The sequence below is a fragment of the Humulus lupulus genome, chromosome 2, assembly GCF_963169125.1.
Source record: "Humulus lupulus chromosome 2, drHumLupu1.1, whole genome shotgun sequence".
Taxonomy (NCBI): Eukaryota; Viridiplantae; Streptophyta; class Magnoliopsida; order Rosales; family Cannabaceae; genus Humulus; species Humulus lupulus.
The window spans coordinates 293,789,237-293,933,415 of record NC_084794.1 but is presented as its reverse complement, the minus strand read 5'-3'; the positions used below and the strand labels follow the sequence as shown (position 1 = coordinate 293,933,415).

Below are 144,179 nucleotides of genomic sequence, written 5' to 3'. Positions count from 1 at the left end.
ATTTTTAAAAGATGAATAATGCTTCTATACATGTACATAAGCACTCTAACAATCTTTATTTGGATCTTTAAAATACTTGTGGTTGATGTACTACTATTTTCTTACTTTTTTTTAGTCTTTTTCTACTCTAAAATAGAGAAAAGAGTCATTTACATCAATAGATGTGAGTGCTCTATGAGCAAGTCCAGTGCATGTAGTTATAGTAGTCGCTTAATGACATGGACTGACAGGCTACAGATATAGAAAATTACTTAACATTGGAGAGAGAGATTATTTTTCAAATTTGAAGCAGACGTTGCCTCTGTCAGTCAACGGTTGCTATCTTTTAAAAAAAAATATATATGCATATATATATTATATATGTATGTAAAAAATGGTTAGCACGCAATGGTAAGAAAATGATCTAAATTATTACTGTTGGCACACAATTTATTAATTTTTCTTATTCTATAAATACTCATCTATTTCATTCAATTTTCACACAATTTCATACATTCTTCCTCCAAATTATCAAGGGAATATACTCATTTGGTACCATGTGTTTCATTAAAATGTAATTTTGGTACCCTCTAATACAAAAAATTCCTAACAAGTACCCTGTATTTGTAAAATCAGTAAAAAAAGGTACCTTCCACCCAATTTTAGTCAATAATTTTTCATTAATACCCAAATTAACCTTTTTCATCAATATTTTTTTTTTTTTCAAAAGTTTAAATATTATTTTCTAAAATAAAAAACAGAAACACATATTAAAAATAATACTTGATAAAATATACATTTAAACTAAGCCTTTTCTAGAGTCAAGCCTTTTCGTCTCCTACAAGGCAAGTGTTAGTGAGAGAAACTCAGTGGTGACCTCTAACAGAGAAGACAAACGGAGAAACCCACCTGGGCTTGCGAAGAAGGCCACCGGACACCAGACCCATCGCCACCACTCTGTCATAGCAGTGGTCGTCTTCAAGAGGTTAGTTGGTGTTTTCATTTTTTCCTCTTCTTTGTATCATATTGGTTGTTTTCTAATACTTTCTTATGGTTTTTGGGTATTTATTTTGTCAATGGAATCATGACTTTGAATGGTGGATCCTAATAGTAATTATTTCAGATATGGGTAAAAAAAATGTCGTATATGTGTATGTGTATATGGGATATATGTATGCATATATATTGTTTCAGGGGTTTAGGGAATATATATATATATATGTTGTATATATTATATATGTATATTATTTGAAGGGTTTAGGGAATAAGCAAATTGAAAGAGAAATGTACTGATATGATTTCATCATTGTTCAACTGTCAAGGCATAATAATGCTTACATAATTTTCATTTATTAATAGGCCAAGAGTTTTTGTTTAATATAGTTTAATGATTTGGTTAGTTTAATCCAACCAATGATACATTTATAGTTTACTGTATTATATAATAATACTATAGAGATGGAGAAGACTAATAAACTCTTCCATCTTAGTGGTGCTAATCTAAACATATATAGTAGATATATAGCATCTAAAGTATTACAAAAATTATTGTCATACACGTAATACTGCATGCTAATAAGTTCAATATGTTATGTATTTTAAAATAGAATATGTATCATAATTTAACACTTTATATCTTCACTGTACTCCATATCTTTTGTTTAATATAATTTAACAATTTGGTTTGTTTGGGTTTCTGATATATAGCTTTCATTGTCTCAGTATATGAAAAAAGTTCTTTTTTGTTTTTTTAAATTTGATCTTTTCTCTGCATTTGGGTTTCTGAAGTGTAGCTTCAAATGTCTTTATTTATAAATAAAATTCATGTTTTTTATTTGATTTTTTCTTTGTGATTGTGTTTATTTGTGCTTTGAACTAGGGACATGATAGTGCATTCAGTTGCTTCTGCTTCTACAACAGCAGATCCAACACCACCACCAGAAGCACTTGAAAATGAAGCAACACCACCTGAAATTCAACATCAGACCCCTGTTGTACCAGAAGTTAATGAAAATGAACCAATGCCCCTTGTTGCCCTAGAATTTGATACATATGAATATCAATTGGCAGAAATTGACACAATAGATGATGATTTCATTCAATATGACCTTGGGGGCATTGACACATCAGGGGTTCCACCATATGGAAATTTCACCTTAGGTGCATCATCAAGTGTTGCCCCTAGGAGGCTCAAATATGCAACTTGAAGGGCATCTAGCATGCCAAATGAAATGAGCATAGGTGAAGCGAATGAGGAATCTCTGTCAAGTCCAACAGATGACAGTGACTTGGAGTGGAGAAAAGAAAGGAATAAGACTTCATCTGATGATGAGGACAGTTTTGACTTAGAGAAATATTGTGACAAATCTGACACTGAGACATGGTTTGGAGAGTACTATGACAGTGATGAGGCTAAGCACATGAATTACAAGGGATTGTCAAGGAATGAAATTTGGTGGATCCTAATAGTAAATTGCCAAGACCAGAGAATGAGGACATATACGAGAATGGAAAAATACTACTTCGACAGTGGCAAAGATTCAAAGATCACAAGGCCTTTGGGGCAGTATTGAAAGACTTTGCCATTCAAGAAGGATTCGAGCTTCGTAAAGTGAAACATGCTTCACATAGAATCACTTCAGTTTGTAGAGCTAAAGGTTGCACATGGCGAATCCATGCTTCCTTATCACCAGATGGACGACAATTTATAATCAAGACCTACAATCCAGAGCACAAATGTCAATGTGTTGTGAAGAATAGGATAGCCACATCAGGGTGGATTGCCAAAAAGCTTTCTAGTACCTTAACTAAAACTCCTGACATGAGTTTGCAAAGGATGAGGCTAGAGTTGAAAGACCATTTTGGAATTGAAGCTACAAACAGGCAACTTTGGAAAGCTAGACAGAAAGCTAGAGAAGATGGGGGCTATGATTATGCTCACTCATATGGCAATTTGAGGCATTATGCTGCTATGATTCACAAAACTAACCCTGGGAGTACTGCTATTATACAGAGTAATCTAGTTCCAGTTGAGCAAAATCTAGATGATGAGAATTTGGAGGGTGATAATTTGGCAGCCCCAATAATGAAGTCTCAGTTCAACAGAATTTTCATTTGCTACTCAAGTGTAAAAACTGGTTTCTTAGCAGCCTGTAGACCATTTTTTGGCTTAGATGGTTGTCATCTAAAAGGGCCATACAAGGGCATCTTATTGTCTGCAGTGGGGCTTGATGCCAATCTTCACTTCTATCCAATTGCTTATGCAATTGTAGAAGCCGAGAACAACTCTAGTTGGAAATGGTTTTTGGACTTGTTGAGAAACGAAATTGGAGATACTAATAAAGGCCAACCATGGTGTATCATGAGTGACAGACAAAAGGTTAGTGTTCTCTTTCAAATTCTTTTGTGTACATATTTTTTTCTATTGTAAATGCTTTTAGTAGATGCTTAATCTTACAACTGATTGGAAATATTTGTAGGGTTTAATTGAGGCTATCACAGACATCCCAGATGCAGGGCATCGTTTTTGTTGTTTTCATTTGGAAAACAACATGGTAAAAAAGTTTGGCACATCACACCTTCAAGGTCTCTTTTGGGCAGCAGCTGAGACAGCCAATTTTGAGAATTTCAAGCGAATAATGGAGCGGATTAAGGAATTCAACCATGAGGCACATGTCTGGCTGAGCAATATATACTTCAAGCATTGGACAATGAGCAAGTTTGATCCAAATGTGAAGGTAGAACATCTCACCAATAACTTTGTTGAGTCATTCAATGATTGGATAGAAGACCATCGATACAAGGCCCCAATTGAGTTGCTAGAGGGTATAAGAATGCAACAAACGGCCATGATGGATGCAAGGAAAGCAACAGCAGACAGATGGGAGCACAAGCTCACTCCAAAAGTCCATGTGAAGGTGCAAGAACTCCAGAAAAGAGCACGTTTTGCATTAGTAACAAGGGTTGGAAAAGAAGAATTTCAGGTGGATTATGACAAAAAAAGGTGTACTGTTCGACTGAATGAATTATTTTGCATTTGTGGCCAATGGCAAGTAAGAGGAATACCATGTATTCATGCAGCTGCCTGTATAACCACCACCAGGGCTGACATAGTCAATTATTGCTCTCCATACTTCACTACTGAAATGTGGAGGAAGACATTTAAGCATGTTATTCATCCTATCCCTGACGAATCGATGTGGCCTCAATTTGATGATGAGGAGTTATTACCACCTTTTGTAAGAAAACCACCAGGGAGACCTAAAAAGCATCGTAGAAGAAGGGTTGCAGGAGAGGAGAGGCCTTTGCCACCTATGTCAGAGAGGCAGCCAACTAGAATGGGTGTTTCTAGCACTAAAAAGTGTAAGAATTGCCATGAATTTGGCCACAATAGTAGGTCATGCAAGAAACCATCACCATGCCCATCTCAACCACAAGCACAACCAACAAGAGGCAGGGGCAAAGGCAAAGGAAAAAGCAAAGGCAAGAGCACTGGTCAAGGCAGAGGAAATGCAGAACAAACACAATCATCTAATGGCCCATCTCAACCACAAGCATCGCCAATAAGAGGCAGGGGTCGAGGCAGAGGTAGGGGGAGAGGCCAAGGCAGAGGAAGGTCAACATCATTTGAGGTAAAATATTCAGATCCTGATGTTAATTTTTTATTTTTCATATGGGGTATTCAACTACATTACATTATTGTCAGGTTCCAATGACCAACTTTGACCAACATACTGCTGAAGAAATGCACACCACTGCAGCACCAATAGGCCTATTCTCAACACATGATACTCAATAGATCTACAACCAACCACAACACCTTTTGAACACAAGTTGACTACAGTTTACACTATTTTTTGTTGTTCTAGTTGACTAAATTCATTTTGTAAATAAAAAAATATTGGATGCAGTATTTATTTTGTATTTTGACTAGCTACACTACTGGATTTTTGACAGACTAATATGACAATCGGTTGTGGTCCATGAAAATTACAATGAAGCAATGAATGTGATTTTGCAATTTTACAATTTTTTTTGTTCATTTTCCATATCTCTTCTTTTGTAATTATTTATTCATTGATCATGGGGGAGTTTTGGAAACAATCAATTACATATGCTGAAACACAAACAGATCCAACCCAAAATTGCAACTTCTTCTCAATTTGAAATTACATATGTTAAAATTACTTCTAAGCTTTTCTGTAAAATACAAAACCATAATGGAGTTTATTTTGTTTACTTTGATTTGCTTTGTTGTCCTGCTTTCAATTCTTTTGTTTGGTTTATGGATGTTGTAATGCCCCAACTCCAGGGACCGTTACGGTGTGCCTTGTAAACAGTGCTAAACTCGCTAATCGAGTCATTTGGCCAAAATCGTGAACTAAGTATGATTAGCGATTTAGGGATTAAACATTTTGGATAAGTTGTAACGTTTCACTAGAACGTTTAATATATACACATTGGGATCCCGAAAATAAAGTTTCAGAGTTTATTACAGAAAATATATACAACAGGCCGTTCTAAGCGGCAAAACAGGGTTCAACCCTAGTTCCACTTTAAACCTCGGCCGTGGCGGACGAGCAGCTGCATATGTACACGTCATCACCTAAGCTCTCCAACTCAAGGATGGTCCAACTTCCTCTTGCCTTTACCTGCACCACGTAGCACCCGTGAGCCGAAGCCCAGCAAGAAAACGTAATATATCATGATATAACATCAACAATAACCATAGTAACCATTCAGGACTATCAGTCCAAGCAAATAGGTGACAATAGCCAAAAGTCACAATAATGAGCATCGCTCCTTCTAGCCATGTGACGATAGGGTCACCAGGGCTTAACTGACAAGTGATCTTTTCATAAGTTTGATTAGGACAGGTGCATGGTGATTAGTCACCAACATAACCTTCCTCACGACTCTAGAGTCGAACCTATGGACAACGTCCCTTAGCCATGTGACAAACGGTCACCGAGGTCATATACCTTGGCTATAGTCATCTGGTCGTAGACCAGGCAAGCGCTTATAGTTCTCTTTGACCTTCCGGTCGGTCCAGCATTAATACCCCATATGAGTCATTCAATGCCGACCTTGATTGGATCCAATCTTTATTTGGCCCGGCGTTCACAACGCACTGCCACCTCTGACCCTTGAGTCGGTGAAACACGACCAGTGCCCAGCCCGTGGTGAACTTAACTAATAAGTCACAGCTTCACAGACGGATCTGACACCATTGTCGATTCTGACTAAATAGTCAGCGCCATACACAGGTAAGTCATGCCACCAAACATATATCACATGTCTATTATCCATAAACAAGGTATTCAACATGCGTACTTAACAGGTATTAGTACAATTAGGACTATGCATAAACACAGAGGCTCAAGCTCTGAACGATATCACACCCAGTATACAAAGCATGTCCTAATCACATGTTTCTCATGCATCATATGCAATATATCCAGCAATCCAACATACACCAATAACAGCCATGCATGTCACATTTAACAGTCAATCAACATGCATCAAGAATAGCCATGCATGTCATACATAATAATCAACCAACATGCATCATAATAACCATGCATGTCATACATATTAATCAACCGGCATGCACCAATAATAACCATGCATGTCCCATATACACAGGGTGCAGTTTTCTTACCTCAAAGCCGAGCTAGAACGATTAAAAGAACGACCCTTGAGAACAATCAACTTTTAGTCCTTTGGCGGTCACCTAGTCATAACCAAATATAAGGTATCATTAATAAAAATGATAACTGAGGGTTCCCAAACCAAATCCCAGCCCCCGAGACCTCAAATACTACCCAACCGGGTACTAGGTCCAACCTCGAGGCCTATGGTTTGAATCCCTAAGCTAAAAACCAATTTTCAGCAAAATTGGCCTTAAGGGTCGCGGCCCCAAAAAGCTGTGCCGCGACACGCCCCCAAATAGAGAGGCCCCCATCTGCCAGACGCGCATGGGCCGCGGCACGCTAAAGCTGTGCCGCGGCACCCAGCCCAGACCAGGCAAAAACCAGCACGCGAACTCAGAATTTGCCCCTGCGTTTTCCCTTAGAACCATCCCCTCAAATTAGCCCAAAACCCCTTCCAAACACTCATTCAAACCTCTAGACACCACCCATAACCTCCCCTCATCAAAACCCAATCTAACCACCCATCAAAACCCCTTTGAATCCAAACTTCCAACAAGAAATCAAAGCTGCAAAACCAAAGAAGAAAACAGAGTATCACCTGAGTTCAAAGGCTAAAACTCACCTCAAACACAGCTTTGAATCCCCTTTGATGATTGTTACAGGTTCCTTAGCTGCCACCTTTAATCCCCTAGCTCAACACCTCCATTTGAGCTCTCAAAATTCAAAGAAAGGTGAGGGAGAAAGCTTGTACGGGATGGAAGAGAGAAAGAGAGGATAGGCTCTGTTTTTTTTTTAAATATCAATCTACAGCCTACTAAACCTCATGTATATCCAAGCCAAATGACCTAAATGCCCCTAGGTCATTTAAAGGCTTCTAAGCACTCCCAAGGGTAAAATCGTCCTTTACAACCCATACCGTTAATCATAATTAACGCTCTCCAATTCCCGCTATTCTCAATATTCCCAAATACCAATAAATCATATCCCATTACCCCTTTAATTCCCGGTAATGCCCTAATCATTAAATCCACCCCGAGACTCACCCCGAGCCCCGAACTTAAACCCGTTATGACTAGACCGAACACTTACATCTCATGATCGTCTCATGTCGAAAAGCTCGAACCAATCCACCTTATAATGTGGCTATATTAGTCAATCACAATCATGCACCCAAAATATACAATTACGCCCACAGTGGCCGAATTACCAAATTACCCTCATAATTAACATATGAGCCCATATGCATGCATTCACCATCTTATAATAATATAATTCACGTAAACATGCATATAATCATTAAATATTGTAATAAATCAATTATGGCCCTCCCGGCCTCCTAATCAAGGTCCCAGACCTTATTAGGAAATTCGGGGCATTACAGATGTAGAACTCTTTATTTTCCTTTGCTAATGAATTCGGGTCCTGTGTTTGATGGGATTCTTCCAGTAAAAAAAAAAGAAAAAAACATAACAAACCAAACCAAATTAATAATTTCAACGTTACAAACATAATTCTGAACTGAACTTTACATCTTCAAGGCTATAAACTTGTAATGACCCACTACTCTAGACTATTTGGACCATTAACGAAACTATACATAAAATCCTTAAAAGAACTTACATTTGCGAAAATACCATAATTTTATTAAGTAACTTATAAAAATAAGAGTTACTTACAAAGTAAATACCAAAACGGGTATGGGATCCCATTGTCTTTAAAACAAAAACATAATTTAAAATAATAAGACATTACATAATTAGTGCGGAAAATACATGTAAAAAGACATAAAACCGAAACTACATCCTCGAATCGAATAACGCTCGGCCCCTTGACTCCATTCACCATCGATACACATCCTCCAAGCGTCACGAATCTTACCGCCTCTAAAGCTTATTTTCCTGCACATAAACAGAAAGGAGTGAGCCTAATGCCCAGCAAGGAAAATCTAACACATAGTCATATACATAATTTCATAAGAAAACATAAAGACTTAACATAATACATATAACATACACTTATTATAATGGCCATTATTCTTGGGGTCCCATAGACTAAACAAGCATATGCCCATGGAGTTAGTGGGGTCCTACTAGCTAAGTAGGTCATATGCCCATAACCCATTTGGGGTCTTGTTAGCCATATGGGTCATATGCCCAAGCCTACAAACATACATACATATCATAACACATTTAATAACATAAAATATATAGATAACATAAGCACATAACATATTGATTCTAGCCTATTTTCCTTACCAAAGTTACCGGGATATAATGGACTGAGTTGGGACTTTTGGAACACTCCTAAAACCATAATGAACAAGAGTGAGTTGAAAGAAGAAGAAGAAATGAAAAGGATGGAAAGGCTAAACCATAAAAAAAACATACTTACCGACTTATATGCTTAAGAACTTGGATTCCCTAACCAAAATAAGAATGAGGTTAGGGGATTGAGTAGAAGGTTTTGAGAAAGGAAATAACATGAAATAAATGAAACAAAGTTTCGGGTTTACCTCAAAGATTTGCAAGATCAATCTAACCTCCACCGAAATACTATAGAACTCACTTCCCAAAGTGTTTGATAAGCTTATGATGTTTAAGTTTATAGTTTTTCCCAAACCAAGTGTTTACACTCTCACACTCACTTAACACTAGCAGCTTCTGAACTTAGAGCAAATGGTGAATAATGGCTGGATACTAGGTCCTATTTATAGAGTTTGGGAATGAAAATATCTTGATTTTACTTGAATAAAAATAATGGCTTTTTAGGTGAAAATCATTTGAATAATCGTTCAGCAGAGGCTGAAGACTCGTTCAAAAGATGCTGGACTGTTGAAGGAGTTTGAATGGCTGAAAGGAAATGAATTCAAAAGAGTTTGAATTCATGCTGAAGGAGGCGATATATCGCCCCCTGTAGGCGATATATCGCCTGGGCCAGTATGCCCGAGGCGACCGTGCATCGTCTCGTGTTTTCCGTATCTACGTGCTGCGATATATCGCCCCCTATAGCTGCGATATATCGGCACACGCTGAATATTTAAACACGAAATTACACATTTTTAGCTAAGTTTGAATGGAGTAAACAACCTTGACTAAGCCTTCAACGTATTCAAAGCTGCTGACTGACCCTATATCATTCAAACTTTACCTTTATTTAATTTAATCCTCCAAAATACTTAATCCTTAATTACCATTCATAACATGTGCTTAAAATCCTATTGGTTGATGTCTAAACCTTATAATATAATAAATATAATCCTTAATATCAGTCACATTAATCAAACCTTAGGTTATACTTAATATTCTTAAACTATAGGTTAAACTTAGAAAATCTGTAAGTACTACTATGAGTGTCCAAATAATTCCCGGTCTGAACCAAAAATCCATGGTAACAAAGATAACACTAAACATACTATCATACTATTATCTATCTTAGCTAAGTAAAGATCTTGGACTCTACAAAACTATAGCAAAAAACATCAAAAACAGACAAAATACATATACACTCTTAAGCATAAAAATTCCTGGAATTTTTCCTCCAAGTTTTCTACTCTGTTCTACCATCTTTGAATCCCCTAGATTCTTGTTGCTCCCAATCTTCTTCTCATTTCCTTCATTCCAATAATCTTTGTTCCACCAAGCAAAATAGCTGCATTCTTTCACCCTATTTGATGCGATCAATGGTCATATACTGTATTAACACAACCTAGGGCATAGACTTGAAGGGCATAGACATAAATAATGGAGAGAGATTCAGCCCTAGAGCATGGAGAAGATTACGAGAGAGAGATTCATCCCTAAGGCATGGAGAAGAAGAAGAAAGAAGATGAAGAAATTCACTTGTCTTCAAGCTTAGCACCATGGAGAAGTGTGAGCGTTTCAGAGTTTTTTTTTTATAGAAAAAAAGAATGAGACAACTTCTCATGGATAACACAAATTAAAGTATTATTTTTAATTAGTGTTTCTGTTTTTTTTATTTTAGAAAATAATATTAAAACATTTGAAAATATGAAAAATAAATAAAAATTATTTGATTAATTAAAATAGAGGGTAATATGGGTATTATTGAAAAATTATTTACCAAAATTGTGTGGAAGGTACTTTTTTTACTGATTTTACAAATACAAGGTACCTGTTAGGAATTTTTTGGATTAGAGGGTACTAAAGTTATATTTTAATAAAACTCAGGGTACCAAATAAGTATATTCCCAATTATCAATATCACAAAAAAAAAATTCTTAACAATGGATTCCCAAAATTCTCCAAATTTCGTTTAATTTAAATTTCATGTAATATTTATTTATATTAATATATGGATTTAAAAAATTTAGTGGGACAATATTTATAATTATAAAATAATAATGTGTGGACATAGTTGACAACTTTTGGGGTAGCTTAGTATTTAAGCATTTTTATAAAAACAGTTGTCAAAAGTGATGTGGATGAGAGAGAAAATAAAAAATTATATTTTGGAATGATTTTGACATTTTAAGCAACTAATAGGTAGCTACCATTAGAGTTCTTCTAATAGTTTTATGCTTTGTCATTAATAACATCATTTTAGATGAAATATGATCTAGCTTTAAAATAACATCCAAATTCCTCACTCCCAAAAAAAAAAGTACCATGCTCACTAAAAAGCAATTGTTGAATAAAAATAGGAGGGATCTCATTAATTTTAGTAGAATAGAATTTTATGAATTTATAACAGATTTACTATCATTTTGTTATTTATTCCTTCTCTTTTATGATCTCTCCGTGCTATGATTGTCATTTAAAACTCGACATAAATTGTCAACCATTGTGCATTCATGTTGAATGCTAGTTTCCTGACAGGGCTGACCCTGAACTTTTGGGGATCCAATACAAAATATGATATTTTTATAAAATATTATATATAAATAGTAATTCTCAAAAAGTGGAGCCTTTTGTATAGAGAAAAATGACATTAAAAAAAAAAACAATTTTAACTTAAGGGTCCTATGCACAAACCTGGCCTGTCTATGCTTAGCGTACCGTTTGCCAGAGTATAACAATGTCATCACGAGCTTTTGACGATCTTATCTTGATCGCCTGACTTTCTTTGGGGCAAAATTCGTATGATGGTGCTTATAGAGGAACGAGGAACAAAATTTGCCCAACCTTTACTCTATTCCCCATTGTACAAGAGAAAATATTGCATATACAGTTAGTAAACTAAATAGGTTTACTGGCAATACAAGTATCGAACACTAGAAGGCAAATTATGAGAATTCAATGGTGCCTATAGAGGACCAAAAAGCTAGATCTCCAATGTTTTCTAAAATACTTAAAGGATATTCCAATGCAAGTTGAATATTGAGTGTGTGAGATAATTTCTTCACAAGTGGTTGAGTGTTTATGCTCAAAAGATGAGCGGTTTCTTAGAGCCCAAAGAAACAAACATATATTGCATGCAGCCATGGAGAATGAGTTTATAGCTAAAACAACAAATGGCAAAGATGACAAGTGGCTTAGGGATTTCATGAGGAATATCCCACTGGTGTTAAACAAGCCACATTAGTTATAGCTTATAATGGCATGAGAATTCTAGACATATAAGTCTAAGACATGAGTATGTGAGACAATTGATTTGAGGAGAAATCATATCGATCTCATATATAAAGACAAGTGAGAACTTAGCGGATCCATTTACAAAAAAAAAAAAAAACCTTTAGCAAAGAGGTTAGTGTTGGGGGAGAGTGAGACAACACCACCTCAAAATTTAGAATATACACAAAAATTGGATTGACGGAGACTAAACAATAATTAAGAAATAACTTGCAAACCCAAGTAGATGATGTTGGGAATATATCACTTTACTCTTTGCAAATCAACAATGAATAATTATAATAATGCAATATTCCAAACCCTAGATGTTGATCAAGATTCAACTTCAAAGTATGAATGCAATTCTTGATAATCAAATAAACATGTTCATGATATGAATGTTAATATTGAATATAAAGAACTAAATGATTAAATGATGATAAGATGAATTTAGATACATTTAATCACCAATACTAACAATGAAAAACATAATAGCATTACAAAATACAATATTAGGGTTAGAGAGACATAACATTTGTATTTAGCAACTTGAATCTTCAAACTCTGAGAACTTCTAAGGCTTATACACAATAATAATATTGTTGTCTAAAATCTCTATTCCAATTCTTCCCAATTGCTTGAAGCTTCAACTAAGTAGAATGAGAGTTGGGATTGAAGAAGCCTTAAAACTCATGCAATAGTCAAGCAAAGCTTGATGAGTTTCTTGGAGAAAATCTTGGTCTTAGGAAGCTAGAGAGAGAATGAGGTTAGAAATAGAGTTGGAAAGTGTGATCAAGGTTTTTCAACTATAATAACACATATATATAGTGTAGGCATCATCATTAGTCTAACCAATGGGATTAGAGCATTTAAAACACATCATTTAGAGCATTTTATGTAAACTATATGACCCTAAATGATCGCCCAGGCGATGTATCGCTTGCATGCAGACGATACATCGCCTACTAGTAGGCGACATCGCCTGCTAGGGCTTTTGAAACCTTTCGCATTTTGGTAATGTTACGTGTAACATCCCAAATTACCTAATAAGGCTTGGGGGGCCATGATGGAAAATATTAGAAAATTATGTGTTTATGTGATATTTATGTGTATCATTGTATGATTGTGTGAGTTATATTATAATATGAGTTAATATGCATGTTTAGGTGTATTAAATATGATGTGAGCCTGTTTCTTATCATAAGGACAATTTTTGTAATTTGGCCCGTTATGGGTATATTTGGCATGTATGTGATATATGTGTGAGACCACATTATTATGTGGATATATTTTGGTTACTCGGCACGAGGCGATCCTAGGGAGCAAGTTAGCGGAAAAGTCACAACGAGACCAATACTTGACTCGGGGTGAGTCAAGGGGTATTTTGGGCATTTAGTACATTACCGGGATATTGGGTAATGGGAATAAATATTTGATGATATATTTGGAGTTAGTGAGATCAGTGGGAATTATGGGGATTTTGACTATTTTACCCTCGGGGGTGTTTTTGGGACCCCAAGCCTTGGGTTGTATTTAAGGTTACTTAAGCCTGAAGTAACCTGTCAGAAAGAAAAGTACGTTCAGTATTCTCTCTCTCTCATGTTCGTTCATTTGACACATGTTACCATTTTCGAAGGAAACTCGAGTTTTAGGACTCAGATTCAAGCAATGTTAGTCATAACGATTCTAGGGAAGATTAGAAGCTTGATAGATGGAGGATTTAGATGGGAAACGACTTAATTAGAGGTAATCCAAACTTTAAGTTATGAGTTTTAGAGTTTTTAAGCTTTGATTGGATTTTATGTTTTGATGAGTTTTTGAATTGTTTGGAACTTGTGTTTTGATGGTTTTGGGCCACAGAGTTGATTGGGAACTTTATTTTTTGGATTTTGATATGTTTGGATAGGTTTATGGAGGGTTTTGGAATGAGGAAAATGGAGGAAATGGCTAGGTTCGAGGTTGGGCCGCGACCCTGTTCTTAGGCAACGCGGCTCAAGCTTGACAAAAATGATGGAGTTAGCAGTTGGGCAATTAGGGCCGTGGCGCCTGGTAGGCGTGGCGCGACGCGAGGTGTAGGCAGAAAGGGGCAGGGGCCCTAACTTGAGTGGGTCGCGGCTCGGGTGTTTGGGGTCGCAACTCAAAATGGGAAAAATGGCCAAAATGGGTTTTTTAGTGATGTGCACTTAAACCTAAGGGCTCGGGATCAATCCTACTACCCGGTTTAGTAGGATTTGACGCCCCGAATGCTAGGACTCGGTCTGGAAGCCTTTATTTGCTCGTTATTGACGGGATTTTATATTATGGTTGTAATATCAGTCTTTTCGTTTCATGGGTATATTGGTAATTTTGTCATATTAGGGCAATTTGGTAATTTAATACTTTTGAATGGTATTTTTGTAATTTTGTGAAATTACGTATTATTTGATTATATGAATATGTATATGTGATATTATATCGATGTAATATATTTTACGTTGGAAAATACCAAAAGTGCTCAAGATATGTGTTAAAGTGACTAATCATGATTTCCTTTAAGTGCTAGGGGCCTTATTGTTAAGAATTGTTAAAAGAGAGGTCATAATTGAGTAAATATAACTTATGGGGAGTAAATTAATTATGGATTATGAAAACTAATTGTTTAAGGGGAGAATTACTAAAAAAGGTTTAGTGAAATTGTTAGAATGGATTAGATCAAGGGTAGGATGGTAATTTGGCGATAAAGAGTCATTATAAATAGAAAGTGAGAGATTAGGGTTAGGTTTAGACTCACAATTTGAATTTTGTGAATGCTCAACACATGATCAAAGGAGATAACTCTCTCTCTAGACTAGGGTTCAATATCTAAGGAAGAATAAGGATGAAGGTCTCTTCATATGTGTATGGATCATTAGGCACTCGTGTGGGGGCTCAATTAGGATGCTTTTGGAGGAGATTTTCGTGGCTCTTAGGTTGCTCCACATGATCCTGGTAAGAACTTTTCACACTTTTTAAGATTCTTTGATTGTTCTTGAAGGTTTGGGTTATGTTAATGGTGGTTTTGATTATAAAGCATGATAGGTTGGGTTGATTGGTTTATATGCATGTTGGAGACTAAGGTATCAATCTATACTGATTATAAACATGTTAGGGATGAATTAACGATGATATAAGGTATGGTTTTGTGAAATATGTTCATAGCTTGGGGAAGAAGAAGCTCTATTCATGATATTTTTTAGGGTTATGGAGTTAGGGGCTTCTCATCAATTTTTGGTATTTTATTTATCTCTAAAACTTGTATGATGATATAGAGGAATTCAAGACGAGAAAAACCCAAAAAGAATCATCAAAATCGAATTTATATTGAAGGAGTTATGACATTTCGAAGTTTGGTCGGTGTTTGATTTTCGAATTAGCGTCGCAGCGCAAAAAGAGAGCGCCTAGGCACCCAGAGTGCCCAGAATCTAGGAAAATGAAAGGGCCACGATGCTTGACTGCGACAGGGTCATTTTTTGTTGTTTTTAGGCTGTTTTGAAGCTATTTCATATGGGGTTCGTTGGGGACTTCCTCCCTAACTTCTTGGAGACATTTTTAGGACTTTCCTAAGGACAATATAAGGTTGATTGCGTCTTAGGAAGGGTAAGGTTTGGTTCATGACCTTTTATTTGAGTTATAAGTATCTAAATGATATATGATGTATGTTTTGGATTTAGGACTCGGCACAGCAGTTAAAGGGAGGTGATTGCGTTGCTGTTGGACCTAAGGTAAGAAAAGTGGATGTAATGCCCTGGTTACCCCAGAACAGTTACGGTGAACCAGAAATTTGACCCGCTACTCGATTCCTTTGGTTAAAAACATGCATCTAAGTGTTATTAACAAGCTAAGGTGAAAAACCAATAAAAAGGAAATGATATATTTTATCAAATACATAAAATTGTTCACGGGCCCACAAAATCTTTTACAAGTTATTTACAACTCAAAAAGGTCATTACTGTTTCAAAATTACAAACCCGCCGGCCTAAGCAGCAAAAATAGGGTAAACCCCCTAGTTCCTCTGAGAACTCCTTGGCCGTGGTGGTCAAGCGGCCGCATATGTACACATCACCACCTAAGCTCTCCACTCAAGGCTGGGTGAGCTTTTCTTTCCCTTTACCTGCACCACATAGCACCTATGAGCCAAGGCCCAACAAGAAAACACAGTATTGCATATAAACATTGTCAACTGATTATCATTATAATCACACAGAGCTTATAGCTCTTAAACAGATGAGTGAATATCACTTGAGGTTCTGGTAAACCATAATGAGTGACTGGCAAGCAAGTCACTAATTTAAACAAATGAGTGACAGCTGGATAAGTCACTAGCTTAAACAGTTGAGTGACTGCTGGGTAAGTCACTAGCTTAAACAGATGAGTGACTGATGGGTAAGTCTCTAACTTAATAGATGAGTGACTGATGGGTAAGTCACACAAGCGCTTTTAGTTTTCATCGAACTTGAGGTCGGTCCGGAATTAACGTTCTTCTGAGTCATTTAATGAAGACGTCGATTAGATCTAATCTTTATTGGCATGCGTTGAATACGCTAAGGCCGCCTTGACTTATAAGTCAGCACTATGTGACCAGTGCACAATACCACTGCCGAACTTGACTAATAAGTCCTAGCTTCACAGTTGATACTGACACCTTTGCCAAATCTGACTAATTAGCCAGTACCATGCACAAGTGAGCAAGATTTTTTAATCATTCAATAATCAATTCATGTCCACATTTACACAATCAACATGCCTCAAGATTAACCATGCATGTCACATATGGGGTGCAGTTCTCTTACCTCTGATTCGAGCGAGAATGATTAAAATAACGACCCTTGAGAACGATCTGACTTTTAGCCCTTTAGCGGTCACCTAGTCATAACCAAATATGGGACACCATTAATAAAAATGATCAACATAGGTTTCCAAACCAATATCTAGCCTCCGGGACATCAATCCAAACTAATCCAAGTAGTAGGAACAATCCCGAGGCCTAAAACTATGTTCCCGGGGCCAAAACACTCAAACGGGCTCAAACCTGCCCAAGGGCTATGGCCCTGGCACCTTGTGCCGCGACCCCCAATCATTCCTGAAGCAAGGGTCGCGGTGCCCAGCAGGCACAAACTCAGCCACCTGCTTCTTCGAGCTAGGGCCGCGGCCCCCAACCCAGAGCCATCCCCAAACACGTTTTTCATCATCCCAATCCTCCCAAAAACATGCCTAAACACTTCCAAATCAACAAATCAAAGTTTCCAAGCTTCCCAGTGACCCAAAACCATCAAATCCCAAGGCTCAAACGAACCAAAAACTCAATGATTCACAAAATCTAATTCGAAGCTTAGAAACTCTAAAAACTCAAAACTTAAAACTTAGATTACCTTTGATTGGGTTGTTTTCCGTCAAATCCTTCGGTTAAGAAGCTTCTAATATTTCTTAGAATCGCTATGCCTCGATCCTCGCTTGATTTCGACTCCTAGAACTCGAGATTTCTTCGAATACGCTTCGAACGGTAAAAATGAACTAACGAGAAAGAACGAGAGGTTTTCTAACGTACGTTCTATCTGACAAGCTACTTCAAGCTTAAGTAACCTCAAATAAAACCTAGTGCTCGGGGTCCCAAAAACACCCCCGGGGACATTATAGTCAAAACTTCCAGAATTTCCTCCTAATCTCAATAACTCCCAATTTATCATCAAATAACATTCTCATAACTCAATATCCCAATAAAAGACCCCCGTTATGACAAAACCGCTAACTCATAATATAAGACCGTCTCATGCCGAATAGCTCGAATATATCTCCATAATAATGGGATCTCATTCACAAATCACAATATGCACCCAAAAATACAAATATGCCCTCAACGAGCCAAATTACCAGAATATCATAATATTCAAATGTGGACCCACATGCATGCATATAACATCATATTATAATATATTTCACATAAACATGCATATATTCATTTAATGGCATAATTAAACAGTTATGACCCTCCTGGCCTACTAATCCAGCCATTAAACCGCATTAGGGATTTTGGGGCATTACAGTGGACACCTGCACACAAGGTGTACGCTCGACGTACTTAAGTGTGGTAAACTTTGTATGCTATGAATTATATTATGAATTATGTCAGGAATTATGTTGTGAACTTTGCTAAGAATTATGATATGAACTATGATATGAATTATGTTATGAGTTATATTATGAATTATGTTATGGGTTGTGCTATGAGTTATGTGTAGGTTATGCATGTTATGTGTGAATATGCTATATGTTTGCGTGACATGCTTACTTTATGAAAATGCATGTTTACGTTACGATAAATTGCATGCTTAAGTTATTAAAAAATGCATGCTTAATGTTTCTTGTGCTTGGTTTCACACTTAACCAGATTAGCACTGGTTTACGGCCGGAACGACACCAGTAATACTGTTATGATTGTTTTGTGATATGTTATGTTATGCTATGGTATGTAAGGTTATGCTACGAGAATGATATGATACAATATGAATTATTGTTGAACGTTATAATGTATGTAAGGGTATTGTTGACGCGGTTCTTCGCCCACAGATAATTATACGAATAAACGGGATGGATTAGTACTAAACAATGAACCGTAATATGTAAATATTTATATTCTAAACTGGCGAATTAATATCGTGGGAAGGTTATCACTTCTCTCCTTTTAGGTGGTTCGAAGGTTAAAATCTCTCTAGTCCACCAGTCAATATTGAGGGTATAATTGTATAATTGTATGCATGTCGATGATATGTTGAGACCACATTAATGGGGGTTTGTTCGAGCTATTCGACATGAGACGATCTTGGATTATTGATTAGCAGTTTAGTCACAACAGGTTTAAGTTTGGGGCTCAGGTTGAGTCTCGGGGTGCTTTAAATGGTTAGAGTGTTACCGGGAGTTAAAGGGTAACGGGATGTAAATTATTGGTGTTCGGGATTATTGAGAATAGCGGGAATTGGAGAGCGTTAATTACGATTAACGAGATAGGTGGAAAATACCAATTTTGCCCTTGGGAGCCTTTAGAAACTTTAAATTGACCTAGGGGTAAAATGGTCATTTCACCCTTAGGATAGATATTACCATTGTTGGCTGAAAGAAGAGAGCAAAACAAAGCAAGTTTCTAAGTTTCTCCCATACCTTATTTTCTTCATCTTTCTTTGTGATTTTGTAACCATTCTTGAGGATTCAAGCTTGGGAAGCAAGCCTTGGGAGTTTGGGAGTGTGTTTCTCCATTGAAGAGCATCATAAGCTGAGCTTTGGGTAAGTTTCTAACCATAGAATTCTCTGGTTTGCCCCGTTTTGGTTTTGTTTTGTAGTTGAGATTTCTAGTTTGAGATCTTGGTTTTGTTGGGAGTTTTGGCTAGGGTTCCTATGCTTGTGATGTTTGGGGTGTGTTAGGATGATTTTTGGGTTCATTTGGCATCAAGAATGGGACTTGGAAGCTTGGGAATCAAGTTGGAATCGAAGGAGAAGAAGAAGGTCGGTTCAGGGGAGTTTTGGTCTAGAGGTAGCGCTATAGCGCCCACCCTAGGCCCAAACCAGTCGTGGGGTGCCTGAACACGCACGTTTATGTTGCGTGTCCGAGAATTCAGGAATGGACTAGACACGTGAGGTCTGATAAGCGCACGTTTACATTGCGTGGTTGACTTCACAAAGGGTCGGGGATCTCAAATCTATGTTGCCCCTCGAGCTTGATGTAGCGCCAGCTTGTGATATCCATACTGCTGACCCGTTGCTTTCGAGTATACTTGCTAACTCTTTGATCAGCTCGGGCTAAAGAAATGGAGACTCGTAACAGCAGCTCCGGGTAGACAGTTTCCACGTGGCGGACTGAATTATGCAATTTTCCAGCTCGCTAATAACTCGTGGATATTTAGGGCGTACAGGTATAAGTTAGGATTAGGGTATAAGATTTAGGTTGTGATTATTTGAATTAGTTTATGTCTATGTTTGTGTTTTATAACTCATATTGTTGGGCTTGGGGATTGTGTCTTATATAATTCTTATTGTTGGGCGTTAGCTCATGGGTACTTTGTGTTGCAGGTAAAGGCATAAGCGTAGTTGATGAGGCGATGAGTTGGAGCAGGCTTGGTCAGATGTGTACATGTCATGATTGATTGACCTCGGGGTCAAGGGGTTGTTACTAATGTATTATTGTTTTAAAGGTCTTTAACCTTTGGTTTTATGTTGTGTCTAAAATGTGTATTTTTACTTACTCGACTTGCATGTGTTTGTAAAAAGGTGTTAATTTATGTTTGTTTCAATAAAAGTTTTGTTTTCTTTAAGAAATACATGTAATATTAATTTACTTAAATATGAAGTATTTAGTAAATTAATGGGTTTTAAGTTGGATCGTTACAATAATTGTGACTAGGTTATAGTTAGGAGCTCGGAAATGGGATTGTACTCGAGGGTTGTTCATTGGTAACCTGTGCTTGGACTAAAGGTAAAAAAAAATGCACCCAGTATATGATACATGTGATTATGGCTTGGCCCAACTTATTAAACAGGAATGTGAATAGGGCATGAACGCCTGAGAATGTGCATGATTATGATTATGCTTGTGATTATTGATTAAGCATGTTGAATGCTTTGTACTTCGATATTTGATATATGATATATGTCGGTCTGCATTATCTAATTGAGAAAGGCTTGACTTATTAACCAAGGACGACAATAGTGATGAGCGCTGGTTGTAAGGCATTGACTTATTAGTCAAGGGCGGCAATAGCGTGCTGAGCGTTGATCAATATGTTTATGTTTAACTAGGAGCGTGTCATATGCTTGACCGACCTATTGGTCGTGGAAAATTATAGCGCCAGGTACGCTGGATCAGCTCCATTGCTCCAAGGCTAGTGTAACGACCTCCTTTCATAACATACATATATATAGTTGTTGACCCTCGTTTTGGTCAACGACACGAAGTCAGATAAACGACAGGAAAATAGTACAAGCTTGAGAAAACAATCTAATGGAAAGTAAAGAACACAAGGAATTATTGTAATGCCCCAAACCCCAGGGACCGTTACGGTGTGCCTTGTAAACAGTGCTAAACTCACTAACCGAGTCATTTGGCCAAAATTGTGAACTAAGTAGGATTAGCGGTTTAGGGATTAAAAACTTTGGATAAGATGTAACGTTTCACTAGAACGTTTAGTTTATACATTGGGATCCCGAAAATAAAGTTTCAGAGTTTATTACAGAAAATATTTACAACAGGCCGTTCTAAGCGGCAAAACAGGGTTCAACCCTAGTTCCAATTTAAACCTCGGCCGTGGCGGACGAGCAGCTGCATATGTACACGTCATCACCCAAGCTCTCCAACTCAAGGATGGTCCAGCTTCCTCTTGCATTTACCTGCACCACGTAACACCCGTGAGCCGAAGCCCAGCAAGAAAACACAATAAAGTGTGACATAGTCTCAACAACGATCATAATAACCATTCAGGACTGTTAGTCCAAGCAAGTAGGTGACAATAGCTAAAAGTCACAATAATGAGCATCGCTCCTTCTAGCCATGTGACGATAGGGTCACCAGGGCTTAACTGACAAGTGATCCTTTCGTAAGTTTGATTAGGACAGGTGCATGGTGAATGGTCACCAACATAACCTTCCTCCCGACCCTAGAGTCGTGCTATGGACAGCGTCCCTTGGCCATGTGACAAACAGTCACCGGGGTCATACACCTTGGCCATAAACATCTGGTCATAGACCAGGCAAGCGATTATAGTTCTCATTGACCTTCCGGTCGGTCCAGCATTAATACCCCATATGAGTCATTCAATGCCGACCTCGATTAGATCTAATCTTTACTTGGCCCGGCGTTCACAACGCACTGCCACCTCTGACCCTTGGGTCGGTAAAACACGACCAGTGCTCAGCCCGTGGTGAACTTAACTAATAAGTCACAGCTTCACAGACGGATCTGACACCATTGTCGATTCTGACTAATAAGTCAGTGCCATACACAGGTAAGCCATGCCATCAAACATATATCACATGTCCACTATCCATAAACAAGGTATTCTGCATGCTTACTTAAATAATATTAGTACAATTAGGACCATGCGCAACCACAGAGGCTCAAGCCCTGAACAATATCATACTCAGTATATAAAGCATGTCCTAATCACATGTTTCTCGTGCATCATATGCAGTATATCCAGCAATCCAACATGCACCAATAACAGCCATGCATGTCACGTTTAATAGTCAACCAACATGCATCAAGAATAGCCATGCATGTCATACATAATAATCAACCGACATGCATCAATAATAACCACGCATGTCATACTCAGTAATCAACCAACATGCATCATAATAGCCATGCACGTCACATATACACAGGGTGCAGTTTTCTTACCTCAAAGTCGAGCTAGAACGATTAAAAGAACGACCCTTGAGAACGATCAACTTTTAGTCCTTTAGCGGTCACCTAGTCATAACCAAATATAAGGTATCATTAATAAAAATGATAACTGAGGGTTCCCACACCAAATCCCAGCCCTCGAGACTACAAATACTACCCAACCGGGTACTAGGTCCAACCCCGAGGCCTATGGTTTGAATCCCTAAGCTAAAAACCACTTTTTAGCAAAATTGGCCTTAAGGGTCGCGGCCCCCAAAAGCTGTGCTGCGGCACGCCCCCAAACAGAGAGGCCCCCATCTGCCAGACGCCAAGGGCCGCGGCACGCAAAAGCTGTGCCGCGGCACCCAGCCCAGTTCAGCCTAAGCCCCACGCACGAACCAGATTTTCAACCCTGCATTTCCCCTCTCAAACCAGACCTTCAAACCCTCTCTAAACCTCTTCCAAACATATAGTTGAACCCCCAAACAACATCCTTATCTCACTCACACCAAACCCCAATCAAACTAACACCAAAACCCCCTTGGATTCACACTTTCCACAACAAAACCCATGACTGAAAAGTTAAAACGAAAACAGAGCATAGCTTAAGTTCAATGATCAAAACTTACCTTAAAACTTGTTTGAACCTCCCTTACAAGCTGAACCAGGTCCCCAACCTAGCCTTTAAGTTCCTCTAGCTTGAATTACCACCAAGAACACAAAACCATCAAAGGAGGAGTGAGGAAGATGAAGCAAGGAGAAGGTACGGGAATGAAGGAGGCAAACCCCTATTTTACTCTGTTTGTTCTACAGCTTTCTAAGCCCCTTAAGTTACATATATCCTTCCAAAAAGACCAAAATACCCTTGTATCATCCTAAGCCTTTTAAACTAACTCAAGGGCAAAATTGGTACATTCCGCTAAACCCGTTAATTATAATTAACGCTTCCCAATTCCCGCTAATCTCAAAATCCTCAAACACCAATAATTCACATCCCGTTACCCTAAAATCCCCGGTAATGCTATAATCACCAATAACACTCCGAGACTCACCCCGAGCCCCGAACTAAACCCGTTATGACTAGACCGAACACTTGCATCTCATGATCGTCTCATGTCGACAAGCTCGAACCAATCCACCTTATAATGTGGCTATATTAATTAATCACCATCACGCACCCAAAATATACATTTACGCCCACAGTGGCCAAATTACTAAATTACCCCCATAATTAACATATGAGCCCATATGCATGCATTCACCATCATACAATAATATAGTTCATGTAAACATGCATATAATCATTAAATACCATAATAAATCAATTATGGCCCTCCCGGCCTCCTAATCAAGGTCTTAGACCTTATTAGGAAATTCGGGGCATTACAATTATAGTGGTTCGACCCCAGTGATTGGTAATGACCTACGTCCACTTGATACTATTATTAATATTGAGCTTCAAAGGTGTGATCAAAGATATAGGGTTCCTGAGTTTCACAGACCTTAGAAGGAGAAAACAATGCAAACGATGGATAATCGTAATGTACTTTGGAAAAAGATCTAAAGATCCCCCTTTGAGCTATTTCTTGTATATTTATAGGCTCAAGGAGGGTTACATGAGTCAATGAATCATATCTTTCCTTAATAAACAGATATTCAGGTTATAGTGAGGAGATATTCTCGGATATCATTACAACTGTACAAATTTATTCATAAATAAATGGAGTATACGACCAGGCTGGTCGTATATAAAACTTAAACTTCGCATATGGAAATATCTCTGGTAGATAGGCGAGCAGCATCTCTGCCACGCTTCGGCCACGTGTCGAAAATTCTTGCCACGTCATCAACAATTATTTTTTGGATAAACAATAGTGTAAAACAAAGTTTAACTTGAATACAACAATGCTGGAATTCTGACTTTACAAAAAACTTTATTGGACAATACATAAACTAATGTTCATAGCTTCAAACCATACAATACTCACGACTAAATAAAATTTTTATCTTACATACCAATCTTAACACTTTTATAAATAATTTTCATGGCGTTACTACATCTTCACGTAAAACTATAGATGTATCCAACCGATAAATTTAAAAGATTTATGTAAATTACAAAGTTCACGAAATACTTTTAAAGCCTTATGTAAATTATATAGTTCCCAAAATACTTTTTATGAAAAATATACATATAAAATCAAGTTTCTCGTTTATTTATAATATAGCATAGCAGAACTCCACTCCCTTCAGCCCCATATGTACAATCATGTTGGCTCCACGTATACTCATCAATGATTTATATTTGGGACATCTTACCTCAATACAAAACATTATCCGATGAGCTAAGGCTCAGTAAGCAGAATAATTACCTCATATACATTAAAATAAACGTGCACCATGTTATGTATTTTCTTTCTTTCACTTTCCTTTATTTTGGGCCCTAGAGGATGTTGCTGCCGACATTACATAGGGAATCATATTCCCACCTGAACATAAACATGACAATAGGGAATTTCTCCCTCATAAACATTCATTATATAGGGAAGTACATCTCCCTCCTTATATTTTTGGGACATAGGTGTAACGCCCTGGTTACCCCAGAACAGTTACGGTGAACAGTGAACCGGAAATTTGACTCGCTACCCGAGTCCTTTGGTTAAAAACTTGATCTAAGTGCTATTATCAGGTTAAGGTGAAAAACCAGTAAAAAGGAAAGGATATATTCCATTAAGTAAATAAACTGCTCATGAGCTTTTCAAAATGTTTACAAGTAGTTTGTAATACAAAAGAGTCGCTATTGTTTCAAATTTACAGTCCTCGCCGGCCTAAGCGACAAAAATAGGGTAAACCCCTAGTCCCTCTGAGAAGTCCTTGGCCGTGGCGGTCAAGCGGCCCTGTATGTACACAACATCGCCCAAGCTCTCCACTTAGGGTTGGGTGAGCTTCTCTTTCCCTTTACCTGCACCACAAAGCACCCATGAGCCAAAGCCCAGCAAGAAAACACAATAAAGCATGATATAATATCAACAACGATCATAATAACCATTCAGGACTATCAGTCCAAACAAATAGGTGACAATAGCCAAAAGTCATAATAATGAGCATCGCTCCCTCTAGCCATGTGACGATAGGGTCACCAGGGCTTAACTGATAAGTGATTCTTTCATAAGTTTGATTAGGACAGGTGCATGGTGAATGGTCACCAACATAACCTACCTCCCGACTCTAGAGTCGTTCTATGGACAACGTCCCCTAGCCATGTGACAAACAGTCACCGGGGTCATATACCTTGGCTATAAACATCTGGTCATAGACCAGGCGAGCGCTTATAAGTTCTTCGACTTTAGGGTCGGTCCCGCATTAATGCCATAGAGCCACTCAATGCGTGATCATCGACTTTAGAGTCGGTCCCTGACTAGTCAGTATCTCAAATGGGTAATCAGCGTTCACTAGCATTTAATATGCAATCCATGTCCACATATATCAACCAACATGCCCCAATAACAAACCATGCATGTCATATACCTATACAGGTTGCAACTGTATTCATACACTGTTTTCTTACCTCTGGTTCGAGTGAGAATAATTATATGAACGACCCCTGAGAACGATCAACCTTTAAATTCCTCGACGGTCACCTGGTCATAACCAAAATATAAGATTCATCAATAAAAATGACAACTGAGGGTTCCCAAACCAAATCCCAGCCTCCGAGACATCAAATACTACCCAACCAGGTACTAGGTCCAACCCCGAGGCCTAAGGTTTGAATCCCCAAGCTAAAAACATGTTTTTGGCAAAATTGACCTTAAGGGCCGCGGCCCTCCCCTGCTACGCCGCGGTGCGCCCTCAAACAGAGAGGGCTCTCCCTCTGCCAAACGCCAAGGGCCGCGGCGCATCCCTGTGCTTTTTCCTCTCAAACCAGTCCTTCAAACCATCTTTAATCCTCCTCCAAACATACAATTAAACCCCCAAATAACACCCATAGCTCACCCTCATCAAATCCCAATCAAACCAACACAAAAACTCCCTTTGATTCCCACTTCCCACATCAAAAACCATGAACTGAAAACTAAAAGGGAAAACAGAGTAACACCTAAAACCAAAGACTAAAACTCACCTTGAAACCGGTTTTGGACCTCCCTTACAAGCTGAATCAAACCACCAACCCAGCCTTTAAGTTTCCTTAGTCGATGTAATGCCTTGGCTACCCCTGAACAGTTACAGTGAACGGTGGACGGAAATTTGACTCGTTACCTGAGTCCTTTGGTCAAAAACGTGCTCTAAGTGTAATTAACAGGTTAAGGTATAAAACCATTAAAAAGGAAATGGAGATTTTATTACAAACTACTCTGCAGAGCTAAACAAAACATTTACAAGTGGTTCTCAGTACAAAAAGGTCACTATAGTTGTAAAGTTACAATTCCGCCGACCTAGGCGGCAAAATAGGGTAAACCCCCTAGTTCCTCTGAGAACTCCTTGACCGTGGTGGTCAAGCGGCCGCATATGTACACAACACCACATCAGCTCTCCACTCAAGGCTAGGTGAGCTTTTCTTTCCCTTTACCTGCACCACATAACACCCATGAGCCAAAGCCCATCAAGAAAACATAACACTTTTCATACACATTATCAAATGATTATCATTATAATCACACTGAGCAATAAGCTTTAAACAAATGAGTGAACATCACATGAGGTCCTGTTAAACCACACTGAGTGACTGACAGGCAAGTCACTAATTCAAATGGAAGAGTGGCTGTTACTTCAACAGGTTCTGGTAAACCATACTGAGTGACTGACTAGCAAGTCACTAATTCAAATGGAAGAGTGGCTGTTACTTCAACAGGTTCTGGTAAACCATACTGAGTGACTGACAAGCACGTCACTAATTCAAATGGAAGAGTGGCTGCTAAGTAATCCACTAGCCTCCAAGCGCTTATTTCATTCATCGACCCTCGGGGTCGGTCTGGCATTGATGCTCTTTGAGTCACTCAATGCTGATAATCGATTAGATCAAATCTTATCGGCTTGCGTAATATACGCTAAGGCCGTCCTGACTAATGAGTAGCTCAACATGATCAGTGCCCAGTACCACTGCCAAACCTAACTAATAAGTCACAGCTTTACAGTTGATACTAGCACCTTTGCCAAACCTGACTAATGAGTCAGTACCATGCACAAGTGAGCAACATATGCTAAGCATTCTATATTCAATCCATGTCCACATTCTCACAATCAACATGCCTCATGAACATCCATGCATGTCACACTTGGGGTGCAGTTCTCTTACCTTTGATTCGAGCTAGAATGAACAAAAGAACGACCCTTGAGAAGGGTTTAGCTTTTAGTCCTTTGGCGGTTACCTAATCACAACACATATGGGATACCATCAATAATCAAGATAATCAAGGGCTCTCAAACCATTATCTAGCCTCCAAGAGATCAATCCAAACTAATCCAAATAGCAAGGACACTCTCGAGGCCAAAAACTAGGTTCCCGGGGTCAAAACGAGCAAACGGGGCGGAAACAGGGCAAGGGCTGCGGCCCTAGCACCTTGGGCCGCGGCCCCCAGGGTTCCCAGAGGCTAGGGCCGCGGCGCCCTACATCAAGGGCCGCGGCGCCCAGCGAGCACAAGCTCCCCACCTGCTTCTTCAAAGCAGGGCCGCGTCGCCTCAAGAACAGGGCCGCGGCGCTCCACCCTAGGCCATTCCCAATCGCGTTTCTAACACTTCAAAGCCATAAAAATCACCCCTAAACATTCCCCAATCATCAAAACAAAGTTCCCAAGCTTCCCCATACATCAAAACCCTCAAAACCCAAGGCTCGAACGAACCGAAAACTCAACAATTCACAAAATCAATTCAAAGCTTAGAAACTCGGAAAAACTCAAAACTTAAACTTCGATTACCTTCAATTGGATTGTTTTCCATCGAATCCTTTGGTTAAGAAGCTTCTAATCTTCCCTAGGATCGCTATGCCTCAATCCTCACTCGATTTCGACTCCTAGAACTCAAGATTTCGTCAAAAAGGCTTAAATGGCAAAACAGACTTTGAAAAGGAAGAACGGAAGGTTTTCTTATCGTATGTTCTATCTGATAAGCTACTTCAAACTTAAGTAACCTCAAATAAAACCTAATGCTCGGGGTCCCGAAAACACCCCCGGGGACATTATAGTCAAAACCTCCAGAATTTCACCCTGATCTCAAATATTCCCAATCTATCACCAAATGAACATTTCCATTACCCCAAAATTGACCCCGTTATGGTAAAACCGCTAATCCACTAAAAATAACCGTCTCATGTTGCTTAGCTCGAATATATCTCCATAATAATGGAATCTCATTCACAAATCAAGTTATGCACCCAATTACACAAATTACCCTCAACGGGCCAAATTATCATCACACCCCTGTAATGAGAAATATGGACTCGCATGCATGCATTTCAAATCATATCATAATATAATTAACATATACATGCATTTAATCAATTAACAACATAATTAAGCAAGTATGGCCCTCCCGGCCAACTATTCATGTCGTTAAACACATCGGTGTATTCGGGGCATTACAGTCGAATCCCCACTTAGAACTCAAAACCCCAATGAAGGAAAAAGATAAAGGTGATGCACGGGAAGGAAGAGGAAGCAAGTCTCTGTTTTTGTTCTGTTTAAGTCTACCACTTTCTACAGCCAACAGCCTCTTAAATCATATATATCCACCCTTAAATGACCAAAATACCTTTGAGCCACCTAAAGCCTCTAAAACCACTTTAAGGGTAAAATTGATACTTTCCGCTTAACCCATTAATCATAATTAACGCTTTCCAATTCCCGCTAATCTCAATATCCTCAAACACCAATAATTCATATCTTGTTACCCTAAAATCCCCGGTAACGCTATAACCATTAATATCACCCCGAGCCCCGAGCTCAAACCTGTTATGACCAAACCGATAAATCATGTTTAGAGATCGTCTCATGTCGAAATACTCGAACCAATCCACATTATAATGTGGTCACACAATATATCATAAGCACGCAAACTATAATGCCCCAAATTTCCTAATAAGGTTTAGGACCTTGATTAGGAGGCCGGGAGGGCCATAATTGATTTAATATGTTATAAAATGAATATATGCATGTTAATGTGAACTATATTATTATATGATGATAAATGCATGCGTATGGGAGTATTTAAAATGATAAGGGCATTTTGGTAATTTGGCCTATTGGGTGCGTATTGTAATATGTGAATGAGATTTCATTATTTTGGAGATATATTCGAGCTATGTGGCATGAGACGATCTTAGATTATGAGTTAGCGGTTTTGTCATAACGGGGTCAATTTTGGGGTAATAGAAATGTTTATTTGGTGATAGATTGGGAATATTTGAGATCATGGTGAAATTCTGGAAGTTTTGACTATAGTGTCCCCGGGGGTGTTTTCGGGACCCCGAGCACTAGGTTTTATTTGAGGTTACTTAAGCTTGAAGTAGCTTGACAGATAAGAACATACGTTAGAAACTTCTCGTTCTCTCTCAAAACAGTCCGTTTTACCGTTTGAACCTTTTTGAGGAAATCTTGAGTTCTAAGAGTCGGAATCAAGCGAGGGTCGAGGCGTAGCGATCCTAGGAAAGATTAAAAGCTTCTTAACCGAAGGATTTGACGAGAAACAACCCAATCGAAGGTAATCTAAGTTTGAAGTTTTAAGTTTTTAAAGTTTCTAAGCTTAGAATTGGACTTTGTTAATTGTTGAGTTTTTGGTCGGTTTGAGCTTTGGGTTTTGGAGTATTGGGAAGCTTGGGAACTTTGATTTGATGATTGGGGAATGTTTGGGTATGTTTTTGGAAGATTTGGAGTGCTTGAAACGCGTTTGGGAATGGCCCAGGGTTGGGGGCCGCGGCCCTGTTCTTGTGCGCCGCGGCCCTAGTTCGATGAAGCAGGTGTCAGGAATTTGTGCTTGCTGGGCGCCGCGGCCCTTGATGGAGGGCGCCGCGGCCCTTGTCTCAGAGAACCCTGGGGGCCGCGGCCCAAGGTGCTAGGGCCGCAGCCCTTGCCCTGTTTTCGCCCCGTTTGCTCGTTTTGACCCCGGGAACTTAGCTATGGGCCTCGGGAGTGTCCCTACTACTTGGATTAGTTTGGATTGATCTCTTGGGGGCTATATATTGGTGTGGAAACTTTGATTATCATGTTATTAATGGTATTCCATATATGGTTATGATTAGGTGACCGCTAAGGACTTAAAGGTTGATCGTTCTCAAGGATCGTTCTTATATTGGTACTAGCTCGAATCTAAGGTAAGAAAACTGCACCCTGTGTATATGTGACATGCATGGCTATTATGGATGCATGTTGATTGATTATTGAGCATGAAATGCATGGCTATTATGATGCATGTTGATTGGCTATTGAGTATGACATGCATGGCTATGAATGATGCATGTTGGATGTTTAAATGTAAACATTGTTAGCATAATGAATGCTTGGCAAACCTTGCCCTTTTGCATATGTCTGTTGTTGAGGCATGCTGGATAATTAAGTGTGATGCATGTAATGCATGAGAAACATGTGATAGGGCATGCCATGAGCGATGAATATGAGATTGGTCAGAGCTTGAGTCTCTGAGTTTGTGCATGATCATGACTGTGCTAGAAACTGTTTAGTAAGCATGCTGAATGCCCTATTCTTGGATAACTGGCATATGATACATATTGATAGCATTGCTTACTTGTGTATGGACTGAATACAGAATCGACAAAAGTGTTAGTATCAGCTGTGAGGCTATGACTTATTTGTCAGGCTCGGCAGTGTTACTGGACACAGGTCAGGAAGCGCTGACTTACTTGTCAGAACGGCCTTAGCGTGAATCACGCAAGCCAACAGAGATTAGATCTAATCGATTACTAGCATTGAATGACTCAAGGAGCATTAATGCCTGACCGACCCTGAGGGTCGATGAACAAACAGAGCTTGAAGGCTAGTGGCTTACCTATCAGCCACTCTCTTGCTAGAAAGCAGAGCTTGGAGGCTAGTGCCTTACCTAGCAGCCACTCTCCCGCTAGAAAAGAGAGCTTGGAGGCTAGTGGCTTATGTAACAGCCACTCTCCCGCTAGAATCATGTGATGTGCACCCATTGGTTTGAAAGCTTTATGTTCAGTGTGGTTATAATGATAATCATTTGATAATATTTATGAAAAACATTATGTTTTCTTGCTGGGCTTCGGCTCACGGGTGCTATGTGGTGCAGGTAAAGGCAAGAGGAAGCTAGAACATCCTTGACTTGGAGGGCTTAGGTGATGACGTGTACATATGTAGCTGCTCGACCGCCACGGTCGAGGTTTAAAGTGGAACTAGGGTTGAACCCTGTTTTGCCGCTTAGAACGGCATGTTGTAAATATTTTCTGTAATAAACTCTGAATTGTATTTTCGGGATCCCAATGTATATGTTAAACGTTCTAGTGAAACGTTATATCTTAACCAAAATGTTTAATCCCTAAACCGCTAATCATACTTAGATCACGATTTTGGCCAAATGACTCGATTAGCGAGTTTAGCACTATTTACAAGGCACACCGTAACGGTCCCAGGAGTTGGGGCGTTACACAAACAAATATTCAATTATACCCTCAACGGGCCAAATTACCAAAACACCCCTGTAAACAAATGTGGACTCACATGCATGCATTTAACATCATATTATAATATAATTCTCATAGACATGCATAAACACATTTAATGGCATAATTAAACAATTATGGCCCTCCCGGCCTACTAATCCAGCCATTAAACCATAATAGGGAATCCGGAGCATTACAATAGGTCTCCCAAGCATCATCTCTACTTTAACGCTTTCAATAACTTGTTTGTAAACATTAAGCGTGCTTATGCATAATAAATATAACATTATTGAAACTAACTTATACATAATTTTAACATGGCTGAATAACATATAAAGTATATAAATGCACACAAGACACATAAAAGACTTGTAGTGTAGATGAGGATTCTACTTACCTTGCGTCCTGATAAAACAACCGAAATTGTTAGCTTCCTGATAAAAACAAAATCTATTAACTTACATAAAATCTACATGATGTAATTTTAGCTTATAATTGTTATTATTCCATTTTTTTCAGTTTTATTATTTATTTTGTATCCAGGCATATGGTTATACTATAGTTGTCCATGGCAAGGTTCCTGTCTAAAAGTCGTGGTCATGGTCATACGAAAATGTCCAGGTTATAGTACTTGTCCATAATAATAAGGAATAAGGTCATAAAAGTCCATAATAGTCCAAAATGTGATCATAGTCTATATAAGTTTAGTATTATAATGACACATAAAAAAAAAGTTTATATTTCCATTTTTTTGGCATTGTAAATTATAACGACATGGTAAAACAATCTATATAAATTTTGGCATTATAACTGTTGACGCCGTTTTTCGTCAAACAGTGAAAGAAGAGCACATAAACAATAACTGATAATGGCCAATTGAAATAAAACAATACAGACACACGATTTTTACGTGGTTCAGCAGTTAAATCTGCCTAGTCCACGAGTCTTTGTTATTAAACTCAAGATTATCTCTGGGAATTCTTCAAGAATGAATTCTCCAGAGTTTTCTCTCAAAGATCAGAATTTCGGTCCCTTACAATGGTGCATGGCCTCTCTATTTATAGAGAAGGCTGCAGAATACTATCCCACATATTTTGGGTAGTTACTCTTTCCGTATAAATAAAATAAATGGCTTTAAATGCCTATAATCAGATATAAAAGGAAACGTCCCCTTAAGATCAGGAGACGTATAACTGACCAAATAATATCCCACGATTCTAGGGGATTTACAATAATAAATGAGGATTACATCTCGTATTTATAACACTTGTAGATATTCAAGGTGGTTATCGCGTATCTCTAAGGCTTTAGCTTCCCAAGGTTTCCCGTCATCTATCGAGCTAAAAACATCTCCCGAGGCCACATGGCTTTCGAGATCGTATGTGCGTCGAGCTCGGGACCCCTGATCCGAGATTGTCCCTGAAGATGAGAGCGTCCCCGGAGCTATCTTTCGAGATCATTAATACTTCGAGGTCACCATACTCGAGGTCGTCTATGTCCTGCAGGCTCGACATTCAATCCTGGAGCATGTTTCCAACCTTATGAATCCACTTATTTGCGAAGCCAACTTTCGAGGTCATATTTAACATTGTAGAGTCCAAGAACTTTACTTAGCTAATTGTTTAGTAGTATTATAGTATGTTTAGTGTTATCATTGTTACTTTGGATTTTTGGTTCAGACCGGGAGTTATTTGGACACTCATAGTAGTACTTATAGATTTTCTAAGTTTAACCTATAGTTTAAGAATATTAAGTATAACCTAAGGTTTGATTAATGTGTCTGATATTAAGGAATATATTATTATATTATAAGGTTTAGACATCAACCAATAGGATTTTAAGCACATGTTTTGAATGGTAATTAAGGATTTAGTATTTTTGAGGATTAAATTAAATAAGGGTAAAAGTTTGAATGTATAGGGTCAGTCAGCAGCTTTGAGCACGTTGAGGGCTTAGTCAAGGCTGTTTACTCCATTCAAACTCAGCTAAAAATGTGTAAATTCGTGTTTAAATATTCAGCGTATGCCGATATATCGCAGCTATAGGGGGCGATATGTCGCAGCACGTAGATACGGAAAACACGAATCGATGCACGGTCGCCTCGGGAACAAAGGTCCAGGCGATATATCGCCTATAGGGGGCGATATATCGCCTCCACCAGCATGAATTCAAATACTTTTGAATTCTTTTCCCTTCAGCCATTCAAACTCCTTCAACAGTCCAGCATCTTCTGAACGAGTCTTCAGCCTCTGCTGAACGATTATTCAAATGATTTTCACTTAAAAAGCCATTATTTTTATTCAAGTAAAATCAAGATATTTTCATTCCCAAACTCTATAAATAGGACCTAGTACCCAGCCATTATTCACCATTTGCTCTAAGTTCAGAGGCTGCTAGTGTTAAGTGAGTGTGAGAGTGTAAACACTTGGTTTGGGGAAAAACTATAAGCTTAAACATCATAAGCTTATCAAACACTTTGGGTAGTAAGTGAGTGCTATAGTATTTCGGTGGATGTTAGATTGATCTTGCAATCTTTGAGGTAAACCCAAAACTTTAGTTCTTTTCTGTATTTTTATGTTATTTCCTTTCTCAAAACCTTCTACTCAGTCCCCTAACCTTATTCTTATTTTGGTTAGGGAATCCAAGCTTTTAAAGCATATAAGTCGGTAAGTATGTTTTCTATGGTTTAGTCTTTCCATCTCTTTCATTTCATCTCCTTGCTTTAGACTTACTCTTTCTTATGGTTTTAGGAGTGTTCCAACAATCCCAACTCAGTCCATAATCTCGGTAACTTTGGTAAGGAAAATAGGCTAGAATTAATATGTTATGTGCTTATGTTATCTATATGTTTATGTTATTAAAAGTGTTATGATATGTATATGTGTTTGTAGGCTTGGGCATATGACCCATATGACTAACAAGACCCCAAATGGGTTATGGGCATATGACCTACTTAGCTAGTAGGACCCCACTAATCCCATGGGCATATGCTTGTTTAGTCTATGGGACCCCAAGTAATAATGGCCATTATAATAAGTGTATGTTATATGTATTATGTTAAGTCTTTATGTTTTCTTATGAAATTGTGTATATGACTATGTGTTAGGTTTTTCCTTGCTGGGCATTAGGCTCACTCCTTTCTGTTTATGTGCAGGAAAATAAGCTTAGAGGCGGTAAGATTCGTGATGCTTGGGAGGATGTGTATCGATGATGAATGGAGTCAAGGGGCCGAGCGTTATCGATTCGAGGATGTAGTCTCCTTTTATGTTTTTTTTATGGTTTTACATGTATTTTCCGCATTATTATGTAATGTCTTTTATTTTAAATCTTATTTTGTTTTAAAGACAATGGGATCCCAAAATCCTTCTTAGTATTCTGTTTCTTTGTAAATAACTCTTATTTTCAAGTTACTCAATAAATTATGGTATTTTCGTAAAATGTAAGTTTTTATGTATAGTTTCGATAATGGTCCAATTAGTCTAGATTAGTGGGTCATTACAGTTGGTATCAGAGCAACGGTTCCTTCGCATGAAGTTCTCCTCGATACACATGCTCAAAGCTCCGAATCGGACCGCCAAGTAAGTGTTTAAGTTACAAGTTACAAGTTACTTTGTCTATGTGTATAGCTAACAACTTTAGTGTTTATGTTTCAGTTAAAAATGAATGGAGCTTTAACCTACCAAGATATCCGAGCCATTAAGGCCTTAAAAAGAATAAGGGAGCCAAGAAACACCGTAGGAGCCTTAGAAAGGATTACACGAAGGTTGCTTTTGTTTCACCAAGCAATAGGTGGCCTTCAAGAGGCTAAACAAATAATGCTAAGATCAACAGAACAATATGTATTAGTGATTAGGTTGTTTAAAGATTTCCATCCTGTAATAGCAGCCTTAGAAGAAATATGGGAAGAAATGAATGATGAGGATGAATCACCATTAGCAATGAGATACTATTTCCTCTTAGTTAGGTTCACCGCAAAATTTGAATTTCAATTCACCAAGGAGCAAAAGAATAGGATTCTCACAAACCTTCCTAGAGGGCATTTTGATGCTCATGATAATGATGACTATGAGGCTATAGATGATGATATGTTAGATGACGGATCGGATGTAGAAGATCCCGATTTTTAGATTAGTAGTTTTTATTTGTTTTATTTACTTTTATGTTATGATTGTAATAAGTGAAATTGTTTTCCAAATGAATAAACATGCTATTTGAATATCATGTGTGAGTTTGAAATTTTTTTCACAATCATAATAAATACTAAATAAAATGAATAATGACTGAGTTCGGTGAGGGTGGATACGAATCAATGAACCTGGTTTCCTTGTTGAGAGTTAGGGGGCCTTAGTAGTGGGAACGATTTTACTGATCCCAGCCCTCCCTCAATATGGTTAACTTTGGAACAAAGATAAGTTTCGAGCCTGAGAATTAAGTCATATAGGATGATTAGAAACACACTTAGAAAATAAATATGACTTGTTTTTCTAAGTATAGAAACCCACTCTAATAATAAATAAAGACCTATATAATTTTTCATAAAAAGTCATAATAAATAGGTCCGAGATATGTTTGTTTTAGAATAAGTTTTGCCTTAGAGCCTATTAGGAAAAAGTTCTAACATGTTTCTTTTAACTGTTAGAACTCTGCTACGATGTCTCTCCGAAGATCTGCTCGCACCAACGGGAACGCTTCCAACGATGTTCCAGCGACCAATGCGGTCCCTACCGTTCGCCGAAGGAGAGTACGTGTTACTGCTCGCCGCAACGCACCGGCACAGCCAGCTGACAACACTGCAGAGATTGCCAGACTACGACAGCAAGTCGAGGAACTTCTGCAGCAACAACGCCAACAGGCTCAATCTCAGCCTCAGCCTCCGCCACAGCCGCAGCCGCAGCCCCAGCCAATGGCCCCAGCACCCCAACAAGTTGGTCCGTATGGGGGATGGCCTATGACGAACTACGCTCCTTATCCTGTTCAGCACATGGAGCCAGTGTACGAGAGGTTCCGCAAGCAGCACGCTCCGAACTTCGAAGGGACTACGGACCCCTTTGAAGCAGAAGAATGGCTAAGGAATGTGGAGCCGATCCTAGCCCACATGAACCTTAGTAATGCAGACCGCATATCCTGCGTCTCATCTTTGCTCAAGAAAGATGCCAGGATATGGTGGGACTTGGTCCAGTAATCCCACGATGCTGCCACCATGACGTGGACCCGATTTGTGGAGCTCTTCCACAAGAAGTACTACAATTCAGCAGTGCTTGCTACGAGAGTTGAGGAGTTCACCAATCTGAAGCAAGGGAATTTAACAGTGGCGGAATATGCTCGTCAGTTCGATCGCTTAGCGAAGTTCGCAGCAGAGTTGGTTCCAACCGACTATCTAAGGGTGAACAAGTTTGTTAGAGGACTTCGCCCGAAGATCGAGATGGGGGTTAAACTAGCAAACCCGGGAAACACTTCATATGCCGACGTTCTTGAGACGGCAATTGAAGTAGAAAGGTTGCAAGCCAACGTGAGCAAAGAAGAAGCCAGCAAGCCGGAACCTAGGCAGCAGAGCCAACCTCAGGCCAGTCGGAACAACAATCAGTCCAGCAACAGTCAGTCCAACAACAACGGTAACGGACAGAAGAGAAGGCATCCTGACAACAAGCAAGCCGACAACAATAAAAGGGCACGACCAAGTAATGGGGGAAATAGGTCGGGCTACGTGGAATACCCGCCATGTGCCAAATGTCAGAAGAAGCACCCCGGAGAATGCCGTGCCAACACCAAGGAGTGTTTCAACTGTGGTCAAGAAGGGCATCGTAAAAGAGACTGTCCTCAGCAAAAGCCGGAAGGAAAGAAGGACGAAAAGATGGTTCCTGCTCGGGTTTTTGCTTTAACCCAAGGAGAGGCGGATGCTAGCAACAAGGTGGTCACAGGTCAGGTTTCCATCCTCAATAGATTATGTCATGTATTATTTGATTCGGGAGCCACCCATTCGTATATTTCGTTAGGAATGATAGATAAACTAGACAAACCTAGTGAAAGATTTAGAACTAGGTTTGCAACCGAGTTGCCTTCGGGCAAAGTAGTTCTATCATCACGAATTGTACGAGGCGTACCAATCAAGATTGAGGACAAGGAACTAGAAGGAGACCTGATAGAGCTGGTGATCAAAGACTTCGACGTCATACTAGGCATGGATTGGCTAGCACGGCATGGCGCAACGATCGACTGCAGACGCAAGAAGGTGACATTCGATACTCCTGACGGCCAGAAACTGTGCTTCATGGGACAAGCTTCAGGACTACGCACACCGTTAGTATCATCTCTCAAAGCTCAGAGAATGATGGAGAAAGGATGTCAAGCATTCTTAGCCAACATCACGAATGTGGAGAAGGAGACATCACTCAAAGTTGGAGATGTTCGAGTCATACAAGAATTTCCAGAAGTTTTCCCCGATGACTTGCCAGGATTGCCGCCAACTAGAGAAATAGACTTCACGATAGAATTAGTACCGGGCACCGAGCCTATCTCTAAGGCACCATACCGGATGGCACCTACGGAACTCAAGGAGTTAAAGACGCAGCTACAAGAACTCCTAGACTTGGGTTTCATTAGGCCAAGCCATTCACCATGGGGAGCTCCGGTACTATTCGTGAAAAAGAAGGACGGAAGTATGCGCATGTGCATAGACTACCGTGAGCTGAATAAAGTAACGATTAAGAACAAATACCCGCTACCTCGGATTGATGATTTGTTTGATCAACTCCGAGGCGCGACTGTATTCTCTAAGATCGATTTACGGTCCGGGTATCATCAGCTCAAGGTAAAGGGGGAAGATATTCCTAAGACAGCCTTTAGGACTCGTTATGGACATTACGAGTTCTTGGTTATGTCTTTCGGTCTTACTAACGCGCCAGCCGCGTTTATGGACTTAATGAATAGGGTCTTCAAGGACTACTTGGATAAATTCGTCGTTGTGTTCATCGACGACATTTTAATTTACTCCAAGGATGAAGTGGAGCACGAGGAACACTTGAGGATAATTTTGACGCGATTGAAGGAGCACCAACTCTACGCGAAGTTCAAGAAATGCGAGTTTTGGCTCTCACAAGTGGCGTTCCTCGGGCACATCATATCGAAAGACGGAGTTGCAGTAGATCCATCGAAGGTAGAGGCCGTGAAAGATTGGCCTAGACCAAAGAACGCGTCGGAAGTAAGAAGCTTCTTAGGGCTAGCAGGTTACTATAGAAAGTTTGTAGAGGGCTTTTCTAAAATAGCCACTCCACTCACCAACCTGACCCGGAAGCAACAAAAGTTTAACTGGAATGATAAGTGTGAGGAAAGCTTCCAGTTGCTTAAGGATAAGCTTTGCTCAACACCAGTACTTAGTGTCCCAACACCCAACGACAAGTTCGTTGTCTACTGTGATGCATCAAAGTTAGGATTGGGATGCGTACTGATGCAAAATGACAAGGTGATAGCCTACGCGTCACGTCAGTTAAAGGAGTATGAACAACGCTATCCAACTCACGATATGGAGTTGGCAGCGGTGGTCTTTGCGTTAAAAATCTGGCGCCATTATCTTTACGGAGAACGGTGCGAGATTTATACGGACCACAAAAGTTTAAAATACTTCTTTACTCAGAAGGAGCTTAACATGAGGCAGCGTCGGTGGTTGGAATTAGTAAAGGATTACGACTGCGAAATCCTATACCACCCGGGGAAGGCAAACGTAGTTGCCGATGCACTTAGCCGAAAAAGTTATGGGAACTTAGCAGCCTTATCCGGAATAGAAAAGCCACTACAGCAGGAGCTTATCAGTGCCGGAATAGAAGTGGTTGTAGGCAAGCTGGCTAACTTTTCTATCCAATCGAATCTGCTAGAAGACATACGGAATGGTCAGAGACATGATGATTCACTAGCAACGCACATGAATGCAGTCCGAGAAGGCAAGACTACAGATTTCTCAATATCCAGTCAAGGTTTATTGAGATATAAGGATCGAGTATGCGTGCCAGACGATCAGAGTATTAAGAAGACGATCCTAGAAGAAGCGCACAGTACTCCGTACTCAGTTCATCCAGGGTCTACCAAGATGACTCATGACATCAAGGCAGTCTATTGGTGGCCAGGGATGAAGAAGGACATAGCAGAGTATGTATCTAAGTGTCTGGTATGCCAGCAAGTGAAAGCGGAGCATCAGCGACCTGCAGGATTATTGCAACCGCTTAGCATACCGGAGTGGAAGTGGGACGATATAGCCATGGACTTCGTGACGGGTCTGCCAAAGACAAATAAGCAGCATGATTCTGCTTGGATAGTCATAGATAGACTAACCAAGTCGGCTCATTTTCTGCCTGTAAAGACTTCTTATACGGCAGACCAATATGCAGACATCTACATCCAAGAGATTGTACGATTGCATGGAATCCCCAAGACGATAGTATCAGATAGAGGATCAGTGTTTACGTCAAGATTTTGGAGAAGCTTACAGCAAGCCATGGGTACTAAGTTAAGTCTTAGTACAGCTTTCCATCCTCAGACAGATGGGCAGTCAGAGCGTACGATTCAGATCTTAGAGGATATGCTACGCGCATGTGTACTTGACTTTGGAGGATCGTGGAACAAGTACTTACCGCTGATCGAGTTCTCGTACAACAACAGCTACCAGTCGACGATCGGAATGGCACCTTATGAGTTGCTATATGGAAGAAGGTGCCGATCACCGTTGCACTGGGACGAGGTAGGAGAAAGGCAGCTTCTAGGGCCCGAAGCTGTTAGGCAAGCTCAAGAAGCAGTAACGCTTATTAGACAGCGTATGCTTGCTGCTCAAAGCCGACAGAAAAGCTATGCAGATACCAAGAGACGCGATGTGGAGTTCCAAGTTGGAGATCAAGTCTTCCTGAAGATATCTCCTATGAAGGGTGTCAAGCGGTTCGGGAAGAAAGGCAAGCTCAGTCCCCGATTCTTAGGTCCTTTTGAGATATTGGACAAAGTGGGACCAGTTGCGTATAGACTAGCCCTACCGCCAGCACTAGCCGATAGTCACAACGTCTTCCACATCTCGATGTTACGCAAGTATGTGTCAGACCCATCTCACGTCCTCAAGTACGATACCATAGCACTCCAGAAAGACTTAAGTTACGAGGAACGACCGGTTAGCATCCTAGATAGGGGGATGAAGCAGTTACGGTCCAAGAGCTTTCCTATAGTTAAAGTCCTATGGAGCAATAGTTCTGAACGCGAGGCAACGTGGGAGTTGGAAGAGGACATGCAGAGCCGGTATCCGGAGTTATTTGGTAAGTAAATTTCGAGGACGAAATTCTTTTTAGTAGGGGAGAATTGTAGAGTCCAAGAACTTTACTTAGCTAATTGTTTAGTAGTATTATAGTATGTTTAGTGTTATCATTGTTACTTTGGATTTTTGGTTCAGACCGGGAGTTATTTGGACACTCATAGTAGTACTTATAGATTTTCTAAGTTTAACCTATAGTTTAAGAATATTAAGTATAACCTAAGGTTTGATTAATGTGTCTGATATTAAGGAATATATTATTATATTATAAGGTTTAGACATCAACCAATAGGATTTTAAGCACATGTTTTGAATGGTAATTAAGGATTTAGTATTTTTGAGGATTAAATTAAATAAGGGTAAAAGTTTGAATGTATAGGGTCAGTCAGCAGCTTTGAGCACGTTGAGGGCTTAGTCAAGGCTGTTTACTCCATTCAAACTCAGCTAAAAATGTGTAAATTCGTGTTTAAATATTCAGCGTATGCCGATATATCGCAGCTATAGGGGGCGATATGTCGCAGCACGTAGATACGGAAAACACGAATCGATGCACGGTCGCCTCGGGAACAAAGGTCCAGGCGATATATCGCCTATAGGGGGCGATATATCGCCTCCACCAGCATGAATTCAAATACTTTTGAATTCTTTTCCCTTCAGCCATTCAAACTCCTTCAACAGTCCAGCATCTTCTGAACGAGTCTTCAGCCTCTGCTGAACGATTATTCAAATGATTTTCACTTAAAAAGCCATTATTTTTATTCAAGTAAAATCAAGATATTTTCATTCCCAAACTCTATAAATAGGACCTAGTACCCAGCCATTATTCACCATTTGCTCTAAGTTCAGAGGCTGCTAGTGTTAAGTGAGTGTGAGAGTGTAAACACTTGGTTTGGGGAAAAACTATAAGCTTAAACATCATAAGCTTATCAAACACTTTGGGTAGTAAGTGAGTGCTATAGTATTTCGGTGGATGTTAGATTGATCTTGCAATCTTTGAGGTAAACCCAAAACTTTAGTTCTTTTCTGTATTTTTATGTTATTTCCTTTCTCAAAACCTTCTACTCAGTCCCCTAACCTTATTCTTATTTTGGTTAGGGAATCCAAGCTTTTAAAGCATATAAGTCGGTAAGTATGTTTTCTATGGTTTAGTCTTTCCATCTCTTTCATTTCATCTCCTTGCTTTAGACTTACTCTTTCTTATGGTTTTAGGAGTGTTCCAACAATCCCAACTCAGTCCATAATCTCGGTAACTTTGGTAAGGAAAATAGGCTAGAATTAATATGTTATGTGCTTATGTTATCTATATGTTTATGTTATTAAAAGTGTTATGATATGTATATGTGTTTGTAGGCTTGGGCATATGACCCATATGACTAACAAGACCCCAAATGGGTTATGGGCATATGACCTACTTAGCTAGTAGGACCCCACTAATCCCATGGGCATATGCTTGTTTAGTCTATGGGACCCCAAGTAATAATGGCCATTATAATAAGTGTATGTTATATGTATTATGTTAAGTCTTTATGTTTTCTTATGAAATTGTGTATATGACTATGTGTTAGGTTTTTCCTTGCTGGGCATTAGGCTCACTCCTTTCTGTTTATGTGCAGGAAAATAAGCTTAGAGGCGGTAAGATTCGTGATGCTTGGGAGGATGTGTATCGATGATGAATGGAGTCAAGGGGCCGAGCGTTATCGATTCGAGGATGTAGTCTCCTTTTATGTTTTTTTTATGGTTTTACATGTATTTTCCGCATTATTATGTAATGTCTTTTATTTTAAATCTTATTTTGTTTTAAAGACAATGGGATCCCAAAATCCTTCTTAGTATTCTGTTTCTTTGTAAATAACTCTTATTTTCAAGTTACTCAATAAATTATGGTATTTTCGTAAAATGTAAGTTTTTATGTATAGTTTCGATAATGGTCCAATTAGTCTAGATTAGTGGGTCATTACAAACATAGCTCGAAATCTGGGTGTAACAATAACTGCATAGTAAAATAATCTATATATAAATTTTTAGACATAGTAACATAATTTATATATAAATTTTGGCATTATAACGGCATAGTAAAATAATCTAATTATAAATTTTTAGACATAGTAGCACAATCTATATATAAATTTTGGCATTATAACGACATGATAAAATAATCTGTAAATAAATTTTTAGACATAGTAGTATAATCTATATATAAATTTTGGCATTATAAAGACATAATAAAATAATCTATATATAAATAATAACTAAATAACTGAACTGAAAGGCTCGGGAAAGATCTTACTTAAAAGGTCTTCGTAGGCTAGCGTTACAGACAGAACTTTGCATAGATTTGATAACTCTACAAAATAGAGTTATTTTACCACTTTTTATGTGCTAATTGTTGCTTAATTCTTGAGTTTTTAATTGATTTATTAAGTTTTAAAGTAATTTTGAATTTATTGGGTTTACTTTGATTTTATATATTTTTGTGTGTTTTTATAGTTATTTTGTTGTAAAATATTGTAGTTAATTATTTGAATTATTGTAGTTTAATTTGAGGTAAAAAAAATGTTGTATTATTGAGCTTAAATGTTAAATATAAATTAAGTTATAATTAATATTTTCAAAGAATTAACTTGATTTATTTTATAGTGAAAATAGTTTATTATGATTTATTTTATGTTTATTTTGTTAGGGAAATTGGGGTATGTTTGTGTTTGGAAAAATGATAAAAAGCTAAAGAAAGAAAGGAAATATAACATTTTCAAAATGCCACAAGCCTAGGAAAAGGCCCACCACCAAGGCCCAATTGAAGACACCAAGCTTCTCCCTACCTCTTCAGCCACGTCCAAGCTTCTCTCCACCCAAGTCACATATCACTCCTCAGTCCCAAGGTCTCCTTCAGCACACCAATCCACTCAGCCATCCTCCCAGCTGAGCCTTCCCAAGCATCTATCAACGCCAGCCATCAACTTGCTTCAGCCAACACACCTCCAGCAGCTTATCTCCACAAGCCAGGCCTATGCACCCCATTCAGCCCAGCACAACACAGCTGCCCCTAAGCAAAGTAGCCACAAAACAATGTTTTCTTGAGCCCAACAAAAGTAAAATGTACCATTGTCCCCTTTGTCAAAAATGCCAACATTTTTACCCCACTTTCTACACATTTTACTCCAAAATATTATTATTACACCCTATAATTTACCCCTATTTGCCATATTATAATTAATTAAATTAATTTAATCAAGTTAATTAATTTAAATTGATTATTTTAATACCTCATTTTGGCTATAAATATGGAGTTTTGAAGACCATTTAGGGTGTCAATTTTGAGGAGGAGGTTACCATACCACAAATTCTACACATTTCAAAACCTCTCTATTCTCTTCATCTTCTTCTTCTTTTTGGTTATTTTTCTATGTATTTTTAGAGGAAATTTTGGGGGTTTCTCCTCCAAATTTTCCTATCTATGTTTGTAATTTTTTTGTTTGTATTTTCTATTCTAGTTATGAGTTTCTAATCTTTTTAAGATTATTAAGGTGATGATGAAACAATATGTAACTACATAGTGTTTATTTTGTATGTTGATTTCATATTTTGTGCAACAAAATTTATGGAATTTTCTTCTTCAAATATCTTCTTTCATCTTAAATATCATGTATTTTGGATTGTTAGCATATATTTAAACTTTGTTCTTCATTAGTGCAAAAACATAATATTTTTTGTGTAAAATGTGTCATTAAATTGTACACATCCATGCTTAGAACAAAAATATTATGTTTTGCCTTATAAATAATGTTCATTGATTTATTTATTATTTCATTAGATTGATTTACATTAAATGCTTTGAAATTATAATTTTGAAAAGTGAAGAAAAATCCTATCTTTTTAGAAGTAATTTGTGCTTAAAATTATACATCTATTTGGAAAATGATAGTTTTATTTATTTTAACTATCACTAAAACTTGGGAATCAATGTACTTATAAATATTATTGAACTTATATTTTGTGGATTCTATTATCTTAATAATCTTTTTTTTACTATCTTGATTTCTATTTTTAATTTATTTTTATATATTGTCTTTAATTTCTTTATTATTATCTTTTATTTTATTTTTATTATACAAAAATCTCATCAATCTTTGGAACTAGGTTAGAATTTATTAATTTTGGTTTAAAATAGTTTTCTTTTCGATTTTAGACAACTCATTTGGGTTCGATCTCGTGCTTACACGAACACTATATTCCATATATGATTCGTGCCCTTGCGAGTATAAATATTTAAAACATACTCGTTTTGGGTCCATTAAGATCTTAGAGATTTAAAACTTTAAAAGAGAGTTAAGAATATTTTTAGGCAGAGTGAGAGAAAGAAAGATTTTTCGTAATTCAAAAATGAATTCTGGAATGCTCTATTTATAGGAAAACATTGGGTTATTATGCTGCATAGTAAAATAACAAAATATTTAAAATATCAAGCATAGTAAAATAATAAAATATTCAAAATATCAAGCATAGTTATTTGCTGAAGTTATCACTGTATCACTACTGCATCAACATATGAGACCTATGGGGTGGACCCCACTGTGGGACCCACTATGAATAGTACCCGGAGAATAGTAACAAAAAAAATTAAAACTTCCTAATCTTCTTATATTACTTAGTCCAACATTTTTGACTCACAAACTTTTCTGAAAAGGTTTCTCTAACATCCATAGATTAATTATTCTCATGTATTAGTTACTTCAACAACTTATAATTATTAAAATACCACAGTAGAATACAGCTATATCCCCAACGGTCAAGTTATTGTTTCCAACGGTCGGATCACTATTCACCAATGGTCATAACGACTAGTTTTTGTCCTATTAATACTTGTTCCTTCAACCATTTATTTACAACAACTTCTTCATTTCTTACCCCTTATAGATAAAATTAATCATCTAATCATGAATTTCTCTTTATTGTTCATAACTTTAGTGATTGTTTGCTTGTGCTTTGCATCATTCTATGAGTATAATACTAATGAAATGCCCATGAATATTATAGTTGTGTATTCATTAGTTATTCTTCCACTTTACTTAATAGCTCTAGCCTTTGATTAACATTGTAATGCACTCAAAAGTATGAATAAAAATATCTTTCTTATTTTTTCATAATTGTTATAATGCATTTGTAGAAAGAAGTGGGAGTTACAGCTGGTTATATAAAGGATATGACAATGGGCCCCGGGGTGACTTATTAGTCCAATATCCTAAGGCTGGGCCCTAGCATTGACTTATTAGTCAATGACGACTTTAGCACGTTGAATGTTGGTCAAAAACATTGACTTATTAGTCAAGGACGACCTTAGCATGTTGAGTGCTGGCCGCAAAGCATTGACTTATTAGTCAAGGATGACCTTAACACGTTGAGTGCTGGTTGTAAAGAAATGACTTATGAGTCAAGGATGACCTTAGCACGCTGAGTGCTGGTCAAAAAGCATTGACTTATGAGTTAAGGATGACAATAGCGCGCTGAGCGCTGGTCGATATGGTTATGTCTAACCAAGAGCACATCATACGCTTGACCGACCTATCGGTCGGGGAAAACTTAGCCCCAGGTATGCTGGGCCAGCTCCAAGGCTGGTTATTCAGAGGACAGGGCAAAGGGCTCCGGAGTGACTCATTAGTCCCATATCCTAGGGCATTGAGCCATTATGATTTATTAATAATGTGTTTGGGCGCTGATCCCCGGTATTAGGGGTGAACATTTGACCCGCAAAACCCACCCGACCTGAACCCCGAGAACCTGAATTTTCAAAAAACCCGTTCATTTCGGGCTTAATACAATTCGAACCCGAAATATTTTGGGTCGGGTTTGGGTTTTAAAATGCACTAATTTTTCGGGTTCGGGTGTAACCCAAACCTGACCAAAATTTTAAAAAAAATATGAAAAATGGTTTTTTTGCAAAATTGAATGTTTCGGCCCAAAACCCAGCAGGCCCAGTTCAACCCGAACCCAACCCGAAACCCGCAAAACCCGAAACCCGAAAATTTGACCCGTGTGCACCCCTACCCGGTATGATTCCATAATCATGTATCTTGGGCATTGGACCCCGATATGATTCATTGTTGGTTTCAGTACCATTTGTCTCCACCTAAACCTGATGAACCCGAAACCCGAAAATCCGACCCGTGTGCACCCCTACCCGATATGATTCCATAATCATGTGTCTTGAGCATTGGACCTCGATATGATTCATTGATAGTTATCTTGGGCTATTGGCCCATATGACATAGTAGTCATTTATATGAATGGTATGCATGTATGAGTAGAGTTATTACTACTAGGCATGCTTATTATGATTTGGATATATGTTATTAACTACTTATGAGCATGTTTAAGTTTTCTTGTTGAGCCTTGGTTCACGGGTGCTACATGGTGCAGGTAAAGGGAAAAGAAAGCTGGACCATCCTTAAGTTGGAGAGCTTAGGTGACGATGTGTACATATGCGGCTACTCGACCATCACGGCCAAGGGTTTAAAGAGGAACTAGAGTCAAATCCTATTTTGCTGCTTAGGTCTGCAGGTTATAACTTTTCATTGTAATTAACATTTTTAATGTATTTTGGGATCCCATGTATAAAGTTGATGTTTTAGTGAAACGTTTGTGTCTTTGACCAAAATTTTTAACTCTAAACCGTTGATCACGTTTAGTTACACAGTTATGGTCAAATGACTCGTTTAGCAAGTTTAACACTATTTAAAATACACAGTGTAACGGTCCCTGAGTAGTAGAGAGTTACGATAATGCAAGATTTAATGGACCACGTTATGTTTTCTATCCTCATTGCTATCTATTTTCATAAACAAAAAAAAACACATGCAATTTTGATCTACAATGGAATAAGAAGTTCACAAACAAACTAGAGAGACATTTTTATTATGCATCTCCTCGTGTCAGATACAAATGCCCAAAAAGTTTGGATAAAAAATGAAAATTTCCTTTTATTTCAAAAGAATGGCATATTTATCTTGGATTCCATAAACAAACATTAGACTTTTATTTGGAAAAAACAGTTAGTCCCAGCCAGGGATTGAACCCAAACCCTTACTAAAACGCACACTAACACAACATGAGCAATCACCTCTTCCACTTGAGGAAACTCTCAATAAAATTCTACCCTAATTTGACTTAATGATAAGATAAGGATCTAAGTTTCAAATCATCCAATATAAGCGATAATACACAAGTTGTTTAACCAAATATACGAGGATTGCAATTATAATTTATCAAAGTTTATAATCACAAGCTATTGGAAAAAAAAACTGAGTTAATTAAGGCAAAAAAAAGTTGGTTCAGGCAAGGCTACATATATAATCAAAAAATGAAAAAAAAAAATTAGGTTTATGCCTTTTTAGACCTTGTGTTTTGCCTCATTACCTGTTTAGACTTTGTGTTTTGATAAATTATTTTTTAGACCCTGTATTTTCTAAAATAGTTCAAATAGACCCCTAAACCCGATTTAGATAAAAGGTTTTTGAACTAAAATCACAAATAATCCATCAAACTAACAACTCAGAAAAAAAATACAGTCATTCTGCCTAAGAACTGTGTTGTTATATTCAATTTTTTGTTCATCAAAATCAAGTTTAGGGGCCTATTTGAACCATTTTACAAAACACAAGGTCCAAAAAATAATTTGTCAAAACATAGGGTCCAAACAGGTAATGAGGCTAAACATAAGATCTAAAAATGTATAAACCAAAAAAATTAAAGTGGAAAAGTTGTTTATAACCTGAGCTTTTAAGTTGTTAAACCAAATATAAAGCCAGAACATTCTCGAAATAACTAGAAGTAAAAACCCCAAAATTCACAATTCGTGAAACCAAAACAGAGTCACATTGCCAAAGTAAAATAAAAAAAACTACAATTTATCACAAAACTAACCACAAAATCAGTCACAAATGTCCAAAATGACTAAAAAATTAAACAAATACAAAGATTCAAAATTTCATACCTCAAATAACCCTATTTTTCAAACTTCGTCGTCTACAATTTCAACGCCGGTATACTCCTATTAAGATCATCACCTAGAAATGAATATTTGCATGGAATGAAAATGACATGAAGTTCACCGAAGGAGAGTATTAAATGAAAAAAAATGGGTATCCTTTGAGCTAAGTGGAGGGAGAGTGTTTTCTTAATGAACAATGCAAAAATAGTCTGATTGATTCGTGATTGGAAAATTGTATTTTCAAAAAGTGTGTTTTTAAAATGAAAAACTAGATTTATAGTCTTAAAACATGTTTTTTAAAATGTGATTGGTTCAGAATCCGTAAACTATTTTTGAATTTTAAAAAACTGAATATGTGATTGGTAGAGAACCAGAAAATATAAAAAAGTGCTAGATTTGTAGGATTTTAAGATATAATGATTTGGATTGGGAGAAAACATGAATATAATGTTTTCTATTTTATAGCTTAAAATTAGAATCAGTATTTGGATTAAGAATTTGAAAACAAGCAACCAATAAAGTATTCATGTGGGTCCTACCATTTTTTGGTTTTAAAATTCATAAATTTGAATTTGAATTCACTACCAATTAGATTAGGCCCTAAAATTTTCCTCTACCTTTACCGAGTAACTTGGTAACTAGGGCTGGCAATTCGTGTAAACGTGTCAGATTCGTGTCGACACGATTATGACACGACATGATTAAGGTAAGCACGAACACGACATGATTATTAAACGTGTCAAAAATACGAACACGAACACGACACAATTATTAAACGGGTCAACACGACACGAACACGATAACACGATTATGACACGATTAATTATAACTATATGAAAAAAATCATAAAACCTATGCAAATTATTTGTGTTATCGTGTCTGACACGATTATGACATTACACGATTATTAAACGAGTCAACACGATTAAGGTAAACACAAACACGACACAATTATTAAATGTGTCAAAAACTCAAACACGAACACGACACGATTATTAAACGTCTCGTATTCGTGTTTACCTTATGTCGGGTCGTATCATCGTGTCATAACCCAAATTACCAACTATCTAACTATCAAATCACTGATAATTGCTACTTTTCTTACCAATTCAAATTCCTAACCGTTGATTCATTCAATGACCACGATCAAACCCAACGTAACCATACAAACCATACAAACCGTACGATTAAAAACATAAAATAAACGGTTACGATTGAGAAGCGGTTTATGTTCCGCTTCCGTACTGAGCGGGTCCAAGTCCGAGTCCTCATGTTAAATATATCAACATAATGAGGAGAGGAAAAAATTCAACATATATATTTTTTTGTCTTCCTAATAATCCGGGTCGGATTATACCATTAAAAAACTTGCCGACCCGAATGACACGTAGGCAAACCGGATAGCTGCAAAGTCTCTATCATCATCATTATTATTATTATTTTAGTTTCATTGCTTACTCCGTTGGTGCGGAAACAGCACTCAACACCTGTGTTACTCACTCTCTTCTTTCCCTCTCTAAAAGAGGCAACGAAGTTCAGAGCTAGAGAGAGAGAGAGAGAGATAGAGAGAGCGCGCGAAAATGGTAGCGCGGAGAGCTTTGATCACTCTACCATGGCTGATTTTGTGTCTCAACATTCACTTATCTGTGGTCGCCGCGGAGTTCTTTAAGCCATTCAACGTCAGCTACGACCACCGGGCTATGATCATCGACGGCAAACGTCGCATGCTCATCTCCGCCGGTATTCACTATCCTCGAGCCACTCCCGAGGTGCTTATCGGTTCTTATTGTGTTTGGTTCCTGAGAAAATTTAGGGGGAATGTTAAGAGGAAGAGGAAGTGGATATTTTTGATGAAATTTCGGTTAGGTTTGGATTAAGTGAATTATAATTTATTTGGACAATTATAAACTTGGTTTGTATGTAAGAATAGTGATTGTTTTGGCTAATTTGTGCTCTGCTTTGATGAATAGGTAGATGAAAAGGTGAACAGAGTAGGGAACATGTTGTTTGGTTAATTTTATTGCTCGAATAACTTAACATGAGAAACATTATAGTCTAGCACTTAAACTTAATTCCTGAAATTTTGTGGTATGAGATGAATTTTCTATATACTTTTTACTTATTCTGGTTAATTTACTACAAACGAACAGGAGCTTGATCCTTGCTCCAAGTAATACTCGAAAGTTTTCCATCTAAAAGGGAGGAATTGGGTTGAATTATTTTGGCTCTATAGGGAGCTTTCACGCAAACACTTGAGCTGGAATAACATTAATAGTTTTGTGTATGTGTGTGTTTTATTGAAATATTATAAGACTTAATTTGGCATTTCTTCATCAAAGGCTGGCAGTCTATTTTTCTTTTCTATATATTGGGTCTGATTGGAATACTACATTTTCAAAAACTGTTTTTCTAAATTGAAAATATGTTTTTAAAAATATGATTGGTTAAGAATCCGTAAACTGTTTTTAAATTAAATATTTAAAAAAAAAATGAATATATTTAATAGAGATTTAGATTGGGAGAAAACGTGAAAATAACTTTTTATTTTTTTTATTTTGTAGCTTAAAGTTAGAATCAGTATTTTGATTGTGAATTTGAAAACAAATAAACAATGGGTCTTATCATTTTTTAGTTTTGGAAATCATAAAATTGCCTACTTATTTTGTGAAACTTCTGTATGGTATTTTAGGCAATTTTGAGTCGGATGATTTCTTTCATGTTCTCCATTCAGTTGGTCTTTATGTGCACTGTTTTCTTTTATTATTAGTTTTTTTCCTCACTAAAATTGAATGCATAGTTCATTCTAAAGCTAATTTATGAAGAAACTAAACCTGGCTCTTTTTTTTTTTCTTTTTAATTTATACCTTTCACATGCTTTTTATGCTGCTATTTCTGAAACATGTCCTGTTTGTGGCTCGTGACATCAGATGTGGCCTGATTTGATTGAAAAGAGCAAGGAAGGTGGTGCAGATGTGATCCAGACTTATGTATTTTGGAATGGGCATGAGCCCGTCAAAGGAGAGGTGCCATTATTATTATTATTTTTTGTGGAGCTAGATGGAGACTTGTTATTATATGACTAATTTGTTTGTGCTAGAGTATTAACTTTTCTTCTGAACTTCTTTGTTAGTATAACTTTGATGGGAGGTATGATCTTGTTAAGTTTGTCAAGCTAGTGGGATCCAGTGGACTCTATCTTCACCTTCGGATAGGTCCTTATGTTTGTGCCGAGTGGAATTTTGGGTATGACCTTCTTTCTCATTATGATTTTACACAAATTTCTCTCCTCTAAATTAGAACTATATCCAAGAAAGATGAGACCATGAGTTAAAAGTATGCAAGAATGCTACTTTTTATTACTGCTCTGTAATGGGTTTTAAAATTTGAAAGTACAAGGAGATTATTATTTCTATCAAAAAATTTCTAGACAACTAGCTCAAGATGAGTTATATATTTGAATTATATATTAAATTTATGGCTTCTTTTTGGGCTTTACTTCAAAGGAATATAAACTATATTGTTCTTCTTATCAGTTTAGTTGGAAGGATTTAATTTAAGGATTTTGCTGAGGTTTCCAGTTTATCTGAGGCAAATATTTCTTGTTTTTATGACGTTTTTTGAAGACCCAAGACCCATCTTCCTTTTGTACTCTCTCTCTCTCTCTCTCTCCCTCTGATTTCATGTGGCTTTGATATACTGAAAATAGTACATGCTCTTAGAGTGTTATATTATATACGCAACTAAGTAATTACTACCTTCTAAAGGGACAATGTGATTGTAAAAAAATATAGAAGATGGTAATAGTTACTGAAGTTCATTTGATTCAAACTGATAATTGTGCAGAGGTTTCCCAGTATGGCTGCGTGACATCCCCGGCATAGAATTTAGAACAGACAATGCTCCTTTCAAGGTATAATGCTTGTATGGTTCCTATGCTTGCAAGGTTGTGTTATTTGTACATTACCCTTTTTTTTTGGTTATTCTTATATATTTTAATTGAAATGTTCATTAGAGCATTGGGAGTACCCATCATCCAACCCATAATGTCAATTTAGAATAATTAAAAGGATAGAAATTCACAAATTTTATGGGGGTCATCATTTTTTGTGTTGGGTTAGGGCAGCTTAGAGTAAACCTCAAAGTTATTTGGTGAAAAAGAAATTAAATCTTGTTCCAATATATTGAAATAAGAAGGCGAGAAGTCAAATGAATCCTTTGTCTGTGAGTATTGAGTTTTACTCTTAATTTCTCTTTTCTCTTCTAAAACTTTATCTGTTGTTAACTTTCTCGCTTAAACTAGTTCTCTCTTAATTTCTCACTTAAACTATTTCTTTTCAACAGCTTTTATTAATCAAGTTTTCCTCACAATATTGCAAGTATTCTTGTCGTTTTTGGATTTTTTTTCTTTTCTTTTTCTTTGGGTGGGTTTTGTTGCATATTAGTTAGATTGAGTAGATTTTGTTGTTTATACTTAAAAAATAGCACCCATACTAATATTTTGATGTTACTTTATTTTTGCTAGGAGGAAATGCAACGTTTTGTTAAGAAAATTGTGGATTTGATGCGTGAGGAAATGCTGTTTTCATGGCAAGGTGGTCCAATCATTATGCTGCAGGTTGGATGGATTTAGATTTAAATTTGAGCATTACATATATTAGGGATATCAATTTTGTTATATAAATGAAGATCTGTGCATTGTTCAAATTGTGAGAGTTGCAATTAGGATGAAAAGCACTTGTTCTTAATGAAGTTCTATGTTTAGGGTGCTTCTTTTTTAGTATGATAAAAAGGGTGGGATGTGTTTGTAATTTGTAAGGAGAGGGACTCAATCATGGTACCTTATTTGATCGATATTGGATGTTTTTCCTTTTTTTTTTTTTTTTTTTTGAAATAGTTATATTTTTTTTACTTGGGGAGGGTGGTGTTAAGGAGAGACTTAAAAATCAGGGTGGTATCTTATTTAATCAAGTGCATTTCCCAGTCCCCTCCATTACCTAGTGCTTGTGGTCTCACAGTCATTTTCGCAACAATGCCAAGTATGGTTCACGCAGAACCACAGAAGTAGAATGGAAGTCTCTAAAATTATGAATTATGAGCTAATCCCTGATTTTTTTGGTTCTTTGTCCCTAGTTGCTTATATAGTGTGGAATTCATGTTGAATAAGTTTTTTTTTTCCAACTATGCTAAATGTAGAGATTAAAGTAGTTTATTCAAATCATAATCCTTTTGTTGTCTACATCTTTGATTGTTAAGATGCTTCACATTGTCTTATATGTTCTTATTGCAATTTTATCAGATTGAAAATGAATATGGAAATATTGAAGGGAAGTTTGGGCAGAAAGGAAAAGACTATGTTAAGTGGGCAGCAAAGATGGCTTTAAGCCTTGGTGCTGGGGTTCCATGGGTGATGTGCAGGCAAACTGATGCTCCGGGTGAAGTTGTAAGGTCTTAGCCAATGCTTTAAATTTTCTGAACATATATATTATGGCTGTAAGAATGTATAGGGACAGATGAAACTTTCAGAGTAGTGGCGGTTAAATTTTTATCAAGTGTGGTATCTTAATATGCTGTTTTTCATAATTTACTTACTTCATTTCCAGATAGATGCATGCAATGGATACTACTGTGATGGTTATAGGCCAAATTCCTATAACAAACCCACGCTTTGGACAGAAAATTGGGATGGATGGTATGCTAATATCTTATAAAATGTCATTATTCCTTTTTCCTTTTATGGCTGTTAAAACTGTGTGACACCCCTTCTTGAATTGTTTTCTTTTGCCAAACAAACCCTTTCCTATTTCTGTTTATGTTTTGTTTCTGTTTTTTTACTTCTTTTAATTACTTCAGATTCTGCTAGAAGTTTTTTCCCCTTCCCTAAACATGCATGATTTTATGCTATTTTTCGTTTAATTTGTAGTACTGTTTGATCTCTTCACATATTTGCTTATGACTTTTAGTCCAAGTAATGCTTGGAATATAATAAATTTCAAGCCTTATAACTAGATTCCATTTCCAAATGAACTTTTGTTGCTTTATAAGCCATAAATTTATCATTTTAGGTTAATGTTTTAAAGGTATACGACATGGGGTGGAAGATTGCCTCACAGACCTGTAGAAGACCTTGCATTTGCAGTCGCACGCTTTTACCAACGTGGAGGGAGCTTTCAGAACTACTATATGGTATGATAAAATTGGCTTTGCACCTGCCGAATATCTGAAGCAAAATTTTCACTTTCAGGGTATATTGGAGCATTTAAATAGTGATGTGGATATTTTTCACCTTAACATTTTTGTTCAAATTGATTCTGTTCATTTGGTCTAATCATATTTAAAACTGATTTCTTCTTGCCTTGATTTCTCTGTAAACTTTGGAAAAGATAGCTACTGCAATCAATAGTATTATTGGGGAAGTATCAAAGATAGTGGCTGGCTGTAGCTTACTGTTGATTAAAAGTAAAACATATATGGAAATTTATTTTTAGATGTATTGGTGATTGATAATATGAATATATGAGAATTTTTGAAGACAAAGCAGTAACAGAAGACTTTCTTTGGAATAAAATAAAATTCTGGGTGGCAACCTGGGTATATAATATTAAAGATTTTGAGGGAGTTTCTTTCTTAGATTTAGTGAGGGATTGGAAAACTTCTGCGAGCAAATTTTATCTTGTTTTTCCATTTTTAATTGTACTTTGGGTACTTTTTTCAGGGTTTCACGATTCACTTTTATGATGCAAACATGAACCTGATACTTTGTAATTTATTCTAATGATTAATACAAAGTTTCATTTCTTTAAATAAAAAGGAATCATATTTTATGTCGTCAAGGTCGGATATATATATTTTCATTCTTAATTATGTGTACATTCTGCTTTTTGACTAGTCATCTACGTAATTTCAGTACTTTGGTGGAACAAACTTTGGTCGGACTTCCGGTGGACCGTTCTATATTACTAGTTATGATTATGATGCTCCAATTGATGAATATGGTCAGTGACTTTTCATTATTTTTCTGTGTTTTATTTGTATTTTTTGTTTATCTATTTGAGGAAGGAGTGATTTCCATATAATTATTCTAAATTGGAAGTAATACAAGTGCAAAAATATTCAGATTATAATGCATGTTTTGTCATTGTGTAGGCTTACTGAGTGAGCCTAAATGGGGACATCTAAAGGATCTGCATGCTGCTATAAAGCTCTGTGAACCTTCTCTGGTTGCTGCTGATTCACCCCAGTATATTAAATTAGGACCAAAGCAGGAGGTTTGTATGACCCTTTTATATTACTGTTTTTTATGCTTAACTTTTAATTATGTGAGCACATGATAACTTATAATGGAATAGAAGAGGAAAACAAATAAAAAGAAACAAGAAAAAACACCGTCATGTATCCCTACTTCCTGACATGGAATTTAGCACTTACCTTTCCCGATCACTAAGATACAACTAAATTTGGAGCCCTCTTTTTTTTTCTCCTCTATTTTTGACCTTTTTCTCTTATGTTTTCTTTGGAATTTGCCTGTCTAGAATTGTTCTTCAGTACTTTAATAGGGTGCAGTGCCTTTAAAGCATGGAGTTATAATTTTTAATTTTTTTTAAAAAGATGTCAAAATAGTTTTTATGTTCATATTTGTTAGAGATTTATTTTATGGGTTGTAATTAGATGTGTATCATATTTATTGTAATTTCTATTTTCTATCATTAATGTCTCTTATAAAAAAACTTTAATCCTTCATGCTTGTGACATTCCAAAAGCTGCTGTACTAGTACAGATTGTTCTTCAACTGGCATTTGATGTGTCTGGTTCCTAAATTTACTCTGAATCATTCATGTGATTATTTGCAGGCCCATGTATACAGTGAAAATGTGCTTGGTGAAGACCTAAATTTCAGTTTGAACCAAACTAAAAGCAGATGCTCTGCTTTTCTTGCAAATATCGACGAACATAGCTCTGTTACTGTAACATTCCTTGGTCAAAAATATAATTTACCACCTTGGTCAGTTAGTATTTTACCAGATTGCAGAAACACAGTGTTCAACTCTGCAAAGGTAGGTGTTTCTATTCCTGTGCATTGGCTATTAATGAATGGGCATTAACCATTTCTTGCCATATACTCTGTACAGGGTTTGCCTACGCATCAATGCACTATTACCTATATAACTTATCTGATGCTAATCTATTTATTTGAGGACGAGTGTTTATAATTCTACTATATGAATATTTTATACGAATTAAAACAACGTAATGAATAATAACTCCATGCTTGAAGAGAAAATAAAAAAGGGCCTATATCTTTAGAACTGCTAAGTCTGACTCAATTTTTATTCAGACACGTCAACAAGTATTTTTCAGTTATCACCTAATTTTATTAGTTTCTTTTTTTCTTTTTCCCACTCAACCGTTTGATGATATGTTTAGATGGTGAGATTAAAGGTGAGATGTTAGTCTGTCTGTCTCTCTTCTTTATACAATGATGTATTGAAATTAGTTGATACTGACTTTATATTCTAATTACTTTAGTAAGATTAGTGAGAATTTAACATGGGGTTAAAATACATAATTAGCATGTGAATAGGGAAACTTAACAAAGTGAAAAATGAAAACGATTGTTTTCCATAGAGCTGCTACATAATCAAGAGGAGGAAAAGTGGCCTAGAAAGATTTGTCGAATTGAAGGCAGGTGATGGAAGAATGGTGAGATTTTGAGAGGATTCTTTTCCTGAATTAGCCAGATTATCTTCAAAGAGAACAGCTACAATATAGAATTTTCAGAAATTTGATAAAATGAGAGGTAACAACTCGGACTGGAACTTTCATTTTATAAGAAATCTAAATGATAGAGAAGTCCCTGTATTTATAGAGGTATTGTTCATGTTGGGAAGGAGAAACATTTGTAGTTATATGCAAGATAGGAGAGTGTGGTTGGGTGATAGATCTGAAGAATTTTCCTGCAAGTCTATTTTTGAAAGTCAGATAATTCTATTTGGTTTTCCCTCTGGCAATTTTTTTTCTTTTGGGAAAAGTCCTTAGTTCTATCAAAATTTAAGAGGCTTTGTCCTGTTGCTGTCTTTGGGGTGTTTAATGTATATGGGACATTACAAAAAAGACCTTTCCAGGGTTGATGGCTGGAAAGAAATAGAAGGATTTTCACAGAAGTTGAGATTATGGGATAAAATCAGATATTGGGTAGCAATTTGATCATATAATGTAAACGAGTTTAACGGCATTTTGTTCTCTGACCTAGTTAGGGACTGGAATTAGTTTCTGTAATTTCCTTTGGTTTTTTGTTTGATGTTGGCGTGTTTTGACTCACATTGTTCTTGTATTATTATTTCCTTATTAATACAGGTTTATGTTTCTTTAAAAATAAATAGAGCTGCTACAGTATCTGGAATCATTGATATTGTTTCACTACATTGAGCTATATCATACTAGGTTGAGCGACACACTAGGGAAATTGTTTGCATATATAAGTAGAACATGAGATCAAACTACCAATTAGTATGTGTGATTGTCTTGGTGGCAGCTTATTTTTTTTTCCTTTTTAAACTATTTTCTGTCATCTAAAATTTATTGAAAGCATGAGAAGAGCTCTCTTCCTGGAATATACCTAGGTGCTGAACTCATTTGCAATTTTTTTCTTTAAAGCTGACTTGACACTGTGACACATATATTTGAATATATGTTTTAGTTAATGTATTGTGTAAACCTCATAGAACTGAACAAGATGATGGTATATGGGTTATCTTAGTTTCTCTGGTAAATCAATTTCTCATTAGTGCTGGAGATTCTAAATTTATTTTCATTCAAGCATTTATGAAATTATAAGGTAATTGCATCTCTCTTCCCAGTCTGATCTTAGTTTTTTAAAATTTTAGCTGTCCTACATCCCAAATTTTTGAAACATGGTCTCGAATCTTGTTGTATACTAATTAATTGATTCTCAGCATGCTTCATGTCTTTTGTTTACTTGACAATATGGAAATGTTAGTGATTTTAGCCCAGATTTTCTCTCAAGTGTTTTTTCTTTTTCTTTCCACGCTTGAGTAGGTTGCAGCACAAATTTCAGTCAAATCGGTAGAGTCTAGTTTGCCTCTTTCTTCAGATATCTCTTTGAGCCAACAATTTGGGACTAAGAATAACAGTGTCTATGTACCAAAATCCTGGATGACCGTTAAAGAGCCAATTGGTGTATGGAGTGATGGTATTTTTACAGTTCAGGGTATATTGGAGCATTTAAATGTGACAAAGGACTATTCTGATTATCTATGGTATATATCCAGGTAAATATTTATTGTTGTTAAGGCCATGGTGACTAAGACTACTTACTAGTTTATATTGAGAAGTATTATTATAACAATCTTGATTTTTTTTTCTTTCTTCTTTATCTTCTCTCTCCTTTTCCCCTTGGTTATGTAGATGTCAACTTGTTTTTCATTTTTTTCCTTTTCCTGTTTGGTAGACAATAAGTACTAATTGACTGGGAATTAGAGTGACAACTTTTTCCCCCAATTATGCATTTATTTCATTACTTGTTCATTTAGCTATCAAATTCAATCAAGTTGCTTGCTTTCAATTATGCAGCTAAATGTCATTCGCGACATACTTAATTTGTACGTTTTCTTTGTCCATTGATGTAGCTTGTATTGTTTTGGTCCATGCACCTCTTTTTTCTGTGAAGATAGACTAAACCTAATGATTCTCCTAGGTTCCAGCATAACTTAGACCATGAAGTAATTTGACATTGAAAATATTGAAGGGGCTCCACATTTCTACTTCTACAAATTCTGTTGCATTTTTCAGTGCATAGCCTTAAGATCTTTATATTAAATAATTATGCGTAGAATTACTATGTATTTATTAAATTATAGAGTAATACTAGTATACTATCAATTCTATATAGAAGAGAGTCTTGTTATTTGACCGTATCATGAAATGATAGATTTAGGTTTCTTTCTGTTGGAAAGAATTGGACTACTAAAATCTCAGAGGATTGTTGTTACCTGGGATTTTTGGAGCTATGTTTGGGCTGCTGAAGCAGTCCTCAGCTTCATCTTGGAGATAGGAAGGATCTCATCCTATCTGTTCCAAAATTTGTTTTTATCTTTAGTTTAAAGTTTATTTTGTTCCTGGACTCTAGTAAATAACTAAGATATTCAAGAGATAAATATCTGCTTCTATTGTAAGCTTTATTAAAGTTTTTCAATAAAGAAACAATAGTGTTTTCTGGTACCTTCCCGAGCACCAATTTTTTACTTAAACATGGTACTTCTTTTTTTTCTTAGTAAAGTAGGAAACAAGAAGATTCATTGAAGAAAAGGGAAAATTACGTTGGATACTCTATTTTTTTAGAAACATCTTTAATTGGAGCTGTCTTATGAAGCATAGCAAAAAAATATGTAGCTTGTGATAATGTTGAAACATTACTTGTTACGTAAACTTTCTTATGCTGTCTTTTAATACCTATTCAATGCTCTTTCAAAATGTAGAATATACATTTCAGACGAGGATATATCATTTTGGGAGGAGAATAATATTGGCCCAGCAGTTAAAATTGATAGTATGCGTGATGTTTTACGTGTATTTGTCAATGGCCAGCTTGAAGGTAATTAGTGATAAACTTTAGAAGGTTTGATGATATTATGATAATATGGTGCCTTTTATTAATATACATTTTAGCTCTTTGGTGAGGTGATAAATGTCCTGCTGCTAAATGATTGAGAGAACTTGTGAATAACCATTTAAAGCTTTTGATGGAGTTAAGGGTTCTTATGCATTGATTTCAGAGGTTTTTATGTCCAGATACTATTTGCATCAATATCATGGTAGCGTACAAAAGTTGTATTATTTTTTTCAATGGGTTCTTTTGATTTGAACTTGCAAATGCCCATTTGAAGAGAAGGGTTTTTAAACTTTTTATGCATTGATTTCAGAGGTTGCTCTGCTTGACAAACTATTTTCATCGTTATCATGTCTGCATAAATTTATTCATTTTGATGGAGAAGCAATGATACTGATCTTATTAGTAGATTTCCTGGCCAGCTTGTTTGGTTTTTTATGTATGTGACTTCATCTATGCACATCTCTGGTACAAGTACATACTAATATTGTATAACTGCATTATTTTCTTGGAACTCATATATATCTATATTGAACTCTTTTGTTACCAGTTCACATACTTTCTACTTTGGAGTTTCGTGATTGTAATCATCTCAAATATATATCGCATTTGCAGTCTTTCTGAGCATGAGTATTGCATTGATCTCATATAGAAGTAGATTATACTTGGTTGATGTTGTTTACAATACGACCTTTTTGTTTGGTTACTGATATATAATCTATTGCGACTTTCTGAAGTGAAGGCACTGTGATAGGCCGTTGGGTGAAGGTTTTCCAGCCTGTACATTTTGTCAAAGGATATAATGATCTAGTGTTCTTATCTCAAACAGTTGGCCTGCAGGTAGATTCAACAAGTTCCAAGCCAATGTTTTAATTTCTTTCTGAATCATTTTCATAGTTTTTTTATCAATTTTAATGGTACATTATGTATAAGTTATCATCATCATCATCATTAATGGATGATATGCTGTGTATTACTGTAGACAGCCTCTGAAAGACTGCTTCAATCTAAAACATCCTGTAAGACGTAAAACATAAAAACTATCACAAAACTAACTCATTACAACCACAAATACCAATGACAGAGAAGCATTGTGAACGATTATGCCTTAAAATGCTTATAGTTGAAAATCCATACAGCCAACCAAGGCTTAACTTTTTCCCAGATAACTCACGTGTCCTCTTCTACCTCATTGAAAATTTTCTTTCTTTCTAACCATATACTTTTTTTTGAAAAAGAGACGGAGGTCAAAGACTGACCTCAACTCAAATAGATGAAAACCCTCACTTGTGGAGGAGGAAAACCGTGGTTACAAATAAAACAACAAAACAGCCAAAAAAAAAAAAAAAACCACAACTAACCCCAACTAACCCCAACAACAAAAATTAAATCTAGAAGTTGCCCCAATCTCTAATAAGGTCAGAAAAGGGAACCCCCTCAAAAAATTTGTTTCTATACACCCAAGTAGCCACCCAAAATTTTATCTTATATCCCAAATAGTCTCTACAGAATTAGACATATCTTCGAATAGTCTGGTATTTCTCTCTCGCCATAAGGCCCAAAAAGTTGCCAACACGGTAGTTTTCCAGAGACGTGAAACTCGCTTGCCGCCCCATAACTTAGTGAGAAACAATTGAGAACAGTTAGAGGGCATACACCAAAGAATACCAAACTCAGCTAAGACTTTTCCCCACACTTCTCTTGAGAAATGACACTCCAAGAATAAATGGCTAGTGGACTCCCCTACCTGCTTACAACAAACGCACCAAGCAGGGGACAAACAATGATAGGGTCTTCTTATTTGCAAGTTGTCATGAACATTAAGTTTATCATTGAAAACCAGCCAACCAAACACTTTAACTCTCGAGAGACACTTTTCCACAAAGACTTTCCCCACTCCCGAACAGAACCCAACTGAGCATAGCTTAACCTCCAAAAGGCCGATTTGCAAGAGAAAACTTCATTACCATCAGGTAACCACGCCCGCCAATCTTCTAAAACTACTGGTAAAGCCACCCTTTCTAACAAAAGTAATAACTGAGAGAGGCTGGTGACCTCCCTATCGAACAGATTCCTTCTAAAACGCAAATCCCAACCCTGACTTTGGAGGCCCGAAACCCCTCCTAAAACCACCATGTCCCTAATCAAACAATTGCTGGCCATTGAAATCAAAAATAAATCTGGGAACTGATCCTTTAAAGGAACACCGTTAATCCAAATATCTTCCCAAAAGAAGATTCGATCCCCCTTCCCCACCCTGAAACTAACAAACTGAAGGTATTCCTCATAAAGGGAGGAAATATCTTTCCACGGGCCACGAACATATAGAAGTTCCAAGTACTCTTTATATACTGCCTAGTGGTACTCTTTATAGAAGTTCCAAGTACATATGACATTTTATTGTCACTTGTTATCTTATATTTATATGGTGCATCTAATCTATGATACAGAATTATGGTGCATTCTTGGAGAAAGACGGAGCAGGGTTTAGAGGGCAAGTTAAACTTACTGGATTTCAAAATGGGGATATAGACCTCTCAAAGTCTTTATGGACCTACCAGGTGTGTTCAATTTCAAGGTTTCATTTCCTTTGTGTTGGCTGTGAAAGTAAAAGTTGTTGGCTCCCTTTAATATATTTTTGTTTTCTCCCTTTTGCATGATTTGCTAGTAGTTAAATGGTGTTGCACCTAAATTCACTTTTTATCCAGGTAGATAATGGTATCTAGTAGACATCTCTCAATAAAAGTCGATGTTTTGTTTCAAAAAAGACGAAAAAAAATTGTATTTGAATTTTTTAGGCAAAAATTCTAGACACCCTTTAATAAGTTATCATTATTTGATATATTTAAGGTTGAGATTTTAAAGTTGATTTCGTATTGTTTAACATGGTTCTAGGTTGGGCTCAAGGGAGAATTCTTGAAGATATATGCTGCAGAAGAAAATGAAAAGGCAGGGTGGACTGATTTAACTCCAGATGCTGATCCATCGATATTAACTTGGTACAAGGTAAATTTATCTTCTTAAATAGTAAATTTTGAAAATAGCAGATGTATTCTTATTTTTATTTTGAGAATTTTTCTTACAAGATATAGACATGCTTGGCACTGATCCACTATGTAAATCAACTTTAGTCATTTTTAGTTGCTATTTAAATCAACATAAGAGTTCACATGCTTTGCTTATTAAATTTGGCTTGTTTTGGTTATGCTCCAGGATAGAGATTCTAAAAGTGGTAAGTAACTGCAATCTGCAAATAAGTGCCCATCTTGCTAAACTTTTCCTAAATTCTTGTGATTACGTGCTGCTAATTCTTCCCCTAGACTGATCATAGGCAGTTTACTGCTCTAATGTTGTTGAACATAGCCTCAATATTAATGGCAACATTTACACTTCTTGTTGTTGAGCTTTGGGTGGCAAAGGGAAAGTTTGGGTAGCGGGTATCAATACAACTACTATTAAGCCAAATATTTGTTTCACCTATGCTAGGAAATGATCAAATACAGGCTAGCGCATTGTTTGGCAACATGGGAGCTATTGAGTGAGTGAGTTTGAATGGGAAGGAGATGGTAGCGCATGGGCATATAATATTCATTGTGATCCTTTTGTGTAATTTTTTTTGCGAATAAAACAAGGAAGGAGTGGAAGGGGGCATTCATACCGTTGAGATTTTGTGGGAGGGTACTGTGTATCCTCGTGGGAGGATTATTCCCCTCAAAGTGCCTATTATCTGTGCTTGCTTTATTTTTTTAAAAGAACTATCAATAGAGTCAATTTTGATCATATTTCTTTTTGATTTCTTTATGCATTGTCTTTGTGATTGTCACTATACCTAATAAAATCTCTAGGGTTAGAGTTGTGAAGTCTCACAAACTTGTGGGTAGTTTTAGTTGACAAAGCTGCCCATGGGCTTCATCTTCAGTATTTTGTTAGGATCTCACGTTGACTATGGGCACCCACCCCTTATAGGCAGTCTTTTGGGAATGAATTTTATCCAAGTGGTAGTAACAAATAGTATCAGAGCCAGAACCCTCTAGTCTGACTTATGTTGCAGAAGAGGCATCCTGAGAATGCAAAACAAGAGTTGCAGCTGAATTATAAGTAGGGACTGAGGATGCTATATTGAGTCCACTAACCTAGGAACAAACAAACTTGAAGTATTCGAATATAGGATGGTTTGATAACCTAGGAACAGCCAGCCTAAAAAATAGGAATACTCTGATAACAGAAAAGGATCTTCAAACTCAGATAGGGTAGGGTGTCCAGTCCAAATTCATCACATGTACAGTTGGGTAGTTTTATTCTTTTTGATAAATTACTGCTCGTAACACTCTACTGTCATGCTTATGCAAAGATCAATTAAGTATTTGGTTTCATGCAACACTAAGTTGGTAGCAGACTTCATGCTGAGTTTTCCTTGAGTAAATTCCGTATATTGTTTTTTCCCCAGAAGACAGGATAGAAGAAACGGTTTGCTTAATACATGTGAATATGTTCTTTTGTGCTACTTCTTGTCAGATGGATCGTTCTCAGATAGGGATGAATTAGGTGGTGTCTGTTTTTGTTACATTAGAGCATTAACGTGTTACATAGTTTTCTTTTTTTCTTTTCCCTTTAAAGTGAAGATGTGAATCTTCCGAGGTTTTTCCTCTCCTTCACGTTATAATGGCTGTGTTGGAAAATAAATCATTCCGATATCAAATCAGAGTGATGTTTTAAATAGAGTTTTATTCATCCTTCATGTAGTTCTTGCTGCTTGTTTTTTTTTAAGTCAATTATATGAGCTGCTTGATTCTCGAGTCTTATACGAGAGTTTCTGATGCCAGAAATTTCATCTCTTTACTAACAAATACTCTTTTTTTTCACAATCTATGCAGTCATATTTTGATGCTCCAGGCGGTGCTGATCCAGTCGCTTTAGATTTGGCAAGCATGGGAAAGGGCCAGGCTTGGGTCAATGGCCACCATATTGGAAGATACTGGACTATTGTTACCCCAAAAGGTGGATGTCAAAATGTCTGTGACTATCGAGGGGCATACAACTCCGATAAATGTACAACCAATTGTGGGAAGCCTACTCAGACCTTGTATGCTTCTATCTAAAAACTAACTAGTAATTACTCAGATTAGTGAAAAACTACTGGTCAAAGTCTATATTGAACAAACTCCCCTTCTTATTAGACAAATATATAGTATAATTTAGATCATTCTGATTTGCTAACAGTACCTAATGAACCCCCAGGTACCACATACCACGGGCATGGTTAAAGGATTCAGATAACTTACTTGTTCTCTTTGAGGAAACGGGAGGAAATCCTTTGGAGATATCTGTCAAGACACGGACAACTCGGTACATTTGTGGTCAAGTCTCAGAGTCTCATTATCCACCTCTCCATAAGTGGTCCACTAAAAATTCACTTGATGGTGAAGTATCGGCCAATGATTTGACACCAGAAATGCCATTGCGTTGTGCAAATGGCTATACAATCTCCTCCATAGAATTTGCTAGCTACGGCACTCCTCAAGGTAGCTGTCAGAAGTTTGCTTTAGGCAAATGCCATGCATCCAACTCATTGGCCATTGTTTCTAAGGTAAAGTAACTATAACTTCTTCCAGTAGATAATTAACTATAACCCAAGAGAATTAGGTCAAATGGTTTGGTATGTGGTTTGCGTCTACAAGATCAAAGGTTCGAGTTTCTTCTAGGAAGTTACATAGTAATTGTAATAATTTCATAGTTAGGCTGGGAGCTTGGCTTTTTTATTAACAAATAAAAAAAAATATGATGCATGCACTCGTGTTACTTTCTCGGTGTGTTGACTGAAAGAGTCTTGGAACTAAGATGATTACACTGAGTGAGAGTTGTAACTCGTCACGCTTCATCCTTATTTTACACTCACATTTAACTACAAATAGATCCAAATTTTACCTAAAGTTCTTATTGTGCTTCCTATTCACTTTTCTCCTACAACCGAGCTGATCGCGTTCTCCTTATTCAGGCTTGCCTAGGCAAAAACAGCTGTTCTGTTGAAATTTCGAACCTTGCATTCGGAGGTGATCCATGTCGGCATGTGCTCAAGACATTGGCTGTTGAGGCAATATGCTTGTCATCGTCAAATGTTGGTTCTGCTCAGCTCTGAACTTATCTAACAACAAGATAGCTTTACATACTGGCTTGGTGGGGCTTTCTTCACCAATTCATGGCGATTTTAGGCTTGCTGTGTTGTAACTTGTATATCTATGTATGTGTTTGGTATTACTATGGGATTGGACGGTGTGTAAATGTGATACAAATTAAACTCAACAGAAATAAGGATAAACTGATTCCGGCTAACTCAACCTACTTATTGTGTCATGAAGAATACTTTGTTTGGTTGGAAACTTTGGTCCAAACGCTGTAACAAATTGATTTAACTTGGCTTGACCAATGATCATCGCAATCTATATGTGTGTACATACATATTTATATATGTAGGGTTTGGATTATGTTCGGTTAATAGGTAGATTGATCAGACAAATATTAATAGATAGTTTAAAAAATTATGTATAAATAAAAAGTATATTAAATTCATAGGGAGACTTTGGTGCAGCCAACTTTTTGGCTGCACGGTTCGGGCATTTAAATAATAATTTTTTTATGATAGTGTACAATGTTGTCATTTAAGACATTTTGTAAATTTTCAAAAAATTCTGAATAATTTACGGTGCCGAAAACAAGGTTGTTGTACTTGTGTCTATTTTTTGTATGCGCGTGTAAAATTTAATTGATTGAACTTTATTTTCGGCACTATAAACTATTTGAAATTTTTTGAAAATTTGCAGGATGTCTTAAATGACAATAATGTATATTGTCATAAAAAAAATTATTTAAATGCCCGAATTGTGTCCTGGCTGCATCGGTGCAGTCATACAAATTGTTTCAAGTACATAATGGAATTTGCGAGGACAAAATTCTATTTACTAAATCAAATTGCGCAATGTGAGCTTAATTGTGGAAGACAACCTAAAGGTTCATAAAGCTTTATAAGTAGTGGAGAACAACTCAAAAGTTGCATAAGCCAATTATAATTTTTTATAAAAAAAAAATCGTATTATAATTTTGATTTCTTCCATGATTAGTAATAGTCACTTTGCACTGTAGGTACAATTATTGGTTTGCTGTACAAAAGATGTAAAGCTGCACTGCCTAGTTTGATAGCACAAGATAAGTAATTAGCTCCAATAGTTGAGATTGTAAGCAATTTTGATAAACTATAAGCATCTCCAAAGCTATGGCTGAAGTTTTGATCTCCATACTATTTAAACTGTTGGGATCAGCAGCTATTGAAAAGATAAAACATGAGGTGAAGCTGGTCACAGGAGTTAGAAAAAACAAGTGGAAAAGCTGAGTAGCAATCTCAAAGCCATTCAAGCTGTGCTCATGGACGCTGAGAAGCGACAAGTTACTGAAGAAGCGGTGAGAGATTGGTTGGACAAGCTCAAAGACGTGTCTTACGACGCTGATGATGTTTTGGATGAATGGATTACGAGGATTCTCGTGTCAAACTTAGAACAAGATAAGAAAGAGGTGTTAGATATTCATACAATATCTTATCAATAATTTTGCATACAACTTAAAACACAATAAACAGTTAAAGATTATAGAAAATATACCTGATTTAGCCATAAAGAAAACGTAAATTGTTAGTGCAATACTAACCAACTAAGTCTTCCTCCCTAAGATTCTATTTCTGAAGCAGATTATCAGGCTACAGAATAGCGATGAGACTATTCATATATATAGAGTTAGGGAGGAGAATTAGCTTATATTAATCTAGTTGGACTGGGCCTCCTCATCAAAGGCTTCAGTTAACCAGAAGATCCACACTTATGCCTCAACTAGACTACGAAAATTAAATGGGCTAGATCAGCGGAGAACTATTTATCAAATCAAAAAGAAGGTTATGATCAACCTGATTTTTCTACAAAGAAGGTATGCTTCTTTATACCATCTTCTTGCTTTCCTTGTATCCGATTACCTCGAGTTGGGGTGCGCTGTCAGCGCCGTGATATTGCTTGCAAGATAGAACAACTGAATGAAAAAATAGACTCACTTTTGACACAAGGGTCAATCATGAACAACATTCTCGACAGAAGACCACCTCTTTTGTTGATTTGTCTAAGGTGTATGGCAGAGATGAAGAGAAGAAAGTTTTGATAAGAAAATTGCTGAGCAAAAATAGCAGTCAAGATGGGAGAAATTTTGATATCATCCCTATTGTGGGGATGAGTGGAATTGGCAAAATTGCTCTTGCTCAACTTGCCTTCAATGATGCTGAGGTTCAGGCTTACTTTGACAAAACAATTTGGATATGTGTTTCGGAACCTTTTGATGAGGTAGTGATTGCCAAAGCAATTATTGAGTCTCTTGAGCGCCGCACTTCTGACAAGGTTGAGATTCAATCTTTGTTACTGGATATTGAACACTCTATCAAGGATAGGAGGTTTCTTCTGGTCCTAGATGATGTGTGGACTAAGGATGACAGAAAGTGGGAATCAATAGAAAGAGTACTTGCCAATGGTGCTGTTGGAAGTAGAATTTTAGTGACAACACAAAAAGAGGAAGTTGTTAAGATGATGAGAGCAGAAACTGATAAGATTACAGTTGAGTTTTTGTCTGAGGAGTTTTGTTGGGACATGTTAAGATGATGAGCAAGTAAAAAAAATTGGTTGGGAGATTTCTCAGAAATGCAAGGGAGTTCCTCTAGTTGCAAAAACTCTAGGAAGTCTCATGCAAAAACAAACAAGGCTCACAAAAATGGAAGGAAGTCTTGGACAGTAAATTATGGGAGTTAGAAGATGTTAAGGCGAAAGTCTTCATTCCATTCTTGCTGAGCTATGATTAGGGGTGTTCATTGGATGACATCCAATGTTTTTAAGCCCATCCGATCCGATCCAATCATCCAATTGGATGTTGGATTTTTGGAACCGATCCGATCCAATCATCTTGAACCAACCGATCCGATCCGATCCAATGGATGATTGGATCGGTTTGGTTCCATCCATTGAATGCATCCATTGGTTATCTGTTGGATCGGATTGGATCCATCCGATCTTTTAAAACCTTTATTTAGGCTGATTTAAAAAATATATATATTATTTCAATTATAAAAACACTAATTACTCATTCAAATAATAAAAATATTTAATTGTAATGATTTAGAAGTTTACAACACAAATCTAATATAAAATTAAAAACATAAGTCTTAATAATTTGTAGGAATCCAACCTAAAATTACAATAATACATCATAATTAAATAAAAAAGTTTAGTACATCAAATATAATATATGTAAACAGTAAATGTAATAAAATATAATATATTTTAACTTTAAAAAAATATATAATATATTTTTTATTTGAATATTAATTGGATGGTATTGAATCATTATTGGATTGGATCGGTCGATTGGATCCATTGGATTTACATGTCATCCAAGAACCGACCGATCCAATATTGGATTTTAAAAAATGTCATCCGATCCGATCCAATCCAATCATGATTGGATATCCAATTTTTAGCGGTCGGTTGACATTGGATCGGATCGTTTCTGCACAGCCCTAGCTATGATGATTTGCCACCAGTTGAAAAACAATGTTTGTCATATTGTTCAATCTTTCCAAAGGATTATGAGATTGACAGAGATGACTTGATTGAATTGTGTATGTCCCAAGGTTACTTAAGTCGAAGCGAGAATTTTGAAAAAGAAGGTCGCGATTGCTTTGAAAATCTGGCAATGAGATCTTTCTTTCAAGACTTTGTTAAAGACTACGAGGGAAACGTTATAAGATGCAAAATGCACGACTTTGTTCTGTTTCTCATGCAGAATGAATATTGTACTTTGGATGTAAATGATGCTGATCACAAGGAGAGAATGGGGCACGAAAAGAAAAAATTTCGCCACGCTGCACTACTGCTAGAGAGAGGGGCCAACATTCCTAGTTCCTTATACAAGAGTAAGAACAAGAGTTTGCGTACACTAGTGGCTACTTCATCATATTCAACAACTAGCTCGGTTAGTGAATTGTTCTCAAAACTAACTTGTGTTAGGACATTGAATTTGTCAAAATGCAAATTTGATCGACTACCAGAAAGCATTAACAATTTGTTACATCACACTGTATGATTTATTGAATCTGCAAACTCTGAAAATGCTCTAGTGTCCGATCCTTGAAGAGTTGCCAGAAGGAATACAAAGACTTGTTAACTTACGACACCTTTACTGTAATCGGTGTGTGAAGCTGCTGTATTTGCCAAAGGGGGTCAGTGAGCTAACTTGTCTTAGGACATTAGACATGTTTGTTGTACTCGAAAATGACAGTATAAGGAACAAGGAGGCGATGAAGCTCGAAGATTTAGACTTGTTGAAACATCTTCAATGCCAATATCTTCATATTGCAGGGTGTGGAAACCTACTAAATGGAGGACAAGCTAAGAGATCAGCAGCACAACTACTTGGGGAGGAAGAGTACAACCTTGTTCACTTGAAGCTAACTTTCAACTCGGCGAATGACAAAGCTCATGGTGAAATACTTGAAGCGTTGCAGCCACATCCATACTTGAAAGCTTTGAAGATAATCAGTTACCAAGGCAGCACCATCAATCCCAAGTGGATGTTGACATTAGTTAATCTCAAAAGGCTTAAACTAGACTGTTGCTACAATTGCAAAACTCTACCACCTTTGGGAAAACTACCTTCCCTTGAATCACTCTATGTAGGTGACTTGCAAAAAGTAGAGACTGTGGGACTTGAGTTTTTGGGAGTAGAAGAAGATGGGGCAATGAAGTGTGAATCATCATTCCCCAAATTGAAACTACTTCAATTTGCTAGACTCCATGAATGGACTGAATGGAAAGGAGGAGTTTGTGTGATGCCAAGCCTTCATTCGTTAGAGATTTCGTGGTGCGAAAGCCTAAAACTGCTACCGAACTTCCTGTGGAGGACACCACTGCAGAATTTGACCATCAGCTACTGCAAAAATATTAATGAAGAACATTGTAGGAGAAAGCTAAACTTGTTTAATCACAATATCCCAAATATCAAATTTATGCAGTAGCATCATGTATTGCATAGTGTCAATTATCAAATTTGCTAGTTAAACAAACTGATCAAAATGATGAGCTCTTGCTAGAACACATCAAACTCATTAGTGTCCAGCTTGGAGTTTCTGGTAAGTATGTACTGAAGTTCTTCCTATTCCTCCTATGTACTTGATCAATGGTGGTGTATATATTGACTGTTAATAGTATTAACCTTGATATTTTCTCAAGACTTTTTGTGCTTATTAATATATCTTTATAAATTGTTACATGTATTTAACAATTTTTATTGGTTTTAACTGTTTTTTTAATGGAATATTATAAATATTTAACTTAATATATATTAGAATTATATTAATATAAATTCAAATATTATAAAATAGCATTATTATAATAATATTTAATGATTATAATAATATAAATTCAAATATTGTAAAATATCATTATTATAATATATAATACCAGAGTAAATATTTAATAATTATATTAATATAGATTTAAATGTTATAAAATATTATTATCATAATAATATATAATAAATAATTTTAATTTTATAAAATTTCGGTAAAATAAATTTTTAGTAATTATATTAAAATAAATTCAAATATTATATTATATCATTATTATTATAACAATATATAATACAGTCTTAATTTTTATTCAAAAAATTATTATTTATATTTAAAAAGAAAATATGTTATTTTAAAAAAAAAACCATAGACAATGTTTTAATTTAATTTTTTTAATATGTTTATATATATTTGTATTTATTTAAAATTTATATGATAATCATAAAAACTTAATAAAAATAATAAATAAAACTAAGTAAACACACATTACACGTTGCTTGAATTCATTTTTATTTTATTAGAATGTAATTTTATTCTATTTTTCATCCTTAACACTCATATTTAATTATAATTAGATCTTAATTTGATCTAAAATCCTTATTGTGTTTCCTATTCACTTTCATCTTGCAATAGAGTTGATTGCGTTCTCCTTATCCAGGCTTGCTTGGGCAGAAACAAATGTTCAATTGAAATTTCGAACCTTGCATTTAGAGGTGTTCCATGTCAACACGTGATCAATACATTGGTTGTGTTAAATATAAATTATATTATGAGCATAAATTCATAAATCAGATTCAAATCAACATAGCATGCTCATACAATAATCCAGGAACATTTTTTATTTAGAGCATTGAATTGAATATATAGAGATGAAACATACCTGACATTGAGTCTCCAATGTTCATCCTTGAATCTCTCACGATCTACACAAGACAATATTAGAAAACAATACAAGAGAGATCTTATGGAGAGCAACCCTTACCAAACCATATGCCACAGTGTTTATCCCAACAACATATATGTTCAATATATATGTCTCATATGCCTTCTTACCCTAAGGGGTATATTGGGTCTATTGGGCTTATATTATCATATATGGTGGACTATGATTTAATGGGCCAACCTATAGTCTTTAGGGTGCTACCATGTGCCTCAATTGCAATTAGATTAATATTAACCATCCCATTATGGTCTTTAACTATTCGTAGGCACTCTAGAAAATGATTGTGATAATGGAATTATGTTTGTAATTATATTAGTCCATATAAAATTCTAACATTCTCCCACTTGGACAATATAATCAAACCACCATAATGTTGTCCATCACAAAAGACAGTCTAATAAATCATATATAATATCATATCGATAGGATACATATATTATTTATGATTCGGTCTTGAGGACATTCAAAAACAATAACAATCATTAAACCAAACATGCTTGTGGTACATTAATTTGAGACTATGCGCATTCATCTCCTTTTGTACCTGTCACTTCGGTGAACAATAGTATATACTTATATAAACATATATACGTAACAGCAACAATAAGAAGTGACTTCAATTATCATTATGCATGTTCATAACAAAACGCAAGCTATAAGCAATCCGTACAAAATACTAGCATGTTTGATACATAATAACAAAACTCCCACTGAGCTCAACAAGCTAGGCTCCTAACAATCCCATCCGAGCAACATGCTCCAGAAATACACATATGGGTAAGCCTTTCGTTAGTGGGTCTGCCAACATGCTAGTGGTAGGCGTGTACTCAATAGAAATGAGGGACTCAACGACTTTCTCTTCAACAAAATAGTACTTTATATCAATATGCTTTGAGCGAGAAGTACTCCTAGTGTTCTTAGAGAAAGCTACTGCTGCGGAGTTGTCACAATACAATTTCAGCGGCCTCGAAATAGAGTCTACAACATTCAAAGCTGAAATGAAATTCCGCAGCCATATTTCTTGACAAGTAGCCTCATAACACGCCATATATTCTGCCTCCATCGTAGAAGAAGCTGTGAGTGTCTGCTTGACACTTTTCCATGAAACAGCTCCTCCTGCCATCATATAAATGTAGCCTGAAGTGGACTTTTTATCATCCACGCATCCTGCATAATCGGCGTCACTGAACCCAACTATATCAAGAGTGTCAGCTCGCCGATAAGTCAACATATGATCCTTTGTACCCTGAAGATACCTCATGACTTTCTTAACCGCTTTCCAATGGCTAAGACCAGGATCACTCAAGTATCTACCCAACACGCTGACAACAAAAGCAATATCAGGGCGTGTGCATACTTGAGCATACATCAAGCTACCAACCAATGACGCATAAGGAATGACTTTCATTTCATCTCTCTCTTTATCATTTTGTGGACATTGGGCCTTTGAGAACTTATCACCCTTCACTATCGGTGCCTTCCCAGGAGAACATGTATGCATATTGAATCTTTTCAAGATCCGATCAATGTAAGTCTTCTGAGACAAACGAAGAATACCATTAGCCCTATCTCGAAGAATCTGAATCCCAAGCACATAGGAAGCCTCGCCAAGATCCTTCATATCAAAATGGCTAGACAAAAGTTGTTTTGTCTCAGACAACAGATCAGAATTATTAGATGCAAGCAGGATGTCATCAACATACAATACTAGAAAAATATAGCTGCTCCCACTGACCTTCATGTATATACATTGATCTACTACATTCTCCTTGAAGCCATTTGCAGAGACAATCATATCGAACTTGAGATACCACTGCCTTGATGCTTGTTTAAGCCCATAGATAGACTTTTTGAGCTTGCAAACCATGTGTTCTTTGCCAGACTTCTCAAAACCAATAGGTTGAGTCATGTAAACATCTTCAAATAAATCTCCATTCAAGAAGGCAGTCCTCACATCCATTTGATTGAGTTCTAGATCAAAATAAGCAACTATAGCCATAATGATTCGCAACGAATCTTTGGTGGAAACAGGTGAAAAGGTTTCTTTGAAATCAATACCTTCTCTCTGGCTATAGCCCTTAGCCACAAGTCTAGCCTTATACCTTTCCACTTGCCCATTGGAGTCACGTTTGATCTTATACACCCATTTGCATCCAATGGGTCTGCAACCTTTGAGTAATTCAACCAACTCCCAAACTTCATTTTGTGACATAGAATTCAACTCATCTTTCATTGCATCCATCCACAACACAGATTGAGGACTATTCATAGCTTCTTGATAGGTGACTGGCTCAAAAGTGTCTCCGACATCAAACTCATGTTCCTGTAAATAGACAAGGTAGTCATTAGGAATAGCAGACCTACGGGTTCTCTGTGATCTTCTCATCATAGCTTCATCATCCCCAATATCAAGATTTTCACCTTGTTCTTGATTTTGAGGTTCATCATGAGTTTCTGCCGGAATCTGTTCAATCACAGGGTCATCAATAGGAGCGGAAGCGACAGGTACAGGGACAAAAATACGTTCTTCCCTGAAAACAATTTCTGTTGACCCTTGACTTGAACCAAATTCATCCTCAAAATAGACAGCCCTATCTGATTCTATAACCCTGGTGGTGTGAGATGGGCAATAAAATCTGGAACCCCTTGATCCAATGGTGTAGCCCACAAAATATCCACTAATGGTCTTCGGATCAAGTTTCTTAGATTGTGGATTATAGGGCCTCACTTCTGCTTTGCAACCCCAAACATGAAAATGACGCAAGATTGGTTTCTTACTTGACCATAGCTCATAAGGCGTCTTTGGGACAGACTTGCTAGGCACTTGATTCAAGATATAAGCTGCAGTTTTTAATGCCTCACCCCATAAAAAATCTGGCAAGCTAGAATGAATCAACATACATTGCACCATGTCAAGAAGAGTGCGATTTCTCCTTTCAGCAATTCCATTCTGTTGGGGTGTCCCTGGCATTGTATATCTTGTATTAATACCACATTCCTGCAAGTATTTGGCAAAAGGCTCGGGGTTCCTTCTAGTTTCATCATAACGTCCATAATACTCTCCACCTCTATCAGAGTTGACAATTTTAATCTTCTTTCCCTTTTGAAGCTCAACATTCGTCTTGAAAATCTTAAAAGCATCCAAAGATTCAGATTTTTCACGAATGAGCTCAACATGACCATACCAGGAAAAATCATCAATGAAGGTGATAAAGTATCTATAACCACCCATAGCAGGTGGAACAAAAGGCCCACAAATATCAGTATGAATAGTGTCCAATACATCTGTGCACCTGTCTGACTTGCTCTTTCTAACCTTGGCAGTCAACTTTCCTTTTATACAATCAACACAGGCAGTGAAATCAGAGAAATCAAGATCCTGAAGTACACCATCCTTCACCAATCTCTCCATTCTATCTCTAGAAATATGGCCTAAACGTTTATGCCAAAGCATAGAAGATTTCAAATCTGATCTTGCACGTTTTGACCCAACAATAGCATTAAGAGAAGAAGAACAAGAAGAAGTAGAAGTAACGGGAACAACATCATGTAAATCAAGCTTATATAAGTTTCCACATAAAGTTCCATTTCCAACCAACATAGAGTCACAATACAAAGTCAGTTTTCCATATCCAAAATGAAGACTATAACCTAGTCTATCCAAAATAGATACAGAAATCAAATTCCTCCTAATAGAGGGTAAATAAGCAACATCATGCAACTCCAAAAAATGCCCAGTATTTAGCTGCAGTCTGACAGTCCCAAAAAATTCAACCTTGACTTTAGTATCGTCTCCCATGTATACATGCTCCTCCAACCTACTCGGTCTTCTTCGGTTTGTCACTGCCTTTCTTCTCTAAGTGAGCTTTGAGCTTTCGACAATCAGCTTTCTTATGCCCAAAGCATTGACAAAAGTTGCACTTCCCTTTGAAAAACTCATTCTTATGACCAGTTGAAGATGAGCTAGTTTGCCCATTTCCCTTAGGATGGTTGGCTTTCTTCTTAGGATGCTTTTGGTCACTAGAGTTGTTGGAAGTGAACTTTCTCTTGTGAGGATTGTTTGGGTTCGTCACCATGGAGATACTTCTTGCCCTACCTTTTCTCATGTCCTCCTCTTCCTTGGCAAGAATAGCAGACATCTCCCCAACAGTCCATTGCTCCTTCTGAGCATTGTAGCTTGATCTGATTGAATCAAACTGAGATGGAATATTCTCCATCACTAACCACACCATGTAATCCTCACCAAGGTCCATATCCATGGCCTTAAGTTTATGATAGTGGCCCATGAGCTTGTCAATGTGAGCCCTGATGTCACCTGAACCATCGTAAACAGTGTGATGCAGCATGTTCAAGTGTTCATTCTTCTCATTCTTTGAGAATTTCTTATACTTTTCCTTAATGGCAGCAAGAAAATCCTTTGCATTCTCAGACTTGGGAATACTATCACGAATGGATTCGTCCATGTGATATCTCATAAGCATCAAGCAACAACGATTGGAGTGTTCCCAGTTCTCGTAAGATTTCTTATCCTTCTCAGTAGCATCATCAGCAGGCTTAGATGGTGCATCAATTCTCAAGGACAAGTCCACTTTCATGAAGGTCAAGTTCATCGTGATATTTTCAATCCACTGCTTGTGGTTGGTTGCATTCAGCGTTAAGACGGCATGAGATCTAGGAATGCTTACAGCTGAATGAGAAACAAGAGCAATAACTATTAAATACATGTTATGATAAACCATGTCATTTGTGCTCTTTTCTCATCAATATATGATCGCAAAATAACAAATGATCATTATGTATGCTAGAGTTCTTAGACAAACACACAAAATAGAACTCATACACAGGTAAGAACAATCTATTAAACATTATAATCAAATACATTAATTTACTATCGAAAGGATAGATAAATTGTAATTCATAATATTTAATAAATTTTCTTCACCATATTAAGCATCCTTAGCAAGCAATTATTATCGATAGGATAAGTAATTACTTGTATGGATCTTAATGCAAATTTGGAGGATGATACAAAATTTAAATAAATTAATATTTAAATGTTCCTCATTACCAAACAATTCACATGCTTATTCTTACGACAGGCAAGAAAATAAACAATAATTGTTGACAATATATAATAAGATTTATGCCACAAAAGATTAAATACAAATACAATTATGAATAGAATTCATAGGTTAATCTTGTGCATAAACATATATAAAATAGGGTGTAAGAATAGAAGTGAAATGGTAAAAATTTGGCCAAAAAAGGACACCTCACGCGCCCCAAATTTTTTTTTTTTTTATAAAAAGTTTCAAAAAACGACATTTAGTTTACCAAAAACGACATGTAGTTTACCAAAAAACGACATGTAGTTTAACAAAAACGACATGTAGTTTACCAAAAACGACTTGTCGTTTGTCACTATAAAAATCGACCTTCACACCTCAAAACGACGTGTCGTTTTTCAATAAAAAATTCGACCCCCTCAGACGTCAAACGACGTGTCGTTTCCGTACGAACGACATGTCGTTTTTTCCTGACAGAGGCAAAACGACATGTCGTTTTTATCGTCCCTGTCACCCAGTTTTGACCCGTGGGTCTGCATCTCGGGTCTACGCGACCCGGTTCGTGACCCGGTCGTATAGACCATCTCCGGCCACCAAATCCGACTCTTTTTTAGGGGTTTTGCTCCACATCTCATCCTCTATCAATTTCCGGCCTCCATTTGGGTTAAAAAACTCTCAAAATCAAAAATTATATATACTTTTATCTATGAAAATTTTTGGAAAAAATTGGTATCCATGGCCGAAAACACTCAAAAATTTCCCCAAAATTTTGTAAAAAAATGGTCTGAACCCATTGATGATTAATATACTAATTTTCTTCATAGCCCAATTCAAAATTTCATTGTAAAAAAAAAATGACAAAAAATTGGGGTATTTGACAATAAGCTCTAAAATCAAAAGACCTGGCTCTTGATACCAATTGTTAAATATAAATTATATTATGAGCATAAATTCATAAATCAGATTCAAATCAACATAGCATGCTCATACAATAATCCAGGAACATTTTTTATTTAGAGCATTGAATTGAATATATAGAGATGAAACATACCTGACATTGAGTCTCCAATGTTCATCCTTGAATCTCTCACGATCTACACAAGACAATATTAGAAAACAATACAAGAGAGATCTTATGGAGAGCAACCCTTACCAAACCATATGCCACAGTGTTTATCCTAACAACATATATGTTCAATATATATGTCTCATATGCCTTCTTACCCTAAGGGGTATATTGGGTCTATTGGGCTTATATTATCATATATGGTGGACTATGATTTAATGGGCCAACCTATAGTCTTTAGGGTGCTACCATGTGCCTCAATTGCAATTAGATTAATATTAACCATCCCATTATGGTCTTTAACTATTCGTAGGCACTCTAGAAAATGATTGTGATAATGGAATTATGTTTGTAATTATATTAGTCCATATAAAATTCTAACAGGTTGTTGAGGCAATATGCTCATCGTCGTCAAATGTTGGTCCTGCTCTGCTCTGAATTTGACTAATTCATGGCGATTTTAGGCTTGTTGTGTTGTAACTTGTATATCTATGTCTGTATTTGATATTACTATGAGATTGGATGGTGTGTAAATGTGATACAAATTAAATTCAACATAAATTTGAAGAAGGATTTATACATTTTTAGACCATGTGTTTTGTCTCATAATCTGTTTTGACCATGTGTTTTGACAAATTGATTTTTTGACTTTGTGTTTTGTAAAATAATTCAAATAGACCCCTAAACTCAATTTTGATGAAGAAAAAAATTGAATATAAAAACACAGTTGTTAGGAAAAATAATTTTATTTTTGTTTTAAATTGTTAGTTTAGTGAATTATTTGTAATTTTAACTCAGAAAATTTTGACCAAAATCGAGTTTAGGGTTCTATTTGAACTATTTTATAAAACACAGGGTCTAAAAAATAATTTGTAAAAAAAAAGGTCAAAAAATGTATAAACACTTTAAAGAATACTTTGTTTGGTGCTATGAATATATTATGATATTTGGAAACTTTGGTCCAAAATTGATTTAACTTGGCTTAACCAATGATCATCACAATCTATATGTATGTATATAACATATTTATATATTTAGGGTTTGGATTAGGTTCGGTTTAGGGCCCCTCAATTAATAGGTAGATTGATTAGACAGATATTAATTATTAGTTTAAAAGATTATGTATAAATAAAAGGGATATATTAATTAGATAATGGAATTTGTGGGACAAAATTTAATTGCTAAATTAATTGAAACAACATGAGCTTAATTAAAATCTAATTTATAGATTTTTCACATACAAGCTCATTATTCAAACAAATTACATTGAACAAAATTAGGTAGAAAAATTACATCTTAATCTTGTCAATATAAGAATACTATTTTAAATGCTAATTTTTTTAATAGTCAATATATAGTAAAACCTTTATATAATTATAATATTGGGATCAAACTAATTTATTACACTTTCAAAAAAAACTATTTTTATTATTATGAGGAAGTTAAAACTAAATAGATATGTAGTTAAAAATAATTTAGCTTAAACAAGAATGTGTACATGTAATTGAGTTATTAGGTACCCACAAATTAAAAAATTTATAATAATAGTACAATAAATAAATATTTGATTTTATTACAAGGTTTTATTGTAACATTTGATTTTTTTTGTTGTTGTAATATTAATTACATGGAGGAAAGTTCTTTAGAATCGGACTTTAAAAAAAACATATAATTGATTTTGTTGACCGCGTTTTTAGCCAACGACGTGAGAACGTCAAATACGACGAACCTTCAAGAGAATGTAAACGACAACAGACGGTATAAACAAGAAAAGTAAATAACACACAGGATTTTTATAGTGGTTCAGCCCCGATTGTCGGTAATAGCCTAATCCACTTAGAGATGTGATTTATAAACATGTACTCAAGATCAGATGGACTGAGCCAACTGAGTTTCTTCAGTACAGATTGTGAAAATACAAGAATTCTCTCTAATTTCAGCACTTTCTCTCTCTAGAATAAACAATCCCAATTTTCTCTCTCTAGAAAGAAGAAGCAGAAGAAGAACCCTTCTCTCATCCCATAAGCTCTCTATTTATAGGCCTGAGATCCTCAACTGATATCCCCTTATAATAGGGATATTTTATTATATTTATTACATTTATATTACAAATAAACATTCAAAATTCGAAATGTAACAAACTCCCCATTTGTGGGAAGAATGAGAGATTCCCGCGTATGTTGTTGAAGTTGTGTCTGACTTAGTCTCCTCTAGCTAGTTGGTCCACCTCCTACTCACTACCCATGCAAGTGCTGGTTGAACATGCATGGTGGTAGGATATGCATGGTGGTAGGACATGTTTTTGGTGGGTTGAACGTGCATGGTGGTAGGATATGCATTTCTCTCCTCTAACATGCACTCTCCTCTAGCATGCCATGTTCCTCCTTGAACCAATCTCCTTGGCTTCTCCTCGGACCAAGGTGGTCCGAGGCAACCTCCTTGGCACCTCACCTTGAACAACATTGAGGCAACCTCACCTTGGACAATATTGAGGGAACCTCACCTTGGACAACATTGAGGGAACCTCACCTTGGACAACATTGAGGGAACCTCACCTTGGACAACATTGAGGCAACCTCCTTTAGCATCTCCCAAACATGTCCGATCGAACATTGTATAGACTTTCCTTATGAAAGTCTAAGTCTCCATTCTCTTGCATGAGACTCCTCCTCCTTAGCTATTTACCTTGGACACGTTCGAGCTAACACTTAGAAAACCTTGGGAGGCTTACCTCCTACACACCCTTGGGGTCTCCTAGGACCACACCCTCCTTGGGGTCTCCTAGGACCATTCCCCTTAACTCTCCTAGAATGCACCTTCCTATTTTTTGGGTATAACAGATTTTATATAGAATTTATAAAAAATAATAATTTTATTAATTAAAATTCTTAATATTTTTTGACAAAAATTTAAATTCTTAATTAATAGTAAAAAAACATTAATTTTATTAATGATTTGACTAAGTGGGTCGGGTCAAACCCGATCAACCCAAGACCCGCCCCGTATACCTATTTATACATATACATATATATAAATATATATTTAAAAAAAATTAAGCCAATATCTTCAGACCCGCTTCCCTCTTCACTTCAGAAATCGACAAACCAACCCACCAACCAAGCTTGACGAAAATGGCGCCCATCAACTTTCGCAGACCAGCACGTCATTTTTCAGAGTGAAAAAGCTCTCTGAAAACGTTGTTACTCCATCAAGATTCAAGAGGCTCTCCTCTCTCTGCGGGTTACGATCTCTCGAGGTAAACACCCATGTTTTCTTTTGCTATTTTTTCTCAAGTACTTGATTTATTTCGGTAATATATTTTCTGGGTTTCTAAATATATTTATTTCGGTATACCCCATTGTATTCTCAAACTTATTTTTTTTATATTTCTGTTTAAGAATGATGCCTATAAAATGTTTGATAAAGTGCTTGTTTGAACAATTATCACTAGAATTTTTAGGAACCCTTTCAATACTTTGTGATAATGGAGTTAGGCTGACTTCAATCTCAGAGTAATGTTGAGAGATAAGCATGATTATCTGTTATACTTTTGAAGGGTCCACTGTCCATGGTCTTCAGAGAACTTTCTTCTACACTTCTTTAATTAAATTCATGATATTTCTATTTTATTGATGTTTTATGATATTTTTAATATATTAAATATTTGAAAAATGTCTACGTAGAAAGAAAAACATAAAGGAAAATTCATTAAAGACTAAATAGTGTTGCATTAGCATTCGTATTTTTTTCATATATAGCATTTGTGGAGTTAGTTATTTTCTGAATGATGTTAATCTGATAGGCTGTTTTTAAGTCACTGATGCTTAAGTTTATAATTTACACCACTATCATTACTAGTTTATAGCATTTTTTAAAGTCTACTTGCATAGAGTTTAGGGTTTTGTTTTATGCTTCCAACTTCCATTAGAAAAGACTATTTATGTGCTTCCTAGCAAAAAAATATTTCTTGCTCAAGTCTTCTTGAATCTGTATGATATCAATATGTTAAAAAATGAATAGATGATGCTGATGCTTCAGTTATTTGTTAACTGTTCTTTTGCTTAAATTTATAGTCAGCAAGAAATAATATTTCTTTGAGTGATATTTTGTTCTCTGCATCACGTTTCAATTATTCTTACCCTTTTCTAAGAGCACTCTCATTGGACGAGGTATATTACCAAAAATTGTAAAAAAATAGCTAAAATTAAGAAAAATGGATATTTATTGGATGATGTATTTTACAAATATTTTTAGATAAAGCTACAGTACAAGTTATATCTAATGTATACTATTCATCATTCAACCCAGTATTATAATATTAAAATATATAAGGATATTATTGATAGTTATAAAAAATATTTGAATTGAATAAAAAATGTTTGAAAATATAATATTTAAATGATATAGAGAAAAAAAATAGAGAATCTGATGTATGGTAAAATGTAAAACTTAGAAGTAAAATAGAAAAATGTGTGTTTTGAGAAGTTATTTTAAAAGATGAAGTAGAACACCGGATGTGAGTGCTCTAAGGATACTATGAATCTTAGTGGCTGCAAACTACATATGAGTCAAAATGGTACTAGAATTGTGTTTGACTTGAGATTTTATATCATTTTAAGTTGTTTCCAGAATAAATATATACATCTATATAAATATATATATATATATACAGGATACAATCAATGTTTAATATGCACATTTTTTTTTTAGTTTTATTTATAGAATTTATTAATTATTTTTATTAAATTTATATTAATGTCATATAAATTTCAAACAAATATTATATTTTAATTAAATAATTTATTTATTTTTATTTAAGTTTATGTTTGTTCTAGTTTTTAAATTTGGGAGTCACAACAAGAGATTACATATTATATGTTTGATATAATATTAAATATTATACGTAGATTTTAAATTTAAGTTTATTCCTAGTTTTTTTAAAAAAAGTAATTTGTTGCTAATTGACATTAGATTATATTATATGTTTAATATGAATTTATTTTAATAAGTGAGTCTAAGTTTAATTAAATTTTCTTTAAGTTATAAAACGTATGATTTTATTATTTTTAAATAATTATCATGTTAAAATATCACAAAAATATATTATTTTAACTTATTTAATTATTTATTATTTTTAAATAATCATCATTGTAACGTATCTCCAAGATATCATATTTTAATTTGTTTATTCTGTTAAATATAAGAATATTATGTTAAAGTTAACATTAAAAAAAATAAAAAACTGTTAAAACCACTCATTTATGTTATCTAATAAAAAACCAGGTCAGTGGGGCGGGCCATCTATTAGACAAGGTAGGTTGCTTCGTGGAGAGGGACCCATTGACAACCCTAGGTGGGACGGTTACCCACTTTGCTTTTGGGTTCGCCCTCGCGAGGATACTTGATAAGTACCCAGTTTTAAGATTAGATAACTAAAATTAGTATTTAAATAAATTCTGTTGGATTTTACTTATTATTATAATCACATTTTCTGTAGTACGCTTGTTTATACACATATAACTTATGTATTAGGAATGGCTAAAAGGGATAATTAGGAGATTCAAATAAATATTGGGAATAAAATTAATTTTTTTGAAAAGTTGCTAAAAATTGAATGGCTCCGTGTAATTTTCACTGCCCTCGCCCTAAACGGATCAGATTAACCCATCCCGATTGACAAGACCAATCAAATCAATAGTGTGATAACTTTTCACAAAGACGATGAACAATTTGTGTTTTCGGTTATGTTGTCCTCACTGAAAATTTCCGGTCATCGGTTGTATGTAGGTTCATCCTATAATGGCATGGCTTGTCATTATTAGTTCTCTTATTGCACTGTGGTTGGCTTCTCTGTTCAAAATACTCCACGGCTCACGCTCATCTTCCAACGATGCTTTTTCCCCTAATGGTGGGTGATGTGCTTTCTTATATTCTAACTCCCTTAACGAGTTTGTCTTTTAAGCTTTGATAACCGTCTTCTTTTAAGCAGGTGGTGCTCTTAACAAGAGAAATGTCTTGCTGGTTGTTGCCCACCCAGATGACGAGTCTATGTAAGTATTGAAATCTTATGAACAATGTCTTTTTTTCTCACAGATGATCAGGGTCATATGGGCAAGTATGCATTGTTAATTTTTCTTATTTCCCTGCTATGTTGATATGTAGAAATTGGTAATGTGTCATAATTAAACACTGATCATATTGTTGCCCACCAGATGACGAGTCTATGTAAGTATTGAAATCTTATGAACAATGTCTTTTTTCTCACAGATGATCAGGGTCATATGGGCAAGTATGCATTGTTAATTTTTCTTATTTCCCTGCTATGTTGATATGTAGAAATTGGTAATGTGTCATAATTAAACACTGATCATATTGTTGCCCACCCAAATGACGAGTCTATGTAAGTATTGAAATCTTATGAACAATGTCTTTTTTCTCACAGATGATCAGGGTCATATGGGCAAGTATGCATTGTTAATTTTTCTTATTTCCCTGCTATGTTGATATGTAGAAATTGGTAATGTGTCATAATTAAACACTGATCATATTGTTGCCCACCCAAATGACGAGTCTATGTAAGTATTGAAATCTTATGAACAATGTCTTTTTTCTCACAGATGATCAGGGTCATATGGGCAAGTGTGCATTGTTAATTTTTCTTATTTCCCTGCTATGTTGATATGTAGAAATTGGTAATGTGTCATAATTAAACACTGATCATATTGTTATCTTTACACCAGTTAGCAGCCACACACAACCACAAAGGAAAAAGAGGCATAATTAGTGCTGTTGTGCTAGTGTAGTGTCTATTTTATGATTTGCTTGAACCTCAAATTATTTTAGGTATTTCATATTTTGAGAAATGTCCAAATAATGCGTGATACATATTGTGCTATATGTTTGTTGAAATCATATGCACTATCTTGTAGGTTCTTTTCTCCAACAATAAGCTACCTGACTTCCAGAAAGTATAATCTTCGCATATTGTGCCTATCAATTGGTAACATATATACGCAAATATGTGATTTTGTATATGTTCCTTTTTCTTTTATGAAATGCTTACACTTTGCAAAAATTAATTGGAATTACTTGTTAATGGCCTTTCGAGACCAAAGCAAAGAATGTTCCTTGTAAATCGAGTATATTTATATTTTCTTTGTACAATTGTATTTCCTTTTTGATTATGCAAAGAGAATGTTGAATCCCTCATCAAATGTTTCTTTTGCTTATAATTTATCTGTGTTTTTTTAATTAGAAAAATAACTTGTATTAATTTGGAGAGAATACAATGAAAAAAATATGGTAGAAAAACCGCAAAAACAGAGACAAAACACATGGGTATTTTACAACAAACAATCCCAGTATCTACACAATTCACAGAACATTACACCTTTAAATTCTTTAACATTGTAACACATAAGTTACCCAGTATATTTTCTTCTCCCATAAAGGCTGAAATCTATGTGGTGCTTGTGGCATACACTTCTCCCATGCGAATTCTTTAAGCAGCAAGGTCCATAGATTGACTGTGAACTTGCAGTGGAGGAAAATATGGTCTATGGACTTATTATCTGCTTTGCATAAGTGTCTTCGAAAGTGGAAATTCCAATCTGAAAACTGAAAAGGTCTCGGTTTATCTAATTATGAACCCTTCATTTTTTCTTAATATGATGTTTATGGCCATAGCCTAGGCCCTTGCTCGGATCATCTGCTTACCATTTATTGCAACAGTGTTTCTCTAGAATCATCAGGAGTGGGAATATTGAAGACTTACTTGTGTGTGTTATAGTTTTGTTAGGAAATGTCTTCTGGTTTTTCTGTAGCATCTTTTGATGCTCTTTATGTAGGTGATGCTGATGGAAAGGGAAATGTCAGAAAAGAAGAGCTCTACCGTGCTTGTGCAGTCCTTAAGGTGATTTGGAAGTGCACTCAGTATATATTAATCACTGAATACTGCATTCTTCCAAGTTTACACTTTTTTAGGCCGTTAAGATTCCAAAGCTCTCCTTCCTATCATTGGTTCTAACTTTCTAATTATACATTTTGCATTCTGTTGACTTTCTTTCATCTATTTTTACAAATCTTTTATGGTGTTTGCATGTCTTGATTTTAAAAAAAGTGAACATGTTGTGACATTTCTGCAATTCATTCTGATATCATTCATAATTGTATTTGCAGGTTCCAGTTCAACAAGTGAAGTTTCTTGACCATCCAGATCTGCAGGTTCCACATCACACGTGTGTATTACTGCTGTTTGAATTTTTATCCTGAGGAATCTATGATTTGATATGTCAACTTATCTCTAGGATGGTTTTGGAAAAGTGTGGAATCATAGTCTTTTGACTAGGATTATTGGAGAAGAAGTTACCAATCATGATATCGACTTCGTAAGATTCTTTTACCATTAAACCAGTCAAGTTTAAACTTTCTCGTAAATTATCTATTGTCAGATTGTAGTTACGTATTTTCTGGAGAAGTGAAATTTTTTGCTTGTCAACTTGTGTTAATCATGAGTACTGTTTTTGACTGTACATATAGACCCCATAGATTCTTTTTATCTTTTAAATTATCCTTGTCTGCCCGTTTCTGAAATTCTATTTCACCTGGCTTTATTTCAGATTATTACTTTCGATAATTATGGTGTTTCTGGTCATTGTAATCATTGTGATGTTTATCATGGGGTAAGGTAAGCTGATTTTATTTCTGTAAGTGTCTTTCATCTTTCAAACAAGTGAATATTTAGTTAGCAGAAGTATGATTGAGCACATCTCTTATGTAGAACTCAGCATGTAAATATTGTTTCTTTACTTTTATATACACTTTTCGATTGAAAGCATTTAAACTCACCACTTTCACATGGAATTATGTACTAGGAGATAAACAGCCGGAAGCACCTTCCGGAACTTTGCTTTGTGTGTGAACTTTTGGGAGAACTACTTGATTTTGGCTCCATTTTTTAATTTTTGTTTTTTACTGTTCATGTGAGAACTCAATGGTATATTTTGTAAATTTGTCACCTTCATCCTTTGCTGATTTCTGCTCATTATACTGCCCATGATAAAATTCAGTGGTAGAATTTATAACTTTTTGCGATCTGTTACCGACTCTATTTCTACAAAAGAATTCATTTATTTAGTTTAATAAATGGTTTCTAAGATTTTCCTTCTATTAGTCCTGAAAAACAACAACAACAAAAGGATAAATGAAAAATTATTTCTGGGATTCTAGGACGACAGTGAGTGCATGAATATGATAATTATCATGCTTTGTTTCAATTAGTTCTTTCTTATAATTGTCTGCTTTGTATTCCCATATTCAGAATACCATTTTAAGGTATCATTTGTTAACATTTTGTTGGTTCTTTATCTTTGTATGCAGAAGGCTCCTATCTGATGGTTCACAAAAGGACATTGAAGCATGGGAACTTGTACATTTTCTTTCCTTTGAATTTATATTTCCCCAACTCTCATAATTGGAATTTTCATGAACACCTCTGATCAAAATATATTAATTCTCATAGTAGTAATATATTTTCTTAATCATCTATTCTTCGATACTATGAGTGGAAGAGAACCAAGAGAATGATTCAAAGAAAGACAATTTATATTGATAAACTGACAATAATTGATAGAAAGTAGTCTCATACATGTTGTACATTAGCTCATTGATGTTCCATTACTCATTTAACATCCAATGAATTGGAGGGTTTGATAATTCTGAGCTAAAAAACAAACTCAGTTCTTATCAACTCTTCTAGACTTTTTTTACTCATTGAGATGCCATTGCTATCTGTTTTCTTAGGTGAGCACCAACATAGTACGCAAGTACAGTGGACCACTTGATATATGGTTCTCCTACTTGTATGCCACGCTCTCAGGTGGAGAGATGCGGTGCTTGTTAAACGAACATACTCAAAAGAGTTTCCTCGCAATGGCGCAACATTCAAGCCAATGGGTCTGGTAAGCATGCTTTTCTTTTCGGTCATCGTTGATCTAAGTTTTATGGCCTGAGAAGAGCTATGTGAAAATGTGACACTATTTTTGTAGGTTTCGCAAGCTCTTCGTAGCATTTTCTAGCTATACGTACGTGAATACGCTTAGAAAGATCAACTAATAAAAGCTTGGTGGAACCAGGGAGGGACTTTATTTTTTTACACAGCTTCTTACGATCCAGAACTTGATTACCTCATAAATATATTTTTGTATTATGATTCTCTCTTTTGTGTCTTCCTGCCTTCTATTTTTCCCTCTTTGGAGAGGAAAGTGAAGAGAAGGAAAAAAAGTGTTTGTTTGGTTGGAGATAAAAGAGGGAGGAAGAGAAACTTTTGTGGGAAAAAATTAGTGGGGCCTATCAATTTGTATTCAATTGTAATTTCATATTTATTTTATTTCAGAAGATATTTTATTTTCTATTACTCCTATCTTTTGAACCCTCTTGATTTACTCAAACAAGACTTTCAATGAAACTTGCACCACTTGACCCTGGGTTTTGCCCAACAAATTATTTCTTAATAAAACTTCATTTTATATTCAAACTGTTTTTAAATTTCATTTTATCAGTTTTGTTAGGTAATATATATTTTTGGTTTAGAAATTGTTCGAAAAATGTTTTATTATATTAAAAATATTTGAAGCTATATAACAAACACGTTGAAATGGCCGAGTTGGTCTAAGGCGCCAGATTAAGGTTCTGGTCCGAAAGGGCGTGGGTTCAAATCCCACTTTCAACATTAATTTTTACATTTTAGAAAAAAAAGAGGAAAGCCCACTTTTTTTTTTTTAATAATTTCTGTAACAATTTTTAAAAAAATATAATGATAATAATGAGCTTCCTTTGGGAAATTAACTACCTAAAGAAGCAGCAGCCTAGAAAATTTTATAAGAGGAAATCCAACCATGTATTCTATTTTTCTTTTTTGTTAAAATGGTTAATAAGTTATTTTAGAATCCATTTTTTAACTTAAGACCTCCAATTACACTCTCTATTATAACTAGCTTTTGAATAATTTAATATTTTTTATAGAACACATTTTAGTTCCATAAATATATATTTTATGAAAATAATAATGAAATAGTGATAATGATAATATGCAAATTATAATTTTGCTAGTCATAGAGACTGTATTTGGAGAGCACTAAAATGTAAAATGACTGAAATATGACTAGTCATTCGAAGGGATAAAAGTACAAAATAAGTTGTTCCTTAGTTATTTTATCTAAAAAAAGTCAGATTTAACTAGTGTGATTGGAGATGCTCTAACCTTTTAACTCTAAAATTTTAAATTACTTTTAAGTTGGAAAGATAATGGATGTGATAAATATCCTTCTCTTAAATTTGGAGTCTAAAGTTTACACATAAATTATGGAGTTATATTTCTTGAGCTGCCATTTCATCATTGCTACCAATTTGGATATATTTTCAAAAACCAATTTAGAGACTTGTTCAAATAATAGATAAAAAAAAAAGGTATGCAAAGTTATTGACTTGGGTTGTTCTGGAAAAGAATAAACTAAGGGGATTTGGCATGAGGTAAAATAAAAGTGGTAATGAAAATCTAAAATCCTTTTTATGTTTGATTCAAATTTTAAGAAGGTAAAGTTAATAATTTGTGTGAGTCCCACATGTATTTTAAGGGTAAAGTCATTTTAAGGTAAAATGACTTAAATATGACTAGTCCTTCGAAGTGATAAAAATACAAAATAAGTTACTTCTTAATTATTTTATCTAAAAAAAGTCAGATTTAGCTAGTGTGACTGGAGATGCTCTAACATTTTAACTCTAAAATTTTAAATTACTTTTAAGCTAGAAAAAGAATGGAGATGATAAATATCATTCTCATAAATTTGGAGTCCAAAAGTTTACACATAAATTATGGAGTTATATTTCTTGAGATGTCATTTCATCATGGCTACCAATTTGGATATATTTTCAAAAACCAATTTAGAGACTTGGATTGTTCAAATAATAGATAAGAAAAAGGTATGCAAAGTTATTGACTTGGGTTGTTATGCAAAAGAATAAATAAGGGGATTTGACATGAGGTAAAATAAAGGTGGTAATGAAAATCTAAAATCTTTTCTATGTTTGGTTCAAATTTTAAGAAGGTAAAGTTAATAATTTGTGTGAGTCTACATGTATTTTAAGAGTAAAGTCATTTTAAGATAAAATGACTGAAATATGACTAGTCATTTGAAGTGATAAAAATACAAAATAAGTTACTTGTTAGTTATTTTATCTAAAAAAAAGTCAGATTTAACTAGTGTGATTGGAGATGCTCTAACCTTTTAATTCTAAAATTTTAAATTACTTTTAAACTAGAAAGAGAATGAAGATGATAAATATCCTTCTCATAAATTTGGAGTCCAAAGTTAACACATAAATTATGGAGTTATATTTCTTGAGCTGCCATTTCATCATAGCTACCAATTTGGATATATTTTCAAAAACCAATTTAGAGACTTGGATTGTTCAAATAATAGATAAAAAAAAAAGATATGCAAAGTTATTGACTTAGGTTGTTCTGGAAAAGAATAAACTAAGGGGATTTGGCATGGGATAAAATAAATATAGAAATGAAAATCTAAAATACTTCCTATGTTTGTGGTTCAAATTTAAAAAGTTAAAAGTTAATAATTTGTGTAAATCTCATATATATTTGAAGGGTAAAGTGAACCATTTTGTACATTAAAGTTTAACATTACTTCCATCATAAACCCCTTTACACTTTTTAAGGCAATTCAACCATTTAAAACAAACACCCCTAAGTATTTAATAAACACCCAATGAAATTGGGGTGGAGAAAAATGAAAAATAATTTAATATTACAATCTGCTAATGAGAAAATTGACATCATGGATCAGACAACTCTATTCTCATAATTGGAGATAAATACAATGTTTTCCCCCCTTTCATCATGGGGACTACCTTAAATTTCAACCTGAAAAGTAGTACTTCTGAGAGATGTAATTCACTTCAATCTTCTGATTTTCTTTGCAGCATCAATCACATTTTGGCTCATCTCAGGGTGTTTCAACTTCAACAATTTTTCAAGTCGACAAGCCGCGTCTGGGAAGCAATCCTCCTTGATGTCGGACTCCGAACAAAGACCAAAAATAACTTCATTGACATCTTCTTCAACTTTGAGGCAGAGCAGATGATTAAAGACCTGAAATACGAAAATCACAGCTCCAATATTATAAGAAAGCATTCTCAAGTGTAGCGAACTTATTATACCCAATTAGCAACCAAGATTAATATATAAATAAAAACATAAAATCTAATAGAAGTTCACAAAGAGAATTCTCTATTCTCACCTCTTTCATTCTTGAAATAACTCCGTCTTTCATAGCTTGGGACCGTGCGACCAAATTAATAACAAATAGACCATTTTCAGAAAGATTCTTCTTTACAGTCTGCAGAAACGAGTCTTCCACAAAATCCACAGCAGGGCAAGTCATACCAGAGCTGTGCAAAACAAATAATCTCGTTTAAATATGTTCCTTGTAGTCAACCTGAACACATGTAATAGGGTTGTATTAAATACAACATGTCTGTTCACCTTGAATCTGCAGAGTCCACATCAATGATGATTATGTCCACCTTTGTATTCACACCGCCTTCTCCATGAGATGTCGTGCAAATTCCATTAGAAGCCGCAGCATCATTTCCAGGAATAGAAACCACATTAGTAGATGCACAGCTTTTACTGTCTCTAATAAATTGGATACCATCTGCAATATGTACCTGATGCATGCACCAAATAGAATCTAGAAGTCATCAATATAGTGCAAATTATAGAATTTAAGATATGAAGTATGTAATGAGTACAAAAAACTATCAATTGGTGATTTAAAAAACTCATCAACCAACTACAATTGCAGCAAGTTTAAACTAAAGGTCCAGGTCTATCATTCCCACAGAATGTGCAGTGCAGTACCCAAGAGCTCATGTATAAAATCAGAAATTGGGTTTCATTCCCAAATTTTCACCCCTAGAGATAGGTATGGTCTAGCCACATATTCTTTTTATATATATATATATATATTTTTGGCAAATAGTACTAAAAAAGTCCAAATTGTATTTTAGCATCAATGTCTTTTTACAGTACAAAATGGGGAAGGTGAAGGAATCGTGAATCATGATTACTTGATCTGTAAATTTACCTGCAAATGATCCTCTTCAGTAAAACCAAAATAGCCCTTTGCAAGATCAAGAACCACTGGATCTAACTCCACCACCTATACGCCATAAAGCATAACCACATTATCACCACTTACAATTATTTATATTGGATGAAATAATAACTCTAAATCCACAAGTGGTTCAGGGTGTAAACCTAGTATTACCTCAATGTGCAAAAAGGGCATGCATCCATGAAGGAACATAGGGAGCAAACCAGCTCCAAGACCAATTACAACTGCTTTAGCCTGAAAAATATTTTCTGAATTTAGCCAAAAAAACATACGAAAACCAAGAGGGGGGAAAGAATCAACAGAAAACACCTTCTTCTTTTTTTTATATGAAATGTGTATTTACTAGAAAATGAAAGCTATTCTTCATCCCATGTATAATAAGGCAAAGTAATCTATCAACAATTCCTCTTAACAAAGACAAACAAAACTCAGAAGTACAATGCTTACTGATGTGTTACTCGATGCCACACTTTCCATGTAAGAAGAAATCAACACAAAGCCAGAAAGAATCCCAGTATGATAAGAACTAGCCAGATAGCCATGATAAACCTTCAGCTGGTCACATGATTCTACCAATAAAGAAACAGAATGATTTATACTTAAGACTTCAGAGCCATTTTATTAATGGGAATTTGGATAGAGAGATAGATAAATATTAGGCAGGCAACATACTACAAACAGTGAAAGATAATGCAGAGAACAATTACCTAAGCAAATGAGTGACAGGTGCAGAGAAAAATTTGACATAGAATTTCTCAACCATGGAACAGATGCATAACAGAGATTTCAAAAGAGTACAACATTTATAGCACAGCCTTCACTTGTTCATCCTCTTATTTTTTTTATTTTAAGATATTAATATATAACATTTCTATAATGGTTTAACTTTGGAATACTATTTGTGAGCACGGATCATCTTTCTTTTGGCAACACTAAAGCTTAGTGATAAGACTAATTAAGGAAAAATCACAATAACAAAAATTTATACACAAATAGCTGAAATTGACATCTCATCAGAAAGTATATATCTTTAAGATGACTTATTAGGTTTTAGTAATGGCTTAGATCAAAATTAACTCCACACATAAGAAACAATTAGTTGGCCCATTTACTGTACATGTTCAACAGGCAAGGGAATCAACTCAGACAAAGCAAATGTTCTTCTTGTATTAGCAATAAGCTCTTTCAATAAACCAGAATCCTAGCTCTCACTCACTTCTCTAAAACAATGCACCTCTAGGAGATAGAAAAAAAGAGCATGGAAGTGTTTGAGCATTTTAAAACACTCGAACCATTGAATGAAAAAAATATATATATACCAAAATAAAAAATGGTTTTAACCCAAGAGTTACATGAATTTCGAAAAACACAAGAATTAAGAGATCAATCCAGTTTTCAATGGAAGAAAAGTCAAGTAGCAGAAGAGTAATCAAATTATCAGTAATTATCAGAAAAATGATAATACCACTAGTTTTTCTCTGAGTTCCTCTTTTCTTAGATTTGGATTTCTTCCTTTCACTGTCACCAACAGTTGTGTGAGTGGAAACTGCCCTTGTTAGTAAAGCTTCGGACTGCACTAGACTCTCACTTCTTTGAAAAACAAGTCGTCGGAATATCAAGTCTTCGGTTGGAAAAATGCGAGTAACATCACCATCCACATTTTCATAAATCACATCCTCAACAATTATTGGCCCAGTAAATGAAGATGTGACCTACAGATGTTGGCAAGGAACTGAGATGATGAAAATGGCATATTATATTATTTAATTAAAAAAATTAATAAATTGCATCAGTATGGATCACTTAAAACTTGAAAGTAAAACAAATAAGTCAGAAGTGGACAAGGGCCACCTAAAATTGGCAACAATATTACAAAATTAAGCTGTCAAACCATCATCTAAAAAGACACTCGTCATTGGATTTCCTGTCAGTTGAAACAATAATTTCCATCCTCTTTCCTGGAAAAGCTTACAATAGATACATATTTTTCAAAGGAGATACAATACATCTATATATAATAAGCCTTATAACCAATAAATGACATGCCCTACCAGCAACGCAATAATGCCACGGTTAATTGGCTATAGAAAGAATCACACAAGACAATGTTCCACGGTTAATTGCCACGGTTAAGCAAAGCTTCTCTGGAATTGGTACTACACCATTCACAAAATGTTCAATAATTCCCCTTAATGTACCTATTGCACTTGCTCTTGTAGAAATGGGAATGTTTAAAAGTTATTTGTATTGCTGAAACCTGACGTACCTAAAAAAAGGGGGGCGCTAATAAAAATTGCAAGCATTACAGCACTAAACATTCAAGGAAACATGTTGTGTTATCACAAAACGGGGAATGGAAAGTCAAGTAAAGGTTCAAGCTAGTATAGAAGCACGAGGAAGACTTGGTGCACAACAATCACCAATAAACCCAATGGTACCTTTGACACATGCTATTTAGGCAAATCTGAACGGTACTTTCTAATTGGTAGATACTTAAAAAAGTCAATAAACACATGCAGTCATTGCTGTGAGCAGAAAAACAGAAAAATTGTAACAAAATCTTTTGTTAAGCAATGCACTTATACCATAACACATCATTATTGATTTCAAGCAAGTAAATTTATAAAATTTCATTCAAATTTTCATGAGTAGTTATCACTTATATTTTCAAGTAAGAAAAGTCAACCTCATAATTATTCATATATGCTGATCAATTTAACCTTATTTTAACTAAAAAAAATATTGCTTACCTGATGAACAACATTGCGTTGCTTGATCCCATCACCGGCCGTCATGAACCTGCAAAAGTAATAAATGCACAAAACCCCATGAGATAATCTTGGGATCACATCCAAACAAAAAGTGCCTTACTGAATCTTGTTTCAAATGTTGTGGAGTGATAATGATTCCTTTTCTTTTCAATAAAAAGAAAAGAATGCATGTAAAAAAACTATGTTAACAAAACCATTTCATAATAAATTCTACAATATTAAATTTAAATCTATTAATGGCATTAATTATGACAAACGTTCTTTTTATTTTGAGCATAAATCATAACAAATTTATATCTAAGAAAAAGTACTGTTGAATATGAAACCAAGATAGTAAAAATTCAGAAGAGCATAGAAACCATACTTATGCACTAACCACCAACTAAACTCCAATACTAAAGAAACTAATTGCCAAGTGAAATCTCAAGAAGACTAGGAAATTCAGAAGCTACCAACAGTGGAGCTTGAAATATCGTAACAACATACGCAAGATCCTCCAATAACTTATTTGTTTTGAGACACTCCAGACCTAGCTAAAGTTTGATCATTAGCCATTATTAGGGGCTTAAATAATGAGTACTACGACTTACAGAATAAAATCAAATGGTACAATGTACTTACGGAAATTGAGCTCCAAGATCATCTTCACCACCAGGTGCCAATTGTCTAACCAGGGGAGACAAATCCTTCTGAAAGACAGACAAAACACTATATTTTTTAGCAAATAGCAAGTACTAATACATAGGTTATCATAATCATCTCTATTCATCAATACTTAATAGGAACAAAAGGTTACCTGAATATCCTCCATGCTGGCATTGGCGTGGCTACTGTCCAATAAAACCTTAATGCAGCACGTAAGTTTTATTTAGCTAGAGTAATTAAACAATCAAACAAACATCCATAGATAATATCACTGTCAAAGAAAAAAACTACCATTATGAGACGAGCTGCCTTTGAGCTTTCAACTACCATCCATTGTCCTTCTTCTGAGGAGAATAACCATTCACGGCTCCGGGTCTGAAATCTAAAACTCAGTTACTTATTTCAAAATGGAAATATGGCAAAATGTACACAGTAATTACTTAGTGAAGAATAAAGTATATATCAATCAAATCAGTGAAAGGATAATTCTAAAAATATTGGTACTAATAAACCTGAAAAACTAAATCAGGCCATTACTAAAACAAAATAGTAAAACTAGTAGTACTTTTATAAACCAAACATGTTTACAGGAAAGAAAAGTAACATTTTATCTAAACCAGCCATTGCTTCATCTTGAGTAACCCAACAATGATACATTGCCCAATGTGTGAAGAAACTTCGTAGTCATAAACAACATCACTCCAAGTCCAGATTGCATTTAAAAAAAAAAGCATTCTATGCCTACTAGTACTTTACAAAAAAAAAAGAGCTTGTTCAAATTTCAAGTATGAAGAAAATGCATAGCTAAATAACATGTCTGTTGAATTACTTAGGAGTCGATCAAAACAAGATTCCAAGAATGTGTGATATTTTCTCACAATTGAAGTAAAAGAATAGATAAAAACGTAATTAACTCGTTATTAAATGGATACTAATATCACAACATTACCAAAAAAAAAAACATTACCAAATTATTTAAAGATTAAAAAAATAAAGAAAATGAAGAAATGGCGTTATTCTTCTACATGTGTAAGGATTAAGAAAGCTGACTCAAGTGAGTGCATTGACCAGATAGGTACACTGAGACACACCTTAGGTACAATGAAAACCCCACAACGATATTGAAAGGGGCCAGACTGAGACTGAGAGTCAAGAAGAACAGCTTTATAAATGAACCAGGAGCTCCCTTGTCCTCCCAATGTAAGCTGCAACCGACGGCCTTCGCTGAGCTTTGTCAAATCCTGCCTATCTTCAAGTTGCAATCCTTCAAGAGAGCACGATATATCAGAACCACTAGAGTTCCCTCTACGAATTTGATTCTCATTCTCAAGAGCCTCAAAGAGACCACGGGCCTGAAGCAAAAATAGTAGTTTCCATCATGCTTGGAGAAACCATTATTCCAAAGAATTATATGAAGTTAACAATGAATAGAAAACGACAGGAGAGCCTAACTCCCTCATGCCTATTATTAACATGTTTAAAGGCACAACAATTTCTTAAAAATTTAGTCTTCTACTGTCTACTATTACATTTTACAGTGTAAAAAGGACTTGTGCATGCATAATCTAATAATGTTGTCTCAGCAAAAACACGTAGACTGATAATTTTACCTGATCTCCACTACAAACAAGAGAGGAATTGTTGAACGATGACACTATCTCATGCAGCATAGTTGATGTCTCCTTTTCAGCAACCACCATAAATGTTTGAAGGCTAGGCTTGCTAGATGGCTTTTGAGGTATGGCATGAATACTCATTTTCCACCCAAAGCGAAATGTAGAGAAAAGCAAACCTGAACATGGAAAGAATCGAACACACTCAGCACATGCAAGGGCACATAATAAACATGTAAGCAGAAAAAACAAGAATCATAAATGACTACCCAATTCATGACCCGTCCACCATTGGCATGAGCACTAGAATATAAGCAAAATGAAAGAGATTGTAATAGGATGTTGAAGTAATTTCCTTAAAATTTAGTACCAAGAACGTGAGCCTCTGCCAAGGTAAGACAAATAAACTTCCCGCCAAATTTTAACACCCTTTTAACCTGTAAACAAATACAATCAACTAAAATAAATCCAACAAGAACTTGCACACTCATTTCAAAAGTAAACAAAATTATTGTGCAAAGAAACCAATCCAAAAATGAAATAGACTGAAACCAAAAGGTTAGACACACCTCTGACAAATATTTCTTCCCTAAATCAGGACCCAGTTCTGGCTCCATCAAAGCATCCAAACCACCTTTATCAAGTACGGCATCAAAGGTCGCATCCTCAAACTGCCAAATTTTAACAGTTAATTAACAAAAGACAATCACATTCCCATAACATGATATCATAAGATTATAAGTAGAAAATAAAGCAGTCAATTTTCATGCCAACCTGCATTTTGGTCATGTCCATGACGCGCCACCGCATACCGGGTCGTTCACGGACATTGCGGCGCATCATGTCGGAGATGACAACCTTAGAAAAATCGACATTGGTGATGTCCCTGAACCCAGCATCATAGAGGTGCTCGGAAAGCCTCGAATTCCCGCAACCCGGCACGAGAATCTGCGGCGATGACGGAGCTTCGCCTTGGAGCTGGGCTTGGTCAGATGATGATGATGACGATGACGAAGAAATGTGGGAAATGAGTGGGTTTCTGAGTTCGGACCACTCGGCGTACCACTCGAAAGGATCATCGGAACTTCGGATTTTGAAGAACTCATCCCAATTTTCCTTGCTGGTGAAGTCTCCCAAGGCGCCTAGTAGCTTCCCTAACTGCTCTTTCTTCCCCATTTTTGCTTCTTTCCCAGCTCTCGACTACTCTGGTTGTAGTCTCTGTTCTGGCCTAGGGTTTTTGCAGGGCTTTTCGTCATTCTAAAAAATTATTAAGAAAATAAAAAATAAATTAGAAAATCAACTAGTATTTTTTCAGAATCTCGTCATTCAATTAATTTTCCAGCAAACAATATTAATTTTGTTTTTGCGACAAAAAAAAATATTAATTTTGTTTTCTTTAAATCATGTAAAAATTAATATTAAAATATATTATATATATTAATATATCATATAATTAAAATATGAAAATAATTTTGATCAAAATCGAGTCCGATTAATGTTTTGATGCTAATTTATTAAACACTCTTTGACACTAAAATATGTCAATGACAAATTGTGTAAAATGAAGGGGGTTTTGTACTCGAGTTTTGCTCGACATAATTGACTTCGACTAGCAAGTGTGCTATGGTAGAGAGTGTTCTCGAGGAGCCCCTAGTGAGTTATGAGCTCGAGATCATCACCTATCACGACTAGATATTGAGCCCATGGTCGAGCTATGAGCACGAGATCATCACATGTCACGACTAGATATTGAGCCCCTGTCAAGCTATGAGCTCGAGATCATTATCCATCATGACTAGATATTAAGCATAATTCTAGGAATCATTTGACAAAGTTTATAAGTGAGATTGACAAGTCCATCAATTTGTCAAGGTGATTGGGTAATGAATAAGCAAATCTACATTATTATAATAGGAAATAATATAAACATTTTTCTCTATTAGTTATCTAATTACCCTAAATCAAGAGATTTAATTGTTGTTTTGTTTTGAGTAACTAGAGAGTGTTTGTCTCGCGATGGTGGATAAGCCATTTTTAAGTATGCAAAAATGTTGTCAAAATTACATCAAAAGAAAGTAATAAGAAACGCCAATAGATGTTATGTTAGTCAATTTTAAGGAAACACTAATGTGATGCACATGTTATGTTAGTCGCCTTGTGTGATGCAGATGTTAGTCACCTCACAGGAGTCACCTCATGAAACGTCCCTAAGGTAGGGTACGTCTGCCACATACTCGTAATTCTAGGGTTTACGAGTATGTAAGGCACTTGACCAAAAGAATTAAATAAAATGATACGAAGAAATACAGAAAAATTTAAAACTTTTATATAAACTTATTAGTATAAATTATTACACGTATGAATACTTTAAATTTAAGGCAGCCATATGAAAACTCTAAACCATTATTGCATTGCTACTGAGTCCGTGCTCCACAAGTTACTCAACAGCTAAAGCCACACTTGGAAAAATGTTGGAAAATAACATAATGAGCTAACGCTCAGTAAGCAAATCTCATGCATACACATACACATGAATGTCGTGAGTTTGTAGTGCACATATACTAATATGCTGACTTATATACTTATGCATTTCATTTATTGCTCATGCACTTTCAAACTTTACTTTTATGCTCTTTCTTTTAGTTTCACATTTTTATGGGCCCAATATCACTTGTGCACACTGTTTGATTCAGCCAATGCCTCCAGGGCTTGTTACACATATCATATAGAATCCCATGGGTTCTCCTCCGGCTAGCCATCATCTCAGCTAGGCTCATCATAACACTCATTTCATCGTTTCCATAGCTGCCATACTTATTACACATATGGAGGAGAAAGACGGAAACATGGCAAACATATCTGAATGGTCAACTCTGACCTAGCCCACACTAGTGGGCAGCCACTATAAGTCTTATAGACTTCCGTCTTCTTTACTGAACTTACTTGATTGCTTCATCAAAACAGTGGCACCCTTTTTAAACATCTTATTATCACTTTGCTTAAGCCTTGTGTCATTAAAATGTTTAACTTTACATAAGACTTTTCAAGACATTTCATAACTTTTCTCATATTCATATGCATGGTCTTATATCACATAATAATGTATCACATAACTGTACATGCCATGCATACATGCTGATGCTGAAATGCCAATGTTCGTGTTCATGACTGATGTTGATGGTATTCAATCAAGGCATTGTATCACATCTCATATAACTCAAAACATCTTTAGTCATAATACATGAAGCTTTGGGTTGGTGGCGTTGTTATACCTTAACGTAGAGCTATGGCTCAGGTCTAAGGTTTCCAGCCTAAAAACTTAAACGCTTCATATATCATAACATATAACAAATCATGAACATAGAGTAATCCACATATCCATCAACATAAGAACACATACTTGCACATAATTCATATCATTCTTAACCAAGTAAGACATCTTTCACATATCACAGAATTCATCAATTACATATCACACAACACCCTTATGGTGTTCATATAACCATTCTTCACATACTTATCATATGCATCATCATCATACCATACTTAACTCATCAGATGTACACAATCAATGTAGTCATGCATCTTACACTTAAGCACAAAAGGTGAGATTTACTTACCTTAGGTCCTTAGCTTATTTTAAAATTCCTCACCAAGAGTCAATCAATCAAATCCATACAAATCCTATTCAAGGCACATCATTTATTAAATTCTATCAAAATCATAAATATACACTATTGATAGTGTATATTAACAATACCAGAAACTATATAAATGATAATAATAATTATTATCAACGTAATGCAAATAACTCTTCATATAAAACCATGCTTTAAACCTTGCTCATAAGATAATGTACCCTTATGATAATAATAATAATAATCCCAACAAAATAATAATTATCGTCTATAATTAAACTTATTTCGATATTAATAACAAAATACTTCAATATCAATACGTATATGGATGTATATATTCAAATAGTCATTTTATAAAAGAAATCATATTTTTAACATAAAGTTGTAATAATCAAAATAATGATAATAATATAAATATAAATATTTATATTATTATTAATTAGTCATAATATCAATTCCAGTGATATAATAAATATACTTTCTCCAAACTTCACTGGTCTTACAAATATCAATAACTGTAAGAAACTAATATTTGATATTATTTTAATATTCAAATATTAATATACAATAATAATTAAAATTACTTAATCATAATAATTTCCATATTAATATAAAATCAATTAAATATGTATTTTTATACTTGATTTAATATCTAATATTTTCTAGAAAATTAGACAGCACAACGGCTATAAAGTGGACAATTCCAAAATCAAAACCTGTATAAAAAATATATATAATCTCAGACAGCCAGTAAATTACAGAAAATATTCCATATATCAATAATATATAATTATATACTATAAATACACATAATAGCAATTACTCTAATCAATCACAATTAAATCACAATATATAGGTTAAAGAAATTATACCAAAATGATCGGGTTCCACAATAAGTCAAACGATGATTTTCTGAGACTCAAAACGTACTTCGGAACCTCGAACACTAAGTTTCGACCGTCGATCTACGGCGGATCGCGGTGGCTCGTGGTGGGCCCACCACCCAAATATGGTAGATGTAGGAACAAGTTATTGGGTTTTGAAGCCCACAACACGAGGAGCACGATGGTGGTGACGGATCGGCAAACGGATGCCCGAGGTGGCCGAATCGCAACTTTGAAGTCGCGGGGTGGCCGAACTTAAATCGAGTGGTTGAGGCGTTTAATCGGCGAGTGAGCTCTAGATTCCCGCGGAGATCGATAGTTCGGAGGCCTCTGAATCCAACGGTCAGGCGCGTGGCTAAAAATGGTGGCCGGAAAGTACTCCTGCGTCGTCGGCAACAGTAATACGCAGAGGAGAGAGAGAGAGAGAGAGAGAGAGAGAGAGAGAGGGAGAGAGTTTCTGAGGAGAGAGAGAGAGAGGGGCTCGGGTAAAAAGAAAGGCTGAAGCCTTTTATTTTATTTTATTTATTTATTATTATTTTTTTTAATTTATTTTTAAAAATTACACTTGGACCCAAAATACTAAAATTCTTTTCAAATAAGCCCTTTAGCCAAACTTTCTTAATTTTATAAAAATCCCCAATTAAAATTATATGACATTTGGGTCCAATACTTGACTACTCAAGTTTCTCTTTCTTTAATCTCATTAAAAACATAAAATCATATTTTAAACACTATTTTTCCATTACTATTTCTTAAATTTGTAAAGTTGTACATTTTATGTATTAAAACTTTGATTTATAATAAATAAATGTATTATGAAAATATTGGATATTACACCTCATGTGATGCAGATGCCGAACAATCTAAAAATTATGTATTTATTTAACATCACTCATTAGTTAATTATTATCTACTAGTGTGGCATGAGTATGAATGGTCTTTAGTAACTAGGATTGATAGTGATACCTATGTCCCCTTCACCATGCACTATTGAACCCCATCAAATAAGATAGCAAAATGTGCCACCCCTTTTCCCAATTTTTGAATTAAAGAAAAAAAAAAAGGAGAGATCAATATATTATAAATGCTTTGCCACAAAGAAAAAAAAAATACATGTGTCAAGGAAGGAAAACAATAATCTTAGGGATGGTGTAATATTTTAATGGGAATGTTAATATTCAATATTTCATGTTTGGTATGATGTTTTTCTTTTTTTAAACATGAGAAAATTATTACTATGGAAATAAAATTACTCTATCAGATCAGAGAGTAATCTTAAATAATTTTAAAAAATGTGAATTTTAAACATCCTCATATTCTACATGTATTTTTAATTTAAATTAATTTTTCAAAATAATGTATAAAATTTATATATTTAACCAAATAATGCTATTCAATTGACAAGAATCTAATTTAATATTCACGTGCACAACCAAACACAGTTTATAAGTTTCCAAACAGTCATATCCTCTTCATTAATATTCCAGTTAATCAAATTATATTTTGAACTTCAATTTTAGTATGAATATATACATCTTCAATAAATTATAAGTTATTTTCTAGATGATATCTTATAAAGGGTTAAATTTAATTGTAATCTTTTAAATTATTATGCTTGAAACTCAATTTTAAATCCAACCATTCATAATATGCCAACTCAAGTAGCGTTCGCTACCATGTGTTACCTCATGCCAAAACTCTTTTTAGGTTAGAAAAAGAAACATGACACCATTGCAATCTATAATTACACATAAACCAAGCTATAAGTCATTCTCAATCAATCTAAACCGATTCATACATATAATGCAACATAATAAAACACAATCATATACATTAACTCCTTGAATCCAACTTTTTAACACCAAATAATGTATATTAGTGATAAGTAGTAGTAGTGAATGAGACATGTTTCAATGGGTGAAAGACAATTCATAAGAAAGCAAAATGAATTAGGAATAGTGGAACAAGTAAGCATATGAGAAAGACAAGAATGTTACATGTGAAAAAGATAACCACATGTACCTACACATTCCTTTCTTTCATCAATAATTAAGGTATGTTTTTATTGTCTTTATTGTAACGAGTCATATGGGTAAGCCCATACAACAAAATTGACACTTACAATGATGTGTATGGATAGATAGGAATGAAAAAAGAAAAAAAAAATTCTCCAACCACATATTTAGTTACAAAAAACAAATACAAAACATATTTACTTTTGTTTTTTTTTTAAATACTTGACTCATTTTGTGTATTTTAACAATCTGATTTTTTTTAAAAGGTAAAAGAAAATATCCATTAACAATAGGTTAATTAATCGGACGTAGGCCATTACATGAAGATGATGCTTGTAAAGCAAAATCAACCAATATAGGCTTACAAAATCGTTTACAATAAACAGGAGAAAGAAAGCCCTAACATAAACTTCAACTAATGATAAAATATAGCACTAGCATTCAAGCATCCAACGAGTGCGAAGTAATCTAGATTTCCTCTCCACATAGACAAATGACAAATCAACCCGATCAATGACTGTCAGTCAATGAACTTCCAAAAGAAGGGGGAAATAACAATCCCCTTATTCAAATAAGAAGTAGATGACATGAACATCAGACCAACCATTCATAGGTGCCCTGACACTAGAGATTGGGGTACCCCGTAACATGGGGTCCATAGAGATCTAGGAATCCCCTAGATATGGAAACTAAGGAGAGAATCATTGAAACCCCCGCATAAACGGATTGAACAAATCAATATAAACCCAACCACTCAATAGGACTCAAAGTTATCCCCCTCGCCATACAAACTAAAACCCATACTAATCTAGCAGGGGCAGTGTAACGCCCCAACTCCAGGGACCGTTACGGTGTGCCTTGTAAACAGTGCTAAACTCGCTAACCGAGTCATTTGGCCAAAATCGTGAACTAAGTATGATTAGCGGTTTAGGGATTAAAAGTTCTGGTTAAGATGTAACGTTTCACTAGAACGTTTAATATATACATTGGGATCCCAAAAAAAAAGTTTCAGAGTCTACTACAGAAAATATTTACAACAGGCCGTTCTAAGCGGCAAAACAGGGTTCAACCCTAGTTCCTCTTCAAACCTCGGCCGTGGCGGACGAGCAGCTGCATATGTACACGTCATCACCTAAGCTCTCCAACTCAAGGATGGTCCAACTTCCTTTTGCCCTTACCTGCACCACTTAGCACCTGTGAGCCGAAGCCCAGCAAGAAAACACAATAAAGCATGATATAATATCAACAATAACCATAATAGCCATTCAGGACCAACTGTCCAAAACAGATAGGTGACAATAGCCAAAAGTCACAGAAGTGGGTACAGCTCCCTCTAGCCATGTGACGATAGGGTCACCAGGGCTTAATTGATAAGTGGTTCTTTCATAAGTTCGATCAGGATAGGTGCATGGTGATTGGTCACCAACATAACCATCCTCCCGACTCTAGAGTCGTAACTAAGGACAACATCCCCCAGCCATGTGACAAACAGTCACCGGGGTCATATACCTTGGCTATGAACATCTGGTCTTAGACCAGGCAAGCGCTTATAAGTTCTTCGACTCTAGGGTCGGTCCAGCATTAATGCCATAGAGCCATTCAATGCATGATCATCGACTTTAGGGTCGGTCCAGCATTAATGCCATAGAGCCATTCAATGCATGATCATCGACTTTAGGGTCGGTCCAGCATTAATGCCATAAACAAGTAGGTCATGCCACGAAACATATATCACATGTTCAATATCCATAAACAAGGTATTCAGCATGCTTACTAAACAGGTACTAGTACAATTAGGAGCATGCACAACACAGAGGCTCAAGCTCTGAACGATATCATACCCAGTATACAAAGCATGTCCTAATCACATGTTTCTCGTGCAACACAGGCATCATACTTAACAATCCAACATGCACCAGTAATAGCCATGCATGTCACGTTCAATAATCAACCAACATGCATCAAGAATAGCCATGCATGTCATACTCAATAATCAACCAACATGCATCAATAATAGCCATGCATGTCACATATACACAGGGTGCAGTTTTCTTACCTCAGATTCGAGCTAGAACCAATATAAGAACGACCCCTGAGAACGATCAACCTTTAAGCCCTTAGCGGTCACCTAATCATAACCAAATATGGAACACCATCAATAACATGATAATCAAAGGTTTTCAATCCAATATCTAGCCTCCAAGAGATCGATCCAACCCAATCCAAGTAGTAGGGACACTCCCGAGGCCCATAGCTAAGTTCTCGGGGTCAAAACGAGCAAACGAGGTGAAAACAGGGCAAGGGCTGCGGCCCTAGCACCTTGGGCCGCGACCCCCAGGGTTCTCTGAGGCAAGGGCTGCAGCGCCCTCCATCAAGGGCCGCAACGCCCAACAAGGCCAATTTCCTGACACCTGCTTCATCGAACTAGGGCCGCGGCGCACAAGAGCAGGGCCGCGGCCCCCAACCCTGGGCCATTCCCAAACGTGTTTTAAGCACTTCAAATCCTCCAAAAACATACCCAAACATTCCCCAATCATCAAATCAAAGTTCCCAAGCTTCCCAATACTCCAAAACCCTCAAAACCCAAGGTTCATACTAACCCAAAACTCAACAATTCACAAAATCCAATTCTAAGCTTAAAAACTTTAAAAAACTTCAAACTTCAAACTTAGATTACCTTTGATTGGGTTGTTTTCCGTCAAATCCTTCGGTTAAGAAGCTTCCAATCTTTCTTAGAATCGCTATGCCTCAACCCTCGCTTGATTCCGACTCCTAGAACTCAAGATTTCCTCAAAAATACTCAAACGGTATAACAGACTGTCGAGAGAGAGAGAACGAGAGGTTTTCTAACATACGTTCTTATCTGGGAAGCTACTTCAAGCTTAAGTAACATCAAATAAAACCTAGTGCTCGGGGTCCCGAAAACACCCCCGGGGATACTATAGTCAAAACTTCCAGAACTCCATCATGATCTCAAATACTCCCAATCTATCACCAAATAAACATTTCTATTACCCCGAAATTGACCCCGTTATGACAAAACCGCTAATCCATATATATGACTGTCTCATGCCGAATTGCTCGAATATATCTCCATAATAATAAAATCTCATTCACAAATTACAATATGCACCCAATTTACAATTATGCCCTCAGCAGGCCAAATTACCAAAATGCCCTTATCATTATAAATACACCCATATGCATGCATCTATAATCATATAATAATATAATTCACATTAACACGCATATGATCATTAAATACCATAATAAATCAATTATGGCCCTCCCGACCTCCTAATCAAGGTCCTAAACCTTATTAGGAAATTTGGGGCATTACAGGCAGTGGAAAAACTCCACCTTTATTCTAGAAATGAAACAAAATAAAACCAAGACATCAGAACACAAAAAGAGTGAAATCCCAAGGAATTCCAACAATGACCCATCCCTGAAATATCCTACTCTTTTGATAATTTTCAATTAACGAATGTTAAATGGAGTGGGAACAGGGATGGGGATGGCACTTTCGTCTCAATGGGGCCCGTTTAATTTTTTATATATATATTTTGTAATATTTTATATGTATTTTATGTTTTTTAACGTGTTATTGTAGTACATTAGTAGTTTTTTTTTTATATATTTTAAATTTTATTTGGGATAAAGTTTAGTATTTGAAATCATAAATATTGTGTAATATTTTAATTTACATATCATTTATGTTTTTTATTTTAAAATTTTAATTTTTCAATAAATAAGTTACAAGTAGGAATTCCTCACCCCAATAGGAGATTTCTCATCCCGCCCCCGACCAGGAAGAAGCGAGGATGGGGCGAAGACGGGGACGATGATTAAAATTATAAATGGGGACGGAGATTGGGGCAGCATTCCCCACCCAGTGTGCATTATTATGAATAAATTGAAAATGAATCTTAAAATAAAATAAAAAAAGTGATCCACCTCTAATAAAAATTTAAAAGTCAATTTTTTTTTGGGTACCTCTAATATTTGTTTTCTAAACTGCCAGTTAATATAAATCTGTCTTTCTTCAAGCCTAAGACAGAAAATACATTACGAAAGGGTTTTTGTATGTAAGTGCATAATCTTGAGTTAGGATTATCGTTCTCAAGATTCGATCCAAGATCCCCTCTAATGACAGTGATAGGACTTATTTATAGAGATTTTATTGGGCTTTGGGCCTTAAAAGTATGAAATTGACACTACACTCATAATGTGTGTCTTTTACAACTAAATATGAAATAAAATACATTCAAAATATAGTTACATAAATATATCGTGAAATGTGGATTGATCTGGTCGTTTGAAGCTGCTTATGAAGTCTTCATTCAACCAGTGTTATGTCTTTGAGCAAGTTAAATGTTGCTTGTTGTTTACTTCTTCGATCAACAACCTTAGTTATTTTCAAGTAAACTCGTGGAGGCAACTTTTCATCTTCTGGTTGAGGCCATTCGACCAAAGCTAGTGAAATGAATGTCTTTTGTTGCCATGTGTCATTTTATTATGCCACGTCATCATGTCTATCTGTGGCATAAACAGTGAGGTATCTGATTACCACTATCAAAATCATTTTTAGTTTTTAAGTGATGTGGTGGTAACTGGTTACAACTATAAACATAATTTTGATTTTTAGAATAATGTATCATTATCAAAATATCAATTGAATTGTAACTTGTTACTTAGTCAGATATTATAGAAAAAAATATATATGAAAAAAATAAACTAAATTGATCGTGATGGTAACTGGTTATAGCTAGGTCTGAAGAAAAAAAATTAGATCTGAAAAAAAAAAACTAGTTGCGATGGTAACTAATTACTTAGCCAGATTTCGAAAAAAATCTAAATTTATCATAATCGTAAAAAAAATCAATTTCATAAAAAGCTTATTGTCTAAAAGAGATCAAGAAGTTACGAGTAATAACAAAAATAAAGTTTAAACATGTTGTTTTCCACTCGCATAAAAAAAATAGTGCAACAAATTATTTGAACTTTATTTTTTACAATGTAAATTATTTGAAATTTTTTAAAAATTTGCAAGATACTCTAAATAACTACAATATACATAGTCATTAAAAAATATACGCCGAAAATATTCTCAAGCTAAAAACTAGAGAGGGTACACTGGTATGCCCATTTTTGGAGTGCACCTGAAAACTATCCAACCCAAATATATAGATACTCCATTAATTAAAAAGAAATTAATTATTTTTAACACTTTCTCAGTATATTTTTTTGACATTCTTTAATTTTCTTTTTTGTTAATTTTAATAATTTTATTTTATTTTGTATTTTTATAAAAAAAATTTACTTTGACAAATTTTTATATTTTTTTGTTTTAATCTAAATATTTAAAATATATTATTTATATGTACTTATTAGAATAATAAAAAAGAAAAAATATATATGTATAAGTTGAAAAAAAATATTATATATTAATTTTTAATAAAAATAGAATATCACGAAAAAAACAAAAGTAGAATATCTTAATTAAATTTCCTAGTGTTAATACTTAATACAATGTCTATTACAGAAATAGCTAGAAAAACGCAGTGAGAAACGATGATATTTTGGAAAGAGTGAAAAAGTGAGAATTTTCCTTAAAAACAAATTAATTATATATTTTTTTTTATATAATATATATTTGGAAATATAATTATTTGTTATTATGTCTTTTATGGAATTATATATTTAGTATTTTATATTTTTAATAATATTTAGTATCTAGATTCAAATGTGAATAATAAAATTTTATTAATATGATTAAACTACATTTAATTATACATAATTAATTAATTAATAATGGTAGTTTAGTTATATTAATAAAATTTTATTGATAAAATTTAAATTGAATGTACCAAATATGTACGATTTTAAATTATAATATTGTATTTTGATTAAACAAAGAGTATCAAGTGACTATTTTCTCTATCTATTTAGAGAATGGTTAAGAGGAACTGGGAGTACTCAACAGGAAAAAATTGAGAACTACTTAGGAGTAGTTAACTAAATTAGACATTAAATATATTTAGTTGAACTTTACCTACTATTATAATGAGACTTCCCAAATTATTCTTATTTGAGCATATGATTCTAAGTGTTGTTGTAATGTATATTATATGTATCATATTATAGTTAAATTGGAAATACATTCTAATTGTAGCATGTTTAAGGAGAAAAAAAAATGTAATTGAATGGATATAATATGTACATTAATTGAAAATTTGAGTACTAAAATAAAAATTAAAAATAGTGGATAAAAATTAAAATTAATCATTTAAAATGGATACCGAATCTAATTTACACTGCTCAACACTATATAGCATGTTGCTATTGATAAAATCTCATATTGAGTTTTCCATAATTTAATTTAATAACTTAATTAATTAAATATCGCCAACAATTAAAATGACAACAACACTTATATATTTAATACTAGATACAAGCAATGTAATATGCACATTTACTTAGTTTTAATTATAGAATTTATTAATTATTTTTATTAAATTTATATTAATGTCATCTAAATTTTGAAATAAATATTTTATTTTAATTAAATAATTAATTTATTTTAATTAATATATTTAGATCCTATTAACACGTCTACATTCTGTACCACGTGGCATCTGACCATAGTTTCACGTATATTTATAACTACTCATCATGAATAACCGAACATTACCTCAATCTTGGTCTCTCTCTCTATACATTCTTTTCATTTTCATTACATTTCCATGGCAACACAGACGCATTAATTTTCTCGAGAAAGTAAGGTCAGAAAAATGGCGGGGAACGAGTGGATTAATGGGTACTTGGAAGCCATATTGGACACTGGAGCTTCCGCCATTGAAGAGCAGAAGCAGAGTACTGTGCCTGTGAATTTGAGAGAGAGCACTGGCCATTTCAATCCCACTAAGTACTTTGTGGAAGAGGTGGTCACGGGGGTCGACGAGTCCGACCTTCATCGCACATGGATCAAAGTCGTTGCCACGCGCAACACGCGCGAGCGCAGTTCCAGGCTCGAGAATATGTGTTGGCGTATTTGGCACCTTACCCGCAAGAAGAAGCAGGTTCGGAATTGATGTTCTCTATGTGTTTGTTATTTTCTTTTGTTTGAGTTTGGATCAAATGGGAGTTGTTTGTTTACTCAGATATTGTTTCATCAACTTACATGAGTTCCTTCCAGTTACATATTATGTTTCTTTGATCGTATGGGTTGAATCTTGAAACAGGCTTGGATTACTTTTCTAGATTGGTCACAATACAACGGTCATTTCCGCTATAGATTCAATCTGGATGTTTTGTATAGTTGGTATCTTGAAATTTCAGAATGATGAGAGAAAATCTATGTCGAAAAGAAAAATGATGGCGTTAAGAGAAGTTGTCGATATGTTAGTTTTTTCTTTAAAAAAACTATACCTTGAAGTTTGTTCTCATTGATCTTGGCATTAAGTGAGTCTTGAAAGGGTCTTAAATTCTTAAGCTGAAGTTTGAGACACATAAAAATTGGAACTGCAGTATGTTGATCACAATTCTTTTCTCCTTTGCTGATTTTAACAGGCAGCACTTTTTGTTTATGCTTGAAATTTTAAGAGTAACACTACTTTCCTTGTACTTAGTGGTCTTTGGCAGTTGGCACCAATGGCCGCTGCAAGGGAACAAACTAACCATCATTCGTGCCCAATTATTAATTTGTGAGTTTACTATATAGTTGGAATGGGAGGAACTACAACGGCTTGCAAACCGTAGATGGGAGCGGGAACAAGGACGCAAGGATGCAACTGAAGACATGTCCGAAGACCTGTCTGAGGGAGAAAAAGGAGATGGTTTGGGGGAGATGGTACCTTGTGAGACCCCAAGGCAAAGGTTCCAGCGTAACATTTCCAACTTGGATGTATGGTCGGATGATAAAAAGGAAAAGAAACTTTATATTGTTCTTATAAGGTATGATTTTATTTCTCTGTCATGTTTGATTAATAGATATAAGCTAGCTATCTAGATCCAACTAACTCTTAGGCTCTGTATGTGAGTCTTTGAAGTGTGACTAGCTCCTAAATGTCGTTAAACAGAGAAACAGAATCATTCTCAAGCTGCTTAAAAATATGCCACATGGGTAATTATTAGGCAATTATGTGAGTCTTAATTACAATGACAACTTTTGTTCATGTGTAGTTTGCATGGTTTGGTTCGTGGAGAAAACATGGAGCTTGGCCGAGATTCTGATACTGGCGGGCAGGTATCTTCTGACCATGGTTTGGTATCCCTCAATGAATAAATGGTACTAACGCTTAAATACTTTTTTCATGGTCTACTTGTTTACATCCTTCTGAAACTTATAATAGGTCAAATACGTGGTGGAGCTCGCTAGAGCTCTTGCTAGGATGCCTGGGGTTTACAGAGTGGATCTTTTTACTCGTCAAATTTCTTCTCCAGATGTTGATTGGAGCTACGGTGAACCAACAGATATGCTAACTACTGGCCTGGATGATGGTGATGGCACTGATGCAGGAGAGAGCAGCGGGGCATATATTGTGAGGATCCCCTTTGGTCCCCGGGATAAGTACTTGAGCAAAGAATTACTCTGGCCCTATATTCAAGAATTTGTAGATGGAGCTCTAGCTCACATTCTTAATATGTCAAAAGTTTTGGCTGAACAAATTGGTGGGGGCCAACCCATTTGGCCTTATGTGATACATGGGCACTATGCAGATGCAGGGGATAGTGCTGCTCTTCTTTCGGGTGCTTTAAATGTTCCAATGGTTTTGACTGGACACTCACTTGGGAGGAATAAGCTTGAACAGCTTCTCAAGCAAGGGCGCCAATCAAAGGAGGATATCAATTCAACATATAGGATCACTAGAAGGATAGAAGGAGAAGAGCTAGCACTTGATGCTGCAGAACTTGTTATTACTAGTACTAAACAGGAGATTGAAGAACAATGGGGACTTTATGATGGGTTTGATGTCAGGCTTGAGAAAGTGTTGCGTGCTCGTGCCAGACGAGGGGTCAATTGCTATGGGAGATTTATGCCAAGGATGGTGGTAAGAATCTGGATTCTTTCCCTCTTACTTCATTTTCTGGATCATTCTATAAGTACCTTCTGCCTTGGTTTTGGAAAATTTATTTGCAATAACCTGAAAAGAGGAACAAGAAGTTTATTTTTGCTTATGTCAGTTCTCACTTCTTACATCATTATATCAGTGCATTGGACCTATTTTCCTTCCTTTTATTTTTCTTCATTAGTACTCAAACAGCTTATGTGTAGGTTATTCCTCCTGGCATGGATTTCAGCAATGTTGTAGTCCAAGATGATGGCCTTGAAGTTGATGGAGAACTTACACAACTTATTAGTGGTCTAGATGAATCTTCACCAAAATCATTTCCACCAATATGGTCAGAAGTAAGTGTGTAGTTCTTGTTACTTGCCACTCGTGAACATTTGAGTCTTGTTATCGCCTTACAATAACCTCTTTTTGGTAGGTGATGCATTTTCTTTCAAACCCTCATAAACCAATGATCTTGGCTCTATCAAGGCCAGATCCCAAGAAGAACTTAACTACTCTTTTGAAGGCCTTTGGAGAATGTCGTCCACTAAGAGAACTCGCTAATCTTGTAAGTAGGTTTTTGCAATAACTCTAGCAGGCTTCCAAAAATGTCAATAATAAAAATTGATATGTTTCTACACAGACACTAATTATGGGGAATAGAGACAATATTGATGAGATGTCTGGTGGAAATGCTAGTGTTCTTACCACAGTGTTAAAATTAATTGACAAGTACGACCTATATGGGCAAGTAGCTTATCCAAAGCATCACAAACAATCTGATGTACCCGATATATACCGACTTGCAGCGAAGACAAAGGTTTGCACTAGTGAACAATTCCTATTGGTAGCCTTTTGTTTTTTATTTAGTGATATTTTCACTTGATAATTATAAAGTGGTTGAATATTGCAGGGAGTTTTCATAAATCCAGCATTAGTGGAGCCTTTTGGGCTTACTTTGATTGAGGTTTGTTTTTATTCAGCACCATCTCTTTTATTTATGGGATCCTTTTTTTCTCCACAAATCTACAAGTTTGGTTTAATTTATGTTTGAAATAACACAGGCAGCGGCACATGGGCTACCAATGGTGGCTACAAAAAATGGTGGACCAGTGGACATTCATCGGGTAAAATGTTATATCTGTTTTTTTTTTCCAATCTAACTATTTATTGTGGTAGACATTAGAGGTACAAAACTACTGAAAAAGCAAATTCATAGACACTATTCAGCTACAGTTTGTGGATGTAATGGTCATTCTTAGTTTAAACGTTCTCCTTTCTAAAAAAAAAGTACTAATTGATATATTCTATTGTGGATTTTAGGCTCTGAATAATGGTTTGCTAGTGGATCCTCATGATCAGCAAAACATTGCTGACGCACTGCTAAAGTTGTTATCAGAGAAAAATTTATGGCATGAGTGCAGAAATAATGGTTGGAAGAACATACACCTTTTCTCATGGCCAGAACACTGCCGTACTTACCTAACCAGGGTGGCAGCCTGTCGTATGAGACACCCACAGTGGCAAACTGACACCCCAGATGATGAAATAGTTGCTGAGGAGTCTTTCAATGATTCACTTAGGGATGTTCAAGATATGTCACTTAGGCTCTCAGTTGATGGAGAAAAAAATTCGTTGAATGAATCTTTCGATGTGTCTTCTGCTGTTGCTGATCCCGAGCTTCATGATCAAGTGAAAAGGGTATTAAGCAAGATAAAGAAACCAGAATCTGGTCTACCTGACAAAGATGCCATGACAAAGCATCTTGAATACGTGCCAAGCAAGTATCCCATGTTAAGGTGGAGGCGAAAATTGATGGTTATAGCACTTGATTGCTATGAAAGCAATGGAGCTCCTGACAAAAAGATGATTAATATCGTGCGAGAGATAATCGAGGCTATACGGTTAGACACTCAAATTGCCAGAGTCTCAGGTTTTGCTTTATCAACAGCTATGCCAGTGTCAGAAACAATAGAATTCTTGAAGTTGGGAAGGTTTCAGGCGAATGAGTTTGATGTACTGATTTGCAGTAGTGGAAGTGAAATATACTACCCTGGTACTTACACAGAGGAAGATGGAAAGCTTTTCCCTGATCCAGATTATGCATCACATATCGACTACCGTTGGGGATGTGAAGGTTTAAAGAAAACTATTTGGAAGCTGTTGAATATCAATGAAGGGAAAGAGAACTCAGATCAGTCTTCTTGCCTCATTGATGAAGATTCAAAATCAACCAATGCACACTGCATCTCTTACCTAATAAAGGATCCCAGTAAGGTATATTAAGCTCCTTAATGAGAGGTTTAACAGTAAAGAAGAAGTTTGGTTTTCATTTTAGATGTTCTCAAGACAAGAACATGATCTATTGCAGGTAATGAAAGTACATGAGTTGAGGCAGAAATTTAGGATGCGAGGGATACGTTGTCATCCTATGTACTGCAGGAACTCAACGAGAATGCAAGTTGTTCCTCTATTTGCGTCACGAGCCCAGGCACTAAGGTACTATTGTTAATTTTACATACAGTTGCTATGATTATTGTCCAACACAGAAGCTGGTAGCATATTTTTTTTTGAAAAAGAGACAAAGGTCAGAGAGTGACCTCTTCTCAAATAAATTGAGAACCCTCACTTATGGCGGAGGAATACCGTGGTGACAATAAAAAACAACTCAAACGAACAAAAATAAACAAACATTGACAAACCAACACCCAAGGACTCACACTGAACAAACTCTAATGCGCCCATAAACTACTCCACTCCCTACAAAGATCCAAAAAAGACAAACCGTCAAAGTCTGTCGTTCTATACACCCAAGTTGCCACCCAGAACTTGATTTTATCCCAAAGGCTATCCACTACAGAAGAGACATCTTCAAAAATTCTACTATTCCTCTCCAGCCAAATTGCCCAATAAGTCGCCAAAACCGTACTCTGCCACAAACGAGCCATCCTTCGCCCGCCCCCCAGATGGCACAGGAACAGTTGAGAACAAGAAGAAGGCATACACCAAGAGACCCCGAACTCTGTCAGTACTTTTACCCACACCTCCCTTGCAAGGAGACAATCTAAGAAAAGATGACGAACTGATTCTACTTCATTTTTACAGCAGACGCACCAATTCGGCGAAAGATAATGGAAAGGTCTACGCCTCTGTAAATTCTCGTGAACGCTCACCTTATCCAAGAATAACAACCAACCAAACAATTTAACTTTATACGGAGCAACACTTCTCCACAAAAACTTTGCCCAATCCAACTCAGGGCCTAAATGAGCATAGCTCAAGGAATGGAAGGCGGACTTACAATTAAAAACTCCACTGGTATCGGGATTCCAATTCCTTCTGTCCTCCAAAATCGATGGGAGAGTCACCACCTGAAGCATATCCATCAATTGAACGAAATTAGTCACCTCCCAATCAAACAAGTTCCTTCTGAACCGCAAATTCCAACCTAAGGCCCCCCCTCTCGCTTCCCCGCCCAAGACTGCCAAATCTTTAATCGCACAATTCTTTGCCATGGATACCAAGAATAAATCCGGGAAGCGAGATTTCAATGTATCTTCGCCAAGCCAAACATCCTCCCAAAACCGAATCCTATCGCCCTTCCCCACCTTAAAACAAACCAGGTATGAAGTATTCACCTCTCATACAATATGAGTATTTTAAGTTCTAATTATTCCATGTTATAATAATTTATACACACATAAATTGCCACATGTTGTTATGATACTGAAAAAAGCCTTCACTCATTGTGGAGATGGCCTAGTTAGTGTCTTCCACGTTGAGATGTTGGACTATTTTTTCAGTTTAATAAAAGTTGAGAACTTTGCCCCACCCCAGCCTTTAACATAGGACAAGGTTGTGGAAAACGCATCCACCTCTTTATTTATTTTTCTTTGTAATAGCCTCTTATGAAACTGATGTTAAAAACTTCTTGTACAAGTCATGCTTCCTTGATAAACAAATTAGTTATGTATTGTAGTTTAATTGTAAATCTGCTCAGATTATGATCTAATACATCCTGAAGCAAAAACATATGGCACATATATATCTCTATACTTTGGATTTTTTTTTTCATTGTAGGAATACTCTAAGCGACTATAACGAAATTTGAAAACACTTGGTTTCTGATTCTTAGGTATTTGTTTGTGCGTTGGAAATTAAATGTGGCAAACATGTTCGTGTTCCTTGGTGAAAGTGGAGACACCGACTACGAAGAGATGATATCTGGGGCTCATAAAACCATAATTATGAAAGGAGTGGTTGCTAAGGGCTCAGAAGAGCTGCTAAGAACATCTGGAAGTTATCTGAAAGATGACATTATCCCTCCTGAGACTCCACTCATCACCTTCGTTGACGGTGAAGCAACAGCAGATCAGATTGCCAGTGCTTTGAAGCATGTCTCCAAGTCTTCTGCTGGAATGTGAGCTATCACACCCTCTTCCTTCACCATTTCTTTCTATACATATATATTTTATATATAGAAAAATTATTGGGTATTTATAGGTACTTTTAGTATTTTCGTTAAAACATGCTAGTCTTTTTTCACTTATATTGGAAGATATATTCTGTTGTGCCATATCTGGGAAAGCTTTTAAGCTGAATTTGAGATGAAGAAAAGAAGATAGAGCAAGATTTTAAGCTTGGTATATTGGAAAAATCTGTGCTCCTTCAAATGAGGGTCTTGCTTTGGCAAGAAATTTGACTTAGCATGCTAACACAATCGGACATGTCTAGTGATTGTCATTGTCAAGTATAGCAGTTTTCCAATCATCTTGTGACAACTTCAGATTGAGCTCCATTGTTGTACTCACTGGTTCACACCCCAAGTATGTTATCAACTTGTGTCATTATTTGTCAATAAATCTCACTGTTATTTTACATATTAAAATATTCAATGAGCATCAAGGGAGTATCAAAATTGACTTAAATTTAGATTCAATATTTTTTTACTGTGACCATTCAAGTTGAGTAATAAATTGTTTTAAATTCAGTTTTTTTTTTTAATATAAATATTTGGCATAAGCAATTCACTGTCAAATAATTAACCCTATTTTAGATTTTTACTTAAATGTAGCAGTACATAATCTCTCAACCAAACAAAGTTGAGACCTTTTGGCAAGTATCATTGTCAAATATTTTGGCCTTAAATGGTCAGGGACTAACCTTTTCTCAATCATTTTTCTTGATAAACTTAAGATCAACTTCAGCTTTTCCAACTTTTACAACACCTTTAGATAACACCTATTCAAATATCTGTGTTGCTTTATATGTTCTTCCTTGTAGAGAATATCCTTAATCATTGCATGTAAGTTAATCATTTCGTTAAACAAGCAGTATTGGTTAGAATTCATGAGATAATTGATGTAATATTGGTACGAGCCACAATATAGCATTATTCCAAGGTCTTGATTAGACTTATCATTATAAATTCTGCATTGTTTCAGCCCTCTTATACTTTCTTATCAATAAAACAAATTATAATTGAGTTTAATGCATACATATACATACCCAAAAAAAAATGCAAGAAATACTTGCACAAAAAATTATAAATAAAAGAGTTCAGAGACATAGAAATATATTAAAGGTAGCAAAATGGAGGAAGAATAGAGCAAAACAGAGTAAGCAACATGGATACTCACTTTAGTTTAATTCATATAAGCAAATAATATATCATGATAAAAGAATTCAATGTATATAAGAGAATTCAAGGTAGCAAACTGAGATTTATATATAAGAGAATTCAATGTTGTAAAGATCAGAAAACATCTGCAATATTTAGATTTTATATAAGAAATGGATAATGATTTTAGGATATTGAAGTGATTGTTCGCTTACCTTTATTATTAAGTGACTGCTTGTAAAAGTAATGGTAAACTTTATGAGCATTATCTTTATTTTTATTTTCTTTTGTCACAAAATACTTTTTCATATTAAGATTGTAACATAATGCATTTACAAATAGGGAAAAGAGTTTCTTCTATAAAAAAAAAACTCATTGTCTAATCTAAGAATATATTTAGCCAATTCATGAGCTGCAACATTATTATTGTGACTTATATGAGGAAAAGATTGTCTTGAAAATTTAGACAATAAAATCTTAATGTCGGAAAAAAGAACTCCTAATTCGTTGTTATACACCGTAGAATTATACAATGCTAAGACAAGAGATAATGAATCAAAGAAATAAATATTTGACTTGGTAATCCAATTATTCAAGCCTAATTTAGTCATACCAATAAAGTTAGTGCTTCTGTCTTATTACTCAAAATATCTTTAGTAATGATCATAGAATAAAAATAGGATAAATAGGAAATTTTATCCCTTAATTATGATTAGTGGCAAAAATCATCTCTGAACTATAGCAACTATTATAAATGTGTCATTTATATTGCTTTTTCGTTCATTTATTTTAACAATTTGGTCATGTAGCACTAATTTTGCGCCAATGTGAAGAAATTCGATAGTCCTAACAAGCAAAGACACGTAGATAGTGATATAATGACAAATTTTGAGAATATGTATCTGCAATCTTAGAACTAATTTTTGTATGTTTAGAGTTAAACTCGATTTCAGTTAATTAAATAAATCATCGTACCGTAACTAAGCATGTAACACGTGGCTACATAGCAAAGTGCTTACAAAAATGAACCAAATGTAACAAAAGGGGCATGTTTACAATGATTTCCATAATTGAGGGGTCATTTTTGTCACAAAAAATAGTTCATGGGCAAAACTCTACAAGGGTTATAGTTTACAAAAATACTTTGATTCTGAATTGTTGATTTGGTGAATTATTCATGATTTAGTTAAAAAATCTTTGACGAAAATCAGATTTAGGGATGCATTTAAATCATTTTACAAACACAAGCTCCAAAAAGTAAACACAGCTCCGACAAAATACAAGATACGAAAAGGTATAAACCCATTTAATACATGCTTGTTAATTTAGTGAATTATTTATGATTTAGTTCAAAAAATCTTTAACGAAAATTAGATTTAGGGATGCATTTAAATCATTTTATAAAACACAAGCTCCAAAGTAAATACAGCAAATCCGACAAAATACAAGGTAAGAAAAGGTATAAACCATATATGCTTGATTGTTCAATTCATTGCTCAAGATAATGTCATGATTGAACATTTATAGCTGCCTTCTTGTGAATATAGTTTTTCTGAACCAATTTACTCCAGAAAAATACATGGCACCTTAAAGTGAAATGGCACAATATGGATACCAGGGAAACTAATGCAATCTGTTCTGAAAACAGAACCAGTAGTTGAAAAATAAAATGAAAGAAAATTCAGCTACTTAATCCTGAGCTTGAGCTTGAGCTTGAGCTTGAGAAAGACCGGCAATTGTTCAAGAACTTGGCTAAAGAATATTCAGCCTTGTGATACTGAATTACAGTATCAAGCTTGTAATATTTTCATCTGCATAACTATGAATCTATTGAATGTATACTTTTAACAGGTTTGATAACTCCAAGATCATAAAAACAAAAGAGACAACAATTAATAACTAATGAGATTTGATTCCATCTTTCCTGTCTCTCAGACTACATCTTCTCCTTTCTTAATTCCATGATTATATTCCTCTCCTCTTGCAATATCATCCCACAAACAGTAACAAGAAAGAATTATTAACATAGAAACAGAAGTCAGGCATGGCCAAAAAAATGAATACAAGAAATACAATTAGTGTCCATTAAGTGTGAGGTTATTTCAAGGTATAATCATACATATAATGACTTAAAAGTTGGGAAACCACATGCTTGGAATTTAAAGTATAATTTCTTTTTATATTTATTATTGAGCAAAACATGTAAATTCCTCTTCCCTATTGTCTTTCTTCCACTCAATAGATTAAAGATTTCTAGTTATGAAATGAAAATGCTTGGCTTATTAAAACTTACATGTTCCATGCATTTATCAGGTTTGATGTTTGTGCAATATATCTCTAATAGGGAATCATGATTTTCAGGTATGCAGAAATGTCTCTTGTAGAGCTGAAAACAGGAAGGAGAATTATAGTTTTTTTTTATTATTATTAGGTTTATACTTTTTTGAACCTATATTTTGTCACAATACTTGTTTGGATCCTGTGTTTTGACAAATTACTTTTTGGATCCTATGTTTTGTAAAATGGTTAAAATAGAACCCTAAACTCAATTTTGATGAAAAAAAATTGAATATTACAACACAATTTTTAAGCAGAATTATTTTATTTTTATTCTGTATTGTTAGTTTGGTAAATTATTTGTGATTTTAGTTGAAAAACCATTAATCAAAATCAGATTAGGGTTCTATTTTAACCATTTTACAAAATATAAAGTCCAAAAAGTAATTTATCAAAACACACTATCTAAACAGTTAATGAGACAAATCACATTGTCTAAAAAGGTATAATCCTTTATTATTATTTCTTAGAACAATTGGAAGCGCTAGTCTAGTTTGTATAGGTTCCTGTCCATGATTTCGTTCAGCTAAAATAATGTCCAATCAAATAAAAGAAAAGGAGAAGAAATTCATCAGTGCTCCAATTAGTATGGATTACTATGTTAGCTAGTAGCAACTAGTAGAAATCTTATCTGAACTAGTAATCCACAGGTACTATAAGATGGGGAAAAATTATTTATTTTAGATAATATGGTTTACATGAAAAATGCATAGAGTGAATTTCTGGTCCTTATTAGAGAGCATTCATACTGAACAGATCTGTGTACAGCATTATCTAATGTAAAGTACATATATATAAGAATCCATTTAACAATCAGCTGACCTTTATACTTCTCTAATGCAAACTTTCTTGCATACTTGAGCAAATCAGTGTTCCAGGCAACGCCATCATCCATCAACAATGAATTGGTCATCTTGATTTTCAGCCTCGACCCTAGCATCGTCGTGAACCAAGCTGTTCACATGGTGCAGATTCTGCATCATTTGTGAAAGATAATGATTGCTGGCGCTAGTATGATCAGAAAGTGCAGCTGGATGAGTAGTCCACTGAGACACAATCCCAAGTAACTGGCTGGTAAGGCTTTGCTGCTCGTGAAGAATTCGGGACTGCATCTGGCCCATTTCTGCCCGGTGCTGACTCAACATCTCATCAATCCTTGTCTTCCACTCTAATCTCCTCCTATTCATCCTCTCCTCCCATTCCCTCTCATGAATTAATTCCTCTTCTCTTCTTCTTCTTTCCCTCTCTTCACTCTCGTTCTCCATAACTTCCAACTCTTGAATCCTCTGCATACGCAACTTCTCCCTACACTTCTCCTTCTCATCCTTTTTCTTTTCCCTCTCAACCCATCTTTGTTCCCATTCTCGCTCGCGGTCCATCCTGAGACTCTCTCTCCTTTGCCTTTCCCGTTCCCTTTCCACCTCGCGGTGCTCAAACCGATTTTCAGTTTCCCTCAACTTCCCTAACTGGATTCCAAGAAGCCCCCAGGTCCTCCTCCCCATCCCCTTCAATACCTTTTTCTTTCTTTTCTTTCTATTCAAATTGTTACCATTTGGCTCCATTTCTTCGTACACAAAACCATCATCTCCATCCTCCCGAACCCGGCCATTTCCATTATAATTACCCTCTGCCTCCTCCCCATCATACTCAAAACCTAAACCCATCACCCCATTCTCAACCCCATCAATCCCTGCTCCAAAATCCCCATCTCCAGAATGACCCAATTGTCCAAACTCCACAAGCCCCATGCCACCTCCAACAAACCCTCCACCACTGTCGCCTTCTCCATTCACAACAGCCATTAGATCATTACCATTACTAGTTACAACCCCAACATCCCCGAAAACCTCCTTATATCTCAAGAAATTTGACCAATGTGAAAGCCCCTCGACCCAATCAAACTCCTCCCCCCCACTACACTCCCCACCACCACCACCACCACCACCACTTGAATTATTACACTCAAGTGGTTGTTTCTTAATCTTCTGCTTCACCAACAAATACTGGTGCCTCATGTTCTGAACCTTAGTAGAAACGTCCTTCCAAGACCACTGCCATGGATGGGCAATAGGATCTTGAACATGATGAATGGAGTTCACATAAGAGGCAATAGGCTTAAACTTCTTCTCTCTTGTTTTCATCTTCGCAAGGGTCCCATCAGAGACCATCTCACCATACTTATCAATCAGGGTTCTCTCCTCCGCCTCCGTCCATTTTTTTCTTCTTCCGGGCATCATTAGGCACAAACACTAGATTTTCCCAAGAATCGATCTCCAGCTTAACAAAAAACCCAGTTGTATTGCATCGAAGAAAATTCCTAAAACCCAAATCCCAAATAGCTTAAACACAAAACAATACCAAATTCGACATACCCAGATGGAGAAAACTTCAGAATCGATCAAAAAATCAATAATTGGAAGGGTTCTTACCTTGAGTCAGAAAATTGACAACACCCAGAAGACGATTTTCTCGGAAAACTTGGCAAGAACAACAGATATGAAAACCCGGATAAAAAGTCTTGATCTGAAGTGAACTAACTGAGTTAACAGTGAAAGTTCTAGAGTAGTTAGAAGTTGGAGAAAACAGTTTTTTTTTTTCTTTTTCTTTTTCTGTTTTGGGATTGGAGTAGAAAAGTAGTGAATATAGGAGAAGACGACAATAGAACTTGGGCTGTTTTGTCAGCTTGTCCTAAAGCAATTTTCTCAAAAATATCACAATAGACCTTCAAATTTTATTTTTATATCATTTAAGTCCTCACATTTATTAGTTTCAGAGGGATCTAAGTGATATTTTTTAAAGAAAAAAAAATAGACACCTAAGTGATATTGTTGAAAAATATTGGAGACCTCTCATGAAATAAACTTTTAATTATTTTTAATTTTATTTTAATGTATTTTTTGAAACAAAATATCGTTCACATATGATATTAGACATGGTTACACTTTGTAATAATCTCAATTTAAAAAAGAAAGGTTTGCTATATTCTAATATACAATTTAGGAAATTTTTATGATAGGGGCTTGAAAAAGAGCTTTACTATGAATAAATTTTGGCGTTATTTTTTTTTATAATTGTGTATATTGTAGTTATTTAGAGTATCTGCAAATTTTTAGAAAATTCTGAATAATTTACATTACCGAAAATTAGGTTCAAACATGTTATTTTCATTCGCATAAAAAAATTAGTCATCCGTGCAACAACCTGTTTTTAAACTAGTTTTCGGTATTGTAAATTATTTAAAATTTTCTAAAAATTTGCAGGATGCTCTAAATAACTACAATATACACGGTTATAAAAAAAATCGCGTCGAAAAATATTCACAGGTTGATAACACAAAACAACCCTACCAGTAGGCTCCCCCTACCATAAAAATTTCTTAAAATTTTGTAAAAAAAAAAAATTCTTTCTAATGTTAGGTCCATGAAAGACTATAAGATGGCTTTATAATTTGATTATTGAAAATGTCTATAAAAATACATTTGTTTTAAAAATTTAAAAGTGAAGATAATTTAAAAAATATGAAATTATAAATAAATATATTTTTTAATTCGTGGAAAGTATATTTAGTTTGTGGTGTGTCTATAAATTTATGGAGTGTATTATATATGAGGTGTAATTATTAATAAATATTTTTTATTTATTTATTTATCAAATGAGGTGTATTTTACTATTTTGTTTGAGATGTACTTAGTTTGAGTTGTATTTATAAAGTTATTGTACCATCGCCAATGATATAATAACATATACACAATTATTAGAATATTAAATTGTGTGATCCATAAATAAGATTTTTTTTTTGGTTAAAAAAATGATATTGTTATTGGAAAAATACTTTTATATTCTAAAACTACATATAGGTTGTCTTAATATGTTTATTGTGGCTTGAGGATAGATCAAAATTTGGTTAATGTACTTAATCCAAAATTAATCCATTTGATATGATTAAAATTAAATTAATAAATAGGTTATATTCATACTTCAAATTTACTTTCTTATTAATTTTTATTTTTTATTATATTTACAATATTAAACATTTTAAAAGGGAAATTTTAAAAATTAGCATGTTATACGAATGATTAATATGATAACTATGTTAAAAAAAATTAATATTAAATTAACATGTTAAATGATAAAATAAAACTTAGTCTTGTTCCTAAATAATAATTTTGCATGTAATCCCATTAAGAATGAATTTCTTCCACATTTTTATTAATATGCACCATTAAACTTGTAATTGTACCCACAACTTAAGTAAAATTACATTGATTAAATATGAAATATTATAAATTATGTAATGAAACTCATTCTCAACAGTAATATATTGATAAAAAGGATGTAAGCGGAGCGGGGTCAGGAGGCTTATCAGGTACCCGTTAAATAAAAAGTTTTATTTATTTTTTTCTAAAATTGATAAAAATAAATAAAAAAAATTAATACTTTTTAATATAAAATAATAAAAAAAACAATAAATTACACCATTAGGAAATATATATTTTTATATAAATTATTATATTAAATATTTATATTAAAAAAATAAAATTACAATTTAAACGTAAACTATTTGAAACTGGAGTCATATCCCCCACTCCTACCCCATTAGGGCGGTTCCCCACGGGACCTATCTCACGGGTTAAATTGACAAATAAATGATAGCTGTAGATTGCTTATTCAAGTTGTTGAGATTTTCTCCATGGCAATAAAAATATAAATATACAAATAAAAAAATTATTATTATTATTATTATTATTATTATTATTTTATATGGCAGAAAGAGTTACGAGAAAATCTAAGAATCTTACATAAATATATCTTCAGACTTAAGCCATCTCCTACATTTAGTTTCTCTTCTTTTTCTTCACTATTAGAAGCTCACTACAAAGGATTCAGTGTCTTTGTCATAATGAAGCTCAATACAAAAAAAGATAGAATTAAGATTAACAAAAAAAAAACTAAGAATTTGAATCTCTAAACTTAGCTGAACAATATGTGATCATATTTTCACATGAACATTGAGACAAATCATAGCTGTATCACATGCTCTCACTAAAAAAGGACAATAAGTCATCTTTCAGCTTAAAAAATTGTTAAAACCTTTCTAGTTTCTACTCTTCTTTGCATCAACTATAAGCATTCTTAAACTTTGGAAAGTTGTATAGTCACAAGTGTTATGATGAGTGAAAGAGAATCCTGCAAATGCTGATTGAAGTCGATCTCCGCGGCCAGCTATCGTGGATTTGACTGTACAATAGGGTGAGTTGGACTTCGGAAGACCGGTGTCTCGCCTGGTGTAGGGTTTCCCATGTCTTTGGTTTTGTGAAGAAGAAAGGTACCAGATAGAATTGTGACAAAACCACACAATTGAGTCACTATCTGTGCTCCATTTTGCGAATCCCAGTCCTGCAATTCAAGAAATGAAAAGGCAAAATGTTATGATAAAGTAAAGATCATAAAAGACCAGAAAAGATGCTGCAAACAAAAAGTGATATAATTCAATTTATGAAGCAAAATGTGACATGTGTGCAATGCAACACAAGTTATCTTTCTATGTAAGAAGCAAGTTTAACAAAAAGCTTATATACCTTAACAGATTTTAATCTGGGTTCTGTGAAAACATTAGATGGAACCAAAGTAAAATCTTAAAAGTTTAGTATAAAACCCAAGACAGCTTCTAAAGATGATGAAAAAGTAGAGCAAGATTAATAATCTCATTACCTTTCAATTCTTTTACCTTGAGTTCTTGTTTATATTGGAGCACATGAAGGAAACTCCAATCTAAAATAGCTTATCAATACTGAATTTGTATCATAAAAATCCATTTTATGTTGAATCAGATATAAGCTTAAATACCCTATTTTGCTATAAAGGTGTTATAAGTGTTTGAAACACATCATAAGCTTCTTTGTTCTAGGCTAAAATTGTAATTATCACAACTCTAATAATTACGTCCAGTTTGCACTACATTGATTGGCCTTTGCAGGCCTGTCTTATATTCTACATTTGAGATTATGACAAGCACAATTCTCTTCCAGAAGCATTATAAGGAGAATAACAAGACAGTATTTATTTATGAGAAATTGGTGAAAATAACATTTTTTTTTTTTAGTGATTTTGCACTCTGACCTACTTTTGATTCTACAAAATGGCATCTGTCTAAAATTCGACCAATTATCTAAATTTTTCGAACACCTGTCTAAATTATGAAATACCATTTTGCAAAAAATTATTAAAACTAGGCTAGAATGCAAAATGACTTTAAAAAATAGGTCAAATGACCATTTATTTATTATGGCATACATAATTATGTTTGAATTGTGGTTATTGCTATAATTTTTCAAAAATTCCATCTCAGACTATTGAAATGGACCTTCAATTGCACCTTGAACATGGCTAGGGCTATATGTACAATTTAAGAAGGAAAAAAAAAACTTAAAGAATATCAATTTCAACAAACAAAAATGACTCCATAAACTTGTAAGACAAACTTGTTAAAATCACCTTAAACATGATCATGCTCGCAAGGATGGTGAATGATGTAAACATAACATAGTAGACCGGGGATATAACTGCTGTGTTAAAGGTGTCCAAGGCCTGCAAAGATGCATCCAAGTAAAACGGATTAGACATTCAAATGATGGTTGTAGTAGAGAACATAGTTTAAAAAATTAATTTCTAAACTAGATTAAAGATGTAACCGAGTCAAAAAGAAGCATTTGATAGAATGTCTTCCTGCTATCTTAAAGGTTGATTGAATAGCATATAGATGGCTAGATTGGTAGGTTTTCTAAGCTTTCAATTGAGTGAGTGACAAAATAAGCAGAGTCCTAATTTTGAGAAATGATGTGAATCGACTGATATAGAAAGATAATAGAAAATAGGATAAGATCCATGGTCGGTCGAGCCTAAACTTGCCTAAGAAGAGAGTACTGACTTAGGCAGACTCACAGTATTTGTAGCACATAATTTAAAGCCATAGGTAAATACCTTATTTAAATAGTTTATCTGCAAAAGACAACAGCCTATTACAACCACTGTAAAAAACCATGTTTCGAAATAAATAAACTGGTTTGATCCTTCAAATGTCAGCTTCAAAGCAATTCCCAATGCTTTCACACTCATTACCTACAGATGAATGACAAATACCATAAGGACTACAACAGAATATTAAAAAAAATGTCAAATTTCTCCACAACAAAAATAAAAGGAAAAATAATAGAGGGCATCAAACCGTGAGAGAGCCCATGAGAGAGCAAATTCCAACGTACACCACCATATGGGTTTTCCCATAATGTGGAACATACTGGAAAATAAGCACAGCAACCACAATCAGAACTATACAAGTGTACACAAGGAAACCTGTTCACAAAAAAAAAAAGTTTATTAGAGTAGACTACATAAGTTCGATTCTAAAATCATTGTTTTCATGTAATCAGCACTGGCCTAAACTCAAATCTATCTCCTATTATAAGACACAGAAACAATCTTATATAAAATAGCAAAAAGTTATTGTTCAGAAAGAATTTGAATTCTGTCAATTTTGAGACATCAAAGCGATACATAACTAGAATCCTAACCAGTCAATAAACGAAAAACTAGTTTCAATTTTGAAAATACGATCAATCGAGTTATGAGATCAAAAGAAAAACATGAACAAGACATAAACCTGGCTCAGTAGCAAGTTGCCAGACTTGCTTTACTGAAGTAATTAATCTTTCCTGCGGAGCATGCAAAACAATACTTGTAGAGCCTACCATGCAGAGAATACAACCAAGGACACCAAAGATATGCAATTTTTCCGCCAAAATAAAATGAGCAAGCACTGCACTGCATAATAAAAACTTTACATAATTACTCAAATGACAAATCAGCACCAAGCTAATACAGATACTTCAATAAGCCGAAGTGAATTTACTTGTATAAAAATAGGCATGCACTAAAATGTTTGTATTTCAGTGGAAAAAGAACATTTGATATGCTGTAGTACGCATAAAAATGTAATCACTTCTTTTGGCTCAGAGAGTTTCATACCAAAATATTGCATACCTGAAAATAATACTCAAAGCTCCCAACGGTGTTACAAGAATTGCTGGAGCATATGCATAAGCAGCAAAATTGGCTATCTCCCCAACAATCACTATTAAGAAAAAAAAACTTAAAATTAAAATAGACCTAGTAAATGATTAGAATTAGAATGACAATGGGAAAACCAAGGTTATTAAAATTCAGCACATACTGCTGGAAGCAGACTATAAAAATTATACCAAAGAAGACCCTACAGTTGCATTCTCCTGAATTTGAAATTTGTGGTTCTAACTTCTAAGAAGCATAATGAAAAGTTATCTAAATGTTATGTATGATGACCAAAAAAAACAATAAATAATTTCAAGGATAATAAGTATAAAGAACATTATCTCTTCTGTAAGAGTAAGATAGGATTGCATTGGATTATATTAAGGAAAATCAGATTTTTTCTTAAAAAAGAAAGAATAATGGATATAAATAAGCATTGTTTTTATCTTTCTACTAGTGTTGTAACTTGTATATGAAGATAAAGATGCCTAGGCTAAAATCATCCCAAATTTTTCAATGAGACTAAATTATATGGTTGGATTAATATTTCTAATACTCTCTAGTTACATAATCAAAACACATGAAAATTATCTAATCTAATCTTATTTTCCAAAATGACCAAAAAGTATAAACAAAGAAATGAGAAAGTAAAATTTATATAAATTTTCCAGAATAAACAAATTAGTTAACAAAACTTACTGGTTATCATCCCAGCCCACCATAAAGGCTCATGCAAGTACGAAAATCCTCCAGCCCCTGAATACATAAAAGCCACACAGACACTAGCTATTATAATACTGTGAATACAAAACAAAAGAGCCCATATGAAAACACCAAAAACACTTCTAGCTCCAACCAAGGCCACCTCCATTGGACTATGCATTATATCAAACAAGACCAAAAGTAAGAAGGACATGACCATATACATTATTATGATAATATGCCCAATTTGGAGTTGGACAAGGAATCTAAAATTAATTCATAGAATCGAAATCGAATAACCTGCTCTAATTCCAGTATTCCCGGCTTTTATAAGACCCTTCTTCTTGATTATAAAGCTAGACCCGATAAAGACGCTTGATGATACAGCCAGAACAAGTCCATGAATGTTATCAGATGACATCCCCATTAGATTGCACGGCAAAAATATATGTATATATATATATATACTATATAAACTCTTGCAGGGCCAAGATAGATGGATATCCAAATTCAAATTCCTGCATAGAAATCCGATCCAAACAAACCCCATTAAAGAAATATACACATGTATGTATATGATTATTACAAGCCATACAAAAGAATGTGAAGAGATGAAAATCATACGTTAATCTTGGCGCACTGCAACAATGGCTGATGGGTTTAGAAACCCAACTCCATAACGTCCAGAAAGCTGTGAAATTGACGAGAATATTTATTGGGTTTCAGGGTTTTGGTCCATATATGTTGAAGAAGGAAGCTCTGACCTCTGAAGCAGGGAAAGAGAGGAGGAGAGAGAGAAATAGGAGAGAGAAAATGATGAGTCCGTTACATCAAATTCTAAAAGAAAATAAAAATAAGAAAATGGAACCACAATTTATGTGGCCTCCGAATCCCGCGTTTCGTTTAAATGCCTCGTGTGATCTTTTCTATTTGATCCCTGTATTTTTCTATATTTACAATATTTACCTACTTTTATTATTTTCTTCTACTATTATATATTGTTCCCTTTTGTCATTTACTTTGCAACTTAGTTGGTTTTTAAGTCAAATTATTTTATGTTTTATTAGTGTTTATATGTAAATATATATATATATTTATATTGTTCTCTTTTATGCTTGTTTTCGATATGTTTTAGGATTGTTATGATATAAAGTTGGATGGAAGAAATTCATAAGACAAGAACATTGAAGAAAGTAAAAAATTTAGGAAGTTTTCGTTTAGTATTTTGCAATGCTATTTAGACATTTATAATATTTAAATTAATCTTACTCATAAACATAAAAGTTGTGAGTCTTAATCTTAGCTTTTCATATTATTTTAAATCAGAGAAATTTGTGAAAATTGCATCTTTTTTAAGTAATTTTACACTCTGGCATACTTCTGATAATTTTTTGCAAAATAATTTCTGTCTAAAATTCGACTAATCGTCTAAATTTTTCGACCGGTGTTTGAATTTTTCGATCACCTTTTTAAATTTTCAACTACCTGAGATCATTTTACAAATAATTATTAAAACTATATTAGATTGCAAAATGACTTTAAAAACAAGCCATTTTGCCAAAGAACCCTTTTAAATCATCAAATTCTATAAAAATACTCCAATACTTAGCATTGGAGGTGCTCTCAATTCAAAAACATCATCAATGGCGCAAAAGTTAAGCTATAATAATAGGAGGGTAAGCATCAATATAATAAATAAGAAACGTTATGCATTAAGCCTCTAATGACAAAATACAACAATAGACTTTTTTTTTATACTATTCCTCGGAACAAAGAGATGAGCACGGCCGCAGCGCACTTACAAACTTTTGTGTTAGCGTTTAATGAATAATATTTTGGAAAATTTTCAATCCTAATAGCGAAGGAGCCTGTAACTACATTGTAACACTGATTTTAGAGACCTATAATTTATATTAGAAGGCAGAAATAAGTGAAGAGTCGAATGAGTCACACTATTCATTGGATTTCTTTTTGTTCATCTTTGTATTTGCTTTGAATTTAGATGTCATGATGTTCTAAGTTATTTCTATAAGATTATGATATAGTAAGACATGATTCTTTAATATTTAGTAAGACAAATTTATAAAAAAAAAAATCATTTTCTATATTTGAGTTATCTAATTCATGTTTAATGTTTGTGATTGATTGGCACGCTAACATGAATTGTTTATTGAATTCAAGCTCAGGGAAGTGAAAATTAGATAAGCTCTAGTCAGATGATCGTAGATAAGACTTTTGATGAAGGGTATGAATTGCTAGAAGAGATGGTCATAAAATACTACTAATGACCTAATGAGTGAAAAAGAAAATGGAAGTTGGAGATGCAAGGTGGTCAACCCATGGGTATGTTCAACAACCATCCTTAGGTAGTTTTCCTAGTACTTCTAAAATAAATTCTATAGAGAAATACAATTCTATTTTCTTAAGGTGCAAAACCAAGTTAGAAGAACCAATGATTGAGGTGCCTCCTAAAGGCTATGAGAAAGTAAATACAAAGGAGGCAAGTGAGTTGAGGGTTATCAAATATAGACTCACATATTCAAATACCATATCCATAAAACTTCATAATAATAAGATATATAAAACATTTTAAAAATTTTTAGATCTCTTTTGAAAGCTCCACATTAACAACCATTCCATGTGTGAATAGATGTTGAACTGTAATGCCCCAAATTTCCTAATAAGGTTTAGGACCTTGATTAGGAGGTCGGGAGGGCCATAATTAATTTATTATAGTATTTAATGATTATATGCATGTTTACGTGAATTATATTATTATATGATGGTGAATGCATGCATATGGGAGAATTTATTATTGTGAGGGTATTTTGGTAATTTGGCCACTGTTGGTGTAATTGTATATTTTGGGTGCATGGTTGTGATTAATTAATATAGCCACATTATAAGGTGGATTGGTTCGAGCTAATCGACATGAGACGATCATGAGATGTAAGTGTTCGGTCTAGTCATAACGGGTTTAAGTTCGGGGCTCGGGGTGAGTCTCAGGGTGAATTTAATGATTAGAGCATTACCGAGAATTAAAGGGTAATGGGATATGATTTATTGGTGTTTGAGAATATTGAGAATAGCGGGAATTGGATAGCGTTAATTATAATTATCGAGATAAGCAGGAAATGACGATTTTACCCTTGGGAGTGTTTAGAATGATTTATTTGGCCTAGGGGCATTATGGTCTTTTGACCTTAAGGATTTATATGACTTGAAGGCTGTAGAAAATACAGAACAAAACAGAGCCCCATCCTCATCCCCTCTCTTTCTTCTCCCGTACATGTTTTCCTCTTCAATTTTCTTTGAATTTTGAGAGCCCAAGTTGAGGAGTTGAGCTAGGAAATCAAAGGTGGAAGCTTAGGAATTTGGTTCAGCCATTGAAGGAGGTTCAAACTCGGATTTGAGGTAAGTTCAGCCATGAGTTTCTGGTTTATACTCTGTTTTGGGTTTAAACTTTCAGCTTGTGATTTCATGGTAAATAGTTGGAATTAATAGAAGTTTAGTTGATGTTTAACTTGGGTTTTGATGTGGGTGAGTTGTTGATAATGTTTAGTGGTTAAATTGGGTGTTAAGTTGAGGTTTGGAACTGGTTTGAAGGGTTGGTTCCGGGGAAAGCAAGCTGGTGCTTGCTGGTTTTGGTAATGGGTCGCGGCACGGCTGTGGTGAGCCGCGGCCTACGTGCGTTTTTGTGAAGGGTTTGGCTCTGTCAGGAGGGTGAGCCGCGGTGTGCCTCTGGTGAGTCGCGGCCCATAGAGGCAGATTTGGCCAGAATAGGATTTTTGACTTAGGGATGCTTGCCATAGGGCTCGAGGTTGATCCTACTACTTGGTTAAGTGGGGATTGATGTCCCGGAGGCTAGGTATTGGTTTGGGAACTTATGTTGATCATTTTTATTGATGATACCTTATATTTGGTTATGACTAGGTGACCGCTAAAGGATTAAAAGTCGATCGTTCTCAAGGGTCGTTCTTTTAATCGTTCTAGCTCGACTTTGAGGTAAGAAAACTGCACCCTGTGTATATGTGACATGCATGGCTATTGTTGATGCATATTGGTTGATTATTGAATATAACATGCATGGCTATTATGATGCATGTTGGTTGATTATTGAGTATGACATGCATGGCTATTCTTGATGCATGTTGGCTGATTATTATGTATGACATGCATGGCTGTAATTGGTGCATGTTGGATTGCTGGATATTTTGCATGTGATTATTATTGAGGCATGCTGGATGATTAAGTATGATGCATGTGATGCACGGGAAACATATGATTAGGGCATGCCATGAATGATGAGTATGAGATTGGTCAGAGCTTGAGTCTCTGGGTTTGTGCATGATCATGATTATGCTAGCAACTGTTTAGTAAGCATGATGAATGCCCTATTCTTGGATAACTGGCATATGATACATATTGATAGCATTGCTTACTTGTGCATGGTACCGACTAATTAGTCAGATTTGGCAAAGGGGCTAGTATCAACTGTGAAGCTGTGACTCATTAGTCAGGTTCGGCAGTGGTACTGGGCACTGGTCACGTTGCACTGACTCATCAGACAGAATTGGCAAAGGTGTTAGTATCAGCTGTGAAGCTGTGACTCATTAGTCAGGTTCGGCAGTGGTACTGGGCACTGGTCACATTGCACTGACTCTTCAGTCAGAATTGGCAAAGGTGTTAGTATTAGCTATGAAGCTGTGACTCATTAGTCAGGTTCGGCAGTGGTACTGGGCACTGGTCACGTTGCACTGACTCATCAGTCAGAATTGGCAAAGGTGTTAATATCAGCTGTGAAGCTGTGACTTATTAGTCAGGTTCGGCAGTGATACTTGACACTGGTCACATAGCGCTGACTCATTAGTCAGAACGGCCATAGCGTGGATCACGCAAGCCAACAGAGATTAGATCTAATCGACCATCAGCGTTGAATGACTCAAAGAGCATTAATGCCAGACCGACCTCGAGGGTCGATGAATGAAATAAGTGCTTGGAGGCTAGTGGCTTACCTAGCAGCCACTCTCCCTCTTGAATCAAGTGATGTTCACTCATTGGTTTGAAAGCTTTACGCTAAGTGTGATTATAATGATAATCATTTGATAATGCTTATGTATAGTGTTATGTTTTTCTTGCTGGGCTTCGACTCACGGGTGCTATGTGGTGCAGGTAAAGGCAAGAGGAAGCTGGACCATCCTTGAGTTGAAGAGCTTAGGTGATGATGTGTACATATGCAGCTGCTCGTCCGCCACGACCGAGGTTTAAAGTGGAACTAGGGTTGAACCCTGTTTTTCCGCTTAGAACGGCCTGTTGTAAATATTTTATGTAATAAACTCTAAAATTATATTTTCGGGATCCCAATGTATATACTAAACGTTCTAGTGAAACGTTACATCTTAACCAAAGTTTTTAATCCCTAAACCGCTAATCATACTTAGTTCACGATTTTGGCCAAATGACTCGGTTAGTGAGTTTAGCACTGTTTACAAGGCACACCGTAACGGTCCCTGGAGTTTCGGGCGTTACATGAACTATGTGAAGTTTATGAAGTAAATTTTTTCAAAGTAAAAAAAAAAAGTTAAAAGGAGCATGAGATAGTTGCAGCTATAAGGAGGACAATGTTATCCTCTTTTATTTAATAAGAAATTTTATTTTTTTCAAAAGTAAAATGTGATTCGGGGTTAATGTGAATCCTATGCCTTGTCAATTTTTGAAAGCTTAATTTGGACAAAATTAGGCCAACCACGATATGTTTGTAAATGGTGGATCGCTCAGTAAAACATCCAAAAGTAGTTATAGAAGATGCGTTTGGTCACGGTGAATAAGTTTATTTTTTCAATTTATTATATTATTCTATATATGGATGAGAATAAGGAAATTCCAATTATCTGAAGGAGACCATTCTTAGCTACTAATTGAACTTTGATTGACATGTAAAATGAAGAGTTAAAGTTAGATGATAAAGTTTTATTTCAATATTTTTGTAGCAATTGAGTTTCCTCTACCTTGACTATTAATTATTGATTAGTAGATCAACAATAGTATAAGCATAATGGAGAAAGACAGAGAAGAGATTTAAGAGAATTCTAAAAAGTTTGTTCGACAATAAAAAATAGGGTTAGCCATTAATAAGATTGGACCCTAGGAAATATTAAAGATTAAGGACATTTTCTGTATGAAGTTTCTAATTGTGTGATTGGTATCAAATTTGGATGCAAGTGCAACTTTATGATTTTAAATTTTTAAAATTTGTAGACCCGTTAAAATACATGATTGGTAGACTGTATTTAAAAATTAAATCAAAATCAGAATTTCGATTTTATGAAGGAAAGTAGAAAACAATAAAATCACATTTTCTCTATTTTCACAGATTCTGTATTAAAACTCAAAAATAATTTACAGATATTGAACCAATCATATTTTCATAAACATGTTTTAGTCACTAAATTTATATTTTCATTTCAGAATCTCACTTTTCAAAAATACAGTTTTCCAATTGCAAATCAATCAGACCATAAACGTTTGTAATATTTTTCAAAATAATTCTAAAAAAATAGGTCATTAGGCTAAGGGGGTCTTGGGTGCGGGCCTAGTCGACCTTAGCTCGGGGTCTACGTGAATTCATTCATATGTGATGATGATGTGATTAAAAAGTCAAAGAAGTCATGTGTTTAATTTTTTAAACCATATTTTGGCGTAGTTGGTCGTTGTCTAGGAGACTTGTTCATTGGAAGTCATGTTATTTGCATGTGAAGATAAAGGGTTGAGCTTTTGTTGATCTTAGTGTGTGGGTATCGACGTTCTTAAAGTAATATGTGAATCGTTCTAAGAGTGGACGAGACTCATCATTACTTTATTCTTTTATTATATTTTTTAAAATAATTATTATTTAATCATGTTTTGTGTTTAAGTTTTCTGGAGTATGTTAATCCTATAATTGGTATTTTTATAGAAATATTTTTTTCTTTAAAGATAAAATTGATTGAATTAGTTATTTCCTTTTATTATAATATTTGGAAATGTTTGTTTCCCTTTATTATAATTTTTGGAATTGTTTGGTTTCCTTTATTGAAATTTTCGGAAAAACACTTTCCTTTTGTGTGAATTTTGGACAATAATGTGCTTCCTTATTTAGCCTATATTATCTTATTTTGTTTATAAAGGAAACAAAGTATATTGCAAATATTTGGTACTTACCCAAAGTTATTTTTGAATTATTTGCTGATATATTTTCGTGCTGCTCAATGATTGCAATCAGGAAACTAGTTCTTAATGTCATTAATTGTTGTTTCCTTTTTGAGCTTGTTTTGATCCGACACAAGTCTGAGCTGTCCCCACCGACATCGCATCTGTCGAATCAGCATTTTCTAAAAAAGGCAACTTTTCATCAATCAATAATAACTAATGTGATTCTTGCCTTTATTAGAAGAATTCTTTCTCTGCCTTTGTGAGCACGAAAAAGACTATAAATAGGGCTCTAAAGACAGTGAGAAAAGTGAACTCTTTGGTGCACTATTCGTGAGTTTTATTGTAATATTTGTGAGAGTTCATCTTTGTATTCAAGATCATAAGTATTCATGTGATCTTGTAGAATTATGTGTGTTTAGTTTTTAGTGGTGAGTTTATACCATGTTCATGAGTGAATACACATTGTAATTTGAACACAACGTTTATAGTCTTCGGGAGAAGATTTTTACAAGCCTTGCGTCGGGAGGATACAAGCACTCGTTGCCCATTGAAGGGAGTTCAAGTGGTTGAGCGTTTCAATCAAGATCAGATTAGTGAAGAGAAGTACAACAAGTTGCGGCAAATCTCAAGAGGGAGTCTTGTTTTGTTTAAATCAATGTTTTTGTACTTGTGATTCTTTATTAATTGGTTTTATTCTCTGGGCGTGGCTCCAAGGAGTAGGTTATCTGAAAGGGTTTATGAACCTTGTAAAAATTCGTAGTGTTCTTTAATTTTTGCACTGTCTATTTATTGTGTTCAGTTCTGTCGTGACAAGTTCGGGTTCTGTTCCAACAGAACTGCTTTCTGTGTAAACAATTAATTACCATTCCGCATTTTAATTAATTCATAGTTTAATTATTTTGGTAATTACTAAAAAGTTAGTAAAATAATTATTCCATCAATCTCCATCTATTAAGTGATGGTTGAACCAATACGTATCACTTCATAATTAATTAAGTTCATAATTTTTTTTTAAATAATTAAAATAATATAGTTGTGCGTGACCAATAAAATTGTCATATGATAGCTATAAATATATTTGTATATAAGTTGGGGATTAAATTATAAATTTTTAACATTAAATTGATGACAATTTACAACATTTGCCATAAACCATGCCCTTATCTATTAATAATGGTTGGATCATATCATTCCTACATAAATGTGTTTTTTATAAATAGCACCAAGTGTACATATATGTACAATATATTATATAGTCATGCAAGGCATCATTAAAAAAAACGACTTAAAGCAAAATGGTTCTTAATTAATGGTGTACGAAAGTAAGTATATATCATGTTTTTAATTTTGTAGTAAAATAGTCTAACCACATTTTTAATATTACATATTATCATATATACACTTTAGTAAATTACTATTTTATTCTAAATATTTTAATATTATGATATATGTATTTTGTTTAATTAATTTTTATTTTAAAGTTATTTTGATTTTATTTTTTATTTTTTATGGGTTGTTGAATGATATACCATACCACAAAATATATGCATATATTAAGTTGAAAAATAATATACCAACAAAACTTACAAAATTATTACTCAAATATGTATATATACTATACTAACAAAATTATATATACCATGATACAAACTTATATACTATCATTATGTATAATAAGATAAAAACTAAATATCTCATAAAAAAATGTATATCATACCATAAAAAATATATACACCACTTGGAAAATAATATACCAACAACTCATGGAAAACTTAAAAAATAAATATAACTTCAAAATTAAATATAACTAATTAAACAAAATTAATATACATATAAAATGATAGATAAATGATATATTAAATTCATACGCTCCGAAATAAATAAATAAATAATAGAAAAAATAATTTAGGTAGTCAACAATGTAAAATGATCATTTCTAAAAAAAAAAATTAAAATAAAAACATTAAATTTTTTATACCATTATTTTGAATCATTTACTATTATTTCTCTAAAAGAAAGTGCATACAACAAACCCAAAATCATATTTTTGTTCCTTTCAATTTTTGATTAATATTGTTTTCTAATTATTATCGTCAGCCACTAAACTATGTGCTGTGCACAGTTCAATGTGAATGTCTTTATTAATTTAAATTAAAAATAAATAAATAAAAATACAACTCTTCTGACCTATTTATTTATTTCAAGGCAGACAATATAATTCTTCTTACATATAAACTCTTTTCAAGAATATTTGACACTCCATGATTGAGACACACTGGCATCAAACATATAAAGAGTAGCCATTAAAGTTGTTTAAACTTATATTATAAGGAAGCATATCACATGCAAATATTCTTAATACATTTTTTTTCTTTCAATATTCCAATGTTTAGAAGAAAAAATAAATATGGCATTGTTGTTTTATTAATTAGCAAAAATGTTGCAAGAATGTAATTGCTTGTATTGGAAAATTGGTTCTTCATAAGGAAATCGTTGTTTAAATGTAACATGTTAATGATTAAATATGTTCAAAAAAATATTGAAGTTTATTGAAATGATAAAATATAAATAGACATTGTTAAGTAAACACGACATGGATATGATATATTTAAATAAAAAATAAAAATTGTGTTTGATGCGATGACCTATTGTACTGTATTGTATTATATTGAGTTGTATTGTATTGTATTTCAAATTTTTATGTAGTACTATATTAAATATTAACTTGTATTTATATATAAATATACTACAATATAGTGAAATCCAATACCAAATATAGGATTATATAAAGATATGTTATACAATATAACTCAATATAATACAATACCAAATAATATGGTACATTAAACATATTCAAGATGTATTGTATTGCAATTTATTTGCTTATTAAACAAATTATGTTTGAATTTTAATATGGTGATACATTGTTTAAAGATAATTTTGTGAAAATTATATATTTTTTTAAGTAATTTTGTACTCTAACCTACTTTTGATAATCTTTTGCAAAATGATCTCTGTTTAAAATTCGACTGGTTGCCTAAATTTTTTGACCAGCTGTTTGAAGTTTTCGATTACCTGTCTAAATTTTCGACTAGCTATCTAAATTATGAGATACTATTTTGGAAATAATTAATAAAACTAGGCTAAAGTGCAAAATAACTATAAAAAATAGATCATTTTGCTAAATGACCCTTATTTAAATGGATTGTTATTGGTTTTGTCAAACATTTGTTGATGCAATTTTTTCGATAATCACTCTAGTATTGAATTTAGCTATGAAATCTTTGAGAAAATACTAAATTTCTAAGCTATGCTTAATGCTAATATAGAAGAAAACACAATAGAGAAAGAAATAATTGTTCTTTTGCTCTTGATTATAGTATTACAAGTTTTGAACAAGCTTCATGGATGTCTCTTCCTCTTATTTATTGGGTGAGTAGCCCTTTTATAATTGGGACAATTGTCCTTAGGGAAGTGCTAAGAAAACTCTCTGTTGCACTCTTATTCATTCATGCATGACACGCGAATATTATTCAATTTTTTATATTTTAATATTTTTTTCAAATCATTAATGGAATCCACGTATCATTTATTGATTTAAGATAGTACAAAAGAGAGTGTAACATAGAGTGTATTTAATATTTCTCTTGTCCTTAATAAGACAAAAAGAGTGAACGAGGTTGCTAAGGTTGTCGATATAGGTGGACCTAGACCCAGTAAGTGACGAGGGGGCAGCTTCCCCTGGATATTTTTTTTTTTAATTTTTAATATAATATTTTACAATTTGGTTGCTGAGGTCTTTGAAAAAGGGAAGATTGTTGCTATGAAAATTCAATGCAACCTCTCTACCAAAGGATATGAAATGAAAACCACTTCTTTGCTTTTGGTTTATATTTATTTGAAGCTCTATGATAATATCTTGTAGTACTAAGGAATGAGAAGAAGTTTATATGAGAAAGAAACATGCTTTGTATTGCCAACTATAGATTTTTGTACTAAAAAAAAGAAGAAGCAATGTAGAGGTTCTACTTATTCCCTCAATTCCTCTATAAAAATTATGGATGTATATATATAAAAATAATGTTAAAGCCTGATAATATCTTAATTTAATGGTTAAGTTTAAACAAAGAAAGTGGAAAATATGTCACTAATAACATAATAGTAACAAGTTACTAAATTTTTAGTAATATAGCAATAGTAGTAACTAGCAGCTAAACTAGTTACCCAAAATCACAAAAAAAAAAAAAAAAAAAAACTAGTTACTAAAAAAAAAGCAACAAAAATGTTATGGTTAGTTTTTGATTTAGGGTTATTGATATTTTATTTAAATGTTATCTGCATTTTTTATAAATTTAAAAATGTTTTATTTTGTTTTAATCCATTTAATTTTATTGATAAAAATATATTTTTTTTTTATATTTTGTTTTGTTTAGAATTAAATAATATTATTTAATAAATTATTTTATAAAATCAGAGTCTATTTTGCTATTATTTAAAAATATTTTGAATATAAAAGTCATTTTTAATCACATTATAAAAAAGATGAATCTTTTAAAAAAATTGTGAAAAATTACGCATAGCAATATAAATTAAAAAATACAGAATTTTACAAAAATTACAAGAATACAAATTTTTTTTTTTATTTAGTCTGTAAATGTTGTTTATAGATTATAGCATATGGTTATTGTAGCACCCACATTATTTTGATATATATAGCCAATAATCACATGATTGCATTGCATTACATATCATACAATATGTATAATTTGAGCATATGCATATTCTTATAAGTGTTATCATGTATAAGTATAAAAGTTGTGTATGTGATGTCTATATGTATGCTCAATATTATTAACCTTGTGGCATTTGAGTTGTCTTTTATGGGTGTTTGATGTGCTCAAGATATAAGAAAGTATGAAAAATATGGACAAGGCATGGAATTAAGTGATGAAAGTGAGATATAGAAGGCAAAATAGGTTAAGTAGTGAAAAATAGTACAATGTTGATTACTAGTATTTCGGTGTAAAATTGAGTATTTATGGATTTACCAAATGTAATCGAGGTATGATTAAGGTCTCATTGATGATGTAAAAATGGTTTTAGAACCATTAGATCAATTCTTGATGGGAGGTATACATAATCAGTGGTATTGATGCAAAGTTAAAACGAGCTTAGCATAAGTGCGCTACGCTCGATCGGGTAAGCATAACTATTGGGTATGGAGTCATATGGACCTAAGGTTTGGTGTGAGTGTTTTACACATAAGGATAATAGGCCTAGCAGATGATTAAGTCGAAATTATTGAAGTGATAAGGTTTTCATAAGTCAAAAGGTGAAATGATGAGATGAAAGGTGTCAACTTTTGACAATAAGGCTAAATCATTGAAAATAAGGAATTTTCATCAACCTTATCACTTTGCACGACCATTATTCTGAAAAACAGAGAGAAAAGAAAACCAAAAACCATTTCTTGGCTGGTTTGAAGAAATTCTAAGGAGATCCAAGTGAAATCAAAGCCAAAGAAGTAGATTAAGCTTAGTTCTAGCCTTTTTATGGTAAGTTCTTGTACTTGGAAGTTAAAATATGTTTTTGAATTTTTCTGAAAGCTTATATATGGTGTTTTATCCTTTTTAAGATATTTCTTGGGGTTTCCAAGTGGTTTGAGGTTTAGAAAAGCTTGAAGAGATTGTTTTCGCCGAAAAGTTGCTCGGTAAGTGAAATTTTGTGTTTTATGAGGTTTTTGGGGTTCTTGGAGTACAAGATGATTTTTGGTTATTTGATTGAGTTTATAAGAGAGTATACATGTTTATAAATGTTTTAATAGATGTGGAGACTCATTTAATTTGGATGATG

At 34.9% G+C, this 144,179-nt stretch overlaps 9 protein-coding genes, 1 long non-coding RNA gene and 1 other non-coding gene across 16 annotated transcripts in view; 8 read left to right on the top strand and 3 right to left on the bottom strand.

Moving 5' to 3' along the window:
• Positions 1–3,689: 3,689 nt before the first annotated feature.
• LOC133815712 (uncharacterized) lies at positions 3,690–4,974 on the top strand. Its single transcript, XM_062248522.1, has 2 exons — positions 3,690–4,610; positions 4,685–4,974. Exons 1-2 carry the CDS (start codon positions 3,690–3,692, stop codon positions 4,775–4,777), a joined length of 1,014 nt encoding a protein of 337 aa, XP_062104506.1. The 3' UTR covers positions 4,778–4,974.
• A 45,969-nt stretch (positions 4,975–50,943) lies between these two features.
• Positions 50,944–67,425, top strand: LOC133819859 (beta-galactosidase 9). Its single transcript, XM_062253232.1, has 19 exons — positions 50,944–51,241; positions 52,400–52,495; positions 52,603–52,715; positions 53,316–53,382; positions 53,995–54,087; positions 54,769–54,912; positions 55,073–55,161; positions 55,550–55,655; positions 56,377–56,464; positions 56,616–56,737; positions 57,320–57,523; positions 59,526–59,758; positions 60,965–61,080; positions 61,838–61,935; positions 63,546–63,656; positions 63,991–64,101; positions 65,970–66,178; positions 66,334–66,682; positions 67,091–67,425. The coding sequence occupies exons 1-19, from the start codon at positions 51,053–51,055 to the stop codon at positions 67,229–67,231; spliced, it is 2,679 nt and encodes an 892-aa protein (XP_062109216.1). The 5' UTR covers positions 50,944–51,052; the 3' UTR covers positions 67,232–67,425.
• Positions 67,426–68,511: 1,086 nt separating this feature from the next.
• LOC133815711 (disease resistance protein RGA2-like) lies at positions 68,512–69,779 on the top strand. The gene is made up of 2 exons (XM_062248521.1): positions 68,512–68,658; positions 69,225–69,779. The coding sequence occupies exons 1-2, from the start codon at positions 68,512–68,514 to the stop codon at positions 69,777–69,779; spliced, it is 702 nt and encodes a 233-aa protein (XP_062104505.1).
• Positions 69,780–70,866: 1,087 nt separating this feature from the next.
• On the top strand, positions 70,867–72,187 carry LOC133815710 (putative disease resistance protein RGA3). The gene is made up of 2 exons (XM_062248520.1): positions 70,867–71,145; positions 71,291–72,187. Exons 1-2 carry the CDS (start codon positions 70,867–70,869, stop codon positions 72,185–72,187), a joined length of 1,176 nt encoding a protein of 391 aa, XP_062104504.1.
• A 10,472-nt stretch (positions 72,188–82,659) lies between these two features.
• Positions 82,660–90,009, top strand: LOC133819858 (uncharacterized). Of its 6 annotated transcripts, XM_062253226.1 has the most exons (11): positions 82,660–82,851; positions 85,383–85,503; positions 85,585–85,645; positions 86,525–86,595; positions 87,443–87,507; positions 87,774–87,818; positions 87,902–87,982; positions 88,214–88,281; positions 88,974–89,022; positions 89,397–89,554; positions 89,642–90,009. In XM_062253226.1, the coding sequence occupies exons 2-11, from the start codon at positions 85,395–85,397 to the stop codon at positions 89,706–89,708; spliced, it is 774 nt and encodes a 257-aa protein (XP_062109210.1). In that variant the 5' UTR covers positions 82,660–82,851; positions 85,383–85,394; the 3' UTR covers positions 89,709–90,009. The 6 variants fall into 6 exon arrangements, with proteins under 6 accessions (XP_062109210.1, XP_062109211.1, XP_062109215.1 ...); XM_062253227.1 differs by lacking the exon at positions 86,525–86,595; XM_062253231.1 differs by lacking the exons at positions 82,660–82,851; positions 85,383–85,503 and having other exon boundaries at positions 85,584–85,645; positions 87,394–87,507.
• A 234-nt stretch (positions 90,010–90,243) lies between these two features.
• Positions 90,244–90,324, top strand: TRNAL-AAG (transfer RNA leucine (anticodon AAG)). Its single transcript has one exon. It is a non-coding gene; the product is annotated as a tRNA-Leu (tRNA).
• A 1,890-nt stretch (positions 90,325–92,214) lies between these two features.
• Positions 92,215–100,073, bottom strand: LOC133819857 (uncharacterized). The gene is made up of 16 exons (XM_062253225.1): positions 99,591–100,073; positions 99,386–99,487; positions 99,187–99,253; positions 98,814–98,995; positions 98,295–98,555; positions 97,495–97,578; positions 97,355–97,402; positions 97,180–97,247; positions 96,538–96,586; positions 95,253–95,499; positions 94,235–94,356; positions 93,941–94,021; positions 93,758–93,832; positions 93,154–93,338; positions 92,909–93,059; positions 92,215–92,760 (listed from the first exon to the last, which is right to left on the bottom strand). The coding sequence occupies exons 1-16, from the start codon at positions 99,990–99,992 to the stop codon at positions 92,563–92,565; spliced, it is 2,322 nt and encodes a 773-aa protein (XP_062109209.1). The 5' UTR covers positions 99,993–100,073; the 3' UTR covers positions 92,215–92,562.
• Positions 100,074–112,063: 11,990 nt separating this feature from the next.
• On the top strand, positions 112,064–119,399 carry LOC133819856 (probable sucrose-phosphate synthase 3). The gene is made up of 12 exons (XM_062253224.1): positions 112,064–112,435; positions 113,077–113,309; positions 113,538–113,601; positions 113,708–114,406; positions 114,631–114,765; positions 114,846–114,977; positions 115,053–115,229; positions 115,323–115,376; positions 115,474–115,536; positions 115,733–116,686; positions 116,781–116,908; positions 118,545–119,399. The coding sequence occupies exons 1-12, from the start codon at positions 112,148–112,150 to the stop codon at positions 118,831–118,833; spliced, it is 3,216 nt and encodes a 1,071-aa protein (XP_062109208.1). The 5' UTR covers positions 112,064–112,147; the 3' UTR covers positions 118,834–119,399.
• A 3,623-nt stretch (positions 119,400–123,022) lies between these two features.
• Positions 123,023–125,002, bottom strand: LOC133819855 (uncharacterized). Its single transcript, XM_062253223.1, has 2 exons — positions 124,796–125,002; positions 123,023–124,683 (listed from the first exon to the last, which is right to left on the bottom strand). The coding sequence occupies exon 2, from the start codon at positions 124,601–124,603 to the stop codon at positions 123,254–123,256; it is 1,350 nt and encodes a 449-aa protein (XP_062109207.1). The 5' UTR covers positions 124,604–124,683; positions 124,796–125,002; the 3' UTR covers positions 123,023–123,253.
• A 2,138-nt stretch (positions 125,003–127,140) lies between these two features.
• On the bottom strand, positions 127,141–131,982 carry LOC133819854 (probable magnesium transporter NIPA1). Its single transcript, XM_062253222.1, has 9 exons — positions 131,760–131,982; positions 131,436–131,653; positions 131,133–131,189; positions 130,407–130,497; positions 130,027–130,187; positions 129,592–129,719; positions 129,348–129,485; positions 128,862–128,954; positions 127,141–127,763 (listed from the first exon to the last, which is right to left on the bottom strand). The coding sequence occupies exons 2-9, from the start codon at positions 131,560–131,562 to the stop codon at positions 127,590–127,592; spliced, it is 969 nt and encodes a 322-aa protein (XP_062109206.1). The 5' UTR covers positions 131,563–131,653; positions 131,760–131,982; the 3' UTR covers positions 127,141–127,589.
• Positions 131,983–143,659: 11,677 nt separating this feature from the next.
• Positions 143,660–144,179, top strand: part of LOC133819853 (uncharacterized) — a 1,794-nt gene continuing 1,274 nt past the window's right edge. Inside the window, exons 1-2 of the long non-coding RNA XR_009886466.1 lie at positions 143,660–143,881; positions 143,962–144,036. This is a non-coding gene — a long non-coding RNA (uncharacterized LOC133819853). The remainder of the gene's footprint in view (positions 143,882–143,961; positions 144,037–144,179) is intronic.

Excerpts from the sequence above, each read along its gene's own strand:
- LOC133819858 (XM_062253226.1), top strand. The coding sequence starts at position 85,395 with ATGGCATGGCTTGTCATTATTAGTTCTCTTATTGCACTGTGGTTGGCT. Across the intron at positions 87,983-88,213 it reads CCAATCATGATATCGACTTC|ATTATTACTTTCGATAATTA; the intron begins GTAAGATTCTTT and ends GCTTTATTTCAG. Across the intron at positions 89,023-89,396 it reads ACATTGAAGCATGGGAACTT|GTGAGCACCAACATAGTACG; the intron begins GTACATTTTCTT and ends CTGTTTTCTTAG.
- LOC133819856 (XM_062253224.1), top strand. The coding sequence starts at position 112,148 with ATGGCGGGGAACGAGTGGATTAATGGGTACTTGGAAGCCATATTGGAC. Across the intron at positions 113,310-113,537 it reads CTTTATATTGTTCTTATAAG|TTTGCATGGTTTGGTTCGTG; the intron begins GTATGATTTTAT and ends GTTCATGTGTAG. Across the intron at positions 116,687-116,780 it reads TAATAAAGGATCCCAGTAAG|GTAATGAAAGTACATGAGTT; the intron begins GTATATTAAGCT and ends GATCTATTGCAG.
- LOC133815712 (XM_062248522.1), top strand. The coding sequence starts at position 3,690 with ATGAGCAAGTTTGATCCAAATGTGAAGGTAGAACATCTCACCAATAAC. Across the intron at positions 4,611-4,684 it reads GAAGGTCAACATCATTTGAG|GTTCCAATGACCAACTTTGA; the intron begins GTAAAATATTCA and ends CATTATTGTCAG.
- LOC133819859 (XM_062253232.1), top strand. The coding sequence starts at position 51,053 with ATGGTAGCGCGGAGAGCTTTGATCACTCTACCATGGCTGATTTTGTGT. Across the intron at positions 54,913-55,072 it reads CTGATGCTCCGGGTGAAGTT|ATAGATGCATGCAATGGATA; the intron begins GTAAGGTCTTAG and ends CTTCATTTCCAG. Across the intron at positions 55,656-56,376 it reads GCTTTCAGAACTACTATATG|TACTTTGGTGGAACAAACTT; the intron begins GTATGATAAAAT and ends ACGTAATTTCAG.
- LOC133819855 (XM_062253223.1), bottom strand. The coding sequence starts at position 124,603 with ATGATGCCCGGAAGAAGAAAAAAATGGACGGAGGCGGAGGAGAGAACC.
- LOC133819857 (XM_062253225.1), bottom strand. The coding sequence starts at position 99,992 with ATGGGGAAGAAAGAGCAGTTAGGGAAGCTACTAGGCGCCTTGGGAGAC. Across the intron at positions 93,060-93,153 it reads GTGGACTCTGCAGATTCAAG|CTCTGGTATGACTTGCCCTG; the intron begins GTGAACAGACAT and ends TGTTTTGCACAG. Across the intron at positions 92,761-92,908 it reads TTATTTCAAGAATGAAAGAG|GTCTTTAATCATCTGCTCTG; the intron begins GTGAGAATAGAG and ends TTCGTATTTCAG.
- LOC133815710 (XM_062248520.1), top strand. The coding sequence starts at position 70,867 with ATGAGATCTTTCTTTCAAGACTTTGTTAAAGACTACGAGGGAAACGTT. Across the intron at positions 71,146-71,290 it reads CATATTCAACAACTAGCTCG|TGTCCGATCCTTGAAGAGTT; the intron begins GTTAGTGAATTG and ends AAAATGCTCTAG.
- LOC133819854 (XM_062253222.1), bottom strand. The coding sequence starts at position 131,562 with ATGGGGATGTCATCTGATAACATTCATGGACTTGTTCTGGCTGTATCA. Across the intron at positions 130,498-131,132 it reads GTGGGCTGGGATGATAACCA|TGATTGTTGGGGAGATAGCC; the intron begins GTAAGTTTTGTT and ends TTTTCTTAATAG. Across the intron at positions 130,188-130,406 it reads GCTTTGAGTATTATTTTCAG|TGCAGTGCTTGCTCATTTTA; the intron begins GTATGCAATATT and ends TTTATTATGCAG.
- LOC133815711 (XM_062248521.1), top strand. The coding sequence starts at position 68,512 with ATGGACGCTGAGAAGCGACAAGTTACTGAAGAAGCGGTGAGAGATTGG. Across the intron at positions 68,659-69,224 it reads TAGAACAAGATAAGAAAGAG|AAGACCACCTCTTTTGTTGA; the intron begins GTGTTAGATATT and ends CATTCTCGACAG.